This window comes from Loxodonta africana, chromosome X (genome assembly GCF_030014295.1).
Source record: "Loxodonta africana isolate mLoxAfr1 chromosome X, mLoxAfr1.hap2, whole genome shotgun sequence".
Classification (NCBI taxonomy): domain Eukaryota; kingdom Metazoa; phylum Chordata; class Mammalia; order Proboscidea; family Elephantidae; genus Loxodonta; species Loxodonta africana.
In genome coordinates this window covers 136,779,076-136,903,204 of record NC_087369.1, presented here as the reverse complement: position 1 = coordinate 136,903,204, position 124,129 = coordinate 136,779,076, and the positions used below count along the sequence as shown (strand labels likewise).

The 124,129-nt window shown below is 38.0% G+C and overlaps 1 protein-coding gene across 2 annotated transcripts; it reads right to left on the bottom strand.

The window, feature by feature from the left end:
* Positions 1-2,449: 2,449 nt before the first annotated feature.
* On the bottom strand, positions 2,450-95,961 carry PLS3 (plastin 3). 2 transcript variants are annotated; one of them, XM_064278687.1, is made up of 18 exons: positions 95,875-95,953; positions 53,239-53,459; positions 49,054-49,136; positions 46,406-46,489; positions 30,542-30,705; positions 23,322-23,451; positions 22,679-22,811; positions 20,581-20,662; positions 19,626-19,791; positions 17,227-17,369; positions 13,735-13,830; positions 11,769-11,964; positions 10,642-10,720; positions 9,476-9,590; positions 8,759-8,892; positions 7,550-7,673; positions 7,213-7,337; positions 2,450-3,699 (listed from the first exon to the last, which is right to left on the bottom strand). In XM_064278687.1, the coding sequence occupies exons 4-18, from the start codon at positions 46,476-46,478 to the stop codon at positions 3,567-3,569; spliced, it is 1,893 nt and encodes a 630-aa protein (XP_064134757.1). In that variant the 5' UTR covers positions 46,479-46,489; positions 49,054-49,136; positions 53,239-53,459; positions 95,875-95,953; the 3' UTR covers positions 2,450-3,566. The 2 variants fall into 2 exon arrangements, with proteins under 2 accessions (XP_064134757.1, XP_003414840.1); XM_003414792.4 differs by lacking the exon at positions 53,239-53,459 and having other exon boundaries at positions 95,875-95,961.
* Between the last annotated feature and the right edge of the window lie 28,168 nt (positions 95,962-124,129).

Below are 124,129 nucleotides of genomic sequence, written 5' to 3'. Positions count from 1 at the left end.
ATAGTGTCATGTGTCTACTCGAGCCTCGAAGTTCACTCCTCACCAGCATTATTGTATATCTTATATTCCAAGCCAATCCCTGTCTGTAGAGTTGGTTTCAGGAACGGTTCCAATCTTGGGTATCAAAGGGTCCGGGGACCATGACTGTCAGGGTCCCTCTGGTCTCAGTCAGACCATTAAACCAAAAAACCAAACCCAGTGCCATTGAGTCGATTCCGAGTCATAGCGACCCAACAGGACAGAGTAGAACTGCACCATACAGTTTCCAAGGAGCGCCTGGTGGATTCGAACTGCCGACCCTTTGGTTAGCAGCCATAGCACTTAACCACTATGCCACCAGGGCTTCCGTCAGACCATTAGGTCTGGTCTTTTTATGAAAATTTAAGATCTGCATCCCACTGTCCTGCTCCATCAGGGATTCTCTGTTGTGTCCCCTGTCAGGGCACTAATTTGTGGTAGCCGGGCACCATCTAGTTCTTCAGATCTCAGGCTGATGGAGTATGAAAGTATTTTTAATGACTACATAAGTACCCCACTGTGTGGATGGGCTGTAAGTGCTTTCATGAATCCTTTATTACAGTATGATGTAACATTGAACATTCCTATACTTGCTGGCTGAAGAATTGAAGGACGTGCCAGTTTTTAGTTTCCTAACCATTATCGAATAGCCTTCAAGAAGTAGGTTCTGTAAACTAATCACTCTTATGTCTGTGGTGATAGAGAATGCCTTCACCAACATCAGATAATTATAGATCATTTAATTTTTTATCAGTCTGATAGGTAAAAAAAAAAAAGGCAGTTCATTAAAAGAAAGTTGGTTCCTGGTTGAAACTGCATAACCTTGATTACTTTTGAGAATCAGCATCCCTTTTTTTTGGTCATTGGTGAAGTACACTGTTTTGAATTGGATATTCATCTTCTTAGTACATTTCTCTACTGGAAATTTGTCTCTTATAGATTTGCTAAAATTCTTATTAGCAATTTTAGCCCATTATGATATAGGTAAGGAGCTCTGGTGGTGCAATGGTTAAGTGCTTAGTTGCTAAGCGAATGGATGGCAGTTCTAACCCAGCGGCTCCTCAGACGAAAGACCTGGTGATCTGCTTCCGGAAAGATTATAGCCTAGAAAATCCTATGGGGCGGTTCCACTCTGTCACATGTGGTTGCTACGAATCAGAATCGACTGAAAGGCACACACCACCACCACCACTGTATATGTTGCAATTTTGGAGGAAATGAGGAAGAAATGACATGTCCGGTCCCATTGCTTTACATGGACAATTCTTAACTATACTATGCTGTATTACTACAGTCCATGGGCCTTGAACTGTGAACCACACAAGAGATCAGCTCCTCTTTTGAAGAAAAAATAAGATGAAATAAACGTTTTCCATCTGGCTTCAGAGGAATTTCAAGGCATTAGGGCTGCAGAGAATTATCTTTGTACTCTGAAAGAGGCTAGCATGGATGAGCATAGAAAATTCAAGGCAGAAGATGGGTCAGAAGATGTGATTGTCCTTAGCTCATTAGTTGCTCTGGTATGTGTTTGCCGAAGATTTGGCCTTTCTTTATATTTGTAAAAGCTACTTTGAAATTAAGAAAATTAATCTATCATATGCTGTTGAACCTTTTTTTCCTTGGTCATCTATATTTGGCTTTGTTTATTGCAAAAGCAAAGCTGTCACATTATCATTCTTTTACTTTAGGTCTTTGGGGTTTTGTATCATACCTAGAAAGGTTTTCCCTACTCTCAGACTATAAATACAAGATATTTTATAATATCACCATGTAAGCAGACCCTCAAGGACTACACTTCACACTACCCATTAACACAAAAGCTTAAAAAGGTGCCATAAACCACAGGTTCTCAACTAGGGGTGATTTTGTCCCCCAGGGGTGATTCTCAACTAGGGGTGATTTTATCCCTCAGGGGACATCTGGCCATGTATGGAGACAATTTTGGTTGTCGCAACTGAGGAGTGTGCTAATGGCATCTAGTGGGTAGATGGCCCAGGGATACTGCTAAGTATTCCACAGTACACAGGACAGCCTCTCAAAAAAAGAGTTGTCCAACCTGAAATGTCAACAGTGCCGAGGTTGAGAAAGCCTGCCACAAACCATCTCTCCCCCTGACTGTTCAGATTCCCATAGTTTCAGTCTTCTGTATATCCTAAAAAAAAAAAAAAACTAGAACAGTGAAAAGATGGAGGGAGATAGGAACAAGAAAAAGGAAGGAAGTGGATAAGAAAAGTTTGGTGAGGTAGAAAAAGCCGTCACATCCCATTTGTACTATCCTTGATCCAGCCCCTCATTTCAGCTCCAAAAGCTCAAATTTAACAAACATCATTTTGTAGAAGACACCAGAGAAACGAATGAAAATACTGAAGAAAAAAAGTGGCAAACATTACTGGCATACTACTAAGGGACAGAAGCATGAGGAAGAGATTAATTATTATGTAAATGCCTTTATTTGAACTAATACATTGCTACCCGATTACATCACTTTTCAGAGTTAGAGTAACAGTATGATCTTGAAAACTACAGCAAAAAGCTTGACACAGCAAGAGTACATTAAGTTCTACATATATACTTTTATTTTTTAGTGACCACATCTCCTTGTTTTAGGTGTAAAATTAAAAAAGTATTGTACACTTAGCATACTTGGCCTACTGCATCCAGCTAATTTCTGAGTCCTCTCTTTCCTGAAAAGTGTCATACTCAACAGCATTTTAAATTTAAAGAGAGAGCTTGATGATTACAGGTTTAACAAAAAGAAGCATGTACTGAACCAAGTATTTGAAGACAAAATAGACCAATTGTTTATAGCTTGGGTGGTGGGAAGATGCAAATTTAAGGTACACTTCTCCTCTACCTAAAATGTATGTTTTTTTTTTACTTACTTGAAGATCCCTTAAAAAAAGTAGCAAAATCAGCAGTCTTGTTTAATGTAATCAAAATATTCTTAAATGTATAAAAAAGGATCATGTAGAAAGAATACTGTAAAAAGATACTGATTTTTAAGAATAAAAGAATCTGAAAAAGCTTCTTTTACATTCTGCATAGCCAGTTACTTCTGCAAACTTCCAGTACTACAAAGATAAGCAAAGGATACTCATATCCACATACCCTCCGACCAGAGTTCTCCAATAAGAACTCGCACACTGGATGGAAAGGAAAATTACTACCTAATAATATTCATATCCAATCATCTAAGCAAGTCTCAAGAGGTGGATACTCTAAGAGGGGAAAAAGGTACATAGAGAGAAATAACATACAGGAACAGGAAATGTCAAAGGCAGCAATCTAGGAGGAGAGAGTAAAATGGTTTGGTTATGAGCACATTTCAGGTGTGCCTGACAAATCCAACACTGACTATGGGAAAGAACACTTGTTTTTATTGAAACTCTTTCCCCCGAGGGCTCCGATGACCTTGTCTCGTTAATCAAAACTACAAAGTCCTTTAAATGACCAACATTCTTAAGCCATGAGCACTTCAACTTGGAAACAGCTGACCTGCTAATCATGCACCTGGGAGCAAGGTTGTTTTTTTATTCAGACTGGTTATTTTACACTCTCTTCATTCCCCTACCCATCAAGCATGCAAACACGGTCATGACCATCTTGGGCTTTACTTCCACAAGATCTTCGGGGAGAGCGTACACTCTGGCTCCAATTCTTCTAGCCATTGACACGGCATACCTAGTTTTTGAGGAAACAAAATTGACATTTTTGTCAGCTCAAGGAGACAATCTGAAACATCTATTTCATCTCATATAATCATGTGTCTGGCTTGCAAGAATTCTATACCAAACATTAAATCACAATGAGTTCATTTTTGGGTCTTATTTTCTATTTTGTTGAGGAGTTCACTTTGAAAGTTATACTAGGTGTTCGTGTTCTGTTACCTGGTACTGATAATTTTTATTCATTCCCTTCTCTAGTATAAAATGAGAATTAAGCTTGGAACGCTGACTTCATAGGGAAGTGAAAAAAATTATATATAGTTACCCAGGCTGGCCATACAATCAGTAATGTTGGTATTCTCATTGAGTATGTCATAATAGACGCTGTCATATGATCTTAGAGCTATTGGGTGGAAGTTATGCCAGACGCAAAATTCAAGTTGCTGAGGTAGATACAGTGAATACTTTCAAATATTCAAGAGAGGGGAGAGCAGTCTACAAGGTACGGGGACAGAGTGGCCTGACCAAGGAAAGGAAATGGTAGAGAAGGGAAGAAAGAATTGACATGTCCAACTAGGGAAATTTACAGGATCATATCTCAACTAATACATGAAGCATTTCTAGGTGTTTTGTAACAAGACTCTTTAAAGATTATTAAACCATTAAGTTGTTGGAAAGAGAAGTTTCAAGATTTTTAAAAAAATTGTAGCTGTTAAATCATTATCATATATGCTGCATATATTTCTCAAGGAAGGGACAAACGATGTGCCTAACTCTGAAGCTTTGCAGGAATGCTTCTTAGCTATCCTATGAAGCATTTCAGTGTATACTAGTAAAGCTTTCCTGGGTCACTCCTGAAGCCAAGCCACAGTCTAGGTCTTTGGTGAAGAAGGGAAGAGATAGGTGTAAAAAGACCTTCTCAATATTGTTGAAATGCAAGACATACTCTTCTGCTGAAGATTAACAAGCATTCTAAAATCTGGTGACTGAACACTACTCTAAAGCATGAATATCCTTAGGTCATTTTTTTCCCTGGTATAAGTTTTGTAGCTCATTTGCATTAAAATATACACTACACATTCAGGTCACCAACAAATACATAAAAAGATGCTCGGAATCATCAGCCTTTAGAGAGATGTAAATCAAAATTACAATGAGATACCATCTCATCCCTGCAAAAAAATGGCTACAACAATTAAAAAAAAAACCAGAAAACAATAAATGCTGGCGAGGCTATGGGGGAACTGGAACTCTTAAACATTGCTGGTGGGATAATAAAATGGTACAACAGCTATGGAAAACAGTATGGCGCTTCCTCAAAAAACTAGAAATAGAAATACCTTATGATCCAGCAATCCCACTCCTAGGTATATATCCTAGAGATACAAGAGCAGTGACACGAATAGACATGTGCACACCTATGTTCATTGCAGCATTATTCACAATAGCAAAAAGATGGAGACAATCTAAGTGCCCATCAATGGATGAATAGATAAACTATGGTACACACATACAATGGAATACTATGCAACTATGAAGAATGAGTTTTCAATACATAACATGGATGAATCTGGAGGACATTATGCTGATGTAATTAGTCAATTGGAAGAAGACAAATATTGTATGGTCCCACTATTATAAAAAGTAAAGAATAGACATACACACAGAAAGCAAAGTTCTTTGATGGTTTGCAGGGATGGGAGGAGAAGGAGGGGGAATCATGTTCTAGATAGTGGACCCTTGTTATTTTTGGTGATAGGAAAGACAAGACCAAATATGGGTGCAGTCAGCACAACCTGACCCGAGGTAAATATACTAAGAAGTACACAAGAAAAAGAGATAATATCAGTAAATACTATAACCTATACAATTTTGCAACAACAGTAAAAACAACCAAAACCATGTGTGTGGTTATGTAGGTATATCTGGATGCATATATGTGTATATAAAGGCATATGTGAGTAAATACCCATGCATGTATAGGTCTGTTTATGCCATATATTAGAGCCCTTAGCATTATTCCTATTTTTTCTTACATGATATTTATAGTTTTAGGTTTTAGATGTAGGTCTTTGATCCTCTTTGAGTTAGCTTTTGTGTATGGTTTATAGGCATATCAGTAGGCATATGTATATATATGTTTATGTGTGCTATATATACGAAAACCAAACCGCTGCTGTGGAGTGGACTCCGACTCATAGCGACCCTATAGGACAGAGTAGAACTGCCCCGTGGAGTTTCCAAGGAGTGGCTGGTGGATTCAAACTGCCGACCTTTTGGTTAGTAGCTGAGCTCTTAACCCCTGTGCCACCAGGGCTCCAATCCTGTGAGTTATTTGGCTATGTCTAGCAATCCTCTGTTACTGTGCACCCTATGTGGTTTGTTATATATGTGGAATATATGTGCTGCATATATATCCACATATATAACAAACCACATCGGTTTACTGAGTCAAAAGGCTCGGGACCATAGTCTTGTGGTACAACTCAGTCAAATGGCATAATAACATAGTTTATAAAGATAATGTTCTACATCGTAGTTTGGTGAGTAGTGTCTGGCGTCTTAAAAGCTTGCAAACAGTCATCCAAGATACAGCTATCGGGTTTTACTCCTATGGAGCAAAAGAGAATGAAGGAAATCAAAGGCGCAAAGAAGAAACTAGTCCACAGGACTAACAGCCCACAGGAACTACAGCCTCTTCTGAGACCAGAAGAAGTATATGGCGCTTGGTTACCACCACTGACCGTTCTGACCGGGGGCACAATAGAAGATCCCAGAAAGAATGGGAGAAAAATGTAGAACAACACTCAAAATCCTAAAACAGTCCAGATCTACTGGATCAATAGAGACTAGAGGAACCCCTGAGACTACTGCCCTAAGATAACCTTTGAAATAGGAATTGAAAATATTTCTGCAGGCCACCTTTCAGCCAAATAATAGATTGGCTTATAAAATAAACAGTATCATCCATAAGTAATGTGCTCCGTTAAACAATGAACTATATGAGACCAAAAGGTCAACATTAAACCAAAAGCAAAGATGAGAAGGCAAGAAGGGGGAAAGGAAGCTAGATCGGTGGAAACAGAACAAACAGAATAGAAATAATGAGAATGATGACACATTGTAAAAATTATAACCAATGGCATGGAACAATCTGTATAAAAATTGCTAAAGGGGAACCTAATTTGCTGTGTAAACTTTCACCTAACACACACTCAACAAAATCTTACTAAATATATATATATATATATACTACATTATTTCTGTAATCCACTAAAGCAACAATTAATCAAGCACCTACTAGGTGTCAGGTACAATGCTAAACCCTTTACTTACATTTTTTCATTTAATCTTTACAAAACCTCTAAGGCAAGTATTATTGCCCCCATTTTACTAATGAGGAAACTGAGACTCAAAGAGGGTTCTCCCAAGTGACAAGACTCCTACATGGCAGAGCCTGAATTAGAATTCTTATCTGCCTGGCTGTAAAGCCTGTGCTCGATCCGTGATACTGTGCAGGCTCCCTTACTTGGCATTATTGTGCTTGTCATCTTCTGTGAGGTTGCCGCTCTTAACGAGGTCATAGTTAATACAACCTGGCTGGATGGCATCAATTAAATCCACAACTGCCAAACTGGAGCTGATCGTCTTGTCCTAGTGTAAAAGGATAACGAACATGAGAATTTCACTATGTACAAATTGCTATGTCATTACCTACACAAAGTGCCAAAAACAAAGCCCAGCCAATTAGAAGAGAATCCTGTCATTAGTTCAACAGTAATTCTCACTCATGAAGAAACCAAAGGTTGTTTTTCCACATTGTACATATCTAGCAGATGCAACGTTCAACAGTTAAGGATTCTTACCTTAAAACTCTGAATGGAAGTTGATTTTCCAGCTTCCCTCAATGTTCTGTTCACCCAGTTTACAATGATGTCGTCATTAGCTTTTTGACCCTCTCCAAGATCTTCCAGGACATTGAGGGTATATCTAAAAGAAGCAGCAGGAGAAAAGACCACAATCTACTTTAGGAGAAAAAATGGAAACATTACATACCCGTTGCTATCAAGTCGATTTCGACTCATGGTGACCCTGTGTGTTACAGAGTAGAACTGCTCCATAGGGTTTTCTTGGCTGTAATCTTTACAAAAGCAGATCACCAGGCCTCTCTTCTGTGGAGCTGTTGGGTGGGTTTGAACTGCCAACCTTGAGGTTAGTAGTCGGGTACAAACTGTTTGTTCCAGCCAGGGACCTACATTAGAATGATATTTTGGCTTCCATTTCATTTATTCCTTAGGTTTGAAAGACTAAAGATTCCATGGAAAAAATTCACACTACATGAAAAAAATATTTCAAATAGTGGTGGCTTGCCACTGATGTCTTCTTTGTGGTGACGGGAGGAAAGATTTGTGGTGCTTTAATGAGCAAGCCCATCAGTCTACCACAAGCACATTTTGTACTATTCCAACAGTGGTAATGACTTCAAATAAGCTGTGCTTTGGCTGGTACCCAGACATAATGAATGCTCTTCTGCATTACAGTTAAGAGATGTTGTTTCTAATGGATATATGGGGATGCTCATAATTTTTTCTGGCAATTTCTTTACTTACTGACACTAAATGAGGCTTTAAGTCTCCATATCAGGCTTCCTATGAAAAATGGAATACTCACAGCTCTGCTGCCTAACTTACTCGGAGCCATCTCCCACTGAATCAGCCATATAAATATTCATCATTTAAGCTCACTTCTGGGCCCTGGTGGCACAGCAGTTAAGTGCTGGGCTGCTGATCGAAAGGTCAGTGGTTCAAACCCACCAGCTGCTCTGGGGGACAAAGATGCGGCAGTCTGCTTCCATGAAGATCATAGCCTTGGAAACCCTATGGAGCAGCTCTACTCTGTCCTATAAGGTCACTATGAGTCAGAGCTGACTAGAGAGAAATGGATGTTTTTGGAAGGTCACTTCAGAGTAGAAATATAATAAATTTCAAAGCTGTAGTCATTGACGTGTTTGCTTAAAAATAACAGTTAGATCCCACACCTGCATTAGAGTAAAGCTCTAACATTGTGCACTATACCTTCTCATCAGCTGCCAGACTAAAGCTAAAGTCAGGGTTTGGTTTCCATCATTCAAATCTTGCCCTCCAATGCCAACCAGTGAGAATTTGGCAGGATGCTTCCCTAATTCAACAGCATAGTTGCAGTTTTCTAGCTGTAAACACACAAATATAAGTGGTTAAAGATTTTCATTTGTTTAATCTGCACACGTGTGTGTGTGTGTGGTGCTAAGTGCTTAAAAAAAAAGTGCTTAGGACACAAAAATAAATAAGACACAGTTCCTGTCCTCAAGAAGCGGAGTGTCAAGAGTTTTCAGAACTAAAAACAAATTGAGAGCCCTGGGATATCCTTTCAGCTTGGAAGTCAAACCACTCCTGGAGGTCACCTTTTAGCCAATTGACAGATTGGCTTGTAAAAGAAATACTCTCTGCCATGACTACTGTGCTTCTCTAAACAATCATCTGAATGAACCAAACGGTCAACATTTACCCTAGACCAAAGATGAGAAGGTAAACGGGGACAGGGAAGTTGGATGAATGGAATCAGAACCCAAATGGGAAGAAAATGCTGACACATTGTGAAAAAAGTAACCAAAGTCACTGAACAATAAACATAGGAATTGTTAAATGAGAACCTAATGTGTTTATATAAACTTTTACCAAAAACACAGTATTAAAAAAAATAAGAATAAAAATACTCTATAACAACAACATGTAGCGACTTAATGAAGTATCTACCTTTTTCATGTTGGCTCCAAGTTTCGGGTATGGAGGTTTATTAACTTTACTCCAGTCAACAGGAACTTTAATTCGTTCATACAACTGTAAGATTACCAGGGCATCTTGCAGGTCACTAACAGATTTAAAAATAATTTAATCAGTGTTTTCAGACAGCTGGGCTTTTGCTTCCCTTAAGAAACAATACACTACACTGTCAAACAAAACAGATAAACCCCAACATTCATATTTTCTATCAACCTGTGCTGAAAATAGAGCTAAGACCATCCTATTCACTTAATAGTGTTTACTGAGAGCTTATTGTGAGCAAGGCACTATTCTAAAGGCCAGGCACACAGGACATAGATCTCTGACATACAGTCAGAAAGATAAGACAATAAACACATACGTGGATAAATACATAATTTGATTTTGGGGTATATGTAAGTACTACAAAAAAAGAACTAGATCTATAGAGCCTACAACAACACACATGAGGGACGTGCTTCATAGTTCCATTATGTATACAAGACTAATGCACACACCAGCCCAAAAGCAAAGACAAGGCAGGAAGGGACAGGTAAAGTGGATAAATGGAAACAGGGAATTCTGGGTGGAAAAGGGGAGAGTGTTGACACATCGCTGGGTTGGTAACCAATGTCACAAAACAATTTGTGTGTTAACTGTTTAACGAGAAACTAATTTGCTCTGTAAGCTTGCACCTAAATTACAATTAAAAAAAAAAACTAGGGTTAAAGTTAGAGAGTGACAAGTTGTAGTCAGGAAGTCTCCCTGAATTGGTGGTTTGAATACAATTTAAGGGAGCAAGCCTTGAGAGATGTGGGCAAAGAACATTCCAGGTTGAGAAAACAGCACAAAGGCCCTGAGGCATCATGGATATTCTCCCTAAGGTATTCCCCAGTCTCTGTCTCATGACAAAAGTATCTGTTCCCTAGGGAACTAGAGAGACGTTTATATGTTGTATCAGTTACAGTTAAGGATCCTGTAAAGAAATAATGTGGGCTTTCACGTATTAGGCAAATAATGGTGGAAGTCATCACTCTAAATTTTCTAATATAAATACTTGCTACAAAGTAACATCTAGAAAATTTTTAGAGCTGTAATCATCTGTGTAGCATCCATTCATGATGCTCATAAATGTTTACAATAGTAGTAGGAAGGCTTACGCGTAGAGATGGTTTACGTGGGGATTAACACCGAGAGAGTTCATCCAGTTACGGAAGGTTCTTTCTTCACGAGTTTCTCCTATTAAAAATAGTCACAAAATTTATTTTGAAATACCTTATGTACATGAGATTATTTTACCTGCTCTATTCAGATCTACAAGTTTTCTCCTACATGAATTCCAGCACATTCTATCTAGATTAATTTTATCTAGATATATATTTGCATTTTTGTTTTGTCGAGTTTATGTTAAAATTAGAGAATATACACTTAAGCAACTCAGAGGTTTATGAACTTTTGTATCACCTCCTCTCACTAATCCTTCAATATCTCCTTTAAATCCCATACCTCAAAGTAACCAATGTTATCAGTTTAGTTTATATTTAAAAATTTTTTCTATGTTCATATGAACCTACGCTCATACAAATTTAAGTTTTCCTTCTAATTTTCACCGTTTTTTAAAAAACTGTAGGGAAAATATACACACCCTCTAACCACTTTTAAAATACCGAACTATACATGATTACTGCTTTCACACGCTTATGTTAACGGAACGAATTACCTGAAAAACTTCAAAAGCACAAAAGTGAAAAATTTTATAGTTATGCCATCGGACATGCAATGAACTAACTGCATTTGCCGATTTTCAAACTATTATACTTCATACACATATAGTCTGGAAAACATAAACTCTGGCTTTCCCAAACCTAAACAAATAATTACCGTATATTATAAAAATTTTTGAGGAGGTATGGGTGAGAAAAGCTAGGGCTTGTTCCAATTACTCTGACTGTGGAATAATGAAATATATATATATATAAAATACAAATATATGTACTGTAAATGTATAGGTCAAATTTTATGCACATGTGAATTTTTCAGGTAAGAGGTTTAAAAAGTGGGTTAACCTTCAGATATTAAAACAAACCAAGCCATTGGTTTACTAAATGGTCTTAGGTGAAGTGAACATAGACAATTTGACTTTTTTAAAAAGTTCATCACTTACGCCAACTTCTAGCAGATATTTGCTTAAGGAAACTGGATAAAGAAACTGAGTAAGTCAGTTTCATTAAGTAAGTGAGAAATCATCATATAGTCCCAACATGAGAATTCGAAAAACCTTTATTACCTTCTAATAGAGTCCAGTCAATATCTTGGTTCTCTGGCTTCGTTAGTGCCGGGTATTTATTAAACAGGTTAGCCACAAAGGCTAAGTTCAGTTTGGGGTTTCCACTGACAACATCAGCAGGGGTAACAAACTGTCTGCAACCTAATTTGTCTGCTTGTTGAAGCATACTCTCAGCTCTCTTCAGATCATCTGTTTCCTGTTTAAGTAAAATAATAAGACTTTTTTTTAAAAGGCCATACTAAAAATACAGAAATGCTTCCCTACCATGATCGGCTGTATATACAATTCTACTTTCACTTAGCCAACATATGGTACTTATTAGAAAATTGTTTTGAATGCAAAAAAACAAAACAAACTTGGCCATGCTGGATATGCAGTACCTTGAAAATACCCTAGATGGCGCCAAATCATTTAGCTGACTAAAGGACACATTTAACTCAATTGGGATTGTATCTGTTATTCTCTGATACCTAAATACATCAAGAAAGCTAAAACACTTCAGATTTTTTAATTAGGTGCTGAAGTAGGTGTAAAACTGAGAAAAATGAAGGACATCGTAAAACAACGGAAAAGCACGAGCAAAGGCTCAATGTGAGTGGGGAAGACTGAGGCACTTGGATGGTGGCAGGATGTGAAAGGTTGATGGGCGTCCAGAGTAGTCGGAAATAACACTGGCTAGGATCTGTTTTTAGGATCTGTAGGAGTGATGGGAGTCCCTGCATGGTGCAAATGGTTAACGTGCTTGGCTGTTAACTGAAAGGTTGTCATTCAAGTCCACCCAGAGTTACCTCAGAAGAAAAGGCCTAGCGATCTACTGAGAAATCAGCAGTTGAAAACGCTGTGGAGCGCAGTCTTATTCTGATACACACGGGGTTTTCACGAGTCAGAGTTGACTCCACACCAACTGGTTTAGGAGTAGTGGAGAAAGACTGTGTAGGGCCTTAAATGTTAAGCCAAGCATTTCAAGCTGAATTTTACAGTCAATGGGGGAATCCTTGAAGGATTCTGAGGAGAAAACAAACGTGTGTTTTAAGATCAGTCAGGGAGGACTGACTGGAGAAAGGCTGTATCAGAATCACAGAGACTGTTTAGAATACTGATGCCATTTACCCAGGCATAAGATCACCTGGCTAGCCATCTCAGACAAGCTTCCTTACTGCACAGAATGGGCACTTAACCCAACCAAGAGTGAAATGAGCCCAAGAGTTTTACATTTAACATACGGACAGAAACATAAGCACCCAAGTCAGTTACAAATTCAGCACTGGTAGGAGCAGCGTACGTGGTTTAATCAGTATAATCCCAGTATAGGCTGGGCATGTGGATTTCATTAATTACGAGAATGCATTCCATATCTGGTGGTAAAAAGAACCACGGAATCCTAGAAAATTAGAGCTGAAAGGAATTTAATGGTCTAGTCCAACTTCTTACTTCATAGATGAGCAAAGTCGGATCCAATTTTGGGAAGGAACTCGTCCAAGGTCACTGAACAAATTAGTGACAACCAAGAACATGATCAATGGCAATGGCTCCCCAAATTGGAATGCATGGATCAGAATTTTGTAAACATGTTCACACTACCCCTAATGGAGGGATATTATAGCCGTACATATGAATATGTATTCATTAAATCTACTACTGTGGTGATATTCCAAATACTTAGAAAAGGTTAGCCCCTAAATTCTGCTTATATTTCACTTCTTCCATGCTTGGCTTGGATGGCGCTTTGAATATTTTAAATCATCATATAAACCAATATCATCATGATTACGGAACTCACCGATAAACCATCAAAATAAATCAAACCAAATCTTTTTACCTCTAAATTATACGCAGAGTAATAAATTTCAAAAATAATGCTTAAAATTGTCAACACCACTGACTGCAATTAAAAAATTCTTTTATTTGTAAGAAATTGACAAACATTTTGCAAGACTGTAGAAATCAAAAGAATACCTATACTTACGTTGAAACCTGACATGTTAATATCTATCCGTGGTTCACCTTCCTTTTGTCCTTTTGGTGCAATTTGATTGAGAAGATGGAAATAGGCTTTGGAATCCTACAAATGAATTGAAAATGTCAGTGGGATCATATTTACAAAGAATGAATGTATCCTACTGTCCCACATTTGGAAGGATATTTGCATTGGATTTTCTAAGAATATATGGCACAAAGCTCTGTCTTCTATTTTAACAGTCCTTTTCCCCAGGAAATCCCATCAATCTGGCCTTAGATCTGTCTTGAATGGAGATGAACTGGATTTTGATGTGACTTTATGATTTATTGAAGTCATCAATATAATAATGTTTGTAAACACAAAACTAGTTCTGTACCTTCACTGAATTACTGAAGTCAATAAGCTCGATAGATAAAACGAGCAAGAAAAAGAAAGCAGAAGAGCAGAAATCCAGGAAGCATAAGGAGAGAGAAAATAAACAGGTTACATCATTGCAAAGCATTAGATATACCATAACCTGTGGAGAAGAGATCAGTTGTATTAACCAAAAAAACAAACAAAAAAAACCCATTGTCGTCAAGTTGATTCTGACTCACAGTGACCCTATAGGACAGAGTAGAACTGTCCCATAGGGTTTCCAAGGAGTGCCTGGTGGATTCCAACTGCCAACCTTTTGGTTAGCAGCTGTGGCTTTTAACAACTATGCCACCAGGGTATCCAGTTGTGTTAAAGATGTATTTAATTGACAAAACGTTTTATATGAGAAGCATTTTCAGGTGGTGAAATATCATTTAACCCTTTATGAATCTGAATACACGTAACAAAACAAGCTTTTTTTTTTTAAGCCACGGAACTCTTTCTTCACTTGAAAGTTTACTTGGAATCCCGATACGTAAAGCAAGGTGGAGTTGTTCATGTTGGGGGTGGGATGGGTCAATCTGTGGTGTGTGGTCACTCCAGAGAAAACAGCTTGAAAACCACTGGACTAATGCAAACACTTGTATTAAGTGTCGTCAGACACATGCCAAGTAAAATTCTGCCTCTCTAGAATACCAGAGAATAGGAAACCTTTGAGTCAAGAGTCCATAACTCTGCCTCATGCCTTATGAAGACCACCTTCCCAGCTATAGTAGCTTTCTATTAATGGGCCTTGAAAATCTAGAGAGACATAAAGGAGTGTGAGACTATGTGCATTCTAATCCCCTGGGGAATTTCCTCAATACACAAATTACTGGATCCAACCCAGATCTGCCAAATCTTACTCTCTGAGAGCTGTTCAGGAAGGTGCACTCTCAACTAGCTACCCAAGTGAGTTGACACACAGTATCATAAATGGTTCTAGGAAGGATGGAAATCAGGTGAGTGAAAGCCATTTCAGAACAATTCATGAGATGCAAACTCAAATCCTACCATGAGGAGGCACCGGACGCACCTCTTTCTAAGGAAGAGTGCACTGCAGTTTTGAAAGTCCTTTCACTTAGAATTACCTGGTAGAAGTACATAAGCAATGCATAATCTAATCCTATGCTTCTGAGAACTAAAACCCATTGCTATTGAGCCGATTCCAACTCATAGTGACCCTAGAGGACAGAGGAGAACTGCCCCCATAGGATTTCCAAGGAGTGGCTGATGGATTCCAACTGCCGACATTCTGGTCAGCAGTCGAGCTCTTAACCAGAAGAAGAGGTAAAAAACGGACCCGGCAGAGTCAGCATTAACAATCCTGAAAGAGGGTTTACAGGTGAAAAATTGAACTTGGATAAATTGGAAGTTACTTTTCCTATTACCAGCCAATCCTTTGCTTTTTAAAAATATTCAAGGCAGAGAGTAAGCAGGAAGATGCAGACCTTTTCTGACAGTCTCCAAAGATACGCCATCACTTCTGCCATATTCTATTCATTAGAAATGAGTCACTAAGTCCAGCGCACACTCAAAAGGAGGGGAATTAAAAGCCATCTCTTGAAGGAACGCATAATAAAGAAATGTTAGACATATTTTAAAACCACAACAAGCCTTAAAAGTATTTTGGAAAGTGATCCAAAACACACATAGCTTTAGAATGTTGTTCACTGCAATGGTATTTATAAAACAAAATCATCGAAACCTTCAATATCTACCCACAGGAAAGTGGCTAAGTACAGCAAAGTATGTGCACATGATGCAGTAATTTCAAACAGTGTTTTCTGAAAACTACCAATAGCAAAAGCAAGCTTCTATAATGGTGTTATATGGAAAAAAGAGAGAGTATGATCACACGATGGAAATATCTACATGGAAAGAGATTAAAAGGAAATAAATCAAAAGGTTAAAATATATACGCAAAGCAGGATTCATTTAAAAAGTTTTCTCTGGCACATTTAAAATATAGCTTATTGTGTAAAATCTATTTACAAACGGTTTTCAGAAACACATCTAATGCATAAAGCAGAATCTACCTGGGTAAAGATGTGTAAGTCAAAAGAAGGTGGGGGTTAGTCTGCTTTATAAATTTTGGGATAGCCTTCATTTTCACTGATGAAATCACTAGTACAAATACCCCGTTGCTTCCTCTCACCACAGGACAAACTGATATGATCAGAGAATATTGTTTGCATAACCCTGTCGACGCTATGATTGGTTTGTGTCATGTGACGAAGATCCTCAAGTTTGTTCCCCGTACCCCAAACATCTGGATTTTAGAGAGGGTTGAATTGGTTAATGAGAACTCCTTCATATTTGCTATGGTAATTTTGGCCCTCCTTGGAAACCCTACGGGGCATTCCCACTTTGTCCTATAGGGTCGCTATGAGTTGGAATTGACTCCACGGCAACAGGTTTGGTTTCTTTAGTTTTATCCCTGAGAGGAGCCCAGCTGGCAGTGGTTAAGTGCTCAGCTGCTAATCAAAAGGTCAGCAGTTCGAATCCACCAGCTGCTCCTTGGAAACCCTGTAGAGCAGCTATACTCTGTCCTATAAGGTCGCTACGAGTCAGAATGGACTCAACGACAACGAGTTTGGTTTTGGGTCCCTGAGAAACCAAAGGCAGTGTGTGGTAAATGAATGCAACCGATTTTTCTCTCCCTCAGTTGCTAGTTTCCTGACTGCTCGTTGTAAGCAGTAGGTGCCAAAATCAACTCAACAAAAGGAATATTTGATGGCCTTGTATGTGGTGGCAGCGAGTGGTAGAATTCTTGCCTTCCATTTGAGAGACCTGGATTTGATTCCCAGCCAATGCACCTCATGTGCAGCCCACCATCTGGCTGCTGAGGCCTTCATGTTGCTATGGTGCTGGACAGTTTTCAGTAGAGCTTCCAGACGGAGAAAGACTAGAAGAAAGGCCTAGAGATCTACTGAAAATCCTCCAGTGAACACCCTATGGGTCACAATGGTTCAATCCACAAACGATCATGGGGATGGCACAGGACTGGGAAGCAGTTAGGATCTTCCCTCTATTAAGGTGGATGAAATCTCCTAAGGCATTTTTGAACTCCCAAAATGTTAGGGTTGTTTGCATAGTTACCTTGATGTCAGCACTGAAGTTGTTGATTTTTTGCCAGCCTGAGTTTTCCAAATGAAAGTTTGCCCATCGAAGCAGAAGCTCTTCTGGAGACAATTTCATAAGCTCCTCCAAAGTCTCACCATCTCGAAGTAAGGCAGCCAAGGCTGTAAGAAAAATAAATCCCACAATCAATGTATGATATGATAATGGTCATTACAAATTCATTCAGTCTTTTGAGACCTAATTATGACATAGCCCCTGGTTTCAAGGTGTTTATACTCTAACAGAAAAAATGACATGGTATTATGAGACTATAAAGCAGTTATATATTTATTTCTTCTTTTTTACTGTTTTCCACATTCCAAATACTAAATGAAGTTACAGTTTCTAAGTTTAACGTTTTCACATTATGTCATATATTTAGATAAATTGTTCTTATTTAATAATTTTAAAATCACTGATCTTAGTGGAGGAGCTTTAAAAATTGGGAACAATTTAACCTTCTGATTAACGGCAGACAGAAACACTACAGTATTTATATTTAAGTATAATCAATTAACTCTTGAACGGCCTATGCGTATTTTAAAAGGAGTATCATACAACTTTACATTTTGGGTAGTACCAAAGACTGCTTAATAATCTTGGTGTTGAATTGAAATGGAACGTGTGGAAGAAGCCAAGGGTCTTTTGGTAAATATTCTCAAAAGGAATAGGTAAAAGCTTGGGCATTTACACAGAGAACTATCTAGATGTAAACATGGTTTTAAGAAGAAGTTGTGCAATCCTTATGCAACAATTACCTTCCATAAACTGAAAGGAGATTTATATGGAACAGAGACTGATATTGCCTGATTTCTGAAGAGATCCAAGGAATACCTACATCAAGCAAATGTCATCTTTTTTTTTCCCCAGAGGTATTACTGTTTATTTATTTTTAAAAATAATTTTTATTGTGCTTTAAGTGAAAGTTTACAAATCAAGTCGGTCTCTCACACAAAAACCCATATACACCTTGCTACACACTCCCAATTACTCAACCCCTAATGAGACAGCCCACTCTCTCCCTCCACTCTCTCCTTTCATGTCCACTTCGCCAGCTTCTAACCCCCTCCACCTGCAAATGTCATCTTTTATAGATGTGCTTTATATCGTGTCATTTTGGCACTTGGATTTACACAAGAGCAGAGGTTGTGTGGCCATTTTTACAGATTCCTCCTTCTGCCTCCCATCTCCACCAAATCAGAGGCTGGAAAGGATTAAACAGTCTGCTCTTATGTATCTAAGACCTTGCCAAAGATAAATGATTTATGGCACGAGTCCATGTAATTTTGTTTTCCCTCTTTCCTTTGTAAATGGACTTCAGCTTCTTAAATGACATAATCGCTGTTGTCAAGAAGGCTAAGAAGTAGAATAATTTTTTCACTCAGAGGTAAATACCTCTGAGTGGATTGAAAGTGTAAGTGTAACAAAGCCTTGAAGGGGGGGGGGAGTCTTATCATGTATAAGGAAACCCTGGTAGCATAGTGGTTAAGAACTACAGCTGCTAACCAAAAGGTCAGCAGTTCGAATTCACCAGGCGCTCCTTGGAAACAGTTCCTATGGGGCAGTTCTACTGTGTCCTATACAGTCGCTATGAGTCAGAATCGACTCCATCGCAGAAGGGTTTGATCATGTATAAAGATGTGAAATAAGGCTCTTGAGACACTTTGTGAAACCTTGAAAATACTGAGAATCCCAAATATACAGTCTTCCCCCAAAGTAACCGAGAATTGAGGTGGTAATGCCGGGGACTTTTAGAATAAAATATGAATATGTGGAGCGGTGCTCAATATTTCAAACTTTATAGGGGGAGGATGATGCAATACTCCCTAGGACCAGGACCAGGTAACAATTGCATCATATATGCTTATACGATTCTAAAAATCCATGATGTGATATAAAAACCTAAGCAATAAGAAGGTTGCTACTTTTGCTGGTTCAGGAAATGTGACAACATCAACATTAGGTTAGAGGATTTTTGAAGAGGTATCAATCTGTGACAGAATATAAAAGGAATGAAAACCATAGGAGATGGTGCACAGTGGTGGAGTGGAGGGTGGTGATGAGGCAGGGGCTGTGTGGGCAGAGCTGAAGAGAATAGACATCAAGTTTTGGAACCTTGGGGGAAATTCCTTAACCTCTTTCCGCTTTTGTGTCTTTATTGTAAAATGAATTATAAAGTGCCAGACAAATGTCAGTTAATACTAAAGAAGAGATTTATAATTAGGCTGTTTTCCTGAATAACACTATAACATTCATTGCCTTATGCTAATTCTAGTTATCATCTAATCACCGCAATTAAATGAAAGCACGACAGTCTGCATAACTAGGAAAAAAGTCACCAATAAACAACTTTTAAAATAATGACTGTGTCCCAGTACCTTCATTCCTGCTTAATTCAATGTCAGCGAACAAACCGATCTTAATGATTTGCCAAAGCAGTCCCAAAACCAGATGAGGCTTCCCAGCCCGCAAATCCTCTGCACCAATGTTCACAACGTGACACCCAATGGCAGAAGCAGAGTTCAGTGCCAAGTTCAAGTTTTCCTGCAAGACAGCCAGATTACACACTTGTTCTTGACCTTTCCATCTCCTAGCGGTCTACTTCTCCCTTCACTGAAAATAACACTCAATGAGGAAATTAATGCCCTGTATTAATTTCACCTATAAATGATCCATGGAAAACAAATTTCAGACTTATGGTTGTAAAAAGCACTGCAAAAATGAATCCCAGGCTTATTGCTATTGTCTCTTGCAGAATCCCATGGAAAGCTAACTTGGTCTTTTTATTAGGTCCCATTTGTAGTATATTGACATTGAAGGACAAGGCTTAGTGATGAGACATAATATATCCTTGTGGGTAAACCACCATATTTCTAAAAATACCTAATACCAATAGTATGATACACACTTGGAAAGAGTTCCAGAATTTACCAATATCCACATTCCAAGGGGTGTTCTTGCCTGAGCGAATTTTGTTACGTAATAGTCTAATAATCACTTGAAGGAAAAGAAAAATGTTCTATGTCTTAAGCATGCCATACTTAAGTACTTCTGCACTGTTTGAACACAGGACTACGTAATGAAAAGAAAACAGGACTTGGGAGTTAGAACTAGATTTGCACCTCAGTTCCAACATAGCTAGTTATTCACCTTGAGTATGGATGGAAACCTTCCTGAGTTTCAGCTCTTTTCTCTATAAAATCTAGGTATTAATGCCAAACTCAGAGATGTAATGAGGATTAAATGAGAACATATAAAGGGCAGAATGCATGGTCTGTAGAGCAGGCCCTCAAATAGTAGCTTCAAGGGAGGGAGAGGAGAAAAGAACCATACCTGAATGATAAAGGGTGTGAGTTTCTTCTTGTTGATTGCTCTTTCATCAATTGTATCAGGAACTGAAAGGTTAATCATTTTACTGAAACAAAAAAGAATGGTAATGATTAAATTTGCTTTGACAGTCTATAAGTATTCACAAATACTTTAAGAATTATAACGAGTCTCTCATGTAATTGGCAAAAAATAGATGCAATATATGACCTCCTATTTTTTTTTCATGTTTATCACACGTGAAAAACACACATTTTGAAAAAAGACTAAAATGTTTAAAATAGTTGGATATCCCTGATTAGGGAAGCAGGGCATATTTTCTCATTGAAAAACATTTTTTTTCATATTTTCTACATTCTCTTTGAGAATAAATAATGTGGATATTAAAAAAATTACCTTTATTGAATAAATACTTTAAAAAGACAAAATTCTACATTGAAAACCTGAATCTCTTCTAGATAATATAATGCGCAATTACAAATTTCCATTTATCCATGAAGAGATAAAATCAGTTGAGCACAAGATTCTTTCATTCACCAAATATTTACTGAGTGCCAAAACGACAAGCCAGACACTCTATTTGGGGCTGGTGATACAGCAGTGAGAGCAAGGAAAGTTATTTCAGTTATGCTACAGTCTGTGACCCTATTAGGAAAAACCACATTTGGTAAAATTCGGAGTTAGTCTCTGACATTCTAGTTATTCATGTATAATACTGCCGTAATGAATTTTATTCTGTGTAGGGAAACCATGTTTCTTTCTATGCAAAATTACTAAATATATAGTACCATATGATTATCTCTCTATTAAAATATATGGAAAACTATGTCTTTAAGTGCCTATAAACGGATGAAAAAGAGTGTCTTACATTTTTCAAATCAGCTTTCCAAACAACCAAAATCTCTTGGCTAAAACAAAGTATAATTTTATACATTGCACATTGTCATCTGAAAACATATATTGCACTGTTCAAGCACTTTATGAAGCCCTGGTGGCACACTGGTTAAGAGTTCAGGCTGCTAATCAAAAGATCAGCAGTTCGAATCCACCAGCCACTCCCTGGAAACCCTATGGGGCAGCTCTAGTCTGTCCTACAGGGTTGCTATCTGTCGGAAATGACTTGATAGCAACGGGTTTTGGTGTTTTAAGCACTTTATATGTAGTAACTTTATGCTCACAACAGCTCTGTGAGGTAAATACAATAAAATAGTAATCAGAAGCGATGTGGGAACTGAAAGGGTTACATATCTTTGATGACAGTTGCATAGCCATTGAGTGGCACAGCCTGAATATGAACCCAGGCGGACTGATTATGGAGCATGCTCCTAATTCTTGTGCTATACTGACCCTATAAATAAAAACATCAACTGACATACTGTTGATAATCTTATATCTGCCATAACACTTAGCTCTAGGGCAAACCCAAAAACCAAACCCATTACTGTCGAGTCTGATTCTGACTCATAGTGACCTTATAGGACCCAGAGCAGAACTGCCCCACAGGGTTTCCAAGGAGCGCCTGGTGGATTTGAACTGCCGACCTTTTGGTTAGCAGCCGTAGCTCTTTAGCTCTTAATCACTACGCCACCAGGGTTTCTGGCTCCAGGGCAGCAGTAGCAAAAAGCGTTTTAGTAAACAGATAATTAGAGAGTGAGATTTCCCGCCCTCCCCCACTTTTGGAAGGCACCATGGTGGCACAGTGGCTAAGAGCTCAGCTGCTAATGAAAAGGTCGGCAGCTGGAGTCTACCAACAGCTTGACTCTAACGGCAACAGGTTTGGTTTATAGTCTAGATTAAATAAATACTGACACACTTAAATTCAACAGTCTTACTATTCTGATACTCTGTGATGAGAAAAAATTGGCAACAGAGAGCTTTGCTATTAAGAAATTCCCCATCTAATCAAGAGAGTTTTAGCTTCATCTTTTGATGGCACTTTCACACACAGACGTAGAAATAAAATGTAATAGGCAGAGAGAGCCTGGGCATGTTGCAATCCAAATTGTTTCATGAGGTTTAGCTATTCAGCATCCCGAAACTGATATAGCAAATATGTGGATGACTATTTTGGGAAATTTGGCTATAAAAGAAGTTAACCTCTTACCAAAGCACAATTCCATCACCAACAGCTTTGAACAGGTCATCGGTATTTGGGTTCATTGGTATAACATGTCTACAGTCAGGATCATTTTCCAAAGCTTTGTTTATCCAGTTAACAAAAGCATATTTTTCTTCCTCTAAAATTTGGCAGAATGACAAGAAATTAGTTTATACTCTAGATTACATATTTGACTCCAAAACCTAGATAGTTCTACAGCAGTGCTGAAAGTGAAGTGTCACAAACGTGTGGGTATCCTCTTTGGAAATCCAGACACTTGAGAGTAAAAGAGTAGCCATTAAGAATTACAAAATTCACCAAAATAATAGAGCATGGTTAACTGATCCTTAAAGAAGCCGTTATAGAATTCTTTAAAATTTTTATTTATATTACTATAGGACTCCACTGTAATAAAGCTTATCACAACACTTATCTGTAGCCTCTCTCCTACAAGCTAACAAAGCTATACAGGAGTATCTACAATGCCTTTAGGGCAAGTATTATTAGTCCCAAGCCCAAATACAAGTTACGAAGGAATTTTACTGTATTCTTAATTAGGGAGAAATGTTTTTCTAGAGCCCCTCCTTGACATTATAGCATCCACCCTATTTAGTGCATTGTGCCAATCTAACGCATGCAAAACAATTACCTGAATAAGAATGCTGTGTTCCTTCACTGGACAACTCTGAAGTTCCTCCCAGAGCACAAATCCCTTCTTTCCTGTTGATCGCTTTGCGGAAGGTTTTGGCAATATCACTGCTTTTTACCTCTTGGAAAATCTATCAATTCAAAAATTTTGTTGATTCACAATTAATTTTAAATCAGGCATAACAATAGGCATACTCATCTTCTTTTATACTCTGATCACCTACATTTTTTTCTCATAGGCGATGAGTGTTTAGAAGATGTGAAAAATGGGTCTTGACGTTTTGAAATGCTAAACAACTACCACAATACTGCTACTGAAAATGAAGCACCACAAAGTCAATTGTACACGCTTGTCAAAAACATGAAGTGCTACATGCATAGAACCCGTTTTAAGCCAAAAGCTAGTGTGGTTTAAAGGCACAGGTAAATCTGTTAATTTTCTACGAACCAAGAAGGCTTTGTTCTTTTCCTAGAGAGAAAAGGCTGAAGAATCTCCTTTCTTTAACCACAATTCTTAGTGCAAAGAAAGATAAAAATGTATGACTCAACCAGAAAGCTCTTCTGTGGTATAATGCGGTAGCTCAGTAAGAGTGCATTACATAAAAAGTTATAGAAAAATAAGGGGAAAAAATGTGTCAAGTTGGCAGCCACAGATGACTATAAGAATAAACGCAAGAAAAGAGGCTTTTCAGTGATTGTCTTGTTTGGCTGTTTATGAAGTCCAGCTTTTCTTCACAATAAAGAATATAGTTAATAAAATTAATTTGTACATTCCCACTGTATAAGAGTAGGTTGTAACAAAGCTAATCCCACATTCTAGTATAACCACTCGATTGAAGGAATGGACATTCTAAAGGTCTATTTATTTCCTGAATACTGGAATTTACCTAACTCCAAATTTGCTCCTGCTCTACCAATGTGTACAGTCTTTGTGGCAACTGGAATGGCTAAATTAGCTACTGCCAGTGAATCAAGGGTAAGATGTAGCAACTTTTTAAAAATTTCTTCAAATGGTATTTGTTCGTGTTATTGCTAGGTGCTGTCAAGTCGATTTTCGACTCATAGCAACCCCAAGTGACAGAGTAGAACTGTCCCATTGGGTTTTCTAGTCTGTAATCATTATGAGAGCAGATTGCCAGGGCCTTCTTCCCTGGAGCCACGAAGTGGGTTTGAACCACCAACCTTTCTGTTAGCACTGGAGCACGTAACCATTGGACCACCAGAGCTCCTCAAATGATGTTTAGAAGACCATTTAAGCAGGTTTATCGAAAGAAACTTATGACCCTGAAGTTGCTGAACTCATGAACAAATGCAAAATAATTCAAAGGCCTTTAGCATTATTGACAAATAGACACACACACACACACACACACACACCAACACCTCAGAAGGATGCAGCCAATGTCTGAGGTACATACAGCAGGGCCACAGTATACAGCAGTCAGGTTCTATCTCTCAGAGCAGGCACGAGGAGGAGCTGACATCCAGCCTATGCTACACTAGCCAAGCCTTATGTCTTGCACATGACTGTGACAGGCTGAAAGGAGTACCTTTTTCTATTTAGTCTTTCCTGAAAGGTGCCTTTTTGTAATCGGTAAAAAGCTGCCGTCTGTGCTTTTAGAGGCCCTGTCAAAGTCATCCTTTTCTGGTGCTTTTTCTAAATCCTGACTTCCCTCAGACTTATAGAAACACAATTTGATTTAGAAAAATAGTAAGTAAGTAGTAAGTTCTACTTACTACTAGTAAGTTCTAAAAATCAAGCTTGCTCCATTTCCATAGCTGTGCTTTCAGGCTATACTTGTAACTTCAGAGGCAGAAACCTAGAATGGATATGCATGTGTGTCTGTATATGTACACACATGCAGACACACACATACATGCTGGCTACGCTAACTATTACACACAGGTGATGAACTCACCCTTCCTCCTCCGTGACCACTACACTGGCTCCAGTTAAACCGCAATAGGATGGAACTGACTCCTGCACTTCAGGTCATTTTCAAGTTAACATTTATTTGTACTCACAATCGGATTTTCTCAGTCCCGCCGTATTTCTTTTTTATTGTGCTTAGGTAAAAGTTAACAGAGCAAATTCGTTTCTCATTGATGAGTTAATACACAAATTGTTTTGTGACACTGGTTGCCAACCCCACGGTGTGCCAACCCTCTCCCCTTCTCCATTCCAGATTCTGGTTCCATTCCTCCAGTTTTCCTGTCCCTTCCTGCTTTCTCGTCTTTGCTTTTGGGCTGCTGTGCCCATTCGTCTCTTATACGTGACTGGACTATGAAGCACAACCCTCACATGTGTTATTGTTGGCCCTACAGACCTGTCTAATCCTTGGCTAAAGGGTGAACCTCAGGAGTGACTTCAGTACTGAGTGGAAAGGGTGCCCAGCGGCCATACACTCGGGGTTCCTCCAGTCTCTGTCAGACCAGCAAGCCTGGTCTCTCTTTTTTTCCTTCTGAATTTGAATTTTGTTCTACATTTTTTCTCCCGCTCTTTTTTTTTCTGAGTCCAGCTTTAATTTCACTAAATTTACCTTAATTTCCAAGACAAGACTACATAACAAAATGGTCACCTGGGAAAGCAGCAAAGCCTTAACTGTGATACATTGTGTTCCCATCGCTCCTCCTTTGATGACAATATATCTGCTCAGTGGAAAAGCAGTATTTACTTGTCTATTTCATTCTGAACTCTACTTCATTTAGTAAAACATTCTCTAGTAAAATTAAAATCTGGAAGGTGGGCATTTCCTCAGGACTGACATACCATACATAAATCACTGGAATGACATAAAATTCTAAAATGTTATTGCCTTATGAGAAATAAGTTACTTTTTTCTGAATTATGTCTACATTTCCCTCACGGACCATTTGCTTCTAAAAACTAGGTTGTTTCAACTATCACGACTTCAGCTGACAAATTCAAATTTGTATACATCATGGAAAAGAAATAATTCAAATGAAAAAAGAATGCCTCTGCTGTATAATATCCTAATGTTATTACTTGCATAGCTCTACTAAAACTCCTGACGCTTGGGAATGACAGGCAGAGCTGTAATTAAATTTGTCAATTTTCAATTGTCTTACAAAAATTACGACCTTTAGGTTCTAAATATTGTTCTTTTAATTTTTATTTCTTTTGATGTTGTAAATATTGTTAAAATAAATTACTGGCAGCCAAGTTCAAAATTTTAATTTCATAGTATTTTCTGTTGTTCCTTAGACTAAAAAACAAAAACAAAACAAAAGGCACAGTAGGTCATTGAAGATTTTTGTATCCATTAAATTAGTTTACTACATGAGGACTTGAATTTTAATTTTTATTTTCTATTTAAGAAACTTCTCCAGTGGATGGTAAAGCTATTTGAGTACAGTAAATCCCTGGGCTACAGATGTTCAACTTAAGGACAACTCATCCTTGCCCTTTAGTGTTATGTAAATTTGCCCTTACTTTGAAATGACTGAACCAACCCCTACTGAAAACAAATTCTTCATCCCAATCACCTTCACTTGCTGCGCTTGCAGCTTTTAAATCATTGAAAAGGCTTTGAGCCTTTCCTTGCACTACAATAAGGCTAAATAAGAACCGTATGCACCTGTTCTGACTTACCCACAAATTCTTAAAGACACAGTTAGGAAAGGATTTTGTTTGTAACCCGGAGAATGCCTGTATAAGCTTTGGCTTAACAAGAATCTCTGAAATCAGAGATAATAACACAAGGCTGTCCACTGTGCCGGAGATGCCTCAATGACTCTTTTCAAAGCTGCCTGTTGTGATACTAATGAGCTCACTGTTTGGTGCTGTTTTCACTCTCTGAGGAAGGACTTGCTTTATCATTTGCCAACCAACTGCTGGTATGCATTTTTCAGAAGGCAATCTCCACTCCCATTCTATACATCTTTTTCAGTTTCTTTTATGGAATAGATTCCTTTTATGAAACTTTCATTGCTTTTCTCAAAGACCCTCAGCAACAAGCTAACTCCTCTTGACCCCGAGTTAGCTCAGCACTGGACTAGTAGTAGCCAATGCAATCCAGAGGCATATGACTTTAGAGGAAGGAAAGATTTCAGAAAGAATTGCAAAAGAATATTGATGAGCTTCCAATGTTTGGAGCTTGTTTCCAAAGTAGCAGGTTTGATTTTTTCCTTTATTTGGAACTTGTTGTAGACCTAAACTTAGTAATAATAGGAAAAAACTGCTTCAAAAAAAAAAAAACTACCCCAACAACTTACACCTATATAGCATTTACTATATGACTGGCACTGTTTTAGATGCTTGACTTATATTAAGTTCTTAATCCTATGAGGAAAAGTCCTAGAACAAGTGAACAACTTAGTACCATCATGCAAAAGCAGGTTTCTTATTGTGAAAATAAGAGTTTATTGCAGACATCTCTGTTGAAAACTATGCCAGTATTTTACAGATGAAGAAGATAAATCCTATTACCTTTAAGTATAAAAACCCAGTAATTTAGTTTTGAAATGCTTAGAAGAAACAAAATCCAATATCTGTTAAATTTTAAAATTTGAAGTTTACATATAATTTGGGGACTTTTTTCTGCCCTACATATATTCTTCTCCAAAATTAACAAAATTGACTTTGTAACCTGCTTTGTAACGAACACTCCTTAAGTAGCAATTAAAAAACCACACACACACACATACTAACATGCTATTTTCTTATGTTAATAACTGATTGTGATCGTCCACCATTTTGTCATCAGATGTGATTTTCCTATGTGTTGTAAATTCTCCCTCTATGATGTTAATGAGGCAGATTAGAGATAATTATGTTAATGAGGCAGGACTCAATCTACAAGATTAGGTTGTATTTTGAGTCAATCTCTTTTGAGGTATAGAGAAGGGAGCAGACAAACAGGGGACCTCCTACCACCAAGAATGAAGAACCAGGAGGGGAGCACATCCTTTGGGTCCTGGGTCCTAGACCAGGGGAAGATTGATGACAAGGACCTTCCCCCAGAGTCAATAGAGAGAGAAAGCCTTCCCCTAGGACCCGACACCCTGAATTCAGACTTCTAGCCTCCTAGACTGTGAGAGAATAAATTTCTCTTTGTTAAAGCCATCCACGTGTGCTATTTCTGTTATGGCAGCACTAGATGACTAAGACAATGAGGGAATAACATGGTGCCTATTTCTTAGATAACTAAGATTTACCCATATTTTGCTTGACAATTTATAACATATTTCATTGATGACAAAGTAGATGGGAGTGGACATTTGATTAACCATCCATCTTTCTTTCAGTGTAGTCATGGTCATACCATTCTGAAACTTCAGGCAGGTTATTTTACAGACCGTCATATTTCAAATTTCTTGAATAGCAAGGAGGTAACTGTGGAAAACGCCACCGGTCCTCTGTGTAATGCTGGGTAAGTCATTTCTTTTTTTAGGAACTGACCTTTTTTCATTTGAGAAATGCAAGAGTGTAAACATATTGATTCCTTCCAATTCTAAAAAAAGTATATTTTAACCTAAACCATCTTCATTAATGTTTCATCAAAAAGTACCTGGTGATGGCAAAATTATTATATATGCTCTTTACTTCCTAAGAATATACTAAGGTAATGCCCCCTCCTAATTTAAAAGTCATAAATAGCTGTGTGGATAAGGGAATGTTTCAAAATCCACAAATTAAAATAATTTCCTCAGACACTTTCATAATTTTGTCCTTAACAATATTGGCCCACTGCAAATCTTAAAGTTTGGGGTCTGTTCTTTCTAGTAGATTAAAACATGGTGAGCAATATATCAAAAACAACCAATCATAGTTAACTAGAGCTCTCGGCTGCTTTAAATTCACAATTAAACATGCAGTTACAAGAGGAGCAAGTTACACATCAGACATGCAAGTGCTCAAACTGCAAATCAACTGCAACTTACTATTCAACACAGAATTCAAAACAAAAGGCTTTGGCAATAACTGGAGACAAAAACGGTAGGGGGAAAATCAGTATTTCAAAAGACAATGGCAAGAACTATACCATTATAATTTTGACACAAGTCTGTATTTTTAAACAATAACATCCTCACAAATGCTGTCAGCTGAGTAGACAATCATTACACTTAGTCAATTTGCTTCTTGAACACCCACTGTGTTCTAAAAGATTTAATTCTGATTTGAGAAAACATATCAGAATTTCACTTGCAACAGTGAACTGTGGTTACTAATGGGGGTAAAAAAAAAAAAGGAGTATATACATCATTTCAAGTGTCTTGGACCAAAACTAAAGCAGAAAAGAGAGGACAGGAGTGCCAGGAGGTCTAGGTTTGTGATAAATACAAGGCACTAATTACTAGCTTACAATATACTGTAAGGAATGCCTAATAAGATATAGACAAGTTCAGCTTTAAATGAACAAGAAACTTAAAAAAATCTTAATGATATTCTTAATTGAGTAATCAGGCAATAATCAGGCAACAGCTGTTTTAAAATATATATCTAAAATACTGTCAATGAATACAGACTGAAAATGGCAATACGTCCAGAAAATCTAGACCTCACCTGCTAACAGCTAAATGTTTTAGCAACCATGTGCCACCTATATACTCTCCAAGTACTAAAATAGGTGCTTGGGGGGTGGGGGGGGTAGAAGAAATAAGACATTAGCCCCTAACCTTCAGGAGTATTTGATGAGAGTAGAGCAGAAAACAAAAATTTTAAATGCTTCTTCCAATGAACTAAAAAGATATGCTTCTAACTTTTAATTATCAAAATTATCGTCCTAGAGAGAACGCTACAGTTAAATACTACTACTACCAGAGTAGAACACATATTTTTAATCAGAAAGTTCAACTCGGGAAGTTTCCAAGACTGTGAGTCGGGATGTATCATTAAAATTTGGGAGCACAGTGCTCACCAAGGGAGGGAGAAAGAGTACTTCAAAGATGTCATTTAGCACCTTAGGAAAATGCCCTTTAATGAGGCCCCAGGAGACTGCTTGCCTCACATGGTAAGCATTGTGTTGTTTCTTCCTTTCTGTCATTGTTCTTTTCCTCAATGCTTTTGTTAAGATAGTCCCCTGGCTAAAAAAGAAAGCCCCAAAATTTAATGGGCCCGATGAGAGAAGTGTTATTAGTTATAACAACAATAGTAACATGTTATCCTTAGGAACTTAATATAATAATACTTAATACAATTAAAATCCCATTAGACGAACAATCATTACTTCTAATAACGGTGAATTTTAACATACTTACATAAACAAATTCGTCAAAACTTATCTTCCCATCTTTATTCCTGTCACCATCCAGCATGAGTTTTTGAATAATTTCTCTCACTTTATATCCCGGTAATGGCATATTAGCCTCCTTGAAAAGCTCATGAAGTTCATAGTCACAAATGAATCCATTGCTGTTGAGATCTTTGTAAAAATGATCAAAAAGGGAAAAAAAAATTTAGGAGAAATAAGTTAACCTATTAAGAATATTTTTCTTCATTTTGTGCCTCAGTTCATAAGCTCTCCTAAACAATCATTCCCTTTCTTATTGTTTGATACCGAAGGTCGTTTGAAAGGGAAACATAAACTGGAACTGAAGGATCAAGGTTTTACATTATGTATAGAATCCCCTAACCCAGTGCCGTCAAGTATAGAATAGTTTCATGAATTAGTACTGAGTATATTTAAAGCACACCCAAACTTTAGCAACTACCTGTGGTGCCATTTTTTTCAAGAAAATAATAGAGTTTATAAAAATAAATGCAATACTGAATAAAGTAGATGTTTAACGTGACACTATAAATAGCTGTTTTCTTTTTATGTTATTGCAGTTTGGACAGAGTATATATCTGTCGATTAAACGAATGGTGCTGATTCTGAAACTGTTAAGAATGGGGGAAAAAAAATCAAGGACCAAAAATTAATTTATTGAGAAAGTTCAATATCCTGAGGGTTGTAATCATTTTAGCATACTTTTTTTAGTGAAGAAAGTTTGACTTTCACCAGCAACTTCAAATACTAATATTCAATAATGCTTTTTATTCTTTAGATTCCCACTGATTTTCATATGTATCTTCATAACAGGAAAAAATCTGATTCAAGGATAGAGCAGAGCACTGTTTAAAAAAATGTATTGTGAATAGTTCATCTATTTGATACACTGCTTAAAAACTCCTTACTAGGTACTGACTATTCTTGGGACTAACGGTAACCACAGCCATCAAAAGAAAGTCTTGCTCTCAGGGACCTCACATTCTAATGACAAAAAACAACACATAAGGTATGCATATATATATCATGTAATATAACATTAGTGCTATGAAGAAAAAACATAGGAAGGTAAGGAATAGCAGACTAGGGGCTATTCTGACTCTCCTATAGGACTTTCAGGAGCCCTGGTGGCACAGTGGTTAAACTCTCGGCTGCTAACCAAAAGGTTGGTGGTTCGAACCCAACAGCTGCTCCTTAGGGAAAAAAATGTGGCAGTCTGCTTCCATCAAGATTTCCAGCCTAGGAAACTCTATGGGGGCCATTCTACTTTTGTTCTATAGGGTAATTATGAGTCAGAATGGACTAGAAGGCAATGGGGTTTTAGGGGGCATTCAGAAACATCTGAAGAATTTTTTTTTTTTTTAGCTTTTATTATTTATTTATTTTTAAAGTAATTTTTATTGTGCTTTAAGTGAAAGTTTACAAATCAAGTCGGTCTGTCACATATAAGCTTATATACACCTTACTCCATACTCCCACTTACTCCCCCTAATGAGTCAGCCCGCTCCCTCCTTCCAGTCTCTCCTTTCGTGACAATTTTGCCAGTTTCTAACCCTCTCTACCCTCCCATCTCCCGTCCAGACAGGAGATGCCAACACAGTCTCAAGTGTCCCCCTGATACAAGTAGCTCACTCTTCATTGGCATCTCTCTCCAACCCATTGTCCAGTCCCTTCCATGTCTGATGAGTTGTCTTCGGGAATGGTTCCTGTCCTGGGCCAACAGAAGGTTTGGGGATCATGACCGCCGGGATTCTTCTAGTCTCAGTCAGACCATTAAGTCTGGTCTTTTTGTGAGAATTTGGGGTCTGCATCCCACTGATCTCCTGCTCCCTCAGGGGTTCTCTGTTGTGCTCCCTGTCAGGGCAGTCATTGGTTGTGGCCGGGCACCATCTAGTTCTGGTCTCAGGATGATGTAAGTCTCTAGTTCATGTGGTCCTTTCTGTCTCTTGGGCTCGTAATTACCTTGTGTCCTTGGTGTTCTTCATTCTCCTTTGATCCAGGGGGATTGAGACCAATTGATGCATCTTAGATGGCTGCTTGTTAGCATGTAAGACCCCAGATGCCACACTTCAAAGTGGGATGCAGCATGTTTTCATAATAGAATTATTTTGCCAATTGACTTAGAAGTCCCCTTAAGCCATAGTCCCCAAACCCCCGCCCTTGCTCCATTGACCTTCGAAGCATTCAGTTTATCCCGGAAACTTCTTCGCTTTTGGTCCAGTCCAGTTGAGCTGACCTTCTGAAGACATCTTTGATTGCCACAATTGGTGGGAAGAGGGCATCCAGTGGGTAGAAGCCAGAGATGCTGCTAAATATCCTATAATGCATAGGAACCCCCCTCTCCCAGAACACAGAATTATAAGGCTTAGAATGTCAACAGTGCCAAGGTTGAGCAACCCTAGTTTACAGTGTGATATGAATGGCGGTGGTGTTACTTAGACTGAATGGTCAAGGAAGGCCACTTTGATCAGATTATTTATATTTGAATGAAGACTTGAATGTGGTACAGGATCAAACCCATTGCCTTCAAGTCGATTCCGACTCATAGCAACCCTAAGGATGGAGTAGAACTGCCCCACAGAGTTTCCAAGGAGCACCTGGTGGATTTGAATTGCAGACCTTTTGGTTAGCAGTCGTAGCTTTTAACCATTACACCATCAGCTGCAAAGGCTATAATGTAGAAGCATTGTCTGGTATGTTTGCAGCAGGGCTTTGAACCAGTTTGTTCAGGTTCGAATCCCTGCTGAGATTTTGCATCTCTAACAAGTTTCCAGGCAATGCTGATGCTGCTGGTTCAGGACCAGTTCTGAGAACCACTAGTATAGCAGTGGCTCTCAAAATTTCTTATGCATAAGGATCACCTGGGGATTTTGTTAAATTGTAGACTCTGATTCATTATATCTGGGGGTGGAAATACAAATTCTCAGCAGGGGTTCAAACCAGAATGAACTGGTTTGAAGCCCTGGTTTGCAGAACAACAGAGATCCAGTATGACTTGAGCAATAGAGCAAGGGGGAAAGTGAGAGATGATGTTAGGGAGCTCATCGTGATATAACGTCTTACAGGTCATAGGCCGTGGAATGTACTTTGGATTTCATTCTAAGTGTGATCTAAGTACAATCCATAGTAGTCAATTTTTGCTAATTACTAAAATTGGGTTTAAAATATAAAATATTCTATACAAAACCATTTCACCAATACTTTGAAGTCTGATGAAATTCAGCATGATTTAGTTTTAATGAAACATTCTTTTAGAGTCAAACAATTATTCTTAAATATCGATTATTGTTGGTTGCCATTGAGCCAATTCCGACTGATGGTGACCCCATGTGTGCAGAGTAGAACTGCTTCATAGAGTTTTCAAGGCTATGACTTTTTGGAAGCAGATCGTCAGGCCTTTCTTTCCAAGGTGCCCTGGGTGGATCTCAATTGCCAATCTTTTGGTTAGTAGTCAAGTGCTTAACTGTTTGTGCCACCCAGGGATTCCCAAACATTGATTACTATGTGATTGAATTGTGTACCCCAAAAATATGTGTTATGAACTCTAAGTCCTTTTCTTTTTTTTCATACCTGTGGATGTAATCCCATTTGGGAATAGGATTTTCTTTATGTTAATGAGACCATATTAGTTCAGGGCCTGTCTTAAACCAACCACTTTTGAGATAGAAAAAGAGCAGATTAGGCACAAACTATTGAAGATAGATGCCACATCACATGGAGCTCGCCAAGGAATTGAGGAACAGAAGCTGAAGAGACAAGGACCTTCCCCCAGAGCTGACAGAAAGGTTTCCCGTAGAACCAGTGCTCTGAATTCAAACTTCTAGCCTCTTAAACTGTGAGAAAATAAATTTCAGTAAACCCACCCAGTTGTGGTATTTCCATTAAAGAGCACTAGGAAACTAAGACGCTATATTTTAAGTCTATCAATATCTGTACTTTTACAACTTCTTCCCCAAACCATCTAACACTTCTAAAAATCACTTAAAGTACCTTTGAGGCAAAGCACTCAATTCCCCTAGGGTACAACTTCACTTTCTTTGCTTTGAATTTATAAAAATTATACATCAAACACTTTATTAGTAACGTGTTTATATGTAGAAATCAATCCAGCAACAACATCTGCAATCACTAAAAAGAACAAAGTAATCTCCATGGCACTGAGGGAAAATTCTAGCAATTTTTTAAAAATTGTGCTTTAGGTGAAGGATTGCAGAGAAAATTAGTTTCCCATTCGATAGTTCATATGTAAAAAGTTTCATGACTTTGGTTTCACTCCCCACAATGTGTTAGCACTCTCCCCATACTGCCCTGGTTTCCCCATTTTCTTTTGCCCTGATTATCTACCCTGCCTTCCTATCTTAAAATTGATTGTTCTAAGGAGTACATTCCTCTCAGATATTATCGTTTATCTTATATGCTTGTCTATCACTTGGCTGGGAGGTAGTCTCCAGGAATGGCTTCATTTCCAGGTCAGAACGGTGTCTTAGGGCCATAGTCGCGAGGGTTCCTTCAGTCTTTTGTCAGACCAGCAAGCTTGGTATTTTTTGAGTTTGAATTTTTGTTCTACAATTTCCTCCCGCTCTGTCCAGGACCCTCTGTTGTGATCCTAGCCAGAGCAGTTGGTAGTGGTAGCCAGGCACCATTTAGTTCTTCTGGTCTTAGGGTTGTGTAGGCTGTGGTGCATGTGGTCCATTAGTCCTTTGGACTAATTGCTCCTTGAGTCTTTGGTCTCCTTCACTCTTCCGCTCTGCTCCCGGAGAGCGAGTGTTTGTGAAGGGCTATGAGAAGGGCCAACCAGACGAAGAGCTCAAGCCCAAGAAGAAAGTCTTTGAGAAATTACAAGTAAGTAGTTATAGCTGTTCCCCCTCTTCTCTGAGTTGTCTGGGCTGTGTGTCCCAGGCTGCTCTTGTTACTGAGTCCACAGCTGCCTCCTTCCCAGCTGGGACTTCCTGGACCTAACCCCTTTTCCTTTTTCATTCCAGACCTTTCTGAGTGAGAGGGAGGAGCACTGCGGGGTGGCGGGGGCGGGGGTGGGTGATCTTAGAAGGACTTTGTATGTACTAATAGTTGTATCTTAGATGGCCATTCGTAAGCTTTTAAGACCCCAGATGCTACTCACCAAAGTAGGATACTGAACATTGTCTGTATGTACCATGCTGTGACAATCGACATCGATGACCCCTGGGTCTATGGCCCTTTGCCTTCTAGCCTAGGAACTCCATCCTGAGAAGTGTTTGGTTATATCTAAGTGGTTTCCCTGACTTTATCCTTTGTGTGTTCTGTGTGAGCCGCGCCTACAATCATGTATAGAAATATCTACCACCAAACTTATAGTTAGTTGCTGGTGGGTGTGTTCCCTTATATCCTCCTGCGCCTCTTGGAATATCTATCTACCTATTTGTCCATTCGTAAATTGTTATTACTATTGCTACAAGATTGTCTAAGCTCTGGTAGTTACCATAGTTGACCTTTATTTTTATGGTCTTCTCTTGCCTTGGTCCTGTTTTACTGACTTCCCTAATGTAATGTATTGCCTTTCCCTTCACCAATATTAGCTTGTGTCTTCGAATTGTTGATTTTCCCTCCCTCCCCCTCCTGTCCTTGGTAACCATCAAATAATTTTTTTTTCCCTCTGTGTAAACCTTTTGTTGTTACTTTATACTAGTTGTCTGAAACAATATTTGTTCTTTTGTGACTGGCTTATTTCACTCAGCATAATGTTCTCCAAATTCATCCATGTTGTGAGATGTTTTGTGGATTCATCATTATTCTTTATCATTGCATACTATGCCATTGTGTGTATGTACCACAGTTTGTTAATCCATTCATCTGTTGATGGGGACTTAGGTTGTTTCCATCTTTTTGCTATTGTGAATAATGCTTCAGTGAACATGGGTGTGCATATGTCTATTTCTGTGATGGCTTTTATTTCTCTAGGATATACTCCTAGGAGTGGGATTGCTGGATCATATGGTATTTCTATTTCTAGCTTTCTTAAGGAGGTGCCATATCGTTTTCCACAGTGGTTGTAACATTTTACACTCCCACCAGCATTGTATAAGAGTTCTAATTTCCCCGCAACCTCACCAACATTTGCCGTTTTCTGTTTTTTTTTTTATTAATGCCAGTAGTGTCGGGGCAAGATGGTATTCTCATCGTAGTTTTGATTTGCATCTCTCTAATAGCTAATTTTTTTTATGATCACGAGCATGTCTTCATGTTTGTTAGTTGCCTGAATGTATTCTTTGGTGAAGTGTCTGTTCATATCCTTAGCCCATTTTTAAATTGGATTGTTTATCTTTTTATTGTTGAGATGTTGAAGTTTTCTATAAATTTTATAGATTAGTCCCTTATCGGATGTGTCGTAGCCAATTTTTTTTTTCTCCAGTTTACAGGTTCTCTTTTTACTTTTTTCGTTAAGTCTTTTGATGACCGTAAGTGTTTAATTTCTAGTAGCTCCTAGTTATCTACTTTCTTTTCTGGTGTTTTTGGATTATTAGTTACGGTTTGTATTGTATTTATGCCATGTATTAGGGTCCCTAGCGTTGTCCTTATTTTTCCTTCCATGATTTTTATCACTCTAGGTTTTATACTTAGGTCTTTGATCCATCTTGAGTTAGTTTTTGTGTATGGTGTGAGGTATGGGTCTTGTTTCCTTTTTTTACAGATCAACATCGTTTTTCCAGCCTCACTTGTTAAGAAGACTGTCTTTTCCCTATTTTATGGACTTTGGTCCTCTGTCAAGGATCAGCTTGACCATAGGTGGATGGATTTACATCTGGGTTCTTGATTCTGTTCCATCGGTATATATGTCTGTCACTGTACCAGTACCATGTTGTTCGGACTACCGTGGCTCTGTGGTAGGTTTGAGATTAGGTAGTGGTAGCCTCCTACTTTGTTCTTCTTCTTCCATTTTACTATACTTATCCTGGGCCTCACAATTCTTGATGAATGAAATTTTTGAGTTTAAATACACTTTCTTCAGTGTATATACCAATCAGTTTTCCCTATTTTCTTTAAAAAATTAAAATGGAGTTCAGTACTAAAGAGTCACTGAGGCATAGTGGAAGGTACACAGCATAGTTGAAAGAACACAACAGTGGGAGTAATGTGAAACAGGATCTTATTTCAACTTGGCTACTAATTTTGCTGTTTAACTCTGAGTACAAGTCACCTCTCCAGACCTCAGTTTTCTGCTCTGTAAAATTACTGCTTTGGACCAAATGATCTGTAAGACCCCCTTCCGGCTCTAGCACACTACAGTTCTAAATCTGAGTATACAGGCCTTCACAAACTCACAAACCACACACACACACACACTTTTTAAAAAAACAGGAGTTTGAATCATAATGTTTATCAAATGCAGATGTAAAGTAATAATGTTTTGATCAGTACTATACCTCATAACTGAAATACAATTCCTTCATTTTATGGTTATCTTTAGAAAAGAGGATAGCTTAGTCTTTTCAACTATCAAAACTTTGTCCACTTTAGTAATTTTGATAAAAAAATATTTTAAATGTACTTTACTTTTCTCTGACTTCTGAAATGACATATCCGAGCCTAATTTAATCTTTTGCTATTGAGTCCAGATTAGATCTAGCATGTAAGTGGTACTCAATAATCGCTCTTTGGGTATTCTCAGTGATATAACAGAAGTGGAAGGCAGAGCTGTTTTCAACTAAAAAATGGAGCACTATGATGGACCTGAAGCCACATGAAATGGACCAAGGCCTTCAGAGTCTACCTTGTGGTTTATTTATTAGGTAGAATAGAGGTTTAGGTAATGCGGAGAAGTGTGATTTGCATAAGCCCTCTCTGAAATAACCTCTCTGGAGCATTAATTAGAAGATAGCTCACTGATGTGATTAAAAGATGCCAGGAAGTAGTCACCCAAACATATAACTAACATAAAAAAGCCACATGTGGAAACTCTATTTTGAAGTAAGGGCAGTAATAATTGCTCCTCTTAGTAACTGAGGAGGAAAATTTAAAGGGGAGTTGGGAGAATAAGAATTTGTGATTACATGGCAGTCTTCCTTATAGGTTGCAAATCTCTTGATAAAGATCCTTCAAAAATTTTTTATCTCCCATCCCATACACAGCACAGTATATAATAATAAGCAATGAAAAAAAATTTTTTGTGGAATCATTGATACTGTAATCCTTGACAAGCACTTTAAAAACAAAACTAAACAAACAATAAAAAACAAAACCCCTAACAGAAGTAGCAGGAAAGGACTAAATGACAATTCATCAGGAAACCATGACTTGACAGAAATATCCCCTAAATAACATTGAATCTCATTTCCTTTGTTTAATCTTGTACCTATACCCAGAAGCCTTCAGCTATGTAATTTGATTTTCTAAGTGAACATACCTACCAATGAGCACCCCCAGTAGACAACTAGTGATGGTTTCTCAGGTCAGGATCTGTCATCCTAATTTTATAAACCTGCTTGGCACTTGTTTAACATGGGTCAACCTCCAGAATAAATTGAGTACGTACTCTGTGGCAGGCATTGTGCTAGGTACCAAAGATGGGGAAACTAATCAGACCTAACCCCTGGTTTTTACTGGAAACTGTGGCTTCAAATTCCTTGTAAAAATTTTAGTTATGTGGAATATCTATCCCCTATCTTTCCTGAGATGAGAAAAAGAACTATTGAACATGTGCCATTTAGTTTGATATATTTTTACTGTTTTACCTATTCTGCTATTTTAAAATATTTTATCAGCAGATGTTAATCCAACTTGTAGTACCGCACATGATCAAAACCATTTTAATGTTAGCACTATGAAATTATATTACAGCCTTTCCTAAGAGTTCCTAAATCATACATTTTGAAGAAAACAATTTCAATTTCAAAAAGAAGGCAGAAGGAGCCTGAAAAGGCAGCTAGCAATTAAATTTTACAAAAATCTCCCATCTGGTAAAGCATTTGAAAGACAAAGTAGCATGTAATTATTTTTAAAGAGTTTTATGCTAATTTTATTTCCAACCCCTAGCAAAGAAAAAGAAGACACATCCTTAAACAATATCAGGAAACTAATCTGCTTTAGAAGGCCAGAAAATGAAGTAGCATAATGACATTTTAGAAAGCTTCTGTCTCATCAATGACATTATTAATCAGAACTATGTTTGACAATAAATGTTTCCTATTCTGAGTTTTGACACAGATGTGCATATTTAATAATAAACTGACCCCACAATATCCAGCCCTAGATTGAAAACAGTTTTAACACCCATGTTTATTGCAGCCCTGTTTACAATAGCAAAAAGCTGGAAGCAACCAAGGTGTCCATCAACGGATGAATGGGTAAATAAATTGTGGTATATTCACACAATGGAATACTACACATCGATAAAGAACAGTGACAAATCTGTGAAACATTTCATAACATAGAGGAACCTGGAAGGCATTATGCTGAGCGAAATTAGTCAGAGGCAAAAGGACAAATATTGTATAAGACCACTTTTATAAGATTTTGAGAAATAGTATAAACTGAGAAGAACACATACTTTTGTGGTTACGAGGGGGGAGGGAAGGTAGGTGGGACAGGGTTTTTTACTGATTAATTAGTAGATAAGAGCTGCTTTAGGTGAAGGGAAGGACAATACTCAATACATGGAAGGTCAGCTCAATTGGACTGGACCAAAAGCAAAGAAGTTTCCGGGATAAACTGAATACTTCAAAGGTCAGCGGAGCAAAGGGCGGGGGTTTGGGGACTATGGCTTAAGGGGACTTCTAAGTCAATTGGCAAAATAATTCTATTAGGAAAACATTCTGCATCCCACTTTGAAATGTGGCATCTGGGGTCTTAAATGCTAACAAGCAGCCATCTAATAAGATGCATCAATTGGTCTCAACCCACCTGGATCAAAGGAGAATGAAGAACACCAAGGTCACACGACAACTAAGAGCCCAAGAGACAGAAAGGGCCACATGAACCAGAGACCTACATCATCCTGAGACCAGAAGAACTAGTTGGTGCCCTGCCACAATCGATGACTGCCCTGACAAAGAGCACAATAGAGAACCCCTGAGGGAGCAGGAGATCAGTGGGATGCAGACCCCAAATTCTCACAAAAAGACCAGACTTAATGGTCTGACTGAGACTAGAAGAATCCCGGCGGTCATGGTCCCCAAACCTTCTGTTGGCCCAGGACAAGAACCATTCCCGAAGACAACTCATCAGACATGAAAGGGACTGGACAGTGGGTAGGAGAGAGATGCTGATGAAGAGTGAGCTAATGATATCAGGTGGACACTTGAGACTGTGTTGGCATCTCCTGTCTGGAGGGGGGATGGGAGGATAGAGAGAGTTGGAAGCTGGCAAAATTGTCACGAAAGGAGAGACTGGAAGGGTTGACTCATTAGGGGGACAGCAAGTGGGGGAACGGAGTAAGATGTATATAAACTTATATGTGACAGTCTGACTTGATTTGTAAACGTTCACTTGAAGCTCAATAAAAGTTAATAAAAAAAAAAAAGAAAGAAAACAGTTTTAACAACTGGAAACTAAAATCACAACCTCCCAGCATGATGGCAGTCCTTTATTTCCTCATTAAATCTGCCAATATTCTGGAAACCCTTTTTGGCTCATTTGTCCCTTCTTCAGTAACTATATACTGGTATGAGATGGGAAAGGCTCTGCATTTGGGAGACTCTTCTGTTTTGGCAACATATTTTCAATTATCATACAGCCTGTATTACCCAGAGACGTCCCAGTATTTCCACCAGCACATGTCCCGGCTTTTTGGTTCAGAAAATATGGTCAGTGTAGGTAGACATTAACGGGCAGCTGAGAACGGGACACTCCACTTAACCACACAAAGTTCCCACAGAAAGTAAAGAGCTAATGTCAATAAATTCACTGAGCGTTCATTTTTTCTTTTTTAAAAGAAAAATCACTATGCTTTAACAACTTACTAAGAGGCTCCCAAAGCAGCACCAGACAGGCCCACCTTTCATACTGACTACTGAACTCATCAGAAAACCATTTGTAACAACTGATTCTTTTTCTTTCTTTCTCTTTCTTTCCCTCGGGCCTCCCTCCGCCTCTGGCTGTCTCTCTTTTGAGGATGATACAAGTAGGCTCACATCTGCATTTTGTTTTAAAGGCAATCTCATTATGCTTTTTTATTCCAAGTATTAGTTTAAATGCCGGTTAACTCCCCAAACACCCTTCCCCCCAAGTAACCTTAAAGTAAATAAACTTATTATACAGCCATGTTCCTGCAGAAGTTTGAATCACACCAAGAATGCATATCCTTAAAAGGAAATGTTTTCCCTCCCCTTGCATCCTGTTATTTAAGCTATTTTAAGGACTTGTCTGGAGAAAGCTGAGCCAGAATTCAAGTGGTTTTGATTTTAGCTGCTGTTTTACACTGCCCATGTCCAGGTGGTATGTGGGGCAATCAGATCACTTCAAATGCATCTTTTGGGGTGCTACTTTGCCTTATAAATCTAAGAATAGAAAGATTGGTACTCCCTTTGATCCTCTGGTTTGTGTGTGTGTGTGTGTGTTGCTTTAACTATCCAGAATCTAAATCTTGTTTCTTTCCGCATGAAGAAGTTGCATGCGTGTTGCGGATGAGGGCACAGTAGGGACAGTGCTCATTAAGACTTAAAAGAGAAAACCAATTAAGGGCAGTTACACATCCTTTCCATAAAGCTGGGTTTAAAGTTTCAATTTAGTTTAACCAATGGATCCCACAGCTTTTTTCTGTACTAAAGAAATAACAAAAGTAATCTATATGTCTAACCATAATGAATTCACCCCCTCTCCTCTCTCTCTCAGGATCTTGAATGCCCATGGAAACACATAACATGCAGGTTTAAAATACTCAGCCAAAAGACTTGTGCAGAAGAATTTAGATCGTATTCCATCCTAAGATCTAGGCAGTAAAGTTAAGCTTTCATTAGGCATTAAAACTGTAAAAAAGGCAGAGGCTATACACTGCCAGATGCTTAGCTAAGTATGAGTTTTGCATTTCATAGCTTATACCTTTTGAGGTAGCGCACTCCAGCAGTTGCAAGAGGTGGTTTAATGAGTTTTTAGCTAGGGGTAGGCTAGAGGTTGCTGTATAAAAGCTGATCCTAATAGTGTATTTCCTAAGGTGGTGGTCAAGTGCAGCTGAAGGCTGGACAAGGTTAGAGGGCTCAAACTAGGCACTCAAAAATACTGTTTATCAATCCCTTCCCAACTCAAAATTTCCAGCAGTTTGGTCATCATTTTCCACCTGCTACCACCAGTCTCACGCTTTAAAAACACACACACACACACGTGCTCACATGAGTGTGTGCTTACACGCTCGTGCTTTCACTCTCACCCCTGCACCCACACATGTGTACTCCTATTACCTGGCACATTATCCAAACATGAATTTTCAGAGTATCCCAATACCTTCGCTATTCAAATTACATAGATAATTAAACAGATAGCATTGTGAAAGATCATTGGTTAGCCTTTTTGTTTTATTTTATGTTTTAGTTGGGCTACAGTTTTTATTTAAGGCATAATTAAACAAATATGTACTGCTATAGTTTTACTGAATATGAAAAGTAAATTAAACTAAGCCACCGTGCTTTCTGTGGAACCATCCTGATGTGGTTTTTACATACTCGAGAATATCAAGTAATTTGAAACAACTCAATTTCCTGGCATAAGAGAAATTCTGGTACAGCTACAACCACCATAATCAATTTTTTTTGGCTTAGTTTGGTGGGCAACCTCAAAGGAATACGCCCACACTATTCCTAGTCATTTAAGCAATCCCATTATCCTTTTATTTCAAAAGTGCTGAATTCACGGATTTTTTTTTTAATCTCAGTAACGATTGCACAGGAGGCAAAAAAAAAAGTCAGTTGTAAAACTGTTTGTAGGACTAAAGTAAACCTGAAAAGATTTACATTTCATGAATTTGTCTTCATGACAAGTAATCATTAAAATGACCTCTAGCTTCCAGAGAAAGATTAACTCAGAATGTAAAAGACATTTTCTAAGCTGGAAAATATTTACTTCCTAATTGTTATTATTAAAAAAAAAAGAAAAAGCTGTATTTATTCCTCTCTAGAATTTTTTTTTTTTTAGAAAGAAGGAAGTTATGCAGTATAGTAGCAGTAAATTAAAACAGTAACATCAAGAAGTAGGAAAAAAAAAGAGAGCCAAGGCTTCCACTGTCCCAGTGGGAAATACTGGAAGCGACTGTTGAGAAAATTAAAATAATTATATGAAAATATACTTCTTGGGGCTTAACATTAAGCAGGTGCAGAAAATGAGTGAGAGGAAAACTTTAAATCTTAATACTCAATTTATTGCTAGTAAAGAGAGTTTCAAAGCGTTATTAATTGATTGAACAAAACTTATGATTAGGGGTAATTACAGAGATTTTCTCCACACACTATGATCTTGCTGTATTTCTAAGACGAGAATCAAGGCTATCATTGTTAATAGATGGGGGAAAAATCATATAATGATTTCCATATTTCGTCACAATTGAACTGAGACAAAGTAGTCCTCCCTACTCTCCCCCTAAAATAGAAAACAATTGTCCTTGACAGGAAAATAAGTTATAGAGGCTGTTTTTGAAAGAAAGTTTCCCTAAATGAAACAGAAAAAAAGATTTCTATAACACCTTTGACAGTTGCCTGAGGGCTGGCTCTATAACTCAAAACAACTAAAAATTGCCAAGATTTTAACTGGAGGAAAATAAAAAAGATTCAGTGGGGCCTTCACATGCTTTTCGGAAAGGCAGACTACAGACAAGCCTTTACTGTGCTGAAAAAACAGATATAAATTTTATGCATTACAATATAATGGTCCAAATCTTTAAAAATAAATCCCACCAGGATAAAAATATTCCCAACAAAGAACCTTTTGAGTTTATAGCTAATGACAACAAAATCCCAGTACATCAAAATACTATGTATAGTTCCTTGGGATTCAATCAATTAAATATTTATTGGGGACCTAATATGCATGCAGCACTTCGTTAGATACTGACGGGGAAATAAAAGAATATGCAGAAATTTTAGCCTTCAGACTTATTTTTTACAGTATACGTAGTAATAAGAATCTGCGTATACAAGCCTCCTAGAAACTTAAGTAGGACATACAGTCTGATATACTGCCCTTGGGTAGCTGTTTGCCTGTCCTAAACTCTCCAAATGTGTGTTTTAATATAAGACAGTAGTTCCACAATGACCTTTTTTTTTTTTTTTTTTTACAGCCAAAGCTTTAATTGGATCCCTCACTTACTGAGATTTAACCGCCTTTCCTCTATGGAGATAACTGACCAACCCTCTTTACTACCATTAGGTTTTTAAGGAACAATTAAGCTCTTTTACTAACAAAAGTATTCCAGTTCCATCAGGTAAACGATATCCGAATTAGTTTTAAGTTTTGAAAAAATATTGCACACAAATATTTCCAATATGCTGCACATGAGATCAAGGCCTGTATCCAACAGCAAACATTTATTTGAGGTGGTGAGGCACTGGCGATTTAATAATAGCAACAATCATAATAAGGCATAGGTCCCAACCCCAAAGAAACAAAAAGAAACAAAGAAACAAAAAGTTTCCACCAATACTGAAAGATGAATGTAAATAAAAGAGAAGTTTCAAAGGAAATGTATTCGTAAAACAATTATAAGACCAATTGTACAGAGTAATACCAGAAAGAGAAAGACAGATTGATTTAAAAATATTCTTGCAACCAAAAACTCACCTGCTATCTTTCATAATCCATCCAGTATCCAACTATGTAGTTCTTCTCTTACAGTGAATGGTATTTATGGTAAATTAATTGGTGGCTTTGTTTTATACACACATACACACACACACAATTGTGATAGATTCAGAGCTATTTGATTTTTTCTTACAAGAATTCTGATGAGATTGTAATAGTCATTCTGGCTGGGGGGCGTTATTGTTCCCAAGGCATGCTGCTACTGCTAAATGTCTTCACAGACAATGTTGATGATAAATATATGGGAATAGAGATGTACTCTTCCTCACTCTTCTCTAGTGGGATTGTCCACATAGATCTAAAAGTAGACTCTGATTTAAATAAGAAATCATTATGACCTAATTTCACGCACTTTAATCAAGGAAATACCAAATCGCCATAATCATATGCTGACTTATATGATTATATATGTCAAATACCAGCTCTTACCCTCTTTTTTGATTATCTTCTACTGACTTGTCCTGAGCACTGAAATTTAGGAAGTAAATACTATATACTTCTTCCATACCTGCTCAATTCTAAGACACGTTAAAAGTTATACGATGTTAAGGGATAAATCAAATGGCATGCTATGCCTTCCCATCTTATATTGGTGCAATAATTTAATGTGAGAAGGTAGAAAAATCTCCATTATCCAAAGGCACAGAAGATCCTTAAATAAAGGCAATAAAGCCAAGCTAATTTTTTTTTTTAATTAGGGAAGGGGAAAGCATTACCTAATGGTTCCTAACATTTTTTTTTTTCTGAGAGAAGGGGGCACACATTACTTTGAGATTATGTTGAAATCTTTGAACCCTTTCCTCATGAAAAAAAAAAAGATACACAAAATGAAATAACAACACGGAATCTGTCATATAATTTCAGAACACACAGCAGCTCCCAGTTAAGGACTGGGAACCCTGGGTTAAAAACCCTTGACCATATTGTTAGAAATAATACAGTGCTAAGTGTAGTTCCAAAACTTTATTCCATCTACTTTAACTACCTTGCCTTAAGTTTGTGATTAATCAACCATTCGTGCAATTTTATAAAAATAATTTTGATCAGGGTCAAATAAAGATGGCCTTAGTATAATTACGCTACCAAAAATACGCACCAACTTTTGCAAAGGCCTCTTTGAGTTCATCAAGCTCATCTTTGGAAATCTGAGTGGCAGCCATCTCATCCATTTAAAGAAGATCTAAAGAGAAACCAAACATGTTTCAGACTTAAAAAAAAAAGTTTGTGATGACTACTATTATAAGCATACTTGCTAAATTCTTATCATTTGAACAGAACAGCAAACTCTAAAATAATTGAAATAGGTTACCCTAGCTGTAGCTGTAGCCATAATAAAGAAATAAAACAAATGAAAAGCTGTCATTTATCAAGCTAGTCAGAAGAAAATATTTCTGAATCTTCTTTTCAAGAACAAAGTCTAAAACTACACTGAAACAGTACAAAGAAGGGGCAAGGTAGGAACCGATATATATACTGTAATAGACATTGTTGGTTAAATGTGCCAAAACCAAAAGTCAAAATTATATGACCAATGATTTATATACAGTATCATTTTTCCATTAAGCCACTTTAAAATAATTCACTGTGGAAACACTGATTTTCAAATAGCATACTGCCACCTATCAATCACTCCAATTGAAGGAAGGGTAAAGAAGAGTCAATTAAATAAATTTATATTTGGATTTGACATATAAATATATACAAGTGTGTGCTAATACACATATCCTTGTGCACATAACTTAATTATCTCAGTTCACACCTGTTATGAATTGAATTGCATACCCCCAAAATGTGAGTTGTAAATCCTAACCTCTACACCTGTTGTTATAATCCCATTTGGGAATGCATTTTCTTTGTTATGTTAATGAACAGTATTAACGTAGGGTGTGTCTTAAATCAATCTCTTTTGAGATATAAGAGATTAAAAAGGCAAACCAGGAAGCAAAGATGACGGAACAGAGATGCCAAGGCACATGAAGATTGCCCAGGAGTAGAAGCTCAGAAGAGACAAGATCTGCCTCTAGAGCCAGCAGAAAGAAAGAGCCTCTCCCTAGAGTTGGCACCCTGAATTCAAACTTCTAGCCGCCTAACCATAAGAGGATAAATTTCCATTTGCTAAAGCCACCCACTTGTGGTATTTCTGTTATAGCAGCACTAAATAACTAAGACAACACCCTTTCCAATTTGGCCCTATTTGGCCTATTTATCCAACAGACAAAGGGTTGGCAAACTAAGGCCCTGAGTAAATCTGGCCCAGCTCTTGTTTTTATCTAGTCCCCAAGCTAAGAATGGTTTTTACAGATGAACATTTTGATAATAATATTAACTCTGAACTCAGTTAAGTGAAATGTTATTCCAGAAAAAAATCCATTCTTCTCATCAGTAGATCTGTACTACAGAATACTCTAGTCAATGATTATATTTTGAATTTTGTCAATAAAAATTTTATGGAAATTCATTTTGTCTCATTATATAAATACCTACAAAATATCCTCGATTTTCCCACTTGGCTCGCAATAATTAGTATCGGTACCTTTACAAATGGAGCCCTGGAGACACAGTGGTTAAAGCACTCAGCCGCTAACCAAAAGGTCACCGGTTTGAAGCCAACAGCCACTCTGCTGGAGAAAGATATGGCAGTCTGCTTCTGTAAAGATTTACAGCCTTGGAAACCCAGTGGGGCAGTTCTATTCTGTCCTATAGGGTCACTATGAGTCGGAATCGACTCAAAGGCAACAAGTTTTGGTCCTTTTTTGGTACCTTTACGGAAAAACTTTGCTGACCGTTGCTAATCCCCCAAATAGAAATCTGTTGACAATTTTTTTTGACAGGAGGAAAATTAAAATAATTTTGTGTTGCCTTTTCAAAAAGTATTCTACCAAATAAACTTTACAAACTACAAAAAATACAAATTTGAGGTCTTATATTTTCCCTTTTGGATATTTTATTAAAAGTAAACTAATCACCAAATCATATTTTTGACAATAAACCTAATATTTAGTATAGAGAAGCAGGGGTGGGGAAGGTCATGAGGGCGCCAGGGCCACATCTATCTTTTTCACAACTGTGGCCATATCTCTAGAACTTATGACAATACCTGGCACATAGTAAGCACTCAATATAATAGTATTTTAATTAATTCATTGATTCAACAACTATGTGCCAAACACTACATTAAATAAACTCATATGCATATTATATTTCCCTGAACACTCACAACAGTTCTATGAGGTAACTATTCTTACATTCTTTTTTCTTACTGAGATAACAGGCTCGGAGGGACCATGAAATTGGAATTCAAACTCAGGTTTCTGAAATCCTAGGGAAGTGTTTAAATAATCAAATGATACTACTAGCTAAAATTTCACCATAGTGCAACATGCATTTATGATGACTGGCGTTTTTCAAAATTAAGTAAAAACAGATTTTTAAAAACTTAAAATAGAGACTGGACTATAAGACATAAAATTATACTCGTGAAGACAGTGCTTCTTAACTTAAGTAGATACATGAGACTAAATGGCAGCTCCTGTCTGGAGGCGAGATGAGAAGGCAGGAAGGGACAGGAATTGGTTGAATGGACACAGGAAATCCGGGGTGGAAAGGAGGAACATGCGGTCACATTACAGGGATAGCAAATAGAGTCACATAACAATGTGTGTATAAACTTTTGTATGAGAAACTAACTTGATCTGTAAACTTTCACTTAAAGCACAATTTTAAAAAACTTAGAACTTTTCTTACCTACAATATTAAAATGCCACTAAGCAGGACAACTTCTCAGTAGGAAAGCTGGATAAAAACACCTTTCAGAGTAGTCTCAGGATCTATAAAACAGAATGACGTTCAGTTAGATTTGGGGATAGGCATTAAAAAAATTAACAACAAAAAGAGGTTTCTCATAAATGATGTTGCAACCTAATCATCGTGCTGTTACAAGTATTCCATGGTGGAAAAATTTGAAAACAGATTCAGAGAGATGGTCGAACAACATGATGAACACAGTTAATGTCAATGAGCTGTACATGTGAAGACTGTTGGAATGGCAAATATTATGGTACATATATATTTACCACAATAAAAAAAATGAATGGGATTTAGAAAGGAAGAGAACAGGAAGAGAGTGTGGTAGACAGAATAATGGCTCAAGGATGCCCACATCCTAATCCCCAGAGCCTACGAATATGTCCTTCATGTGGTAAAAGGACGCTGCAGATTTAATTGAGGATCTTAATTAAGAATGGGAATATAATCGTAGATTACCTGGAGGAGTCCAGAGTAATCACAAGGAACCTTATAAGAGGGAGGCAGAAGGATCAGAGTCAGTAGTAATGTAAAAACACAGAAGCAATAGGATGAAGCCATGCAAGGAAGGGTCCAAGAGCCCAGGAATGCAGGCACCTTCTGTTGCTGTTATGTGCAATCAAGTGGATTCAGACTCACAGCGACCCTATGTAAAACAGAAGGAAACAATGCCAACATCTTGGATCTTGGCTGAAAGCAGAAAATAACAGAAAGATGTTTATCTGGTTTTATTGACTATGCAAAGGCATTTGACTGTGTGAATCACAACAAATTATGGATGTTTCGAAGAATGGGAATTCCAGAACACTTAATTGTGCTCATGAGGAACCTATACATAGACCAAGAGGCAGTCGTTCCCACAGAACAAGATGATACTGCATGGTTTAAAATTAGGAAAAGTGTGCGTCAGGGGTTTAGCCTTTCACCATACTTACTCAATTCGTATGCTGAGCAAATAATCCAAGAAGCTGGACTATATGAACGTGGCATCAAGATTGGAGGAAGACTCGTTAACGACCTGCGATACGCAGATAACACTACCTTGCTTGCTGAACTTGAAGAGGACTCGAGGTACTTATTGATGAAGATCAAAGACTACAGCCTTTAGTATGGTCACACCTCAGCATAAAGAAAATAAAAATCCTCACAACTGGACCAATAAGCATCATCATGATAAGCAGAGAAAAGATTGAAGTTGTCAAGGATTTCATTTTACTTAGACCCACAATCAACACCCATGGAAACAGCAGTAAAGAAATCAAACGATGTACTGCATTGGGAAGATCTGCTACAAAAGACCTCTTTAAGTATTAAAAAGCGAAGATGTCACTTTGAGGACTAAGGTGCGCCTGACCCAAGACATGATATTTTCAATTGCTTCATATGCATGCGAAAGCTAGACAATGAATAAGAAAGACTGAAGAAGAATTGATGCCTTTGAATTATGGTGTTGGCAAAGGATTCTGACTACACCATGGACTACCAGAAACGAACAAGTCTGTCTTGGAAGAAGTATAGCCAGAATGCCCCTTAGAAGCAAGGATGGTGAGACTTCATCTCAAGGAAGTACTTTGGACATGTTATCTGGCGGGACCAGTTCCTGGAGAAACACATCATGCTTGGTAAAGTAGAGGGTCAGCAAAAAAGAGGAAGACCCTCAACAAGATGCACTGACACAGTGGCTGCAACAATGGGCTCAAGCATGATGATTGTGAGGATGGTGCAGGACCAGACAGTGTCTCATTCTGTTGTACATAGGGTCGATATGAGTTGGAAGCAACTTGATGGCACCTAACAACAACAAAACATCTTTCTGGTATTCTGCTTTTGGCAATGATCCACCTAACATCAGCAATGATATCCCTTGTTCCATGTCTTCTTTTGAATCTGGCTTAAATTTCTGGCAGTTCCCTGTTGACGTACTGCTGCAACCATTTTTAATTATCTTCAGCATAATTTTACTTGCATCTGATATTAATGATATTGTTTGATATTTCCACATTCTGTTGGATCACCTTTCTTTGAGATGGGGACAGATATGGTTCTCTTCCAGTCAGTTAGCTAGGTGGCTGTCATCTAAATTTCTTGGCATAAACAAGTGAGCACCTCCAGCCCTGCATCCCTTTGATGAAACATCTCAATTTGTATTCTGTGAATTCCTGGAGCTTATTTTCTCCAAAGCCTTCACTGCAACTTGGACTTATTCCTTCCGTACCATCAGTTCTCGATCATATGCTACCTCCTGACATGGCTGAATGTTGACCAACTCTTTTTGGTACAATGACTTTGTGTATTCCTTTCATCTTTTTTGGAAGCTTCCTGTATCGTTCAAGTTTTTGCTCGTAGAATCCTTCGGTATTGCAACTCAAGACTTGAATTTTTTCTTCAGTTCTTTCAGCTTGACAAATGCTGAGCATGTTTCTTGCCTTTTGGTTTTCTAACTCCAGGTCTTTGCACATTTCATTATAATACTTTACTTTGCCTTCTTAAGCTGTCCTTTGAAATATTCTGTTCAGCTGTTTTACTTCATTTCTTTTGCTTTAGCTACTCTACATTTAAGAGCAAGTTTCAGAGTCTATTCTGACATCCATTTTGGTCTTCTTTTTTTTTAATGACCTTTTGCTATCTTCACGTATAATGTCCTACATACCATCCCACAACTCATCTGGTCTTTAGTCATTAGTATTTAATGCATCAAATCTATTTTTATTTTTATTGTGCTTTAAGTGCAAGTTTACAAATCAAGTCAGTCTCTCACACAAAAACTTATATACACCTTGCTACATACTCCCAATTGCTCGCCCCCAATGAGACAGCCCGCTCCCTCCCTCCACTCTCTCTTTTCATGTCCATTTGACCAGCTTCTAGCCCCCTCTACCTTCTCATCTCCCCTACAGGTAGGAGATGCCAACATAGTCTCAAGTGTCCGCCTGATCCAAGAAGCTCACTCCTCACCACCATCCCTCTCCAACCCATTTGTCCAGTCCAATCCCTGTGTGAAGAGTTGGCTTTGGGAATGGTTCCTGTCCTGGGCCAACAGAAGGTCTGGCAGCCATGAACACTGGGGTCTTTCTAGTCTCAGTTAGACCATTAAGTCTGGTCTTTTTTGGAGAATTTGAGGTCTGCATCCCACTGCTCTCCTGCTCCCTTGGGGGTTCTCTGTTATGTTCCCTGTCAGGGCAGTCATCGGCTGTAGCCCAGCACCATCTAGCTCTTCCGGTCTCAGGTTGATGTAGTCTCTGGTTTATATGGCCCTTTCTGTCTCTTGGGCTTGTAATAACCTTGTGTCCTTGGTGTTCTTCATTCTCCTTTGATCCAGGTAGGTTGAGACCAATTGATGCATCTTAGATGGCCGTTTGCTAGTGTTTAAGACCCCAGACGCCTCTTTCCAAGGTGGGATGCAGAATGTTTTAATAGATTTTATTATGCCAATTGACTTAGATATCCCTTGAAACCACGGTCCCCAAACCCTTGCCCCTGCTACACTGGCCTTTGAAGCATTCAGTTTATTCAGGAAACTTCTTTGCTTTTGGTTTAGTCCAGTTGTGCTGACCTCGCCTGTATTGTGTGTTGTCTTTCCCGTCACCTAAAGTAGTTCTTATCTACTATCTAGCGAATACCCCTCTCCCATCTTCCCTCCCTCCCCTCTCTCGCAACCATCAAAGAATATTTTCTTCTCTGTTTCAACTATTTCTTGAGCTCTTATAATAGTGGTCTTATACAATATTTGTCCTTTTTGCAACTGACTAATTTCACTCAGCATAATGCCTTCCAGATTCCTCCATGTTACGAAATGTTTCACAGATTCATTGCTGTTCTTTATCGATTCGTAGTATCCCATTGTGTGAATATAACATAATTTATCCATTCATCCGTTGATAGGCACCTTGGTTGCTTCCATCTTTTTGCTATTGTAAACAGTGCTGCAATGAACATGGGTGTGCATGTATCTGTTCGCGCAAAGTATCTTATTTCTGTAGGATATATTCCAAGGACTGGGATTGCTGGATCATATGGTAGTTCTATTTCTAGCTTTTTAACGAAGCACATCAAATCTATTTTGATATCGTCTCTAAACTCAGGTGGGATATACTCAAGGTCATATTTTGGCTCTGGTGGACTTACTCTAATTTTCTTTAGCTTCAACTTGAACTTGCATATGAGCAATTGATGGTCTGTTTCACAGTTGGCCCCGGCCTTGTTCTGACTGATGATATTGAGCTTCTCCATTGTTTCATTCCATAGATATAGTCAATTTGATTCCTATATACTCCATCCAGTGAGGTCCACGTGTATAGTCATTGTTTATGTTGTTGAAAAAAGGTATTTCCAATGAATAAGACAGCCTGTAGAAGATGAAAAAAGACAAGGAATTGGATTCTCCCTAGAGCCTCCAGAAGGAATTAGTCTTGCCGACATCATGATTTTAGTCCAGTGAGGCTGATTTTGGACTTCTTACTTTCAAAACTGTAAGATAATCAATTTGTGCTGTTTTCAGCAACTAAAAAAAAGAAGTATTTCATACAAAAATATTCCATATTTTACTAATTGCTGTTCAACAGTGATTACAAAAACACTATATAGGATTTTCTCAGAGTTTCTTTATACATATTTTGAGCAATCATGTTTTCAATACAAAATCAGTCATGTCCATGAATTCTGTAGAATAACAATATAGAAATTTTTGAAGTGAGACTATCTCAGAAAATCCAAAACATGTGGCCTCTCCTCTATCCTTAAAGGTCCTTTCCAGTTTGTGCAGTTGGTGAGTCAGTAATAAAGTATGTAAGTTAAAAAAAAAAAAAAAGATGACTGATTGTATTTTCATACTACCTTCTCACTTTTATGCAAGAGAGAAAATTAGAGAAAGGTGGTTCTGGACATAAACTCTCCTCTCCTTTATGTCTCCTGACCAGGTGGGTTCTGATTAAAACCTTCAGCAGGGTGAAACAGGGTAATAAGGAAGACAGGGAAAAGGATAGGAAATCTCTGTTCCATGTCTCTGTACCCCACTCCAACACGCTTCCCACACACATACAACTCTATCGTCCCACAATTTTACTAACATTTTAGCAATCAGTTATATGCCTAGTTCCTGCCAAGAAGGAATTTACAACCTGGGCAAGGCAAGCATATAATTGATTATAATAGAACACAAAGTGAATTAGTAGCTGCAATAAAGGGTATAAATATCTTATCTTTACAAAGCAAAAGTCTCTGACGACTTTAAGCATTATTAATTCCTTCTCAGGTAGACCAAGAAAGCAGTATTTCTGTTCTTCCTACAAAATTAGGAAGTTTTTTTTAGGAGCTCCGGTCTCATAGAAATGATTTTAAGGCACCAGTTTACTCCAAAAAATATTAAGCAATCATAGTATGTGTATATATATATATATATAATAAATTTGAAAACATGAAATTACAAAACAAATATGTATATATGTATTTCCCAAATATACATATACATTTATTTTCTAATTTCAAGTTTTCAAATTTCTTATTCCTCTCTAATTGCTTTAATAAAAGCCTAAAGTGACTTCCTTCATACTTATACCTCAGATTTTCCATCTACTGGAGACATTAAGAGGCACGCCGGAATAAAAATAAAAGAGAAAGATTGCAACATGCCTGTATTTATAAAACATTTCCAGGCAAGGTTGGTACAGGATAACAGAGGAGCTTAACCTAGGATTCTCTCATTTTCAATAGTTATTTAAAAATAAATAAATGCTACCTTGAAGTGCCTGGGCTAAAACTATGAAATATAAAGTCAAATTTAAAAGGCTCACACTATATGTTTTAATTGATAAGGATCACAATTTTTAAATGAGCCATTTGAAGCTTAAAAAAAAATTGTTTAATGATTTCTTTTTCCCTCACCATGAAGGAAAAAGGGTTTGTGATTAAGACTACTCATAGGTACTTGATGGTATCTTTAAGGAAATATACAGCAATTAAGTAGTGTCTTAGGAGGAAACATCACATTAAATAATTGGAAAAAGACTACCAGGTAAGTAGTATCACTAGATTTAAAAAAAATTAAAAGCTTACAAATTATAACACTGGAAACTCTATTCTCTTCATGGGGCATTCATTGTACTTCAGGGCCATTTTTTCCTCAAAGACAATTAGAAGATTTGCTATCATTACTGCTCTTGCAGACATTTCAATCAATCTAAAGTACCCTGTACCAAGCTGCTGTTCCTCACCCAAGGAGGCAGTATGTTATAATGGAAGGAATGTTGGACTTGGAAATGGAAGACATCAATTAGTGCCCTCGTTCTGTAATTTCCTAGTAGTGTGTCCATGAGTAAATTTATTTAATCTCTCTGAGCCTCAGTTTCTTCATTTGAATATAGGGATAATAATACCTACTTCCACAGGGTCCACATGGAGATTAAAGATGGCAGATGCAAAAGCACATTATAAACTGTAAGTATTATGCTGCAACTTCAAATCCTTAATGAAGGAAGCTGGGGAATAAATGAATGCCTAAGTAATTGCAAGAGGTTATATAAATATAAGGCATTAGTTCTACTAAGAGCCCTTTAAATGGGATACATGAAAAGTTATCTCATCTGCCCTATAATTATTGACTATAGAGTATAATGGATCTCCCTTGTATATAGAAATTATAAGCCTTTAGTCAAAGTAATTTAAGAAGGATGGGCCTAAAGAAAATCTGTCAGGCACTTTTCATCCATGACTCAATGTAGCTCCTTCATAAGGCTAGTTTTTAAATGCAACTTGAAGAGTGGAGAGGAGATATTTTTGAAAAAATATAATTTTTACTTTAAATATTTCAGAATCACATTTAAAAGTAGCTAACAGCTTGTCAATATTTTCACAGTCCTCCTAATTTGCACATTTTTATGTGTAACAAAAAATAAAAGGTGAAGAGATAGAAAGTAAATAAATGTTACTTGCTGAATGAAAGTTTAAACCCAATTTCATAGTATGTGATGGAACGGCTTAAAAAAAACAAACTGACTTTTGAAATGTCATTTTCCCAGTCTTTCCTTCCATTAAAGTGAAAACTTTACATGATGACTGAGAGGACTAATAATCAAAGAATTAGAAATATATTTTCCCTCCATGTAAATTCATCAAGTGAAATACTAATCAAAAATAAAACCTCCTCAGAGTTCTATGGTTTTCTGAATTCTCTAGTCTGGAAAGCACGTTGATCTGTCCCAAACTCTGTTTCCTCCCTAGTGCCTATGCCTGCCTTGCCTATAAAGGGAAAGCAGCTGAAGAAAAAGCAAACCCTTGCTCCCTAAACATCTGAGACACAGGAAAACTGATTTTCAAATAAGGGAATAAAACAAAAGCAAACAAAACCTTGTTTGTTTATTTTTCATAAAAGGATATGGTGTACGACTGGGTATGAATTCAGGGCGTCACCCATACAAGAATCTTATGCCTATGAAGTCATCCCTAATTACAGAGTTTGACTAACAATACCGCAATTATGAAACCACACCACTGGCTCATTCAACCGTACATAAACCCTGAACACAAATCATTGTTGAAAAAGGTGTACCTACAACTACGTGAAACTATTACTCAAATTCTGGAAGGTATTTCAGAGAAGAGGAGGGGTGTTCTGTTTTCATCTCCTAAGGCATTCACCTCAGGAATGTGGCCGAATGAATAATACTGATTTGTGTCATTCAGTACCATGTGCAGGTAGGAAGGGCACACAAATTGGACAACTTGTCCGTGGATAACCAAGAGTTGATTATGAACTTTATATATATATATATATATTCCTTGAAATTAAAAGGCAACTAAGGGATAAAAGCAGGGGATATTCACTGTAGACTTTATCCCAGCCACTAGTAGTATGCTAGGTAAAAAGATTTGGGAGAGAAAGGGTGATTACCCAAATCAGGGAACGGGTACCACATGCTTAAGCTTGTATCACGATTTAGAGAGTTATCAAGGGTGGACAAACCATGACAAATAAATTATCCTACTAAAAATGAAAAAAGCTGTAGCCACCGTTATGTGTGAACAACTCTCAATAGTGGCCAACATAAAATGAGTGCATTTGTCAACTTCCTCCATCCAAAATAGGCAGTGCTTTGGAGCACCCACATTTTACATACCTACCTATACCAACAAAAACCACCACCCTGCCTCCTCCCTAGTTAGGTAAGTCAACAGGCACTGGTCTCCCAGTGAGATGGGTGTGCAACACTCTGTGGGCTGAAGCACACCTACTCAAGCTCCAGTCCTGTGTTTCCAAATGACTAAAAGATTTCCACTTGAGCTCACCCACTTATTCTTTTACATTCAATGAACCTTAACTCAAGGCTTAGTATGTGCCAGGCACTGTGTTGGGTAGTGGAGCTACAGAGAATTAGGACTCAAAAATCCCCTTCTCTTTGGCAAAGGTTAAAGTGTAGTGGGAGAAAAAGATGAAAAAGCAGACTTAAAGCAGAGCTATTGTGCTACTATGGTTATATATACTGAGTGCTGGGATGAGAATGTTGGGTTGTCGGGAAGGTTTTCCAGAGGAGGTGACCGTTGAGCTTTGTCTTAGAGCACGAGTAGAAGTTCTCAGGCAGGCATCACTAATAAAGGCATTCTAAGAACACAGACGTAAAAGGAGCTGAAGAAAGACACTGTGACCGGAGCATTGTACCTAGGCTTTGTGACAGATACAACTGGAGCAGAAGGCCAGGGGTCTTCACACTGCTAACACTTACATTCCTAAACAGCAGATCTTAGGATACGTTCCATTCAATAGAAAGTCCAAACTTTTTAGCACAACATTCAAGGCCCTACACTTTTCTCTGTAAATACCTGCCTTTCATTCCAAAGTTGCTTCCCACTGCATACATTGCGGAGCCCTGATGGTGTAATGGTTAAAAGCTACGGCTGCTAATCAAAAGGTCGGCAGTTCAAATCCACCATTCGCTCCTTGGAAACCCTATGGGGCAGTTCTACTCTGTCCTATAGGGCTGCCATGAGCCGGAATCGATTTGACGGCAATGGGTACAGGCATTGCCAGACTGAATCCTACACTCTAAAGATAACCTATTACCCCAGATATGCCATTTTCCTACCTCCATTCCTTCTTCTAAGCGGTTTTCTCCAGTGGAATGCTCTTCACTCATCTCCTATTCACTCTTCAAAAGCATCTTTCAGGGAATCTCTTCAGATTGCCCCAATCCCAGATATCATTCCTCCCTGGCCTCTATACTCTCACAGAACTATATGTTTTCCTCTATTACAGCCCGTCCTGTAATTTTCTCAGACATCTCCAATTTTAAGCATCTTGTTTCACTGTCAGACCATATGTACCAACTTTCGGTTTGGAAAATGTAGTCACCACAAGAATAGCATTTAATACTATTATGCAAAGCTCTTTGATAGCAAGGACCACATCCCATTCATCCTCTTATTCCTAGCCCGTGCCACAGAACCTGCATAAAGTAGGAAATAATGAAAATTAAAATAATATACTAACATATCATTTTAAGTTTGTATTATAAACCAAAAAAACAAACCCAGTGCCGTCGAGTCAATTCCGACTCATAGCGACCCTATGGGACAGAGTAGAACTGCCCCATAGAGTTAGTTTGTATTATAGCAGCTAATAATTATGGAGTTGTTTACCGTGTACTGCAGTAAATGCTTTACATACATCATGTATGTTACTCTTCAGAAAAACTCCATGAACCAGGTAATTTTGTTATTCCCATTTTATGAAGAGCGAACAGGCTTGGAGAAATTGAGAAAACTTGCCCAAGGTCACACAGCTAGAAAGAGCTAGAGCCAGTTCTCAAACTCAGTCCTGTCTGATTCCCAAGGGCAGTATTCTTAACCACTCTGCTATACAGTCTCCTCAATAGCTGCTTGCTGAATGAATCGACTTCCATACCTAGATTGTAAATTTATTAGAGTAAAAGATACAGATCACTCATCTCTGTATCCCCATAGCACTTAATAGAATGCCATGGACACAGTACAGCCTCCATAAATATCTTTTGAATAAAAAATGGCCCATGCCTATTACCCATAACCATTTTGGTTAGTCCCCTTTTAGAAAGCTATAATTCCTTATGCTTAACAGATTATGTTTAATCTCTGCTTGATATTCCAGACCCTCTAGAGTGGTCCCACTTGTCACACTGAACCAGTTTTACCTTTCAACACCACTCAGAACAAACTTTTTGATCACAACTCTTCTCCTGAAAATGTCCTGTTAACTCCTATATCGGTACCTTTGGTTTTATCCCAACCCCTTCCTCTTTTCCTCTCTCCCAGATCATCTGTAGTGAACAATTTCACCCCATCAAAGATTCTGCTTCTAGGTATGGCCGGCATCTGTCTCTCTCCCAACTACGCAGCACCTTCCTTTTCAAATTTACAATCCCTGATACGGGCGGATGACCTAGTAAACAAGGTAAGCATGGGCTTACTTGTGCTTATTTACAAATCTGTAGTGAACACTTTCACATGGGTTTCACCACATCAAAGATCTGTGAAACCCACGTGAAACTGTTCACTACAGATAATCTGGTAAGCACTGTGCTATCTTGCCTCTTAGATAATCTGCCCCTAACCATGATTCTGAGAAATAAGAACAGTTGCCAGAAAATGAAGATAGTGACCCCACCAGCTAATACTAGATTGTTTTCATTAATTTAAGGAAAAGGGATTCACTTAAACCTTGATTTGAAATAACTGAAACTGTAATTGTGTAAAACACAGAGGATATAAAGCAATAGTTGCAGTAAAAGACTAAGAATTCTAAAAGTTGTTTCTTTACACATTGGTGTAGAATGGGTACTGACCATAAGATAAGCCATGGGGCTTGAAATTAAGCACACAAAAGCTTACCTGCTCTTGTGGCACAGTCATTCCATATATGACAGTCTTTTGTGTCACTGCATTTTAATACTGCTTAATTTCGCCTCTTGAATGCTAAGTACTGTGACCAACCACTCTCATTTTATCATTGTTAACAACTTAGTCTTACTATAAACACAACCAAACACTCAAGCGTCTACATGATTTAATTTTTATTTGAAGGTATTTTTTCATACACAGGCTGTCACTATGGTAGCCATAATTTTTTTGGTTTTCTCTAGGAGCAAGTGGTTTGGAGTTTTGTCTCCTCCCTCTTAGGCAACTTTAATGGAATCTTCATAAAAGAGTAATTGTAATAGCTTACAAGGTTATATGCACAATTCTCAGTTTAATGATCTGTGGGCCTGAAAATCCAAACAAGTGGGCCAAACCCTAAATGCCCTGCCACGTTTCATAGGTTCCTATCCCTGAAGTTTTAAAGAAGGTTAGTTAAAGCAGAAGTGGCGAAGGGTTTTAAACTGTTCATTAATTTGAGCACCTCAGCAGTATTAAAACTTGCTAGCTATAGTCAATGTGGAGAACAAACTTCTATGAAAGCAATATTCAAAATGAAAGCATACTTTGCTTAGCGAGGTTATTTTTCAGGCATAGTTCTGGTAATTCTACTTGACATTTCAGTTGCAAATTGGTAAAACTGAACAGAGGACATCTCTAGATGCCCAGAATAAAACTGACGGTATTTTCCCATGAAGCATTGTTAGACATACTGTTTAGGCTGTACAGTATTAGGGACTGGAGAATGAAGCAACTGGCTAATAAAACATAAATCTGGATATATTTAGCAACTCTGCCTCTATAATTCATTTAAAGTAATATAAACACAGGTTTATGCTTGGCAGGTAACCGAAAGGTTGGTGGTTCGAACCCACCCAGCAGCTATGCAGGAGAAAAGACCTGTGGAGCAGTTCTACTCTGGAACACATGAGGTCACTATAAGTAGGAATCCATTCCACGGCACAAGACAACGACGATGACAACAACATCAACACAGAAACATAGTATGCCATTCATTCCAGGGACATTCGTGAAGTGACTTGAAAAATTGTACTCACTACTTCCATGGCAAACTATGTAACAAATTCCAAATCCTTTGAGAAATGAACTTTGGAAGCTAAGTCTACCTTTCGTCCAACCCCAAGAAGCTGCCTACCCTATAACTGCAGTTTTGCCCTGGATGAATCCAAAAACTTTAAGGAGTCTGAAACATTAGCCTACTGTTGAATGTGAAGATACTACTGCTGTCTCCTGTATGTATGCTGCTCCAACAACCCCTGCAGATGCATGCGAGAAGTATAAACGTTTATTAAGAGGGGCAGGGAAGCAGAGATGGCTATTATTTGCAAAGCCATGCATGGAAGACTTCAAAAAGTTAACCTAAGCTATCTTAGCCATTGTCATGCTTTTCTAACACAATCAATTAAAACATCTCCAACTTTCTGTTTATATTGTTTTAAAGATGCACCATTGGGTCATAGCTGCTAACCAGTAACTTCCCTTCCCCACACTCCTGTCGTACCTTTCAGTGTGTGATAACCACCTAGTCCTTCTAGTGCCTTCTTTGTCTCCTCCACTAGTGCCTTGAAAGTAGGAGTGGTTATCTCACTTTTGGTTAGCAGCCATAGCTCTTGACCACTACGCCACCAGAGTTTCCAACAGTAAGTACTTACTAAATGTTTGCTGAATAAAGGAATTTTGATGGAGGTGAGTAGGGAAAGTGAATATTTAAACACCATGCATGCTATACTCATCTCCCATGGTTTTAAAAATACATACTCTATTAGAGAAAGCTGTGAACAAAATAGTCGAGACAAAATAATGTTTCCACATTTTTCACATGCAATTGGCCTGGTAGCAGGCTTTAACTACCCACTCTTATTTAGTACTTTAAGATACTACAAAACTCTTAAAGGTGTTTGCAACTTGTTCTTTCAGTTTGGCTGAAAGTCAAATAGAAACAGATATTACTTGCAACAGTTTCGGCATTGGATCAGCATACTTCACTTTTACAATGACACATCATGTGCAAATCACGCACTTTAACTAACCTGCAATTTATAGGTAAAGTCAACACTGAGGAATCAATATAAATTGCCATCAAATGAAAGCAATACTTACTTTTTTACTATGAAGATTTTCAATATATACAAAATTAAGAGAAAATTCTAAAACGAGTTGCCCATAAACCCATCACCCGGATTATACATTTATCAGGGTCTTCCCACAACTGCTTCATCTGTTCTCCCTTCCTGTCCTCTGTTTCTCTCCCTCACTCCCTCCCTGTCTCTCTCTCCTGAATTATTTTAAAGCAATCCCCACACATCCCATGATTTCAACCCTACGTATTTACTAAGAATTCAGTTCCTTTTTCTGGAACTAACTTTTGACTAATTAGAATCTAGAACAAGCTAGATTACAATTGATCTTTTTTTTTCATTACCAATATTTATGAGTCACTTAAACCCTGAAGGGTGCCCAGTTCTGTGTCATTTCCTGGAAGGATCTCAAACACCTCCATTTTAAGTAAAAGTTTCTTTTCCTCTTTTTGTGCTTAATAAACAAAGATAAGATCTTAAAGCAATGGCTATTTAAAACTGAGTTAATAAATAACTCTCCCAATGATAGAACATTCAATTCAATTTCGTCAGATTGAAGGCATTCTTTAAATGCTTGCCAGACAAGAATTTTGTAGCTATTTCAGCAAGTCTTAATTATGGTCTAAAAGCCCCTTTTACTGTGATAAAGAGCACGATATCAAAATTGTATACTTGAAAAAAGCTAAATTGGCAAATGTTGTGTTGTATATATTTTTTACAACAATAACAAACACACTATATCAAATACAAAGGACAGAACAAAGTGACATGACATTTCTCCTTCCCTCATTTTTACAAGGCTAAGGTATTTTTTAACTCTTTTGGTTAAAATAGGAGCCGTGGTGGCACAGTGGTTAAGAGCTCAGCCTGCTGGCCAAAAGGCTGGCAGTTCAAATCCACCAGAAACTCCTTGGAAACCTTATGGGGCAGTTCTACCCTGTCCTATAGGGTCACTACAAGTTGGAATCAACTCAGTGGCAACAGGTTTGATTGAAATATTATACTTCTTTTAAAAGGTAACAATTCACTTCGATGTCTTCATATTTCCTAAGTAAACTTTGATACCCTTCTAAAAATGTGACTAATTTATGGAAAAATAAATCTGCTGCTATGAAATTAATCAACCTTCACACCTAAGGGGTATTTCCATTCTCCTTTCCTACAAAAATTAAAATAGAACAACAAGCTGAGTGAGGTCAAGGGCAACCTTAAGGTATATATATATATATATATATATATATATATATATATAACAAGGCAAGATAAGACTAGTTAGGCTGCTTCAACTCAAAACAAAAATACCATAAAATACATGGCCTATAATTCAGAAATCACTAGCAACACAATTTCAGCTTAGCCCTTGAGCTAATCTACTTAGTCACTGAAATTGCTTCATGGGTATTATATACCCTGCCTATATGCTCTCAAATGAAGTACTTGTTAATTGGGAAAACTAGATCCTTTCACTTCATACTTCACACAGATGTAATAAGTACTACCAATCTGAGAGGTGACCCTTCACTCAAGAGTCTGGATTTACTACAATATAATTAGCTATACCCTTCTGCAAGAAATCAGGAAAAAAAGAAACTTCCATAATCGCCATATGGTGGAAGCCCCTGGTGAGTTTGTGAACACTGGAAAGCACTATCACCAGCATGTTACAGTAACACCACCAAAATTTCATACCAAGGATATTCATGTATTTTGTAAATTATAAATAGATGCTAGGACAGCCATTTGACATAAGTCAGTCACTTTGTAAGAGCAGAATACCAATCTAAGGATGACACATTCTGTCATGACAGCTACCTTCTATTACATAGAATTTGATAAACCATTTAACAGTGATCAAAAGCATTTGGGAACCCCACCCCCAAAAAAGATATAGGGTAATAGTTTTTGTCATTTAGACTTTCAGGCATCTAATTTGGTAAATACACTTATATAATCTGGGTTTCAAAACCAAATTTTAAAGTTCCTAAAACATTCCCCCAAAAGAGAAAACGCAGAATGTACATAGAACGGGTTAGATGCTAAACTTCAAAAATTTCTCTCTGAAAACAAATTTGATTCTACACAAGTAAGATTTAAAGAAAGTGACTCCAAATGTTTAACTACCCAAACAAATAATAGGAATTTTAAGCTTTTAAATATAAATTTCTACTTAAATATTCAGTAACCCAAAAGTTAAAGCCTATTAAAATAGTTACCCTTCTGCGACCAGAGCAAACCTGTTTCTTTCCTTTCTCGCAGCACTAATAGAAGGAACCTTCTCCCACGCCCAGAAAGCCAATCTGGAAACCCAACATTCTTCTTACAACTGCAACTTAAGAGAGCAAGTCACAACACTTCCTGCTAGAAAAAGAGAACACCCAGACAAAAGAATGATACAATGCTTACGAATCCCCTTCCTGTCAACCTCACAGTATTCTGCCAAGCATTTAATAAATTCCAACTTAAAACACAACATTTACAGAAAAGTTTAATTTTTCATTTCAATGCCACCGAAATCATACAAGGTCATAGGAGAATTTAAAGTTGCTTCAGGTCAAATAGCTATAACTCATATACCTATTTAGAGTCTGAACATTAGCCAAGTAACCTGCTTACTTTAGAACACATGGAACCGGCTTCTCCCCAGTGCCCAAGTCACTCCTTCATAGTGAAGGACATTACACAGAAAGGCAAATCAACTGTCTTGGATCACTTATGTTCTGTATTATTCATTTTGATCTGTAGACACTCATGCCTTCGTACATCATTTATATCCCATATGCTAGGTGTTGCAGCATTTATCTACTTCATGTTTTCTGGTGAAAACATAAGCTCTTGTTTTCTGTATACTTCCTGTTTTCTGGTAAAAATGTAAGCTCATTTTGGTAAAAATAAGTGTAGGAACTTTATTTCCTACCTGCATAGCACACAGGAACTAAGTCAACACTCGCTGAACTGAATAATTTTCTATTAGAGGCAGTGCCACATAGTAGTTGGTTGTACGGGCTCTGGAGTCAGATATGGTTCAAATCCAGGCTCCCTAACTGGAGAGCTGTGTGTGTCCTTGGGCAAATTGCTTAAATTCTTTGTGCCTCCATTTGCTCACCCAGGGATGATTATAAAGGAACTACTTCATATAATAAAACCAAAAAACCAAACCCAGTGCCGTCAAGTCGATTCCAACTCATAGCAACCCTATGTAAGTTATTGTGAGGCTTAAATGATTTAACATGTGTCAAGAACTTAGATCAGAGCCTAACACATAGTAAGCATTAGATATGTGATTAACTGCTATTCTCATCAGTGAAATTTGCTTTTAACTGGTCTAGCAATTTCAATCAGTTAACTACTTAATTACGCAACTCGTTGTTGATTGTCCTTTATGGGACAGAGGAGCAAGTCAACAGGAGGACTGGGCTGGGTTCAGGAGACCATTTCAAATACTGACATAGGGAAAGTTAGTAATTTGAGAGGGAATGAAACACAATCATGGTTTTAGGAGTCTGACAGACTTGGACTGACGTCTGTGTGACCATGAACAAATTACTGAGCTTCTCTGAGCCCCAGGTTCTTTCTGTAAAAATGGAGCTAATTCCACACACATTCCAGGAATGCTATGATGACTAAATGAGAAGATCAATCTATAAGTACATAAGATTGTCTGGCTCCAGCAAGGTGCTCAGTAAGTGTCAGATATTATAACCTGTCTGGGATATAACATGTATAATACCATTTGCTCTACCTACTCAATAAAAATGAAAGTCTCAAGTGAGATGACAGATACGCCAATCCTTTGTAAATAATATATATATTTTTAAAAAGTGAAGCATTTTGATAGCACACTGAATTCTCAGCATAGGAGGCACCCCACGTTGCATTCACTCATAAAAAGGAACCCTTCACTGCATCATGTACCTTACGAGGAAGACAGTGTTCTGTCCTCATCACTAACCACCATTAGAAAGCACTGCATTACATTTTGTCTCCTTAGTGGAAGCACCGTAATCATTTATTTCACCAATCACAAAAACTCCACAAAATATCAAGAGGCAAAACAACTCAGAAACAGAACAGAAGGAATACAGCAGCAGGAGTCAGAGTACATGTTTTCCCATCTGTCTTTGTTGCCAAACTCACAATGTGAAGCCGCTTCGACTTTCCTGAGTCTCAATTTCTTCATTTGTCAAACAAGCCCAGCACTTTTCCCTGTGGCCTATTAGCGGATACATGAGATAGCAATAACCATCTAGCCCTTTGAGCTAACAAGAAGCAAGGATATACATGTAAGGATGAGCGTGCATTTCACAGAGAAAACTGAGGCACGTGCAATTAACTGCCTCAGGTACTTAGACAGTATCAGTGCTAGACCAGAAATGTCGGGTTTTTCCAGCCTATTGCTCAAACCACACAGATGGGTCTGTCCTACCAGCTTCGTAACTACCCTTTTCTGATAGTAACAGTGAAGAAGTTAATGTTTTAAACATCTAATGCTCAACATTCAAAGATTAGTTCCTTTTTTTAGGATGCAGGTTTTATAGGTCATAATAGGTCATAACAGTGCTACCTGAAAACTGCTTCCTTGACTTTTCCCTTTCTTGGTCATCTGGAATGTACACGCTTTCTAGCTTTACAAACACTAATGCTAATCTTTGATCAGAGTGAAATCTGTCAACACCAAGTTTATATAAAGGTTATTCACAATAGCAGGATTCATTTAAACTGCAAAACATTGTAGTTAGACTTCTAGGAATGGATTCTCTCTCTTCGAAAATGCATTATCTTTTACTTGGCCAAAGACTGCTCAATCACATCAGTATTCAACATGTTTCAGTTTGTGGTCCATTTTTTAAAATGTCTAAATATCTTAGCATCTGAGGTGTGTGTGGAGGGGGGAGTGTGTTTGTGTACGTGCATGTGTGTGCCTGTGTGTGTGAACAGAATCTGCTTTTACTATGGGTAATGAAAATGGGTTTGGGAATAGAAGATGGTGGCAGGGGTCGTGTAATAAATTTCAAGTTTTTAAAAGCAGGCCACAGAATGAAAATAACTTTCACACTGCATTCCAAATTCATCAGGATGAATGCTGAGGAAAACCAATGGAAACCAACCAATGTTTTATCTGTGTATGTCAACCCCTCTCTCTCTTACATGTTACAAAGAAAATCACAATGTTAAGAGTTCACACACACATGCACCCAGGACATCCCTCAGGGTGGAATGGAAGGAAAGAGGAACACCCAAAAAAGTTGCATGAGAATTTCATAGTCTCATCCTAATACACAGTTAGAACACAAGATCTAAACATAGTATTTTGAAAGTCTCCCCACTTTCATCCGAATGTCATGCTCTCTACCACACCCTGTACTAGGCATACTCTTTCCGTGTGTGACGTGTACGCAGAAGGCCTCTCCCACTGTGCTTCATGACACACCTCAATAATACTGACCCATTTTACCTTAATGAAACAGCGTTTTTACCAATCTTCATGACTTTTAAAAACAATCAGACAAATAAATAATATCAAGAATAAGTGAGGCACTGAAGCAAAGGGATCTATCTAAAAGATACCGAATTAACATACAGAAAACTGGTACTGGAATTTTGGAAAGTCTATGAAATTTATACTAGGAGCAGTATTAGGTACAGAGGCTTCCTGTTGTCTTGACTTGGATGTGTCAATCATAACAATCAAGTAGATCTGGTTTATGTAATCATCATTTTCTTATTCAGGGAGGATAACAAACCACAAGCTTTTCTTAACATTTCAAGGGATTTCAATATTTCAAGGGATTTATTAGCTATGTATTTGTGTGACAAAGTAAACAAAGCTTTTAAGACGAAATAGGATGTCTTATTGTAAATTAAATTATGTGCTTTGCCCTAATGGACTAAGACAACTAGATGAAATAAACAAGAGGCAGTTTTAAGTATGAGTCCTCTGAAAATTATCAACTGAACTACACATGGGGCAAGGAACTGATTTAAAAGACATCTGTGAGTGTTGATACGTTGTGGGGACTGCAACAAATGTCACAAAACAATTTGTGTATAAATTTCTGAATGAGAAACTAATTTGAGCTGTAAACTTTCACCTAAAGTATAGTAATAATAATAAAAAAGACATCTGTGTTCTGTTCATAAGTAATAAAAGCATACAAAGGAATAACTAATATACTCTACACCTTTCTATCCAGAGGGCGTCTCTCTCAAAAAACACAAAAGGAAAGGACAACAACAGCAACAATAAGAAAAATAAACTACATCGGCAGTTCCTAAACTTTTTGGGTTCAGGATCTTACATTCTTAAAAATTACTGAGGACTCCAAAGACCTTTTTTTAATGGGTGTTACATCTATCAGCATTTTTACTATATTAGAAATTACAACCGAGAAACATTTAAAATATTTATTTAAAAATAACAATAAGCCCATTACATGTTAACATAAATATTTTTAAGAGAAATAACTACATATTTTTAAAAATAGTGAAAAGAGTAGCATTGTTTACATTTTTGCAAACGTCTTTAATGTCTGGCAATATAGGACAGCTGGTTAATATTTGACATTAATACAAGACAGCTGGATTTTCATATTTGCTTCTGCATTCAACCTATTCCAAAACTTCTTGTTGAAGTTTAGGAAGAAAATACGGCTTGCCACTGGTATGTTATTGAAAAACAAGTATTTAAAAAGCCTTTTCAGGTAACTGTGGATATTGTTTTTTAATACTACACCAAAACTTGAAAAGTAGTAGTTTCTTAAAGGGTAGTTTCAATGTGAAAGCTGATACCATTATCAATGAATTTTTCATAGCAAGGAGGTGAGGTATTTTCCCACATGGTGCTATACCAATTTTTTTTACATGTTGCTATTAAAAAATTAGCATAGTGCACTTACAAAAATACCTCATGGGGGGAGGGGCACGGCTGGCGAACAAACATAGAACCCAAACCCAATTCTTACTCATAATGACCCTATAGGACAAAGGAGAACTGCCCCATTGGGTTTCCAAGGCTGTAAATCTTTACAGAAGGAAACTACCACATCATTCTCCTGCAAACAAACTTAGAAGGCATGAATTATTTACGTAAAAATACGATAATTGTTGGAGGCTTCAACTAAGCACTTTCAATATTGCACAGAACATCTAGAAAGAAGATCAATGAGGAAACTGACCTGAATGACACTATAAACCAACTAGACTTAACAGACATATAGAACACTTCACCCAACAGCAGCACAATATGTATTTATTCCAGTGCACACGGATCCTTCTCCAGGATGGACCACATGTTATGTCACAAAGCAAGTCTGGATAAATCGATAAGATTACAATCATGCAAATTATTTTCTCTGACCGCAATGTAGTGTAGCTAGAAATCTATAACAGAAAAAAAAACCTGAAAAATAGACAAGCATATGTAGACTGACATAGTATTAAACTACCAATGAGTCAAGGAAGAAATCACAAATTTCTTAGAGTCAAATAAAAATGAAAGCACAACATACCAAAACTTATGGGATGCAGCAAAGGCAGTACTCAGAGGGAAACTTATAGCAATAAATGCCTACACGAAAAAAGAAGAAAGATATCAACAACTGAAGGAAAAGCAAACTAAGCCTAAACCTACTAAAAAAAAAAACTAGAAGAAAGGAAATACCATATTTTAACACAAATAATGCACACATTATGTTTTTGCAAAACCGCAATCCCCTGTGTGTTTTCATAAGCATGCTCTACCAATATTTTTTACATGTTGCTGACTTCAGGTCCATTTTTTTTTTTTTTCTGTCCAATGGATTTAATGTTACTGGGATAAAACTCATGTCATGGAAACTTGATTTGAAGTAGATATTTTCGTAAACCAAGTGCAACCAATGGTGAACTGAACAGGAATGGGATGAAAATGGGATGTCATGTCAAAGCCAAAGTACGAATGCATGAAGAGCTAGAAATTAGTAAGAAATGACCCTAGGCCTAAAACTACAAAAACAAGATGTTGTTTGTATTTTAATGCTTTCATAAATCTTAAACTGAAACATAATTTTTGATAATCAATGTCTTTGAAATCAACAAATAAAAATCACCAGAAGAAATGTTTTCATTTTAAAATAGGCCACTTTTTATTTATTCATTATCATCATAATCACCACCATCATCATCATCAGACTCCTGGAACCCTTCAAAGTCCAATCACTCGTGACTATCATCATTGAAATATCTCAGAGCTTCCTGCAGATGCTTTTCTGTGATTTTTGAACTGATGCCATCATCATCACTGCCTTTGGCACCTTCGTCATCGGTATTCTGCTAGTACACAATTCCAGCCTTTCTGAAGACACTGTGGATGGTTTCTGGGGTTATTTTCCCCCAAGCAGAAGCCACCCACTTATAGACTTCTGCAAACGTCGCCTGCTTCAGTCGTCCTGATGGCGTGAACTCCTGAATCCTAGGCTGCATCCATTTATCCCACTCTCTTCTCACGCAAATTTTGAGCAGGTAGTTGACTGCTGTATCTAGCGGCTGCAGCTTGCAGGTAAGCCCACCAGGTATGATCGCTACCTGGGCACCAGTCAATATAATTTTGAACTTTTTTTGTGAGCAGCCATGAAGTTGAAAATTAGTAGACTTCTCTAAAAAGAATTTCCCCCACAAATTCATAACATCACAGTCCATCCATCCGTTCTTATTACAATGAACAACCACACTGATGGGCAGCTTTTCCCAGGTTAACTCTCTTGAAAATCACCCTTGGCTTTAATTTCACCCCACTCGCAGTGCAACCAGGGACTACACTGAAGCAAGCCCTCTCATGCTCAGTGGTTGTCATGGCTCCAGTTTTTGTACTTGAAGTAACTATAGTCCTGGTGGCCAGAATGTCGAAAGACATGGGAATCTCAACCACACTAATTAAGTCCATTGCAGAGATACCGAGTTAGAGATTTCTTTGGTGACAAATTAGCAGAAGTTGACCATCATTTGCTCCCAGTTATCTGGAAGTTGCTGGCCTGCAGTGAATCTGATTCTCTTGGAAAGGCCATTTCTTTTCATGAATTTAGAAATCCGGGTAAAACCCGCCTTGAAATCTGGAATTCCTCTTTCATTTGCCAGAAGCTTTACTTTGCTCTGAATTGTGACAGTAAAGACAGCTTGATTTTGTTTCCTTCGAGAAATAATCCCCTCTTTCAAGTCATTCTCTAACTCAGGCCATTTCGCTTTGGGCCCACGATGTGTACGTTTTCATGGATTTATTTTCTCCAGCTTTTTTTCCTTTCTCCATTCACAAACGGACAACTCTCCAACCTTGAACTCTCTCGCTGCCGCTCTGTTGTTTGTTTCTTCCAGCTTGGCAACAACTTTCAGTTTGAAGTCGGCCGTGTAGGACTGGTGTTTAATTCCTGCCATGATCCTTCCTTAAGGGTCCTATGATTTAGATTTATAAACTGAAAAAATGTGCACAATATAATAGCTAACTGGCTGGTTCTAGTAAAGAGAACTCAAAATTCATATGTGAGGTGTACAGGAAGCAAGGGTCTTTTTATATGCTTGCAAGCATATGACTAAGGTGACTTGTGATCATTGAGCAAAGGCAGTGGTACTAATAAGACACAATTAGATTATGAAATAAGCAGTCTTAAAGGTTTCACTTAAAATAATCTGATAAGGTTTTTACATTCAACTGTGGAGCCAAGAGCCATAGTGTATCAGTTTTACTTTGGTTACTCCTCCAATTAAAAGCCAGAGTCGGAAGACAACTGTGATAATTATGTGAAAGAAGATTGAATCAAGATTCCTGTTGACAGCTACTTGACGCTATCTATGCCAGTGAAGGCTTCGCTGTATTTACACTTCCAATTGATAGCACGTGATTTACGGACGGGCTTCAGTAGGTTCAAGGTTCAACTGATGACTCAAAAGTGACGGGGATATAATTATCAACTTAATGGAAACAAATGCAGTTTCAATTGTTTATACTTCCAGTTACCGGGGTTCTACCAAACTCGATCCATGACTTCCTGACCATGGTTATACAAATATGATTTAAAAAATGACATTTTTGGACTACTGAATGAGGGCAAATGAGACCAAAATTCACTTCTGGAAATGTCACAAAACATGCGCGGTATATGCATGGGTGCACTATGCCAGAATTTTTTTTTACATAATTTTGTCATTTCCGCATGTTATATGTGTGTGCACATTATTTACATGGGCACACTATTTGTGAAAAATATGGTATTAGTATTAGGATTTTAACACTGAGAGGGAATAGGTTTGCTCAAAGTAGATGAACCAACATGGGCAATGGAATGAAGTAGGATGTGCTTTGGAAAAGTCAAGAAGTCCAGCAAGTCAGGAATGCAGGGCGAATGGAAGACAGTATATGGTTGTAATAAAGATGGGAAAGTTCGTTAGGGACAAAGGGAAGAAAAAAAGTCAGGAAGAGGAGTTTGGATTTTGCAGATGATTTGTAGCTACTCTAAGTTCTTGAGGTGAGTGAATCAGAGCAGAAATAAATAAAATCAAAAAGAGAAAAACAACAGAATCAACAAAACCAGAAGTTGGTTCTTTGAAAAAAATCAATAAAATTGACAAACCTTTAGATAGAATAACAAAGAAAAAAAGGAGAAAAGATGTAAATGACCAAAATGAGAAATGAAAGTGGGGACATTACAACTGACCTGACAGAAATAAAGAGAATTATGACAGAATATTATGAACAGCTGTACGGCCACAACTGGATAAACTAGATGAAATGGACGGATTGTTAGATGCACACAACCTACCCACTGGAACCTTAGGGGGCAGTGAATGGGAGGGGAACAACTCGGAAAAAGAGGGTTAGAATGACTGAATAACTTGAAGAGTGTAATCAACGTCACCGAACTGTGCATTCTTCTGCTGAATTGGTGTAGATTCTGCTATGTATATTTTCATCGACAACAAAAATAATATAAGTCGCACTTTGAATGGACCTTGTACACATGCTTGATTTCTGTAACATCATGCATCGGTCATTCGGAAAAGTACAGTTCCACTGAGGTACGCAGATCTCCCAAATACTGACACGCTTCATTATGCAATATCTATCAGATCACTTTAATTTACAATTCCAGCAATCTCATTAGAAAAGTTTGAATATCAAGGTCATGGTGGCCAAAGCGAGTTTTCAAAAGTTTGAATTTTTGCTTGAAAGCTCTAATTTTGTCATTGGCAACAATACTGTTAGTTGTTTTCCTCGCACTGACAGGTGCACTTGGTTCCTTTTCAATAAAATGTCTGCCAAATACACTGATCTGAATAATCAGTTAATGTATCCGTCAATCTTCCAAGTAAAAAAATGATTTTCCATTAAAAACAAAACAAACAAAAACAAGCAGTTAGCTCAGCTTGCAACTCAAAAAACTGCACAGTGCTTTTTCTAAGACTACCATCATATGCAGCAGAAATGATTTGTGTGTACTTCCCATCTCATCACACAGAATATTCAAAAGACATATTTGAGAGTTGAGATTTAATAAAAGTAGTCATTTTTCTGCTTCATCAAGGGCATTCTTATGAAACACAAATTAGTAGACTTTGCTGTCACTGCCTTGATTCTTGCTAGGGCATCAGCAGTTATTACCCAACACTGGTTTCGCACCATCCGTGCAAATGTCAACCCAGTAAAAAAGCAAATGTCTTAGTGTTACTATGAAATAACCCTGACTCCCAAGGTCCCATGGACTATACTTTTTGAGAAATGGTGCTTTATTTAGTAATATTTATGAGAGTCACACATTTTAGAGAGACAAAAACAAGACTCGTAGGTCTGAGACTATAAAGAAATTTCAAACTGAGAATAACAGTATCGGAATTGCAGACCTAGGTTTTAACCTGAGTTTTGTGTTATTCGATTGTGAGAAAAAAAAAATCAATTACCTAAGATCAACTCTGAGAGGACCAGTCCACATTGGTAAGATACTCCAAAGCAGAATTTTGCTCAATCAGGTTCATGTCCACGAGACATGACTTTATCATGATAGTGTAGTTTACAAACTTTTCATAAATTTAGAAAAAGATTAAGAATGGAGATTTATCAATCACAAAACTACTCCAAATCTTTCATTTCATACGTTGCAAATCTGATCTAGATTTTTCTTCTGACAGTTAAGAGTTTCCTTCTCTGACATAAATTAGCACAGAAGTTTGAAAGTGAAACTCCATATAACATGCAAAATTATGACTGTCTGAAAATATTAAGAACTGTATTATAGTATTATCAGTGAAATCCTGTGTGGCTTATTTTAAAGCAAATCCAAAACAACATATAAAAAAGGGAAGAGAAAAGATTAGGAATATCAACACACTGAGAACTGCTGACAAAGGTGGTTTATTACACTGTTTTACCTTGTATGCTTGAAAACTTCCACAGTAAGTTTTCTTGAAATTCTGTGTGCTTATAAAGAATAGGAAACCCTGGTGGCGTAGTGGCTAAGAGCTACGGCTGCTAACCAAAAGGTCAGCAGTTCAAATCCACCAGGCGCTCCTTGGAAACTCTATGAGGCAGTTCTACTCGGTCTTATAGGGTCGCTATGAGTCGGAATCAACTCGACAGCAACGGGTTTCAAGACGGGTATAAAGAATTACTTGGCATTTTGGAAAGCAAAAATAAAATTTCTGGCTTATAAATTGTACTCATTCAATAAACAAATACGGATTGAGCATCTACTCTGTGAAAAGTACTGTACTAGGTGGTATCAGGTAATATAAAGATTTATGAAATACGACTTTCACATCCTAAAGGAGCTCAGTCCCTGTGTCCATATATGTAATTAATTCCCTAAAATGCGTATAATGCCTCCACTATGGCCACTCTAAGGGGTAATTATGCTATTACAAAGCACAACTTGAACAAAACTGAATCGCAAATCATTATAATTTTACGGAGAAAGAAAAGAAGAATGGCATGAGAAAGAAAACACAAGAAAGAAACTTAAAAAATATGAAATGAGGCTCTGCTTGGTTTTCCTCTATAAAAGGAAAGGAACAATAGATGTGAGCAAATATGGCCATGGCCACATCATCTTTCCACCACAACCCATCATCTATTTCACTTCAGGACAGGAACCATCATGTCATCTCCTTTGAGTCAGCTCTTATACTACTCATATAGGCAAAAATAACCAAGCAATACATTCATTTTCCACAATGAACATTAAATGCATTAAAAAAAAAGAATTATAGGATACATTAAGTATCCTATAATTCTTTAAATGACAGAAGCCACATTTACAAATGCTATGACTTTACATTAATTTCCAGGGCCACTATATACTTTCACTCCATAGCCAAAGCCCGCCCTAAAGAATAAGTCCCCAAGCTAAACTAGCAACATTTCTCACTCACTTGCAGTCTAATTATAACACTGATAGATTAAAAATAAAAATGAGAATCAAAAAAGAAAATATTTAGTTATCAGCTTCCAGCTTCTTGCTCTATATTCCAAACACACTGTTGAGTTTTCCCTATTCAAACTTCAGAGAAAATGTGCAAAGTACAAAAGTTCTCAAAACTCATTCAATGAAGGTCTTTTAAAACTTACTAATAGCATTAAACGATTTAAAGTTGCCTGTCTACTTTAATACTTAATATTTATTAAGCTATATGAGAGCAGGGGTTTTTGTCTGTTTTGTTCACCAATATATCCCAAGCATATAGAAGAGCGCCTGGCACACAGCAGGCACTCAATAAACATTTGTTGAATGAATGAATGTTGATGACATTGCATTCTAAAGGAGCTAAACAGACCGCTATTTGCTCTAGTGGATTATTATCTACTCAAGAGTACATTTTTAGCACTTGGCTATTTAATGCAAATTTAATAAACAAAAGTCATCTACTCTTGTTCCATTACACAACTCCATAGAATAGGATGTTTCCTGAGAACTAATCTGGCTAAACAAATGGTAGGGTACATCTTCGAGTGGCACCAAATTCATGGTTATATTTGGCCACTGAATTGATTTTTTTACTTCTGCACTTATAAAATCATTTCAGAGGAAAAAGTACAGGACAAAGTATAAAGACCGCTCAATATTATCGAGTCTTTCCTCAAACTTGTCACAAAACAAGAAAGAAAATTCTCATTTAGCTGTCAAGATATCACTGGTTTACCTTTCCAAACTTTAAAACGACTATTTTTTGACCTCGGAAGGAACCAGGAAACCTTCAAAAGAAAGAGCCGCTTTAGCATTTCCTGCCTAACTGCCCTAGTTCAAGATTAACCTTGTCATTTCTTAGGAAGACACAGAAAAACCCCTTTAAAATGACTAATTCAGATGAAGTGGTAACATGAAGCCTTAGTTTATAAGATGCTGGTTTCTACTTGTTACCAGATGTTGCCATCACTTCAAAGTGTTAAGTGCATCCATGAAGACTTTCAGATATATTTGCATGTGAAATATTTTCTGACTTCCGCTATAATTGTGGAGACATGTTCAGAGAGAAAAATTGTTGCCTCATTGTCTAATAAAATACCTGTAAGACCGCCAATATTCACTTCAAGAACCACCAAGTACTTTATGTCTAATTCTTCCATGTAATTCATGCAAACACATATACACACTTTTAAATCACAACAAAAATGAATTCTATTTCATAGAGAGTTTGCCTGCTTTGTCTCTCTTTTGACTTTTTTGGGGGGCGATATTTCACAGAAAGGTCCAGCTGGAGAATCCAGGTTGTGTGTGTATACGTTTGGAATTGCTTTTTTAGACAAGTAAACACTTCCCAGCTTTACAGTACAATTCAGGGTTACTTTACCTGGTACAATTCAGCAGTTCCATGTGCTTTCTGCTTCTAAAGACTCCTCTCTGGTTAATTTCTTTGGTTATGTTGCCATTAATGTTTTATTAGCTTAATTTCAACTTTTTTTTTAATCCCGAGTTCAATTCAGCAACAACGGTTGCTATTTTCTACACATAACGGTCATGGTTAAGTGTGATCCAACACAGAATCATGAAGACAATATAGATTTACCCTTAGACTGGCTGCAAAAATATCAGGATCTCATAAAGTGTTAAATCCCTTACCCTTCAAATGTATAAAAGTTGTTCCATAAATTATATATATTTTTTTGTACTGAGATGTCTCAATAAAATGTATTTCTTTGAGGACAGAGGTGAATTTTTGATAAACACATTACTGGCTCAGATTTCTAGTAGAAATTAGGTTGTAATTAGCCAATTATGCTTGCTCAGTATTTTATTTGACAGTTTGCCACCCGGTACAGCTAGAAAACAAAACAAAACAGCTTCTTACTATTAATTCTGCCACAAGTCAAAAGACTTGTGTGGTTTTCACTTGAAAAAAATCATATTCTTAGCAAAAAGTCATGCATGCAGAAGTAACCTTTTCCCTCTCCCAGGTACTATGTTATCTCAAAAATTGGCTAAAGCCATTAGCAGAGTTGTTTTGATGGAGTAGACTGTTCTAGGCTCACTCGTTCTGAGAATTCACTGCTTTTTAGTGAGCTTTTTAAGAAGTCTCTAATTGGACCAAATAAATACACACACAAAAAAAAAAGTATGAAGAAATTGTGATATTTGTCAGTGATGAACATCATTTTATTGCATTCTTCCTGAAATTATACTTTTCAATTACAGGATAGGTTTTACTGCAGCTGTGACTATTACCCAAGAGTAATTGAGGAAGAAACATGAGTGGTGGTTAATTTCATTGTAATGAAAATAGTATAACTGTGAGAGCCATGTGCTTATAAACTTAGGTAAGTTTTCATTATAGAGAAGTAAGTCTGCTAACTGTATTTAGGGTAGTGCTCTTGAACTTTGATTTTCAAATTCCTGCTTTCTAAATACTTAATCCTAGTTCATAATGTTATAGGCCATGGTGATATATTTATTAAAGCAATAAAAGCCAATCTAGAACATAAACAGGATGGGAAAAGAGAGCCAGAATGTTTTGTTTGGTGCTTCCCATTCTGAATTATTAGGCACAAACCAAAAAGACCCACTGCCATCGAGTCGATTCCGACCCATAGCGACCCTACAGCACAGAGCAGAACTGTACCATAGAGTTTCCAAGGAGTGCCTGGCAGATTTGAACTGCCGACCTCTTAGTTAGCAGCCATAGCACTTAACCACTATGCCACCAGGGTTTCCATTAGGCAAAAAGGACAGTGGAAAAGCTTCATCTTCAGAAAGCAAGACAGAAATGAAAGTATGTTCTCATTCAAATTTTCCTCATCCAAACACAACAAGGTGACATTTTTAGTTCAATTCTTCTTCAGAGATAATCAGTTTAAGTCTCCCTCCTTTTTTAAAAATCCTAACAGCAAGTGTTCTTTTAAAATTAAGAGGTTTACCAAATTCTTTTTGGTAATTCTTTAGATTTTTAAGAATCAGTGATCAAAGTATGAAAATGCACATAAGTTCTCATTTGAACAACTCTGAATTACTATTCATGAATAACAACTGTCCCAAAGACCAATATCCTAAAACTCAAGCTTTAGTGACATATTTCAATTTGCTATTCTGGGAAATGCTTTTGAGACATCAGAAGAGGTAAATCATGCTTTCCTTAAGGTGGAACAATAGGCTTAGGAATCTTTTCAACAGGGTGGTCTTAAAAAATTTGCCAGTGGCTTCAACAGTGGGCTCAAGCATGACAACAATTGTGAGAATGGCGCAGGACCAAGCAGTGTTTCGTTCGGTTCACTGAGTCAGAACTGACTGACAGTTCCTGACAACAATGAGTGGTCTTACAAAGTTCCTGAAGTAACTATTCAAACTGTTTATTCTACAAACAGATCAGAGATTTAGAATTTTAAAGCAATATAGTACCTAAGTCAAGAATATGACATTCTTTTAAGAAGCTGCAATTTTGACAATTAAAAAAAGATACCCAAGTTATATCTGAAAAGAAGTTGTCAAATAATATTAATTCAGTAGATTTCAAAATCACAAAACACAGCCACTTACTTAGAAAATAAGAACTAGAGGGTTAGGCTACAGAAGAAATTAAATTGTCTTAACGGAATTACCATTTTTAATGTTATCAACATTAAAGATGCAATCTTAAATATCAAATTCAATAACGTGATTCCTATCAAAATCGGAGCACAGGTTTTGGAAACATAGACAAGTTTATTCTTAAATTTATATGGAAAGGAACATGCCACAGAACAGCTAAAATATATTGAAAAATTAGATTAAAGTGGTGGAATCACTTTATCTGCTACAACGCTATGGGGGCAGTGGTGGTTCAATGGCAGAATTCTTGTCTTCCATGCCGGAGACCTGGTGTTATGGATTGAATTGTGTCCCCCCAAAACGTGTGTCAACTTGGCTAGGCCATGATTCTCGGGATTGTGTGACTGTCCACCATTTTGTCATCTGATGTGATTTTCCTATGTGCTGTAAATCTTAACTCTATGATATTAATGAGGCAGGATTAGAGGCAGTTATGTTAATGATGCGGGACTCAATATACAAGATTAGATATCCCATGTCAATCTCTTTGGAGATATAAAAGAGAGAAATGAGCAGAGAGACAGGGGGACCTCATTACCATTCAAGCAAGAAGAACTGAGAGACAGCGTCGTCCTTTGTACCCGGGGTCCTTGCACTGGAAAGCTCCTGGACCAGGGGAAAAGTGATGACAAAGACCTTCCTTGAGAGCTGACTCAGAGAGAAAGCAGTCCTTCTGGAGCTGATGCCCTGAATTCGGGCTTCTGGCCTACTAGACTGTGAGAGAATAAATTTCTCATTGTTAAAGCCATCCACTTGTGGTATTTCTGTTATAGCAGCACTAGATAACTTAAAAAAAAAAAACTAAACCCATTGCTGTTGAGTCAACTCTGACTCAAAGCAACTGTACAGGACAGAGTAAAACATCCCATAGAGGTTCCAAGGAGCACTTGGTAGATTCGAACTGCTGACCTTTTGGTTAGCAGCCATAGCACTTAACCACTCCATCACTAGGGTTTCCAGGTAACTAAGACACCTGAGTTTGATTCCCGGCCAATGCATCCCATGAGCAGCCTCCACCCACCTGTCAGTGGATGCTTGCATGCTGCTATGATGTTGAACAGGTTTCAGTGGCGCTTCCAGAATAAGATGGACTAGTAAGAAAGGCCTGGCAATCTGCTTCTGAAAATCAGCCAACAAAAAACCCTACGGGTGACAAAAGTCTGATCCACAACCCATCACGGGAATCTCGCAGGACTGGGTAGCATTTTGTCAGCTGTGCATGGGGTCAGGGGCAGACTCAAAGGCAGTTAGCAACCACAACAGTGTAGCAACAGTAATCAACACAGTACGCAATACTGATGGAGGGAAAGACACACAGAACAATGGAACAGAGTAGAGCATCCAGAAATAGACCCACACGCAAATATGCTCCAGTCTTCTTTTTTGACAAAGGTGCAAAAGCACTTCAGTGGAGGGAGGACAGCCTTTGCAAAGAATGGTGCCGGAGCAGATGCACAACCATTAAAAAAAAAAAAAGATGAATCTCCACCTAAACCTCATACTTTATTAAAAAAAATAACTCAAAATCGATCACAGGCTTAAATGTAAAACATAAAACTATAAAACTTTAGAAATAAACATAGGAGAAATTCCTCAGGAACCAGGGCTTGATGAAGAGTTCATAGATATGACACCAAAAAGACAATCCATAAGGGGGAAAAACTGATAAATTGGATCTCATGAAAATGAAAAACTTTTATTCCATGGACTCTGTTCAGAGGATGAAAAGGCAAGCTGCAGACTAGAAGAAAATATTTGCAAACCACATTTCTGACAAAGTATTAGTATCTAGAATATATAAAGAACACTCAAAACTCAACATTAAAAAACAAAACAAAAAACAACCCAATTATAAAATGGGCAAAAGACATGAACAGACATTTCACTGAAGGGGATATACAAATGACCAAGAAGCACATGAAAAGATGTTCACCATCATTAACCACCTGGGAAATGCAACTTAAAGCCACAATGAGTTATCACTACACACCTATAAGGACAGCTAAAATAAAAAATAGTGATCACACCAAACGCTGGTAAGGATGTGGAGAAAATGGATATCTCATACATTGCTGTGGGAATATAAAATGGTACTTCAATTCTGGAAAGTTTTGCCAGTTTCTTACAAAACTAAACACACCAGTTCCCATACAACCCAACATTTGCATTCTTGAACATTTACCCCAGAGAAATGAAAATTTATATTCACACAAAAAAACAATACACAAATGTTTTCAGCAGCTATATTTGTAATGGCCCCAGACTGGTGAAAAACCAGCTGTCCTTCTACATGTGAATGGTTAAACAAACTGTGGTACACCTATACTATGGAATTCTACTCAGCAATAAAAGAATAAACTGTTGATACAAACAACAACTTGAATGAATCTCCAAAGAATTATGCTGAGTGAAAAAAGCCAACGACAAAAGGTTACATATTGCATGATTGCATTATATAACATTTTTGAAATGACAAAAACTACAGAAATGGAGAACAGATTAGTGGTTTCCTGGAGTCAGGGATGGACCTCTGGTGGCACAGCGGTTAAGAGCTCATCTGATAACCAAAATGTTGGCAGTTCAAATCCACCAGCCCCCCTTGGAAACCCTATGGGGCAGTTCTACTCTGTCCTACAGGGTCACTATGCACTGGAATCGACTCCACAGTAATGGGTTTGGATTTCTGGCACCAGCGACAGGGGAGATGGGAAGGAGGAAGGAGGTGGGAGTGGTTATAAAAGGGCACTACCAGGGATCCTCGTGGTGATGGAATTGTTCTATATCTTAACTGTAGCAATGTCAACCTCTTAGCTGTTATAGTGTACTATAACTTTGCAAGAGTTTACCATTGGAAGGAATTGGGTAAAGGGTACACAGGATCACTCTCTATTATTTCTCACAGCTATCTGTAAACCTACAAGTATCTCAAAGTAAAAAGTTTATTAAAAAAAATCTAATACAGAATTAAACACAGAATATACTGTAATTAAACTAATACAGGAAAAGGAAAGAAAATCTACTTACATTAATTTCATATTCTGTTTTAAACATTATTCCCACTAGTCTTTCCCAAACATTATTGACATTAACTACTGAAAGAATATTCCTGGCATATATGGTCAATTCAGGACTCCACTAATGTGTTTGATCAGAGTAAAAGGTTTTTTTTTTCTTTCCTGTTCAATACTAAAATAGAAGGGAACTGATGAAAAGGAGAATTTCAGCTAAAAATCATCAATGCATGACAATTTAGGTAGCTGTTATTAAAAATATTTTTACTTGCTCAAGTGACACTTCTTCCCCCCAGATACCCACGTGGCTCACTCCTCCATCTCCGTCATGCCTTGCCTCAAAGGTCTTCGCAGTGAAGTCTTCCATGGCCACATGATTTAAAATGGCAACTCATTTTCCCCTCTCCCTATACCCTCAATCCTGCTTAATTTTCTCCATAACACATTGCCATCTGATATACTATATGGTTGTTTACTATCTATCTGCCCCCACTAGGATATAAGCTTCATAAGGGTACTAATTTTTGTTAGTTTCATGCACAGCTGTGATCCTCAGTGCCTAGAATAACATATGACATACAGTAAGGAGTTCATAAATGAATGAGTGAAATGGAATTTTTTTCTTGGTGAGGTATAATACAAACTGGCTCTATGAAAATGACAAAATCCAGTTTAGATGAAATCAAGAGTGATTAACTGTACATTGTATAGACTATATGTTGGAAATAGTTTTCACAGTCTTTTGGATGCATTAAAACCAAACCAAATCAAACCGGTTGTCGAGTCAATTCCGACTCATAGCGACCCATTAAAACCAAACCAAATCAAACCTGTTGTCGAGTCAATTCCGACTCATAGCGACCCTACAGGACTGAGGAGAATCGCCCCATAGGGTTCCCAAGGAGTGGCTGGTGGATTCAAATTGCCCGCCTTTTGGTTAGCAGCTGAGCTCTTAAACCACTGTGCCACCAGGGCTCCTAAGATCAGTGATTAGGACTGCATTTTTGCTAGCATAAGAGTATTTTGGGTTGAAGATAGGACCTAGAAAAATAGTTTACCCGTGTAAAGGCATTGCTAATGAATTTCCAGTAGCTTAAGAAATTCATTTAGTTAGGCTGAGTTACAGAGAGTTCGTATCAAGTTTTAATGAGATGGCATCTGCCATTTTGTTAACATCTGAAAGGAAATATCAGTTAAGTATAAATTGATTCAGGGATTTACTAATAGTAAAGAGGAATTACTATTAAACACAGTTGGACCCCGGGTGTGGTACTTAACTTTATAGTGAGAAGAGTGATGGATTAAGTACCAAAAGACTTAATCCTCTACCACTGTAGCCTGGGGAAAGTCACAATCAATTAGACCTCAGTTGCCTCATCTGTAAAATCAGTGGCTGGATTAGTGTCTGTCTTCTTGAAACAACGGCATGTTGTTTTTCTTATCTTAGTGATACTAGGATGGCAGTGGTGGTTCAGTGGTAGAATTTTCGCTTTCCATGCAGGAAACCTGGGTTTGATTCCTGGCCAATGTACATACCTCTCGCATAGCCACCATGCATCTGTCAGGGGAAGCTTTTGTGTTGCTATGATGCTGAACAGGTTTCAGTCGAGCTTCTAGATTAAGACGGACTAGGAAGAAAGGCTTGATCATCCACTTTTGGAAAAATGAGCCAAAGAAAACCCTATGAATCACAATGGTACAATGCAGGACTGGGTGGCATTTCATTCCATTATGCATGGGGTCACCGAGATTCTTGGTAGACTTGACAGCCGCTAAGAACAACAGTGAGACCAATGCTAAACACATTTTTGATAATTAACGAAAACCTGTTAAATAATTTAGGAAATTTTAATTGGTTCCCAGGAAATTTTATCTTCTTTTAACTGAATTATAGTCCTCCTCTCTCAGGGAAGTCTATCCTTTCCTAAAGGGTCTGCAAGGCACTAACTGCCCATTAAGAGTAAGGAGACTGGGTCCAGGAATTTGTCTGTGGGGTGAATCTTGAAGACAATGATGGAGGTGGGTTCTAGGCCCGACGTCATGCAGGTGGATTGCGGTCAAGGGTACTTAAAAGAAAAGCGTTGACCTCAAACTGAAGGTTCTTCTTTTTATTCTCCTTTTAATAATCCCTCATTCTTATATTCACTCCCTAAAAGTTCAAAGCTAAAGACTCCTTCAAACTTAATGCCACACTTGCTAAATGTAAAACACCAAACTCTTCTGAAAATGGCCAAGTGTTAAATGTGTCATTGTTGTGTGCTGTCAAGTTGCTTTTGACTCACAGTGAACCTAGAGGACAGAGTAGAACAGCCCCATAGGATTCCCAAGGAGCAGCTGGTGGATTTGAACTGTTGATCTTTTGGTGAGCAGCCGAGCTCTTCTTAATCACTGTAGTATTTCTGGATGGATACACAAGAAACTAGTAGTAATGGTCCCCTCCCAGGGGTCTGTGGTCAGGAGCAAGAGGCTTATTTACTTGTCAGAGTCCCTTTACAGCTTTTGAATTGTGTTCTATGTGAATATATTTCTTATTTGAAAAGTAAACTTAAAAAACAAATTAGAAGTGCTCAACAATTCTTTAGGTTGACTGCAGCCATTGTGTTTCAAAGCATTTCTCTGCACTCCTTAATGCTCCTTACCTTTGCTCCTTATAGCTGGTGTTCAGTAAATGTGTTTAAATAAGGAATATTGTAAACATCTATTATAAAATAAGTTTTGGAAAAGGTGATCCTACAACTTTTACAGGCTTTCCTTTATTCAAGTAAAAATATTATTGAGAAAAATGTTATTGGGAACAAATCCATGATACCAAACCAGTAAGCATCAGGAAACAAAAGAAAGATACACTTAGATGGCAAAAGCAATAGTGCTCAGTCAATCAAAGTAAGGATTCATATTAACAGCATAGTAGTGATAAATGAAAAGTCATCTTGTCAGTAGCCCCTCTACTCATTAGCAGAAATGCAGTTAGACATTTAATATTAATATTTCCTAATTTCCTCTTGGATCCTAAAGTTAAGCAGTTCTCACAACGAAAGCCATCCATAACATTCACTCATAACCACCCATTGGAAGCAACTAAAAGATAATTGAGGAAGTCATTTTCATAATCTGGCTATAGGCTCACATCATTATGTATTGGATTCCATAGGATTCATAAATTACTGACCTGCTGATTAGGTTTCCCAATTTACTCCTGATCATGAAGGTCCACTCATGGCTATCCATTTTTCATTCTTTCAAATATACATGGAGCACCTGCTGTGTCCTAGGCACACTGTGAAAAACTAGGAATATGGGCCTTAGCCCCAGGGTGTATCTTACTTTCTCCTCAAGGAACACGTCTTTCCTTGGTACATGGAAGGTATTTAGTAATGTCATTGAAGAAAACCACATACAGCAGGCATAGCATATTGCTTTGATCCTCTCTCGGATTTGAAATTTCGGATTTGAAATCCCAGGTCTTCCAGCCCAATTTAAAATCTGTGACAATCAAGAAGTTCAAGGCAGGGAATTAAAGTGTCAGCTATACCTATAGTTGCTTGTTGTGATCCATGAATCAGATAAAACTTAGCAGAACACAGGACTACAGAAAGGATAAGCCATCTATACAAGTAATTGCAAATCGATGTTTTTTAGGGCTCCTGCATACACGGATATTTCCACAGCTGCTAAATCAGCTACTGCAGAAGTACATACTGTGCACAACATCTACAATTTAGCAAAGCTGGAAAGAATTTTATTTTTGTGAAAACTAAATGGGGTGTGGCTCATTTTCTTGCCAAAGGGCTATTTTATTCCAAGGCACTGGTGTCTGCTGACCTTCATTTATAGGCTGAGCAATGTTCTATTTAAGTAAAATTAACTCATCGTGGGCTCTTTTTTTTTAGGATACAGTAATTATTGCAAAGAAATAACAATGTTTAAGCTGGATTTGTTCTTAGTTTAGATTTGATTATATTTGGTCATAAGTGAATGTCTTTGTTCACACAAGGTTCAAATTTAAAAATTATTTTATGTTGAGAAAAAAGGCCATATTTAAGTTCATTTTCTACATGGAAGAATATTTTTGGCTTTCATGAAATCCAGTATTATCTTTGTGTCTTTCTCTTCTACTAGAAAGCAGGAGTATCTTATCCATTTTTGCAGTCCTAGCACCTAATGGTCTTCATAAAACTTTTGTTAGTTGAATGAATGACATCATTCTACCAACTGGTTAATTAGTAATTCATCTGTAGTTTGTACTTCTCAATATATATTTGAGAACTTTGAACATATTTTGAAGTTTTCCTGGGTTTTACACCTATTTATTAATGGCCTGTGTGACATTTACAAAATACATAATTCAGGAGCTCTGGTGGCACAATGGTTAAAAGTTCAGCTGCTAACCAAAACGTTTGCAGTTCGAATCTACCGGACGCTCCCTGAAAACCCTGTAGGGCAGTTCCACGCTGTCCTATAGGGTTGCTATGAGTCGGAATTGACTCGATGGCAATGGGTTTGGTTTTATTTGGTTACATAATTCAAGACCCTTAACTTGATATATCAAGCTTCCCTTCATCCTTGTACAATTCTTTATTTAGGAATTTTTTCACCTTCTGCTGGCACCTACAAATATATTCTAGTTTGCTTTTATTCTGAGGAGTAACAAGTTGGAATGCTTTGAATTAGGATAAGACACCAAATGAATGGGTTGGGTTATATTTTTAAACATATAAATCTATCAATGTTACTTTTTTATTATCTATTCCTAATGATACTTTGGATATATTTGCTTTTTTAAGTACCATAAGACAAAATATAAAATTTTAAGTATTCATAAGCACTCACGAAAATGATTTCACTGTAGTTTTAAACTGGAGAGCCACAAACTGCTCAAAATATTTTTTGAATGTGTCAATGTCCTTCATTCATCATTTCCTGGCTTTTGCTTTTTGAAAACTTCCACAAAAGGAAATAATGGGTATCATAAATTTAAGATTAATATGTTTTGGGTTCACCCATTTCTAAAGGCTACAAGTAGTTTCGGAAAGATATTGGTTTAATTTCTAACTTTTTGCTCTCTCCAGCGTTTTAGATTTTGACTGGTTTATTTTGTCTGTCTGTATTTTTTTCCCAAAGGTAAACATTTCTAACATTCACTTAGAAATACTGAGGAACTTAATTTTTTTTTCTTCCCCCAAAATCAGGCATCGACATTACTTATTCTTCCATTCTGATCTAAGCTACATTTGTTAGTAGCAGTGTGTTTATCATTGCGTGTGTACTGTATTTTAAAATCATGTTTCCAATTTTCTTTCTAAGGTTAGTTCTTCAAACTGCTTGATGGCATGTCCTCAGAAAAGGATAAATTAAATGGTAAAAAGGTTTCTTAGCTAAGCCAAGAAGCTTTTTCAACCTGGAACACTGCATAAATCCTTCACCTTTATAAGGAAAAGCTGTATTTTCACTATGACATCTAATAAAATATTAAACAATGAACTATTTTTAAAGTCCTGAATAGTGATACGTAAGGAAAAGTGTTTGAACTAGAGGAAATAAAGAGGTAGACATAAATACATGACAAGGATCACGTAAGGGGACATCAGTATTCCACCTGTAAATGGAAATATTTATTGAGCACCAACTATATGCTAGTTGCTTTATAAATATGCTCACTTAATTCTAAGGAAAACATTGAAAAGCAAGTGGTATTATTCCCATTTTACTAACAGGGAAATTGAGGTTTAGAGAAGTTGAGATAAAACCCAACTGAACTATAAAATGGCAAAGCCACTGGAATCCATGTCTTATGTTAAACTCAGGCTGACTATCAAACTTAACATATACATGATCCCCCAAAGAAGTAAAGAAAGAAGGTTGTGGGAACAAGTTGTTAAGGCAGACGAGCCCTTCCACATCACTTCTGGGTCGTTATGTAAGCCCGGATCGTTCTGACCCTTAGGCTGGTAAACTCGGAGACAGAGGGAAAGACCGGGGAAGGGACTGTTAATCAGCATGGAATACATTTAGGGAGGGATATGCAAGGTACAATTGACCACTCAGATGTACAAAATATTTGTAAGTCAAGTGTTTATAACGTAGGGAATCACCACATACTGAAACCAGACACAAACTAAGTGGCAATATTTCAATTTTTACTACTATTGGATCTCTGTCTTGTTACATTATGTAAGCAACCTGAATGAAATATTATTAAACTTGGAATTTAACTGGGGTGATGTTAAAGTAATTGAAGGGCCCAATAGCCTGAGACAAAAAGAGACATCAACAAGCACAGTCATTTAAACAACTCCAGGGCTACAAGTTTCTTTAGGGTATTGAATATTTATGGGCACAAGTAAGCTCTGTATGCTTGAACTAAGTTTTATAGAACCTGAAATCTAAAAGCTATTTAAAAACAAACCTGTCTCCCTCCCCCATTAACAGTTCCTTTTCAAAAAATAGAACTTCCTATGATTGTACACCCCACAGGATCCTACTTCATCCTGCTTCACACCTGCAAACTAGATCAGAGGAAACCAAAATATTCCAAGACATATACTTTACTTCAACTAGTTCCAGTTTAGAATCACATATGATACCCTATTTTAAAGAAGAGTTTTTTGTTTTGTTTTGTTTTGTTTTGTTTTTTAGTTCCTCAGGTTGAAATTTCAAGGGTATCATTTTGTTTAAGCCAATGTTTAAATTTCAAAGACTGTCAAAGGAATTCATCTTTAAAATAAAAAAATCTTTACAATTTCTCTTTCAGGTATTTATCGTTAAGATACCATGGAGTCGCAAAATGACTTTTCCCAAGGATGGTCACTCAAGTATTATCTGTAAGATATGGGAAACCATCTAAATGCCCAACATTGTGGAATTAGTGAAATAAATTATGAAATATCCATTATGTAGAATGAACAGTAATTTTAACCATTTTCAAAAATATTTTATTACATGAAAACATGCTCATAATGTAAAAGTGAAAATAGGATACAAAGTATATATACAATATAATCCCAATTTTTTCAAAAGTCTCTCTCTCTATATATGAAAGAGACGTAAAAATATGAACAAGTGGTACAATTATGAATAACTTTCGCTTTCTTTATAAACTCTTAAAATATTTACAATGAACTTGTATTTTTTTAATTCAAAGCAAAGTGACAAAAAAAAGATCTTAAACACAAACTACTTTAGATACTTTCATAATAGACAGACTAATTAATATACACTGAATCTTAGTGTGATAGGATGTGTCCTAGGAAACATTTCATATCGTTTTCACTGCTGACTGAACATTTTGCAGCATGGCCTGGCAATTCTCCCTGACCTAAAATACAAGCCCCAAAATGTTGAAAAGCTCAATAAGAAATGGCAAAAATGTTAACATCCAAGTTAAGAAATATAGAAAAAAATCTTTAAAAATTGCATATCTCTATGTAGACAGTGTATTACTCAGTGTCAACAGGAGAATGTCAATATGAGTGTAAAGTTATGTAATTAGAGCACGTAGTGCAGAACACAATATGAATATTCAAAGCTATTCTACTGCTGTAATAAAATTCATTTTACAGAAAATATACGCAATACGTATCGCCTTATGAATCAGAATTGACTCGATGGCAATGGGACAGGCCTAAGAAATCACGAATCGCATTTTCAATGAATGGGTTACGAGAAAAAAAAAAGTTCTGTTATTTAATTTTGCAAGCCAGAGATGACGAAATAAGAGACCAGACTTCACAAAAGAAAGTAATTTTTAGTAACAAAAAGAACCCACTGTTCTGAACTAGTTATATACCAGGTTATTTTCAAAAAGTAATTTAACTCAGGGCTTTCTGCTTATTTCATTTTAACTAAGTATTATCACTTGATAAATGACAGCCTAACAAATTTTATCAAATGTAATTTTAAACAATGCAATAAAAAACAACATGATAACTCAATGAATGACAGAGTTAAAGAACCATCATATAATTGTCAAGATGAAAACAAACACTGAAAATTAAGTTCAAGTTCATAGTTTTCAGGGTGGAGGGTTGAAAATGACCTCAGACATTATCTAGTCCAACACATTTTTTTAAAATGAAGGTCTACATTAATATCTCCTACTTTTTTGTTATTGACTATGCAATTTCCCGTATCTGTATGCTGTCCTCTTTTAGACTGCAATTATGAGGGGGAACACTTGATTTTTAGTAATTTTACACAAAACCTCTTATTACAATCACAAAATTGAGAATGAAGTATGATAAGCCAATACACTCACCCTACAGGCAGTCCCCGGGTTACAAATATGAGGTATTTTTGTAAGCATGCTATGAAAATACCTCATGGGGGAGGGAGTACTTGGCAAACACATAGATGGCACGTGTTATCTGAGTAAAAATATGGTCTATTAAAAATCTGAGTTAAATACAATGATTCACAATAATGAATACACGCACTACTTCATGATGCTCATGAAAGCACTACGCAGTTTGAAAGTGTTTAAGTGTTTTATATGTATAGAAATGTAAAATGTCTACTATATACTAAGAGAAACATTTGACTAACTGACGGTAAATAAGAATCATATTGCACCTGTTCCAACTTACCTACAAATTCGACTTAAAGACAGACTTAGGACTGGACTTCGCTCATAACTTGGGGATGGCCTGCATAATAATTGCCAATGAAGTCCAAAATATAGGCTACTCTGCACAATATTTGAGGGAAGAAACATTTAAAAATTCATATGTATAGGTTTATATTATCTTGTTATCAACCATTTCTCTTATTTATCACTGTATTTCTCCTTCGCTTGTAAAAATTGGATGGGTGGAAAATATTTACAAAGTAGCAAAAATGTTGCAAGACTTAAGTGATGAGAATTCTACCATCTCTGCAAATTTTGTTAAAGCCTTAATGTTTCTATGATATACTACTACAGTAACATTTTGAATTTATATTGCACCTGTCGGCTACAGAGCCAAGGCTTCACGTAGCTCACTTATCCTTTCAGCATGCCCGTGAAACAAATTGGAAACAGATGGTTTAAAGAAAAGTAAAATCCAGATATGAGCACAGAAAGATTCAGTGATTTACTTAATGAGGCCTACCTGTCCAGAATGCAGAGGACTAAACGATACTGGATTGCACACTTAGTGTCTTTTCCAGTAAACAATGCTACCTTCTTATCATAAAACGAACTGCTAAATTCTTCAGAAAAACTAAGCTTTCTCATAATATAAAATCACTAGGTTTAATATGCCAAAAATGCTTGCTAAGGAATGATAAAAATGATGCCTGTATATTTAAGAAGTAACAAACAAACAAAAAACCCAGGAAATCAAAAACCTTGAGCCATTCCCTCATTTTATATGTGAGAAAAGGCATGGTGTCTGGCATATGTATGTACTCAATTAACGTTCGTTATTAATATAATAATAATTTTAAGTGACTTTCTCAAGGTCAAACTATGAGTCAGTGGCAGAACCAGGTCTAGAATCTAGTTCTCCTGAGGCCAAATTCAACATACTCTCCCTTTGGTATTTTATTTTTTGTTTAACAACAATGCTTCTTCATCCCTAAAACAGTTTTTACTCACTGATCTTTGTCTTTCAAATGCTAAGAATAAAGCAAATTCGATATTATTAAATTTACTGTGAGTTCTTTGAAAATGCCTCATCTCCATAACTACAGTAAGTTGGCCCAAGTCAGATCAGACCTTCTCCTGAGGCTGACATTTCATGAGTAGACAGTTTTTTTATATTTCTAAGTCAAATTTTAACCAAAATTCTCTAAGTAAAAATAGCTAGCTCTGACCACTGATATCTGAAAGAGCTTCCAACGTTGTAATGCATCCCAGAAGCTTTAGAAACCTCCAACACATTGAGCATACATTGTATCATATATCACCCTCTAGAACAATTACAAACTCAATACATGATCTGGCTGTTTTCTTCTAAGCTGGGTTTTATTATTGATGGGTGTTCATGTTCAAATTCTATTTTATACCAGCTACTTTTGGAATCTATACCAAAAAGCAAAACCAAGAAACCTTTTGGCATATACATTCACTTACAATATGCTAGATCAAACACAATAGCAGGTTGTGTTAAGAATATTATGTCAGTTTTTTTTTTTATTTCTTGGAAAGCCAAGTAGAAATAACATCTAAAATGGAATTTGGAATAGTGGAAAGTGGACTTCTTTTCCTTGTCAGTTTTACCAAAAAGAATCACTTTAGTGCTAAAGCCCATGGTCAAGCTACCCCTTTTCTTTTCAGTAACAGTCACACTGTTTGCCTAGGAGCAAAATTTAATTTGGTTTCTAATAGTGCCCTGGATACTGACATCCTGCCAATATGAAGAGATCAGGTTAAGTTCAATGTGCATGCAACCATTTGTAGAAAAGACTTAAACAATCTCAACAAAATATTGCTCACTAGTTATAACTAGGAAACACTGGTGCCGTAGTGGTTAAGAGCTACAGCTGCTAATCAAAAGGCTGGCAGTTCGAATTCACCAGGTACTCCCTGGAAACTTTATGGGACAGCTCTACTCTGTCCTATAGGGTCCCTATGAGTCAGAATCGACTTGACGGCAACGGGTTTGCTTTAGTTATAATTAATCCTTCATCCCGAAATGCCATTTAAAAATAAATAATAATAATTATTATTTTTTTTAGCCTAGTCATTTTTAGCAAATGAATCTACATGATGGCAGGAGACTAGAGACCTTGGACTTCAGCTTAAGTTCTTTCGCTCCACATGCTCATTTTACAGGTAAAGAAAGGGGTTGATAAGTTGTTGGATCTAACTGCAGGAATTAAAAATTATACTCACAACCCCTAATTTTAATAAAAACTTTGGTTCATTAGATCATATCGCTAAAAAAAAAAAATGAGGTCAGCAATATTTAGGGTGGTTTTTAAATGAGTGGGAATCCCAAGACTATTAAACGCTGTGGACTGAGAGCCCTTGGGGATGATTCCACTTCACCATGATTTCATACTTACAAAAATAAGCTTATCTCCCTACCACTTTAACCTAGCTGTCCCTTTTTATTAAACATTTAATAGGGGTTCAAACTAAAGTTATATTATCACCTCGCTTCCACTAGGGGGGTCTGTCTGCCACTGTAGTTAAAAAAAAAAAAAAAACTACAGTAGTTAACTTCAGTTTAAATCCATTTCCAGCTAATCTGTGCCACAAGGCTAGCCTTGGGGTCAGAACTATGTTTTAAAGCGGTCTAGTTTTTTTTTTTTTTTTAGTTTTTAGGCTCAGAAACCGAGGCACAGGGAAAAAAAAGTGCTCAAGTTATTCAGAGGTTGCTGCAGTAGACAAAGGGTTTTTGGCTAAAGCATACATAAAAAAAGCATACATACAAAGCCAAAATCTCTTAAATGTTTCCAGTTTCATTTGTACAGCTTCTGCCCTAGTTGTTTTCAAGCCTGAATGTGTTATCAACTGGATCTATTTTTGAAAATAATTAAAGCTTTTAAACTCCTGACCTCAGAGATTCCTCTGGCCATTTCTATACCCCGCAATATATAATTTGCATAGCAAAATTGCCACGTTATGCCAGAAGCAACCTTCACTTGGGCCACATGGGCGGATATTGGTCAATATAGGAAAGTTGTTTCAGCGTCCTCTCATTATTCCTCCAAACCATTGACAGGCAAAACCCCAACCAGCTCGTTTATCAAATTTAGTGTCTACTGTTTTTGTGTGTGACATCTGATTCAAGTAATTCCAAAGCACAATTAACTGATGGCTGAATTTTTTGTCAAGAGATTATCCACACCTTTGAGAACATGGGCCAGAGCATGGAATATTGACAGAGCCTTTTTAACATTATCATATGGGATATGGCTTCAAACCTAGCATTTAGAAATGAAATAGGAATTGAGTAAAGGTGTAATTTTCCTAGAAAATAATGAATAAAATATCTTTAAAATTTCCAAAATCCATTAACAAAATTGAACGGGAGCAGGGGTGATATATAAACAACTCCTAGCACAAACATATCCCAAGTTCTTATTCTAAGAAACAGTTCCTGTTTTTATTTTGGATGAAATCTGAATACCAAATTCCCTTTCTGTTCCCCTCATCCAAATCTAAGCCGAATTCCCAGAGCTGAGGCTAGTTCAGCCCGCCACCCACCCGCTTTTTTTTTTTTTTTTTGGCCAGGTAATTGTTGGAATATGCGCCTCAGCCATTAAATTCGTTTTAAAGGCAAAAGTCATGTGGCCATTACCCTAGGGGCATCAGAGATTTGGGACACGTGATGCCAACTGGCATGTGTGGGAGTGCGGCCACTTAGTTGGAATTCACTGTAAGCTGGGTCTCCAGGATCAGGTTCAGGCTCTCAAACACATTGTGACATCCAGTAAAGTGGAGTAAGGGCTTACCCTTCAGTACTTCTTAATTTCATCTACGTTTCTATTTACTGTGCCAGGTCCCCCTCTTCTCCCCCCACTCCCTCACTCATAACAAGCCGGGTGCTCCCAGCATCCTGTCTTACTCTAAAAAGGTGAGGCTCTCCTACCCAGTTCCTCCAACGTCTACACCACTGGGAATGTTGTACGGCTCAGGTGAGGAGCAAGAAGGATCGCCTTTTGGGAAGTGTGAGACACTCCACCTCCCGGGCTGGGACCATCTCATGCCTTGGAGCCCAGCCGGCCGTTGGAACCGCCAGCACACACAGGAGCAGCAGCAGCAACTTTGGGACTGGCGAGAAGCCAGGGCGGGGGTGGGTCGGCGTCCCCAGGCCTCTCATTAGAGCGTTTAAGTACTGCGGGTGGACAAAAGTAAATACCAGCAAGTGCAGCTGTGTGTGTCTGGGGAGGGGATCACCCCTCTTCCCCCTCACCTTTCGTTTTGCCTCCAAGGGAGCCCCTCCAGGAGCCCCCCCCCCCCGCCGCCCCCGGTCCTGAGCAGCCGCTGCTCTGACCGCTCACTCTGGGCTGCGGAGCCGATGGAGCCAAGAAGGAAGCACGGAGGCTGTGTTGGGTTTGGGGCGAGGAGGGAGATGAGAAAGGAAAGGTACTGCCCTAATGGCCCGGAGATGGTCTGCTACTGAAAAAAAAAAAAAAAAAGTGCTTACTCATAGGGAGTCGCGGTGCGATCGCGACGCTCTCGCTATTGGCAAGGGAAGCCGGCGGAAGGCAGGGAACTGGAGCCTGGTTTCTTCCTGAGGCCTCGGCACCCCCTGGAGCCCCGAGGCCGGTGTAAGCCCGCGGGGTCAGCCGAGGCGAACGGGCGCGAGGGCGAGTGAGGGCTGGAGGCGACGCGGGCTGCCGGCTCCCGGGTTTCCTGAGTCCGCGGGGCGGAGGGGGCAGGGGGCTGGCAGGAATGGAGGAGGACCGCAGAGGGAAGTTCGGCGCTCCGTTTTCGTTTCGGGGCCGCAGCCGCGAAAGGGGAAAGGGCAAGGGATGGCGTCAAGGACTCCAGCCCAACGCTGGCAACAAGTTAAGTGCAACTAGTGAGAAATCACCATCTTCGATACTTAAGGGGACGAAACGTGTTCGCGGCGGGTGGGGGGACCCCTCTGTCACTCCCACCCATCCCTGCTGCGAAGGCTCACCTTGGCGCCCGAGGTTCCGACGGAGAATTCTCCGACCTACTTTAACTCTCACCTCAGCCCAGCCCCAGCCTTGCGGAGCACGTTCCCTCCGAAGTTCGGGGAGATGCTCTCCCCTGGACCCGCTTCTGCCGACGCCCGGGGAACGCGCTCCCCTCGTGCCGCCCGAGTGTGTCTACAAAGCACTTACGTAAAGTCGCAGAGTCCGAGTCCGGCCCCACTGCCTCAGACCAAGGCACTCACACAACTTCTGCCCCTCGGAATCTTTGCGGCTGTGGTTCTAAAGCCAGCGAGCCCTCCCCCTGCCGGCCCCCTCCGCCCCTCGACCGCTGCCATTGGCTGGGGTGGTGCTAGCCAGTCGGCCTGGGAACCAGGAAGGGGATTGGACCACGAGGCTGTCACATCAACTGGGTGGGGACCTGGGAGAATATGCTCAGGGATGGGTGCCCAGGAGGGATGGGGATAGTAACTCTTCGGCCAGGAGAGGAGACTGGTCCCCGGCGCCGTCTTCTCCCCGCCCTACCTGGGCTAAGAAGTTAGAAGCCCACAGTGCCTGGCTGGGAGTACATGTTCAAAAAATCTTGTGGAATAAATGAAAAGATGGGAATGTTGGGAAAGGGAGTTTGAACGTCACGAAGCCTCTACTTAAGTCTATAGAGGGTACATTTCCTCCCAGGAATCGAGAGAGAATCTCGGCATGGGAAGGGACACTATTTATCTGCTGCAGTCAGCCCAGGTGCTGAACAACGCAGACGGAAAACCTCAACGATCTTTCTTCACCTTAAGAGGTCAAGGGATCAGAATATGGGTAGGGCGGGGCCCTCAAACCTTTGGCTTCCCGCCAAGTATATTGTTGACCAAAATCTAAGTGTGGTGTATTTGCTCATGCGGAAAGCCGTGAGAGGTGGAGGTAGGAGGGAATGGTGGAAGTAATTTGCTTCCACTCGTTATACTGCAAATGGGTGTCCATTCTCATCGTTGTCCTCTCACCAGAGAAAACTTCGTTCGACACACTCTCCTGCTCCCAGAGTACCATTTCTTCTTCTCTAACCACGAGATTGCCTCCGTGTCAAAGCTGACCTCTTTCATTAATATACTCTGAGGTTGCCTCTCCTTATTTTCATTCCATCCTGTGGCGCACTCCAGGTCCAAAATCGGCTCAGATGGCCAGTGTTTGAGGGATTCTCCAGTGTCAGGTCAAGAGTTTGCCTTGCAGGACAGCTGTAGAAGAGAAAGTCTAGGTCCAGTCGTAGCAATTTTGATCAGGAAACGTGTGCTTGGAAAGTTTCATAAAAATTTAAAATTGATTCGCTTAAGACCCATTTTACAAGCACCAGGAAAATGCAAAATTAAGAGAGGCCTGAAAAATGGAGCATTCTTGTAATGGAACCCACCACTTCATCTGCTGTTATGAATTTCCTTAGAGAAATGAACCTGTAGTGAGTGCCAAGGTCTTAAATGGGAAGAAGTGGGGAGTTCACATATTGCCTAAAGGCTAGACTAGCAGAGAAGGACTTGGCACTGGGGAAAAGCCTTGTTAAATACTAATTAATGATTAACCAACTGGGAGAACTTATGAAAGGGCACAGGAAGGTGAAAAAGAAATGGGGGGCGGGGTGCAGTCATGCTTTCAGAAGCACTACATTTCTGTTATGAGAGATATTGTACTGGGTCAGGATTGGGTCAGCACAAAGTTACTGATTTCAAAATGTTGGTGTTGGATTGAACTTGCGGTGCATTACCACACACACTTACAGTAGCGTCCAAAATGAGACTTCTGGCTTTCAATAACTGGCCAAGGTATGGCTTCTGGAATTCTTAACACAACATTTCTAGATTCACAAAATATGGTGTCTTTTCTACCTTTGATGGTGCCCGTAAGTGAATATCAGAGAGTTTTCCACTTGCATTTAAACTTAAATTACAGACTTAGCAATAGCACAAAGGTTCTGCAAGCTAAGTTTTTGAGTATGGATATATTTGTCTCAATTACTTAACTTAGTATTCTATTTTACTTTTTTGGTCAAACTTTAGAAGTTGAAATAAGTCAAAATATTAAGAGTGCTTCAAGTCTGTATGGTATTTATATTTTCCTGCTTCTTATTCAAAAAACATATATAGAAACTTTAATATAAGTCTTTGTTTACCACTAACTCTGAGGATGTCAGATTTCAGCAAAAGTTTTTTTGTCAAGGGATATCATTTTATTGGAAATGCAGTAGTCCATAGTTTCAAAGCTGCAGGATGCCTGGGTGGTGGCACTAATTCTCGGGCCCTCACAAACTTTCCGACAGAGAAAACATGCCTTAAGTACCAAAGCTATTTGGATGCTGGTTAACAGATTCCTGTTTAACAGGTTAAACAATACAATCCAGGTAGAACTCCATTTTTTAATATATAACTTATTTCATTTTTGTTGTTGTTGAGAATATGCACAGCAGAACATAATACCAATTCAGCAATTTCTAAATGTCTAATTCAGTGACATTGATTACATCCTTTGAGATGTGCAAGCATTCTCACTCTCCTTTCCCAAGTTGTTCCCCCCCCATTAACAGAAACTCACTGCCCTTAAGGGTCCTATCTAATCTTTACAGTTGCTGTTGTCAATTTGATCCCATATACATAGATCACAAAAGAACACAATGCTCAAGGCAGACATGCCTTACTAAGTTAAGCTAAATTATCGTTTGGTTTTAAGAAGACTTCAGAGGCTATTTTTGGTTTGAGGTTTAAAGATTATGTCAGGGCAATAGCTTCAAGACTTTATCCAACCTCCACGGTGCCAGAAATTCTGAATTCCATTTGAATTTGAAATCCGGTTCTGCATTTTCCCCATTTTGATCAGGATTTTTCTAAAGAATCTTTGTTTAAAATGTTCGGTAATGGTAGCTGGGCACCATCCGGTTCTTCTGGTCTCATGGCAAAAGAGGCAGTTGTTCATGGAGGCAATTAGCCACACGTTCTATTTCCTCCTCCTATTTCTTATGCTCTTTCTTCCTCTGTTGCTCCAGTTAAATAAAAACCAATTATTATGCCTTGTATGGCCGCTTGCTAGGACGGCAGGCACTACGCAACAAACTAGGAGGTAGAACAGAAGCACTAGACTTGTTGTGGATTGATTTGTGTCCCCCACAAAATGTGCATCAACTTAGTCCATGATTCCCAGTATTGTGTGATTGTACACCATTTTGTCATCTGATGTGATTTTCCTATGTGTTGTAAATCTTATCTCTATAATGCTAATGAGATGGGATTATCAGCAGTTATGTTAATGAGGTAGAACTCAATCTAAAAGATTAGGTTGTGTCTTAAGCCAATCTCTTTTGAGGTATAAAAGAGAGACCGGGGCAGAGAGACAGAGGACCTTATACCACCAAGAATGTAGAGCCAGAAGTGCACATCCTTTGGGTATGGGTTCCCTGTGCTGAGAAGCTCCTAGTCAAAGGAAAGATTGATGACAAGGACCTTCCTCCAGAGCCAACAGAGAGAGAAAGCCTTCCCCTGGAGCTGACACCCTGAATTTGGACTTCTAGCCTACTAGACTGTGAGAGAATAAACTTCTGGTTGTTAAAGCCATCCACTTGTGGTATTTCTGTTAGAGCAGCACTAGCTGACTAAGACAGAATTTGTACCGAGAGTGGGGTGCTGCTATAACAGATACCTAAAATGTGGAAGCAGTTTTGGTGTTGAGTAGTGGGTAGAGGTTGGAAGAGTTTTAAAATGTCTAATAGTAAAAGTCTGGATTGCCTCTAAGAGACTACTGGTGGAATTGTGGACATCAAAGAGAATTCTGGTGAGGGCTCAAAAAGAAGTGAGCAGAGTTGTAACATCAGAGATGATGCAGAAGGCAAGAAGCAGCAGCAGAACAAGGAGACTGGTGCAAGACAGCGCTGGAGCTGACCTACGGAGTGAGAAAGCTGAGTGCCTCCAGGCACTTATCCGTGGAGCTACAGAGCTGTGAAATACTTTCCCCCGCAGGGCCATGGGTGGTGAGGCCTGAAGGGCCGAGAGGCCAAGGAACCAGGAAACAGAAGCTGAAGAGACAAGGAACACAGGAAACAGAGCTGCCTCAGTCTCAAAGGGTAGAGCCAAGATCTCTGGGTCTCAAAGGGTGGAGATGCCACTCAAATGGACATGGAGTTCCAAGGAGAATGGGGCCGCCCAAAGCTGAGGGAGCAGAGTTGCGTTTCCAGTGGGCCTGGAAGATGGAGCTGAAGCCCAGGACCCAGGACAGAGAGAGAAAGCCTTCTCCTGGAGCTGTGAATTCGGACTTCTAGCCTACTAGACTGTGAAAGAATAAACTTGTTGAAGCCATCCATTTATGGTATTTCTGTTATAGCAGCACTAGATAACTAAGAAACACGGTATTAGGCCAATTAATTAAGATGTCCCATGAAACTATGACCCTGAACCTCCTAACCAAGGAACCAAATCCCATGAAGTGTTTGGCTGTACATAAGCAGCATCAGCAGCTACCGTTTGTGTGTGTGTCAGTGTTGTAAATATATCTATCACACAACTTTTGCCAATTCAGCTTGTTACAGGTATACAACTTATTGACAGCAATTACAGAAATCAGCTCTGCAAACCTTAATCAATGCCATTTTTCCATCATGGTAAACTGAAACTCAGTACTCCATAAGCAATAACCCTTACCCTCCTTCCCCCCTACCATCCACCCCTGGTAACCACTAAGAAACCTTGGTCTCTATATATTGACCTGTTCTTGTCTTTTTCTATAAGTGAAGTCATACAATATTTGTCCTTTTGTGATCGACTTATTTCACTCAACATAATGTCTTCAAGCTCCACCCATATTGTAGCATGTATCAAGACTTCCTTTTCTTACTGGTTGAATAGTATTCCACTGTATATATGTGCCACATTTTGTTTATTCATTCACCCGTTGATAGGCATTTAGGTTGTTTCCACCTTTTGGCTATTGTGAATAGTGCTGCAATGAACACTGGTGTACAGGTCTCTGTTTTCAAGTCTTTTGTGTATATACCAAGGAGTGGAATCTCTGGGTCATATGCTAGTTATATTTTTAGTTTTTTGAGGCATTGCCACACTGTTTTCCACAACAACTTAACCATTTTTTATTCCCACCAGCAATGTATAAGAGTTCCGATTTCCCCATGTCCTCTCCAACACTTACTTTCTGTTTTGTTTCTTTTTAATCTTAGCCATTGTAGCTGTTCAACAACAACCGGTTGCCATCTAGTCTATTCTAATTCATAGCCATTCCATAGGACAGAGAAGAACTGCCCCATAGGGTTTCCAAGGAACAGCTGGTGCATTTGAATTGCTGGCCTTTTAGTTAGCAGCTGTAGCTCTTAATCACTGCACCGCTAGGGCACAGTGGGAGTGCAATGGTATTTCATTGTCGTTTTGATTTGCATCTCTCTGATGGCTAATGACGCTGAGCATCTTTTCATGTGTTTCTTGGCCATTCGAATGTCCTCTTCGGTGAAATGCCTATTCAAGTCCTTTGTCCGTTTTATGATTGGGTTATTTGTCTTTTGTTAAGTTGTCAAAGCTTTACATGTATTTTCATTATTAGATTATCGTTGGATATATAGTTTCCGAAGATATTCTTACAGCCAGTAGTTTGTCTTTTCACTTTTTTTGTAAAGTCTTCTGATGAACAAGTTTTTCATTTTTATGAGGTCCCATTTATTTATTTTGTCTTTTGCTATTTGTGCTTTTGTTATTATGTTAGATAATTCATTGTTAAAAGCTAGGCCTAACAGTGTTGCCCCTACATTTTCTTCTAAGAATTTTATGGTTTTAGTTTTCACATTTGGGTCTTTAATCTACTTTGAATTTGTTTTTGTGTATGATGTGAGGCATGGATCCTGTTTCATTGTTCTGCATGTGGAAATTCAATTTTCCGAACACCATTCATTGAGAATCTTCTTTCCCCACTGAAAGGACATAGCACCACCATCAAAAATTAGTTGACCATAAATGTGTGGGTTTATTTCTGGACCCTCAATTCTATTCCATTGATTTATGTGTCTATTTTGGGGTTTTTTCTTGTTGTTGTTGTTATTCTAGTACCAGGCCATTTTGGTTACTGTACCTGTATAATATGTTTTAAAATCAGGAAATTTGAGTCCTCCTACTTTGTTCTTCTCTTTTAACGTTACTTTAGCTATTCGGGGCTTCTTACCATTCCATAAAGTTGAGGGCTGGTTTTCACATTTCTGTAAAGAAGGCTGTTGGAATTTTGATTGAGATCGTATTAAATCTACAGAATGCTTTTGGTAGTATTGACATCTTAACAATATTAAGTAAGTTTCCAATCCATGAACGTGGAACATCTTTCCATGTGTTTAAGTCTTTTTTAATTTCTTTCAGCAGTGTTTTATAATTTTCATTGTATCAGTTTTTCGCATCTCTGGTTAAATTTGTTCTCTTAAATATTGTTGTAAATCAAATTATATCCCTAATTTCCCTTTCAGATTTCTCATTGCTGGTATTTAGAAACCTAACTGATTTTTTGCTTTCAGAAAGGAGCCTCAGACTCTTTGTGATATTTTACGCCATCAATTTAACTCATGTAGAACATTCACAAAGTAAGTTCGTTTTATGTGGATAAGTTTTGTCTATAAAATGGCTTGCAGAGTTGATCTCCAAGGTCTCTTCCACCTGATCTTCAAGGTCCCGTCCATCTGCTTGTAGCCAGTTTATACGGGCTCTAGTTCATCTTCACAGCACCTTGCATAGTATTGAACTAATGGATATTATATGGGTCTATTCTTGTTAAAAACAAAACAAAAAATCTGTATATAGGTCTCTCACAAATCCTGTGACTCAATAACTTAAAAGGATTCACCCTTGCTTCACGTTTCCAATTTTCATTGATAAACCTTTGTAATAAATAACTTAAAATCAATAACATAAAATTTTGAAAAAACATTTCTTCTTCCTGTCCTCCTTTGATGTCATAAACCAAAAAAAAAAAAAAAATGCAGTGGAATCAATTCCAACTCACAGTGACCCATAGGGTTTCCAAGGAGCGGCTGGTGGATTCGAACTGCCGACCTTTTGGTTAGTAGCTGTAGCTCTTATCTGCTGCACCATTATAGCACCTTTGGTGTCATAAAATTTTGATGTCATAGGAAGCTCTAATTCTGCCCTTAGGTTTCATCTCTGCCTACCCTTCTTTTCTTTCCTCCTTGTGATATCCTCTACCCATTTTCTTTGCTCTATGTCCTATTGTTCCCCCCAACACTCTCCCCTATACAGTTCATAATTTACTCTGTGTTTATACTTTTCCTTGGATAAATTGTGTTTCCTTTTTATCCATTTTTTATTTTTAAAAACTTACTTTTTATAGTCTATTAAAATGCAGCTTTGCTACACAACCTTTTTTTTTGCTACACAACCATTTTATAGCAGGAGTAAGGAATAACTTAAAAAAATCTTGTTCAATTTAATAGTAAATAATTTATTTAATTCATCTAAAAGGAGCCCTGGTGGCACAGTAGTTAAGTACTCCGCTGCTAACCAAAAGGTCTACGGTTTGAACCCGCTGGGGGCTCTGCGGGAGAAAGATGCAGCAGTCTGCTTTTGTAAAGATTACAGCCTTGGAAACCCCATGGGGCAGTTCTACTCTGTCCTATAGGGTTGCTATGAGTTGAAATTGACTCGATGGCATTTATTTTGGGGTTTGGTAATTTCTCAGCATGTGTGCATGTATACTAGTGTAGTAATGTATTTTACTTAATTGCTTATTTTATCAGTCCATTTCCGGGAACTAATCTGTTTTTCTTTCACCCTATTTTTTTTTTTTTTTTTTTTATGGTTTATACAAGTCCCTGGGTGGCAAAAACGGTTTGCACTCGACTACCGACCTAAAGGTTGGCAGTTCAAACCCACCCAGTGGCACTGAAGAAAAAAGGCCTGGCGATCTGCTTCTGTAAAGATTACAGCCAAGAATACCCTATAGAGCTCTCTTCTACTCTGTAACGTACCGGGTGGCCATGAGTCAGAATCAACTTGACAGCAATTGGTTTGTTTTGGGTTTTTATGATTTATACACATAATTCTATTCCATATTATACTGTTTTAGTTTCTTGGATTCTCTATTCCTCTTTTTATCCAACAATTTATATCTTGTTTAAAATGCAACGTATATGATAAAATTAACAGCAAATAGTGATATGAACAAATTTTGAATTGTGATTTTTTAAGGCTGCTTTTATTCTTAAAATATTAGGCATGGAGGAAATCTTGATAGACCTGCAAAATTCTTAAGATTTTTTGATCCAGAAGATAAAAATTTGAACGATTATTCCTGTTATTATTAAGTGGGGAGTCTTTTCATGTTTTCAATCCAAAATGTGTGTATGTATAACACATGAATGTTAATTCCTTCAGTAGGCACTTGTCAAATATATTTTAAGCCTCAGAGTTTACTATGAATCTGAATGTCTGCTAAGGCAGAATGATTATTTTACAAGCACACTTTCATAAAGAAATTACTGTAGCATGTCCAGGAGTATTTCATATTTTCTGAAAAAATAAAAAAGACACCCCCAATCAATTGAACTGTCTTTAATAGAATTAACAAAAAAACAAAGTTAGTTGTTCTGAGTCAATTCTGACTTGCGGCAATCCCATGTGTGTCAAGGTAGAACTGTGTTTCATAGGGTTTTCATTGTCTGTGATCTTTTGGAAGTAGATTGCCAGATCTTGCTTCTAAGGCACTCTAGGTGGACTCGAACCACCAACCTTTCAGTTAAGAGCTGAATGCTTAACCATTAGTGCCAACCACAGACTCTTGGTAGGATTAGGACATGTTTAATCAACATTAAACTATTGTGTAGATACAATGACAGTCACAATCATCACTGGAAATGCTCACAATTAAGTGTTTTCCCAGGGTTTGCTGTTTTTTAAATATATAATTAATCAACAATATTCTTTTAAGTACCTTTTATATTCTCAACGGGAGTCCCCGGGTGGCACAAATGTCAAAGTAGGACCATATTAATCAATCACCCTCCATGAAGTTTATATGACTAATTGGCACGTGTGGCTTTTAGAGGAAAAGTGAACGTGAGTGTAAGTTACGGGGCAAGATGGTTGAACGCACTAGCTCACCTACATATCTTGACTTGACCATATTGTGTATCTGGCTTATAAGAGAGTTTTTTGGGGTTAAATATTCAACCTAAACCTTCAGTAGAATATAAATTCAAATATTGGAGGTTTCCTGTGAGAAGGGTCTTTCAAAGATATTTTAAAGACTCTTTAAAATCAACTTTAGGTCATACTCCAAAAACCCTAAGGATTATCCATAACTCTGCACACCACTAACCAGGCATGTAAAGAAACACCCATATCCAGCCTACTATGTTTGATTCCCAAATATATTATGCCAGATTTTGGGGAATTTAGGAGTGTGTGCTTGTGTGCCCATGTGTATGCATGTACAGGCATGCACACACGTGTGTGTGAGAGAGAATATATAATCAGATTTTAAAATGCTACCATTATTCTTTCTTCCATGCATGCTCATAGTTAAATATTTGAGTCTATGCCTACTAAATAAGCAAAATGTGACTTTAAAAAGAGATTGACAGTGCTACGACATAGATGGGCCTTGAAAATATTATGCTAAGTGAAAGAAGCCAGTCACAAAGACTACATATTGTATGATTCCATTTATATAAAATGTCCAGAAGAGGCAAATTCATAGAGATGGAAAGCAGATTAGTGGTTGATAGGGCCTAGGGTGGGGGGCAAGGGAATGGGGAGTGACTGCTAATGAGTATGGGGCTCCTTTTCGGGGTGATGAAAATGTTCTGAAATAGGTTACGGTGATGGTTGCACAACTCTGTGACTATACTAAAAAACACTGAAATGTACCATTTAAGTGGGTGAATTGTATAGTATGTGAATTATATCTCAATAAGGTTGTTATTAAAAAGAGATTGACAGAAATAGGCTCCTTAAGCACAAGGAAAGCCATACTAATGAGGAGATGACTTCTGATGGCAGAAAACAAGTATAGAAAGGATTTGTATTACAGGATACGAATTAGCTCACAGAAAGCAAAAGGGCTTTGGAAAGTTAAGGTAATCAATCTCTTGATCAACATGATCCATTTTGTGCCAACATCATTGAAGGGACAAAGTGGTTCAATTTACCACAAAAGAGATTTAAGTTAAATGTTACAAAAATATTTTAAATAAATCACATAAGCTAGAAACAGGACCAGGATACCAAAAGATGATACATTTCTTCCTTGATACTTTTAGAAAAGTTTGAGTTACCATGGAAATCCATGTGTGATGTAAATTGTTAATGTGCCCAGCTGCTAAATGAAAGGATGGAGGTTCAAGTCCGCTCATAGGCACCTCAGGAGATAGAGTTGGTGGTCTACTTTTGAAAAACTGGCCACTGAAAACCCTACGGAGCACAGCTCTACTCTGACACACATGGAGTTGCCATGTGTCAGGATCAACTCATCAACTGGTTCTGCTGTGTTGGTGAGTTACCATGTGACTCAATTGGTTTAAGAATGTGAACCATGCCAAGATTTTGATAACTAATTGCAATTAAAAAGAGAATTGGACATTTAGTCAAAATAACCAAGAGATTTCTTAAAAAGGGTCACAGAAGAGTTGAGGATAAGAAATTTCTATTTGAATCAATAAACATCGCTGTGATCATGTAGAACCAAGAATGCTTTCAATGGTTTGTTTCTTTATCAACGTCATAGGGTCACCTGAATAAGTGTGTTAATATATTATAAATTTGTCCAGAGAGGCATTCCTTTTCACAAGTTGGGCACCATCATGATAAAATGCATCCCATTTGGTTGATGGAATGGAGTAAGCCTATAACTAACTAAGCTTTAAAAAAATTTTTTTTTCTTTTAATATTTGGGAATCCTCCAGAAAGGACATCGTATAAAATGAGACCAGACTCCTAAGGAATATTCTAGGTCAGGGGTTAGCAAACTTTTTCTGTAAAGGGCCAGATGGTGAATATTTTTTACTTGCAGACCATAAGGTCTCTGTTGCATCTACTGAACTCTGCTGTTGTAGCACAGAAACAGCCATAGGCAACAAATAAACAAAGGGACATGATTACGTGCCAATAAGACTTTCTTTACAAACCCAGGTAACGGGGAATTTAGCCCACAGGCTGTAGATTGCCAGTCCCTGTTCTAGGTTCCTGTGCTTGCTTGAGTATGTAATTGGCATCTGGATGGAGCTATCTTCTTAAAGGGGTATTTAACTAAGAGTTAGTTCATGACTGAAGATATGAAACAGATTAAGACCAAAATTAGCAACCTTCTTTTATTAAAATCTTGTTGTTGTTAGGTGTCGTCGAGTCAGTTCCAACTCACAGCAACCCTATATACCACAGAACGAACACTGCCCAGTCCTGCACCATCATCACAATCGTTGCTATGCTTGAGCCCCTTCTTGCAGCCACTGTGTCAATCCATCTCATTGAGGGTCTTCCTCTTTTTCTCTGACCCTCTGTTTTACCAAGCAAGACGTCCTTCTCCAGGAACTGGTCCCTCCTGACAACATGTACAAAGTATGTAATCTTAAAATCTTAGGTCTGCACAATTCTCAATACCAAGCAACGGACTGATGGCTGTATTCTACACTCTTCTTTTTTACCTTTCAAATTTGAATGTCATCAACAATGGTAAAATTAGATTTCTACAGGAGGAATAAAATAACAACTAGTATAACTACTTATTGATTCCTTCTATATGACAGATTGTATAGACTTTATCTCATTTACTCCTAATAAATAAGAAGATACGCATTATTATCCCCATTTTCAGACAAAGAAACTAAGGATTACGGAATAAGTAATATTTGCCCAGGATCATTTGGTTAGTAATGCAGGAGGTGTGGAGGGGGAAGGAGAGGAGCTTCCATCTCATGCCTGACTCTACAGCATAGGATCTTACAGATAGCATTCACTATACTTTTATCCCCAGGGAATAAAGCACAGAAGCCCCATTAATGATTTCATCTTTCACTTCCATGGAAAATTGGTTAGCCCATTGGTGGTAAATCCCTTAGCTAAGCAGGCATGTTATTACAGGTATACCTACTGGAATGTTAGCTGTGTATTATAGCATACACTTGTTTCCTCATAATTCTTCCTGTGGTGTTTTCTTCCCATCAAATTGCACTGTTAACTTTGAAGAGTATGTCCCTGGATACACACAATAGAAATTTATGCCGATGGCAGCAGTGAGACTATAATTCTATCTTCTTCTTTAGCGATTTTTTAGGTGATGCCCAGGATTAATAACATAGATGTTTTAGTACTGTGCAGACTGGAACCAGAGAGTGTTTTATTTTTTTAATTTTTTTTTCAGGCTATCGTTCTACTGGGTATTAAAGCACAGAATAAAAGTTTAGTGAAAAGTTTAGTCAGATTGGTTGTTTATTGTAAGTACACAACAGAGTTTCAATGTTTCCTTTAGACAGGATATAGGCAGAGGTATAACTTATTAAATTTTCCAGAAAATGCATTATTACAGCCCATTATTACTATCCTACATGATGAAATTTGGATTATGGGTCACACAAATCATTGCAGGGGGTAGTTTTAAGCAAATTAGCTATATTCGTAGATAAATAACAAAAACGACCATGGCATATGGCTGACATTTTAATTCTATTTCATATAGGATCTGCTGAAGCAGCAAACGTAAAAAGTAAAATAATTTGACAGAATAATAGGCTTTTTTTTTTTTAAGAAGGAACATTATAGACCATCCCCCCTCATTTTACAGATTAGGAAAACTGAGGCCCTCAGGAGCAAAATTAATTGCCTTGATACTTTGACTCTTTTTCAAAGTCCTTTTATAAAGCTTCTTTAACAGGTGGCAATTTGAGAATTATAATTTCCTTTCTATGTAATTTAAATTTGAATATGGATTTGAGGTAAGGCTAGATAATGATGCATTCCAGGGGCATTACCACAATTCATGTCATGCAGGAGGGCGGAGTCCCAGCTGTCAGCTGCTGGGAGATGTGAAATCAACAATAGGGTACAGTCTGAGGCCAAATATCAAGGAGGGTGTAAGCAGGTCTCCAAAGCCTTGTACCTACACTGTGAATGTAGGACCAAGACTGACCAAGATCAGAAACCATGTCAACCAAAGGAAATGTAAAATCCAAGCTTCAGGGATCTTATTTAAGATGAGGGCTTCACAAGGAAGCAAGATAAAGCAGAAGGAAACCTGAAAAGCAGCTCATCAGAGAGGAGAGAGGATTTGTTAGGTTTGAGACAATGTCCTCCCACAGATCACACAATGCAAAAATCCCTTACTCCCACTGCTTTTGAGCCTACTCGCTAATTAATTAACCAGATTCTAAGAGGCATGAAAATCACTGCATTATTCCTTGGGTGTCCGGAGTATATTATTCACATCATTCAGGAGCAATTCAGTGTCTGCAAAGAGGTCACTAGTCAGGTCATCCTGCCACACAATAGAAAGGCTTCATTTGCTTTGTTTTCTTAGTTCTTAGACTCCCTTACCTTTTCGTTGAGTATACAACATCCTTTTTCCTCTGCTGAAGGAGAATAAAGCTCTTTCTCTTCATCAAATCTGAGAAAGAAATTCTAGCCTTCTTTATCCTTTCCTATTTCTTTTCTTTTTACCTCGATTGAAGCAGGTAGTGCTCATTAAAATGGCCTAATCACTCTGGATCAACGTCAGTTACAGCTAACAGAGCAGAAAACCCATCAAGGAGAGAAAGATAGGCAACAGATTGCAAAGGGTTGGCATTACTTCCTTTAAACCTGAATACAAATACCAACCTCTCCCAGCTCCCAGCAACAGATGATTATGTGTTGGAGCTTCCCAGATGTACAGAATGTACGTGCAAGACTAAAACCAGGTGGCCATGGTTTTTTCTTCTTTAAAATTTGTCTTGGAATATTTTAAATGGCTATGTATATCATTCTTTTTACCAGAAATAATGCAGAACATCAAGGTCTTTCCTGTGCCTTATTTTCCATTTTAAATTAAATATATGTATTTAAAAAATGAATCAATACCTTCATTAATATTTATATCAACCCAATATTTTTAGAGCCTAGAAAATCCTCTGAAGGTTTGGAGCAGCCTCCTAAGTGCAGCCCAGAAAATTAGACTAATGGAATGCTTATCAGTAGCACTGTGAATAATTTTGTCCAAATGTCACAGAGTTTTAAAAATAATTAGAAATACAAATTCTGGTTCTAAAAGGGAAATTGATACATAACTTATAATGACATGTATAAAAGAATAAAGTATTACATAAATTCAAGAAACGCATAACCATTACTGGGCTCTTTCAATTATTTAAAATTACATGAAATAAAGGGGCCATGCTTATCGCTAATTTCTGTGCTTTCAGTTATTCCTGTTAAAAACCACTCGATTAATTGCAATGCTTTGGTGCTCCATGGAAACTAAATAGGTGCTTAAACCTTAACGTCTACAAACTCAAAATGAACATCTTAAATCTCAGTACGTGGCACAATTTTTTCCGTGATCACCAAGATAGGTCAATTCAATTACTGCCCTAAAGGCTTAATAAAAATCTCATGAAATGGTTGTTAGTTTGCACCACTCAACAACTCACTCTTTGGTGCAAAACTTTTATTTTGTAGATGACTTAACACACGGATCATTTGATGAGATTTAATTTTTTTCAGAAAAGAATTTCAAAGTTATATGTAGATTTGGGCAGTGATTTTTGGAGTATGGAAACATGAAATTAAATACAATATAGTTACAATGTAACATGAAGGCTTTCATTTTTATTTGGTTCTCTTCCATATTTGCTTTGAAGAGCTGTTCCCTCATCATGAGTTGGGTTCTGGTATATTGTCTGAAAAGCTTGGTGATAAATATTTATGATATTTTAAAGTAATTGCAAGTAAAAAACGGTTGTCCTGAGAATCAATTTTAAATCCTTCTAGGGTTTTTTTTTTTTTTTCTCTCAACGTTGTGGGGTCATATGTTTTAAAAAACTTTTAAAAGTCATTATTGTACCTGTTCCAGGATCTTCTTGGAAAGGCATAAAAGAAAGAACTATTTCTCCTTTTGTAAAATCAAATGCAAACGATCAGATATGCAAACCTTCTTAACATGCAAATTAGTAAAACAATCCACAGACTTTCTGCTGCCATTTCTCAACACCCCCCGCCCACACCCCACGTTCCCTTATGCGCTAGCCAAACCAGATTATTCATCATTTTTCAAATATGCCTGTATACTTACATAATCCAGCTTTTTTGGGGGGAGGGGTGGAGGGTGCAGTGGCGTGGAAAACGTGTGTTTAGAAGAGAGTCAAAACTTGCTTTGACTCTGTCTCTTGTTATCTGTTGTGGCCTTGGGAAAGTCACTTAGCCTGTCTGTGTCTTGGTATCCTCATACGAAATTCTGGAAGATAAGAACGTACTTACAGTAGTGCTAGCCATATGGAGCCCTGGTGGAGCAATGGTTAAAGTGATCGGTTGCTAACGGAAAGGTTGGAGGTTCATAGACCACCGGAGGCTCCAGGGGAGAAAGATGTGGCAGTCTGCTTCTGTAGAGATTTACAGCCTTGGAAACCCTGTGAGGTCACTATAAGTCAGAATCGATGGCAGTGGCTTTGGTTTTTGGGTTTGCTAGGCATATAGCATGTACTCAATAAATTATTATTGAAGGAAGGGTCAAATACAACAAATATAAAGAACTTAATAGAGTGCCTGGCATATAAAAAAAAAATAGTATTGGTAAATAGTACCTCTTGTCACTTCACTGTCTGTGAGGCCTGCCTTCACCTTCCTTTCTAATTTAGCAAATTCCTAACCAGACTTCAAGGCCCAGCTCAAATGATATGTGTTCAGAGATGGCTTTTCTAGCCCAGAGGTAATGGCTCTCTGTCTGCATTCTCATAACATCCTATACATAGATGGCTCTCTTAACCTTATGTTGTCATTGTCATCGTTGATGCGTCTATCTCCCCAGCCACACTATAATAAGCTCCCTAAGAGCACTGACCCTGTCTTATTGGCTTTTGTATCGCTATTTTCTAACTAAGCACCAAGTGTACAATAGAGCAAATAAATGTTTGATGAGAGATGGAGACTGAGCTGTCTGCTGAAAGCTTTTACTAGAATGTAGGATTTGACTATACTTTTTAATTCACATATCTATTTCCCCACTAGACCATGAAAATTTTAAGTTAAGGCCCCCTTATTTTTCCTCCTTGTATTTACAGTCTCCTACACAGTGCCTGGCTCGGTAAAAGTCTGTTGCATTACGGTAGGCAAAAAATCTATCTTGAGAGCTCTTCCACCTATTCATATTTGAGTAACCCTCCTCCCCGCACATTTCACAGGATCCATACAGTGTCTGCCTTTCCGGGTAAGCTCTCAGTTTCTGCTTTCTTTTGCTAGGTACCAGAGGACAAATTCGAGTCATCACTGCTAAAGTGTTGTTAGCTAACTCCTTGCTATCCCTCCCAATCAATATCTCAATCCAGCTGTAATGTGCATGTCCTGGAAAAGAATGGTATATCAGGCCCCATGACAGGGGCTGAATGTAGAACAGACCATCAATTGTTCCTATGCAAGTTCAAGCTGAAATTGAAGAAAATCAGAGCAAGTTCACGAAAGCCAAAATATGAACTTGAGTATACCCCACCAGAATTTAGAGACCATCTCAAGAATAGATTTGATGCATTGAACACTAGTGACTGAAGACCAGACGAGTTGTGGAATGACATCAAGGACATCATCCATGAAGAAAGCAAGAGGTCATTGTAAAGACAGGAAAGAAAGAAAAGACCAAGGTGGATGTCAGAAGAGACTCTAAAACTTGCTCACGAATGTCAAGCAGCTAAACAAAAGGAAGAAATGATGAATTAAAAGAACTGAACAGGAGATTTCAAAGGGCGTCACAAGAAGACAAAGTAAAGTATTGTAATGACATGTGCGAAGAACTGGAGATAGAAAACCAAAAGGGAAGAACACGCTCGGCGTTTCTCAAGCTGAAAGAAGTGAGGAAAAAATTCAAGCCTCGAGTTGCAGTAGTGAAGGATTCTATTGGGAAAATATTAAACAATGCAGGAAGCATCAAGAGAAGATGGAAGGAATACACAGAGTCACTATACCAAAAAGAATTAGTCGGTGTTCAACCATTTCAAGAGGTAGCATATGATCATTAACCAATGTTACTAAAGGAACAAGTCCAAGTTGCACTGAAGGCATTGGCGAAAAACAAGGCTCCAGGAATTGATGGAATATCAATTGAGATGTTTCAACAAATGGATGCAGCTCTGGAGGTGGTCACTCGTCTATGCCAAGAAATATGGAAGACAGCTTCCTGGCCAACTGACTGGAAGAGATCCGTATTTATGCCTATTCCCAAGAAAGGTGATCCAACCAAATGTGGAAATTATAGAACAATATCACTAATATCAAAGGCAAGCAAAATTTTGCTGAAGATCACTCAAAAGTGACTGCAGAATTATATCAACAGGGAACTGCCAGAAATTCAGGCTGGTTTCAGAAGAGGACATGGAACCAGGGATATCATTGCTGATGTCAGATGGATCCTGGCTGAAAGCAGAGGATACCAAAAAGATGTTTACCTGTGTTTTATTGACTATGCAAAGGCATTCGACTGTGTGGATCATAACAAATTATGGATAACATTGCTAAGAATGGGAATTCCAGAACACTTACTTGTGCTCATGAGGAAACTTTACATAGATCAAGAGTCAGTTGTTCGTACAGAACAAGGGGATACTGACTGGTGTAAAGTCAGGAAAGGTGTGCATCAGGGTTGTATCCTTTCACGATACCTATTCAATCTATATGCTGAGCAAATAATCTGAGAAGCTGGACTACCTGAAGAAGAATGAGACATCAAGATTGGAGGAAGACTCATTAACAACCTGCAATATGCAGATGACACAACCTTGCTTGCTGAAAGTGAAGAGGACTTGAAGCACTTACTAATGAAGATCAGAGACCACAGCCTTCAGTATGGATTGCATCTCAACATAAAGAAAACAAAAATCCTCACAACTGGACCAATAAGGAACATCATGATAAACGGAGAAAAGATTGAAGTTGTCAAGGATTTCATTTTACATGGATCCACAATCAACAGCCATGGAAGGAGCAGTCAAGAAATTAAACGATGCATTGCATTGCATAAATCTGCTGCAAAGGACCTCTTTAAAGTGTTGAAAAGCAAAGATGTCACCTTGAAGACTAAGGTGCGCCTGACCCAAGCCATGGTATTTTCATTCGCATCATATGTATGTGAAAGCTGGACAAGGAATAAAGAAGATGGAAGACAAATTGATGCCTTTGAATTGTGTTGTTGGCGAAGAATATTGAATATACCATGGACTGCCGAAAGAACGAATAAATCTGTCTACAAAAGAAGTACAACCGGAATGCTCCTTAGAAGCAAGGATGGCGAGACTGCGTCTTACATACTTTGGACATGTTGTTAGGAGGGATCAGTCTCCGGAGAAGGACATCATGCTTGGCAGAGTACAGGGTCAGCGGAAAAGAGGAAGACCCTTAACGAGGTGGATTGACACAGTGGCTACAAAAATGAGCTCAAGAATAACAATTCTAAGGATGGCGCAGGACCAGGCAGTGTTTCGTTCTGTTGTGCATAGGGTCACTATGAGTCGGAATCGACTCGACAGCACCTAACAACAACAACAACATGACAGGCTATTGTGGGGAGGTATTTTGTTGCATGAACCTGAAAATATCTTTCAAATAACACTGTATACAGTGTCTACCCAGTGTGTCCGTTGGCATTTGTAGCCCTGGGCAGAAATGTAATAAGTTAGATGTAGTGCATCAACCTGTGAAATCTCTCAGCTTTGAACTTCTCCTTCTAAATATGGAGAATTTAACTCTCCAAGTCAAATCCCCCCTTTTCAGCTAGGGAATGCAGAAGTAATGACCTCCCATGGAGCTGGGAAACAGTCCTGGCTCTGTCTCTCCTCCAGATTACCTGATGTGACCCTCCCCCTTTGCTTTTGTTTGCCCAGCAACCAAAGAGGGGCCATTCTCTATACTGACTTTAATATGAATACGTTTGGGTTCTGCATGGATATTCAGCTGGCAAGTAGTATACTAGCGTTATCTCTGCTCAGTGTTCTCTGTTTCAGGCATGATCAATACAAAATTCATATGGATGCCTGACTAAGATTTTTTGGTATTTTCTCATACAAAGTTGGTCTTTGGTGGGTTTGGTCAAAAACCGAGCATGTGTCATCTTCATTTTCTGTCTTTTGATTATTGAAACTAACCGCCACCCAAACACCGAACATTAAAGGAAGGGATAAGATATTTCTCTAATAATTACATTTTCAAATTCTGTCAGGGAAGCCTTTTCTGTCAAACAGACAAACAAAACTCATAAGTGTTGATTGTGTTGGTCATGTGGATCAGTTTGTGTACAGGCTTGTACAAGGTGAAAATTTTTGGCCTAAGAGTTTTAAACCAAATATAGTTAGACTAAAGGTTATTAATAAACTTTTCCCTTTCCTTTCCCCTGATACTTGTTTTATGTCCCTTGACATTCAGACATCTGTTCCCAGAGACTGTTGTCTTTTCTCCATATCCCCCTCTTTTAATTAAGCAGACAGATAAGCAGTTGTCTTGAGAATATAAGGTCACTAAAAAAAACTGGTATTCCATAAATGGATTCAAGCGCATTCTACAGAAACAAGTGGTGAGTATTCTCTGTCACTTGCAGACTATAAATTAATTAAGTTGACAACTTTTCCTTCTTTATGCTATGGTTTTCTGAAGGATCTTTGAAAATACCATGTATTGCATTTTCTGATTATAAAATTAACATATGGACATTGTAGAGAACTGACAGTACAGAAAAGTACCAAGAGGAGAATAAAAATCTCAACAACCAGAGATAACAGCTGTTAGCATTTTGATATATTTATTCACAGTTTTTTAAAGAGCATATAAAAATATTTTAAAAGAAATTGAGATCATATTATGCATAAAATGCTGTGTCTTGCTTTTTCAAAGTGTTTTTACATCTGAAACATTTTCAAGTGCCATTAGGTGTTTGAAAGCAGCAGATTAATTTACTGCATAATACCCTGTCATGGATACACTATGATTTGTTAATTAAAAATATTATTGTTTGACATTCTGTTCGATTCAAAATTTTCCATCTTAGAAATAATTTTGTGATGAACACTTTTGTACTTAATCCTTTGTCTGAATTTCTGGTTATTTCTTTAGACTAGAATTCTAGAAAGGAATTTACTGGGCCAAAGGGTGTGATTTTTTTTTGAAATTTTTAAATTGTCTTAAACAATTTTTGTTCCAATTTACTTACCTAACAGCAGAGTTTGAGGGTGCCTGTCCATTTCACTGAACTCTCTCACAGACAATAATTTAAAAGTTCTTAATATGACTGACAAAAATGGTGGAAATCACTGAGGTTTTAAAACTTTGAACGTTGAAAAATATATCCATTAGGTATTTGATTATTTCATGCATATTTATCTCTTTTCTTGTCCTTTGTCCATTTTGACTTTTATGAGCTTTTTTGGTATTTCAAACCTATGATCCTTTCTTAATGTTTATTACAAATATTTTTCTAATTTGTGGCTTGTCTTTTAGCTGTTCTTGTTTAATAATCTCTTTTCAGCTACAATTTTTTTCCATTTTTGTGTAGTTCAGATCTGCTGATTTTTTCCATTCATAGTTTCTTCCATTGCTTATATGCATAAAAATTCCATTCTTATTCAGTAGAGTTTTCTGTTAGTTTTAATTGTCAGGCTTATAATTTTGAAGTCAATGGATTTGCTCTACACAACTGCAAGTATAGCTATAGCAGCCCTTTGTTCATTTTAAATATTTTATAGACAGATTTGGAAGTGTTAGTTATAAAAGTAGGGGCAGCTGTAATTCCTTTTAAATAGGACCATGTGTGGAGAGAGCAATTCTTAAGAAGTCTTTTGAAAAAAAAAAAATTGAAATGTTGACATTTTATTGTAGTGAACAACTGTGTTGATTGAATGTTCCACATTTTTCGTTTCACACCGTGTAAGAGCCCTGTAACTTAAGGCAACATGCAAACTGAACAATCCTACAGCATTTTCACTTTGAGGTTTATCAGATTGAAGCCTTATTCCAGAGCAGCCAAAGTAGTATTTCTCAAAGGGTGGTTTAGGGGCTCCTTGCACCATAATCACCTGGGATACTGGATAAAATGGAAATTCCTGTGTCCCCCCTCTATATCTACTAAATCAGATCCCTTGCGATTGAGGTCCCACAATCCACATCTAAGTAAGCATCCCAGGTAATTCTGATGCACCCTAAAGTTTGAGAACCCCTGGGTTAGGGAAAGACAGTAGTTTAAGAAGTGGAGCCATGGAGGCAAAGGACAAAAGGCAAGCATATGACAATGTGAGGTAAAAAATAGACCTGAAACCAGTGTATCAGTCGACAGGCAGAAAGGATAGTCAGAAAGCAACAGAGTGTAGATGAAAGAGGAGTGGTCTAATAATCATAAAAAAGAGCTCTGCCACTTATACCCTGTGACTTAGGGCAAGTCACAACTCTTCAGTGTTCTTATTCTTAAAACGAGGATAAGAAATACATGCACCCAAGTATACAGGATTGGAAGGGCCAGGTGAAATAATGAATGGAACAGTGCTTTGTAAACTTTAGAGCTTTTATCATTGTTAATAATAGAACCAACGGAAAGGCTGCTGGTTGTCAGCATCTGGAAGATGTGGTACCATGTACAAGTGACTCATTGTTGACAAGTTCAGGTTCAATGAATCCAGTCACTGAAAGGGCTTGAAGTTAGACCAGGTGAAAAGAAGAGGGAGAAGGCAGGAAATCGATTGAGGTACTGAGCTATAATAGGAGAACAGTTATTGTGAGACCTACAATAGAGAAGGAACAAACCTGTAAGATTTTTCCAGTGGTGTCAGTCTTACTGAGTGACATGAAAAATATCCACAGTGTTACTGTATCAGGCTCCACCCCCACCCCTAACTTTTAGACCAATAAGCACCATCATGATAAACGGAGAGAAGATTGAAGTTGTCAAGGATTTCATTTTACTTGGACCCACAGTCTACGCCTGTGGAAGCAACAGTCAAGAAATCAGTGTATTGCATTGGGCAAAACTGATGCAAAATACCTGTTTAAAGTGTTAAAAAGCACAGATGTCACCTTGAGGATTAAAGTGCGCCTGACCCAAGCCATGGTATTTTCAATCATCTCACGTGCATGCAAAAGCTGGACAATGAATAAGGAAGACGGAAAAGAATTGATGTTTTTGAATTGTGGTCCTGGTGAAGAATATTGAATATACCATGGACTGACAGAAGAATGAACAAATCTATAGAAACAAGGTTGGCGAGACTTCATCTCACATACTTTAGACATGTTATCAGGAGGGAAAATTCCTGGAGAAGGACATCATGCTTAGTAAAGTAGAGGGTCAGCAATAAAAAGAGGAAGACTCTCAAGGAGATGGATTGACACAGTGGCTGCAACAATGGGCTCAAACATAGCAACCATTGTGAGGATGGCGCAGGACTGGGCAGTGTTTCATTCTGCTGTACATAGGGTCTTTATGAGCTAGAACTGATTAGAGGGCATCTAACAATAACGACAAGATGAGGGCAGCCTGTGTAAGGACAAACACAAATTGAAAATAAGAGATTTTAGTTTTCCCTGTTGTAAATAAGGGAAGAAACTTCCCACCTTCCCTGTTCTTTCAGAATTCACTTTGAATAACTTGTAATGGTAAAATATTTCTGAAAAGTATATAAATCAAAGATGTTTCCTCAGGGACCTGGGAGCCATCTCTTTTGAGACCTAATCGTTGAGGAAGCTCACACCCTTACCTACCTCCCTGTTTCCTAAAGGAGATAAGCATAACTTAGGGTATCCTGCAATAAAGATACTGGAAAACCAGTAATTTTATCTTGAACGTAAATGTAATGAGTTGTGTCCACTCAGCTATATAAAGGGTAAGATTTCTTTCCGTCTTTGTAAGGGTTGAAAGATAGGGTTCGAGGAAGGTGAAAGGAGTCCAGGCATGTACTTTTGTTACTGTCGGAACCATGGGAAATGGGAAATGTGCCTTTTAATTTCTCCCCTCCCTAGGATTTCACTCTCCTTTATTTGTTGCAAAATTAATTTATTCCAGTGTGATCAAATTCTAGTGTGAACAGATAGACTATATAGAAGTAAATATACTGAACAGAACTCAAATTCTTAAAAAGTCCAGACTTACTGGACCAGTATGGACTAGAGAACTCCCTGAGACTATCACCCTGAGATACACTTTAAACCTTGAACCGAAACTATCCCCTGATGTCAGCTTTTAGAAAAATAACAGACTGGCACACAAAAGAAAGGTTATTTTCCTTGAATACGGTGCTCCATGAAAAAAACCATCTATATGAGACCAAAAGCTCAATAATTACTCAAAAGCAAAGATGAGAAGCTAAGGGGGGAAGGGAAACTACAGTACTGGAAATGGAGCAGCCAGAACACCAGTAAAGAAAATATTGACACATTGTGAAAAATGTACCTAACGTCACTGAACAATTTGTATAGGAATTGTCAGATGGGAACCTAATTTGCTACGTAAACTTTCACCAAAACAACAATAAAATATTATTTAAAAAAAGAAGTAAATATAGATGCACATAGTTATTTGAACCAGCCCGATGCCAACTTTATTAATTATAGTGGAAAGAACATGGGCTCTGGAGCCTGTCAGAAACCACCTGAATTATTCCTAATTTGAAATTTCCACTCTACCTGTTAAAATCTGTGTTATCTTGAATATGATGTATAGGGGTCTGTATTTTTGAAATCTAGAAAATGGAGAGAAAAATATCTGCTTGGATAGTTGTTTTGAGGATTAAATAGGACATTATAATAAAAAACTGGTGCATTTTCAGTGCCCGAAATTCTTTTTGAATTAATTAACCAAACTTCAGTAATTCTTATCTGATTTTCTAATACAATGCCTAACTCATCACTTCTGCCCTGAGCCTATGGGATCTTCAATTCTTCCTCACTAGGAAGGATCAGGTGAAATAACCAATGTAACAGTGCTTTGTAAACTTTATAGGTTCTATCACGGTTAACAACAGAGTGAAATGAAGGGCTGGTGGTGGTCAACATCTAAAGTATGTGGTACCATGTACCAGTGACTCATTGTTGACAAGTTTAGGATGAATTGCTGGATCCATCTCACCATCTGTTTCCTCTATCTCTTTCTTGTTCTCTTTCTTCCTCCCAACTTTATTTCTAAGGAAGTGAGATTCCTTTGATCTGGAATTTAGGACTTCTCTCCATATTAAAAATTCCAAAAAAAAAAAAAACCCACAAAAAAATTCCAACCACAGCCTCCTGAAAGCTGAGCCTCATATATTCCCCTAGTCTTACTCAGAGCAATCTCTCTAAACTACCCTCCCAATTATTCTGTGGCTCCTTTCTAAACCTTCTTATTATGCATCATTCATCCTGATGTTCTATCCAAGGTTTTTTCACATTTCCCCTCCCCTCATTCCAGAGTAACTTTTCTAGTCTTCCAGGGCTTGTCATCTTCCTTTGGCTATATTTAAATCATCCTACAGATGTGCAAAAATACACTGATCTAAAATCCAACTTACGAAGAATGATATCCCAACCAGGCTGGAGTCGTCAGCACTTGGCCTTGAGAGCATAAGAGAACTGTTCTAATACTCTGGAATACCCTGCATTTACATTCAATACTCACTTCAGCTAAACTTCTCCGTTTACCCATGGGGGCTCAAGAAGTTCTAGTTGCTGAGAGTTACTTACTTTTGAGACTGGGTCTCTGTGGGAAATGTCAAAACTTTTCCCTTCATACTGTCTACATTCAAGTGATTTTGGATTACCAGGGCGCTACAAAGTCTTTTATTTCAAGTTAACTAAAGAGAAGATCCCCTTTCTGAGCAATTTGCTGGGAAGGCCCACATATCTGGGTATGCTGTTGGTGTTAGCTGCTGAGGAGTCACCCCAACTCATAGCGACCCCATGCACAGTGGAACGAAATGCTGTATGGTCCTGTGCCATTCCTGTGATCAGTTGTGGATCAGATCATTGTGATCCACAGGGATTTCATTGGTTGATTTTTGGAAGTAGATCTCCAGGCCTTTTTACCCAGTCTGTCTTAGGCTGGAAGCTCTGCTTCCAGCATCATAGCCGTATGCAAGCCTCTACTGACAGAGTGGTGGGTGCACATGAGGTGCGTTGGCTGGGAATCGAATCCAAATCTTCTGTACGGAAGGTGAAAACTCTGTCACTGAACCATCAATGCCCCCATGATTTTGTTATAGGTAGTGCACATTCATTCATTTAACAAGTATTTATCAAGAACCTATAACATACAAATGTAAAGTTCTGGATGAGGAGGTTAAGATTAGTGAACTATGGGCTCTGTTCTCTGGGGGCTTATGGTTCAATAGGGGAGATCAACCATGTACGCAAGCTATAAAACACAGCAGAAAGGAGTAAATGGCATGCAAGTGGTACAAACGAAGTAGACTACGTCATTAGAGAAAAGAGGGATTCCTCCAGTCTGAAAACAGTGATTAGTTTCCATCAACGACTGACCGGATGATATGTCGATCTCATGAAGCCAGCTTCAGAAACAAGATTTTGAAGTATTTCAACCCAATACAGAAAGAGATTCACTTGTCCCAACAATCAGCCTAGTGTCATTGGATGAGGGGAGCCTATGAGCACCAAAGGTCCTGGCAATTGCAGTGCTCCATCTGTAAAGCCTTCTTTCTTTACTTCAGGTTGTGGAAATAAAAAAGAAAGAGCAAAGTGGAGAATTTCCAATTTTTTCCTCTAATAAAAGGTTTGTTGGCACCAAATAGAATGAAAATAATGATGGTTCTTTTGCCACCAAAGCATAATGACCCTGTGGCCTTTCTCCTCACTCTGTACCCTGTACTTTAGATGGTAAACAGCAATTTGAGTGGCAATGTTGAAAAAGATTTTAACCCTCTGTTTCTCAGCAAGTGTGAAGCAGATACAGAGCCCAGATTGTGCTTATTGCTTCAAGACTAATAGCAAAGTGGTGTTCCTGAAATTTTCCCCTTCCCCCAAGCTCACTGAAACAGAAAGTCTGGTATTAATAAATACAAGGCCCTGATTGAGAAGGCAGAGAGAGAATCCACGAATGGCTAGAAAACTATAAATCTAGAACTTATAATGATATTGTTACTATTTAGGAACTTGGAATTTAAACTCTGTAGATGAAATCTTTACCATCTTAAACCTTTAGACAAGTGATGGAACAGGAACAGGTAGGTTTCACTTTTTTTTTTTTTAAAGTCAAGGAAGAAAGGTTATATTTTCTCCACATAGCTGTGTAAAAACCCTTTGATGGTTGTTGAAAGAGAGTTACATTGTAAAACTGGACTCTGAATTTTCAATGCCACGGATGTGATGGTGTTACACCTTCGTAGGGTTGCCAGACTTCCCATACCCATTGCCTTTGAGTCAACTCCGACTCACAGTGACCCCATAGGACAGAGTAGAACTGCTCTATAGGGTTTCCAAGGGGCAGCTGCTGGATTCGAACTGCCGACCTTTTGGTTAGCAGCCAAGCTCTTAACCACTGCACCAGGGGGGCTGATAAAATTACAGAATGCCCAGTTAAATTTGATTTTCAGAGAACAAAATTTTTTAGTATATCTCATTCAGTATCTGGCGATCCTAATCTTAGAGAGCATTGCTTGATTATATAATGTCCCAGTAAGCTGGTTAATTTTTAATAGGCAGCTTAGATTTTCATCTTTCCCCAGTCCTGCGTGTTTCCTCAGCATACAGGGTTTCTCAGAATGCATGGAAAGCTCTCCTGTGAAGAACACCATTCATTTTGTAAATGAATTATTTTAAAGCCCTGCACCCATTTGTAAAAAAAGCAAACAAAAGGCTACCTTTTCCCTCCTTTTTGGGCTGCCCCCAGTTAGCTCCTCACTTGCTGAGTTGGGTTGAATCATCCAGATAAGTGGCTCAACTCTCTGATGTTCTCAGTATGAAGGCTGAGCCAAAAATGGGGTGGGGGGGTTGGCGATGGAGTCTAGGGAACTGAGTCAAAAAATAGAAATATTTTTTATTTTAAATTTTTTATTGTACTTTAAGTGAAAGTTTACAATTCAAGTCAGTTTCTCATACAAAAACTTATACACATATTGTTACATGAGCCTATATAATGTAACAGCATGTTTCTCCTCTCCATGCTGTATTTCCCATGACCATTCAACCAGCTCCTGTCCCCCTCTGCCTTCTCATCTCTGCTCCAGACAGGAGCTGCCCACATAGTCTCATGTGTCTACTTGGGCTAAGAAGCATACTTCTCACCAGTATCATTTTATGTCCTGCAGTCCAGTCTAATCTTTGTCTGAGGAGTTGGCTTCGAGAATGGTTTTAGTTTTGGGCTAACAGAGAGTCCGGGGGCCATGACCTCTGGGGTCTCTCCAGTTTCAGTCGGACCATTGAGTCTAGTGTTTTTACAAGAATTTCAGGCCTGCATCCCACTTTTCTCCTGCTCCATCTGGGATTCTTTTTTGTGTTCCCTGTCCGGGCAGTCATTGGTGGTAGCCAGGCACCATCTAGTTCTTCTGGTCTCAGGCTGATGGAGTCTTTGTTTTGTGTGGTCCTTTCTGTCTCTTGGGCTCATATTTTCTTTGTGTCTTTGGTGTTCTTCATTCACCTTTGCTCCAGGTGGGTTGAGGCCATTGATGCATCTTGCTATTGATGGCCACTTGCCAGCTCAAAAAAGTAGAAATACTTTAAATAGAATTTGGAAAGCATCTAAAATGAATATGTAGTGGGCCAAAGTTAGACCTCACATGGAATTTTCCTTTAACGAAAGGATCTCACCTCCCTAGAAATAACTCAGATGCTTTACCTGTTCTGATCTTTTCAATGAACATTCAATTCACTGTTCCATCAGAGGATTCAGAAACCTCTGAAAAGTTGATGACACCGCATTTTGTACTTACCTTGTATTTTCCATGGTAACATATGTCTTCACATTTGAAGGCCTTGATGTCTGAGTCCATGATTACTTATTTATTACTATTTCAAAAGGAAATTAGTTCCCCCCCCAAAATTTTTTTTTTTTTACTCCATACTGTCTCTGACGACATATTCCAAGTATGGCAAGTAGTACACATGAATATATTGAGGGCAGTGGTGGTTTGGTAGTAGAATTCCTCCCTCCCGTGTAGGAGATTTGGGTTCTATTCAGAATGCACCTCATGCATAGCCACCACCCGCGAGACTTCCATGTTGCTATGATGCTGAACAGGTTTCAGCAAAGCTTCCAGACTAAGATGGATTAGGAAGTAAAGCCTGGTGATCTATTCCTGAAA

Excerpts from the sequence above, each read along its gene's own strand:
- PLS3 (XM_003414792.4), bottom strand. The coding sequence starts at position 46,478 with ATGGATGAGATGGCTGCCACTCAGATTTCCAAAGATGAGCTTGATGAA. Across the intron at positions 7,674-8,758 it reads GTCTGGCAGCTGATGAGAAG|ATATACCCTCAATGTCCTGG; the intron begins GTATAGTGCACA and ends TGCTTCTTTTAG. Across the intron at positions 3,700-7,212 it reads GACAAGCACAATAATGCCAA|GTATGCCGTGTCAATGGCTA; the intron begins GTAAGGGAGCCT and ends CTCAAAAACTAG.